At 45.3% G+C, this 144,179-nt stretch overlaps 1 protein-coding gene across 1 annotated transcript; it reads right to left on the bottom strand.

Annotated features, from left to right (window-relative positions):
- Nucleotides 1-49,138: 49,138 nt before the first annotated feature.
- Nucleotides 49,139-138,403, bottom strand: LOC147712285 (uncharacterized). The gene is made up of 7 exons (XM_086923019.1): nucleotides 138,135-138,403; nucleotides 137,504-137,630; nucleotides 99,972-100,082; nucleotides 98,505-98,603; nucleotides 61,589-61,699; nucleotides 52,877-53,029; nucleotides 49,139-50,378 (listed from the first exon to the last, which is right to left on the bottom strand). The coding sequence occupies exons 1-7, from the start codon at nucleotides 138,174-138,176 to the stop codon at nucleotides 49,681-49,683; spliced, it is 1,341 nt and encodes a 446-aa protein (XP_086779145.1). The 5' UTR covers nucleotides 138,177-138,403; the 3' UTR covers nucleotides 49,139-49,680.
- Nucleotides 138,404-144,179: the final 5,776 nt, after the last annotated feature.

Genomic DNA, 144,179 nt, shown 5'->3' with positions numbered 1-144,179 from the left:
TGAGAGTGAATTGGGATAAATTATCAGCTTGTAAACAAAAGAAAGATGAGAGTGTCTCCGACTTCTTTACGAGGTTTGAGGAGGCTTTCATCGATCATAGTGGTCAGGATATGAGCACTGAGGGTGGTCAAAGGTTATTTGTGGACAAATTTGTCTCTAACTTATTGCCCGATTTGAGCAATAAATTAAAGAATTCAGAGAGTGCGTGGGCCGTTTCTACTTCAGCTCAGATATTGGCCACAGCACAATATTATGAGAACAGAGAGAAAGAAGAGAGCGACCGCGCTGATAAAAAGACGAAAGAGCTTAAGACTAAAGTGTTGCTTCAACAAGCGTATCCTCCGCGTTCAAATCAGAATGCATCCCAACAGAATAGATCGCAGTCGCAATCGAATCGATCGCAGCCGCGTAATGATTCCTCCTCCCAAAGATCATCGTTAGGGTACAATCAATGTGCTTATTGTAGACAGGAGGGACACATTAAATTCAATTGCCCTGTTCTGAATGATCGCAATAGTGGTAATTCATCTAAAGGAGGTCGTGGTGGTTCGCATCAGGTATCACGCGGTAGGGGTCGTGGTGCCCAAAATGATCGTTCTGAAAACTCGTCTACTTCTAATAACTGTTTCGATCAACGTGGATCATCGCAAGGACGATCTGCGCAGTACAATGTAGATGATTATTACGTCGATCAGGGAACTGACGACAGTAATTACTAGGACAGCCAAAGACAAGGAGAGGGAGTGGTATCAGTTCCGGTTGATCAGAGAGGGCCTTACGTCGCAGTTGCTACATCGGGCGTCGTTGAGCCTTTTCTGTTGGACACTGGTGCAGCGAAAAGTTCTATCATGCATTCGAAACTCCCTGGCGCACCTTTGTCTGGCTTAACAAATGTTTCCGTTGGATTCTCTGGCGCCCCCGTTAGCAATCCAGTTTCGCGCCCTTTGCCCCTTACAATTGGGCCACGTGAGCTTCAAGCTCCGTTAATTTTGACTACTGGTTGTGGTGAAAATCTTTTGGGTCTGGATTTGCTTAAACGTCTGTATGCGACTTTGTATTGTTCTCCTGCGGGTGTACAGCTTACGTTAGGAGAGAGGGTTGTCTCTCCTATGTATTTGTCTCTCGATAAGCTTCCACCGGAATTGAATTCTCTTCCTGCGTCTTTGTGGGCAACAGGTCCCAATGATGTGGGCCTGCTTGATATCTCCCCTTATGTTGTTCAGTTGAAATCTAATGTGCGATTGCCACGTATTCCCCAGTATCGTATCTCTCTTGATGGTGAACGAGCATTGTTAGCGATCATTTATGATTTGATCGAAAAAGATGTTATTGAAGAGACTCTGGGAAACGTGTGCAACAGCCCTGTACTGCCTATTCTTAAACGTACTGATCCTTCAAAACCGCCCGTTTATCGTTTTGTCATTGATTTACGGGAGGTGAATAAAATTGTGGTTCCTCAATTTCCTGTTGTGCCTGACATCACGGCGTTACTGACTCTGATTCCAGCTTCTGCATCGTGGTTTTCGGTGATTGACTTGAAAAATGCGTTTTTCAGCATCCCGATTGCCGAGGAGAGCAGAGACCTTTTCGGTTTCTCTCTCGGTGGACGCAGCTTCCGGTTTAAGCGCGCTCCTCAGGGCTACTGTGAAAGTCCGTCGATTTACAGTCAAGCCTTGAAGGGTCAACTGGATGCGTTTAGGTTGCCGGTCGGTGCGGCCTTAATCCAATACGTCGATGACTTATTGGTGGCTGCTGATACTCAGGACATTTGCAAAATTGCTACGGTGTCGTTGCTGCAACATCTCTGTGAGTTGAATCACAAGGTGTCCCCTTCTAAACTCCAATATTGTTGTCAAGAAGTAACCTATCTAGGTCACTTATTGTCAAAGGAGGGAAGGAGGTTGACCCCAGAGAGGATTGCAGCGATTGCGCGAATGGCTGTGCCAAAAACCCAAAGAGATGTGCGTGCCTTTCTAGGTATCACGTCGTACTGCAGGCAATGGATTCCCAATTTTTCATTGCTAGCGAAACCATTGGTGGCTCTTACGTGCAAGGATGTTTCAACTCCTTTACCATGGACGGAAGAATGTCAGAAAAGTTTTTCTGAATTGCGTGATTCATTGTGTTCGGCTCCTGTGTTGGGTACTCCCGACTATAGCAAGCCGTTTACATTATATGTTCACGAGAGGGAAGGTTGTGCTTTGAGTGTTTTAACGCAACCTTTTGGTGGCAAACAGCGTCCATGTGCATATTTTTCTTCGACCTTGGACCCAGTAGCTAGAGCATTGCCGAGTTGTTTGAGAGCAACTGCGGCAGCTGCGGTCTCCATCCGACAATCAGCAGGACTGGTCATGGATAATATGCTTACGGTGATGGTTCCGCATGCAGTCGATACTCTTTTGAATCGTACGAAAACCCAGCACTTGACGAGTGCGAGATTGTCTGGGTACGAGTTGACGTTGCTGGCAAGCCATATTCAGATAAAACGTTGCAATGTTTTGAACCCGGCAACTTTGTTACCAATTAGCGCAGAGTCAGATGAAGTAGTAGAACATGATTGTTACTTGAGGACAGAAGAAGAAACAAAAGGTCGAGTGGACCTTAAAAACACCCCATTGGAAGATCCAGATGGTACATTGTATGTGGATGGGTCATGTTTTAAGTTGCCGAATGGCGACGTGACTACTGCCTATGCTGTTGTAACGTTGAATATTGTTGTTGAGACTGCAAGGTTGAATCAGAATTCTGCCCAGGCTGCAGAGTTGATCGCTCTCACTAGAGCGTGTGTGTTAGCAAAAGGGAAACGTGTGAATGTGTTTACCGACAGCCAATATGCATTTGGCGTCGCACATAGCTTCGGACGATTGTGGAGAGAGAGAGGTTTCTTGACGTCGCACGGTACGAAGATTCAGCATGGCCAGCTTGTGAATGATCTTTTGGATGCACTTACGTTGCCTAAACAAGTAGCGATTGTTAAATGTAGTGCGCATCGTAAGGTGACGGATGATGTTGGTCGTGGTAATGCGTTTGCGGATGAGATTGCTAAGGAGACCGCCCGGAACCTTAGCACTCGAATGTATGTGACGAGTTCGGTTAGGTGGCCTACAGAATCGAGCATGTGTGAAGACACTATTGAAAGTGTGAAAGAAATTCAGAATGAGGCCACCGAGACTGAAAAGGCGAAGTGGAAAGAAAGCACGGGAAAGTTGGATGTGAATGGTTGTTGGATTGATTTGTCAGATCAGAAAAGATGGTTGTTACCCAATGCGTATGTGCTGGCCGTTGTGACAATGGCGCATGGGTTAGCACATATTAGCGCGAAAGGTATTTGTAAATTGTTGTCCCCTGTGTGGAAGAATGATGGTATTACGAAATGTGCTGAACGTCTGGTGAAGAATTGTATGGTGTGCATGATGTACAATCCTGGCAAAGGAACCCCAACTCCTCCTGGCAGTTTTGCTCCCCCTTCATGTCCCTTTGAGGTGATTCAATTGGACTTCATCCATATGGAGCGATGCAATAACCTGAAATACGTTTTAGTGGTGGTTTGCGCATTCTCCTGATGGATCGAGGCCTATCCTCTCAAAGACAATACTGCTTTGTCTACTGCGAAAATCCTACTGAAGGAATATTTTCCTCGGTATGGAATGCCTAGAGTCGTATGGTCAGATAACGGAAGTGAGTTTGTGGGAAGTGTGATGAAGAGTGTGTGTAAGGGCCTTGGAATTAATCAGAAATTCCATAGCGCCAATCATCCCCAGTCAGCTGGATTGGTCGAGGGGTATAACGGTACCCTTAAACTGAAACTAGCAAAGATTCAGGCTACGACTGGTCTTTCGTGGCCTGACGCTTTACCTTTAGCATTGCTGTCAACTAGGGCGACTGTACACTCCCGGGTAGGGCTTAGTCCCTATGAAATAGTGTTCGGCCGTCCTGCGAATGTCTGGGGGGTTCCTAGGCCAGGAATGTTCTGTGATCTTGGGTATCCAATGTTGATCGATTATCTTCATGACTTGACTGCTAAACTGAGGTTAATTCATCAACAGGTGCACGACGCGCTGCCGACGCAGACGGAGGGTCCAGGCCACCAGCTCCAGCCCGGAGATTGGGTGGTGACGCGGAACTTTTCGCGCAAGAACAACTTGGACCCGAGGTTTACTGGACCCTACCAGGTTCTCCTTGCCACGAGGACTGCTGTTCGTCTCGAGGGACGTAAGAATTGGGTGCACGCCACCCATACCAAGAAGGTCCCTATCCCTTTGCCGGGAGACCCGTGGGTGAGGAGAGGCATCGCATCAACTGAAACAGAAGGATTGCCGGCGTTCGTACCTTTTAGCGACGCACAACCTGTCGGAGAATCCTCAGCGCAGCAGAAAGACTCTGTTGAACAATTGTCATCAAAAGACTCAAGACCAGAACATTCAACTGATCAGCAGGACGCTGTCTCTTCAACGGATCCTTTGTTTGACGAGCAGACACGTCCTGGGAAAACCCGATACTTTTTGCGATCTAGCACTAAAGACTAATAAAAGATCCTGCTTTGCTGTATTGACAACTGCGGTATCCCGTTTTCCATGATCGGTTTTTGAACGTTTATATTATTGTAATTATCCCTGTATATATACATTGAGCTTCATTCCTTATACTTTTTGCTTCCACAGCCGAGAGACATTGTTTTGCATATATATATATATATATTGTCCATTAAAGGCCGTAGGGCCGCGCGCGTACTTCCTTCTGGTTAGTAGGTCTTGACGCTAGGTTAAAGACCGTCGGTTCCTGGGAACTCCTAGGGATTGACTATTGCTACACAGAACGAAGTGCGTCAAGAAACGTTGCGGACGGTCGTAGGGAATGGCATTTTCGAAGTTGATGGACTTGGAAGAAGCTCAAGCTCGAAGATTCAAGCTGAAACAACTTAGCCGTACGAAATGTTTTATATTCCAAGTATTTGTATTATTTTTGATTGTTTCTGCATTATTGGCGGGTGGGGTGTATTACATGATATCTTACTTCTTACCTCCTGTCGTACCTACTCCTACCCCTGACCCTAAATTCACCTCCACTGCTTCTCCCCATTCTTTTCATGTCTTACCCGAACACGAGCAGGCTAGACGTGCAGAATTCCGCAACAATTCCTTTATTCAGCTCCTTCACCAGCATCAGTTAGTGGTTAATACTACTAATTGTTGGGTGTGTGGGTTGATGCCACATACTACGGATAAGGGAATTCCATATCTGGTGTTACCGTATAGTTCCCAAGGGTCTGCTCGAGCATTTCAAACAATGTTCCGAAGCGCACTGGGTTTCCACCCCATTCGAGAACCACGCTCCCCCTACTCTGGTCCTACCTCGTATCAAAAACCTTTGTCGATAGCAATAGAGGACTTAGACAGCGATATCTATGATCCCTCGCTTATTCCCGAAGAAGAGGTACAAGCTTATAGGGTCCTGAGTAGAGGCGAGTATAGTGTGTTCACGAGTGAAAAGCAGCTTAAAAGCTCACCTCCGATATGGGTCGTACCCCACATTGGTAATTTTTGTCTGATGGGTCGTGGCCGAAGATCAAAAGCCCGACTTGGAGAGAGTGCTTGCACTGAAAATTATATGCTGCCGATGGTCTCGTCCCCTGTGTTTCTGGCTGCCAAGGGTACATACTTTATCTGCCATGATCGTGCATATGCATGGTTGCCCGTTGACTTTATGGGCTCCTGCTTCATTGCAAATTTGTTGCCTCCGACGTTTACCGTAGATGCAGATTATCACAAGACTAGAGTTGTACGAGGCGTAATTAGCAAAGAGGATACTGCCGGTCAAGAGGCAGGAGACTTTTTCAAGGGTTTCCTCCCGTTTTGGGGACCTATGGTTAATAGTAGGAACCTGAGACAGTTGACTCGAGTGGTAGAATCAACAGCTAATATTACTGCCAGTGCCCTTGGTAATATTACCACAGAACTTCAGGCGGATAGACTTATGACGTTACAAAACCGTATGGTTTTAGATGTCATCTTAGCAGATCGAGGTGGGGTATGTAAGGTGATCCATTCGAGCTGCTGCATTTTCATTCCTGATAATGCTCCGACTGTCTATCAAGCCATCTCTAGGTTGCACAAAATCTCTGAATCCATACACGTGGATGTAGGGGATTGGACGCTACTTGGGTGGTTTTGGGGCCTGATGTCGACTTGGGGTTGGAAGATTCTGATGATTATCGGAGTTGTTGTGGCGTTCCTGTTTACGTGTTGCCTTTGTGTGCAGTGCGGTCCTGCCTTATGTGGCCTCTGTGCTACAACGTGTATGAGACAGCCGCCTGTCACCAATGGGACTCGGTTGGACAGAGCTATGCTACAACAACATCTAGATGGTCTGATGAATATTGAGTATGATTCCGACTAGTGCTTGCCTACATGAGGGCAAAAGGAGCGTCTGAGGTTCCGTGACAATTGTAAGTGGTGTTTTCGACTCGCACGAGTATGGTCGAGTCTGGTATCTATGAACCGCAAATGACGAGTTTAGTGGGTGTACGCAGTTTCGCTGTGCTAACCTAAACCGTTCGTCTGTTACGTGGGTATTTCTATCTGTACCCACGGGTTCCATCTTAGATACGGCATCCATTTTGTCTCTTGCCCTCAAGTAGCCAGCGAACGGACGTTGTCCGCTTCGCGACCCTGGGACTCCCAAGATATTTGCGGAAGACACATGTCCTTTGTAAGTGCCTTTATGATGAGGGGGATGCTACTGTAAAGCAGATGGCGCCGCTCGAGGCTCATCTTGCCGCACGGACTTATTGTCTCAGCCGTGCATCCCATTAGGCACGTCCCTTTGATGCCTGTATCTCATGTTTCTCGATACCCCTCCCTTTTTACACCCTTTCCGATTCCCCCACTGTCTCCGTCTTCCTCTACACCTGTTCTTGTTCCTACTTCGATCTGTTTATTACCGATTGGAATGCACTAATGTTGGGAAGATGGGTTTTTACAGTTGGGAACCGCCAAATGTTTCCGCACTTATGTTCCGGACCTTGTGTGTTTCAAAGTGACCAAAACGACCCCTTTGGGGGATGATTGTGGGAACCGGATCATAAACTTTTGTGTTCAATGTAACTCTATGGGGAAATTGTGTATAAAAGGAGCGACTCACAGAACCAATTTGAAGCAGTCTCCCCAAGTTGCACGTGTGTTACTTGTCGTGACTTCTGTGTTCCCTGCAGTAAATAAACCTTGAATCTTTGACGCCGAAGGAAGTGTCCCGTGTCTCTGTGATTCGTACGCCGGAGCAGGTTACCCACGAAGGTTTCAGGTGTTGTGCCCTGGCACCGCTGGGTTCTAAATAACCCAGTCCTTCAGTAGCTTGTTCCATTGTGTACCCTGTAAACCCCAAATTTGGCCTAGTCACCCACATAACAGAAAACATCCAGCCTTAATGGGTCAGGACTATAGCATTAGTATGATACCAGGGACACTCCATAATTCAAGATTCATGCCTGTGGTGACCTAAACCCACATAGTCTTGGGGAGAGGGGTTGCTTTTGATGTATTTCAATTCAGACCTCTGTAGTGAGCGTGGCCTGAGTCAGGAAGATTCAAGAGGAATGAGAAATATAAGATGGCAGCAGGTTTCTCAGCTTTCTAAGATGTCCATGTTATACCAGTTACTGATGAATTTGCTGCCACCATTCATGCTTGCTACTCAAGTGTTCTTAAATATATTGACAAAAAACAGGGCTGGCAAACTGATACCCACATCTTTTGACTTTAGGATTGATTCGGTTTCACAGCTCTCATACCCTGGTGTAGGATGTATGCTTTAATAGAGGTTGACAATGCACTCTCCAAAAAGTACATGCAAAACAACTCGGCAAATAGTCATTTGGCCAGCCAGCCCGAAGCTCTCTACTTCCTTTTGTTCCCTTGTCAAGCGGTGATCCAAGAACAAACATTATTTACTGGGCCCAGACCTGTGTGACTGTCAACTGTGACCCGCTAGTAATTATAGTTTCTTTTGGACGAGGTGAAAGACCACCAAGATTTACCTAACCTAGACCAACAGATTAACTATAACCTGGCCAATAAAGTTGCAGTGATGGATGGGAACCTGCTTTTCAAACTTGCTACGATCTCCATGATGTGACTTCTTACCTTCTGTATTGTGTAATGTGTCTCCTGCTTTATAATTACTGGTCCATGTGGGTTTCCAAGACTACCTACACAACATTATCATCACCTACATACTACGACATCCTTCTTTTATCAGACTCGGAGGTGAAAAACCCGGTCATATTATCAAGGTCCTGCATATGCTTTAAGTACATGGCCCGTAGATCAATTTAAACAAATGACAGTGCCACACCACTAGTGTGGACTGTTTGGGATGTATCTGTATCTACCAAGGGTGAAGAGAACTCCCAAGATGGACCCAAAAAACGAATACACACAGTTTTAGATTGGCTCAGTCCAATATTAGTGAAGATCAGTCGCGGCTTCCTATGCACGGAGTCGAGCCATGCCTTTACGGCCTGTAGTGACTGTGCATCATTAACTCAATGGCCACACAAGACAGCAAGGTGAAACTCTTATATTGGCAAGTACCAGAAGACTCTGCAATGAGATTGGCCCAAGTCAAAAGGTTATTACCGGTCCTGTTCTTGGTCCAGAAGTCACTCTAGAGGTCGGTCGTTGTGCTCCAAGTCTGCAGGTAAGTCGAAGAACAAACGTTACAAATCTAAGCGTAAGCCAGCTGCTGGAACATCGCCATACTTCTGGGTTTCGCCCCTGAAGTCGGTTGACCTTGGAGCCCAACCTGCACTTCTCTTGGTACAACCCAAGTATCCTGGGTCATCTGTGACTACGAGGCAGATCAAAGAATTCCGCGAGAACTCTTCAGATCCTTACAGACTCCTTCTGGCACATCTACAGGCTCTAAGGTGCCAAGAGGTTCCTCAAGTCAGGGATCCCGCTGGCAAGTTTGCCCTTGGCACCAAATAGACCCTCTGAATTCACCACTGGGCCTCCTCAGACTCAGGCACCAACTCCACCACCAGGGCCACACTCCATGCCAGTTCTTGTAGCCTCAAGACCAATACTGACTCCATTGATGCTAGGGGACAAGGCTGCTCATTATGGTCTCTGACTCTGATTCGGTGCCACTATGATCTTAACGGAGGCCCTGCTTGACTTTCATCAAAGCACCACTTCCCCCCGTGACTTGCCACCGCCACAAGGAAGTATGCAAAATATTGATGGATGGAATACTTTAATTAAACTCACCCTCTGGTAATAACTGGGGCCGCATCCCAATCCATTTTTTTTGCACACCATGCCACCTCGATTTGGACCCAGCTTTATGCAAATTAGTCTTGACCCTGCTCCAATAAGAACAGTCCAGCGCATACTGCCAAGAGAGGTCCACCCTGACCCAGAACACAAGCATTGAGCAGCCAAAGCTTAAGATCTCCAGCTCCCCATCTTAGAGGCCAAAACCAATGTTTTGATGGAACTGCTCCATCCAGGGCAAACTACTGAGCCCCTCTTGCCCTTCAATGAGACACTTACAGATTCCCTTTTAGGGCACTGTGCCAATCCTTGCTATGTTAATCACCAAGTTGCAAGATGACACAGCCCTGCCCCTGATGACCCTGCATCTTTGTCTCAACACCCCTTCCCTGAAAGATTGGTATAGGTATCTACAAGTCAGATGAACCAGAATATCTTTCCCACTACTTCCCCTGACAGGGAGTTCAAACGAGACGAGAGCTTTGGGAAGAATGCATTTTCTCCCACCAGCATGGCCCTCAGGTCTGTGAATGCCAGCTGCCTCCTAAGCCACTATTCTCATGCTCTTTGGGATTCAGTGGCTCAGTTCCTTCTAGGTGTCCCAGAAGACCTCCAACTGTTCTAACGCAAGTGTGCTGGACGGTCATGATACGGTCAAGTCCATAATTTGTTGTGGCTTAGATGCCATTGAATCAATTGGGTGTGCTAATGGCACCTACATATACATATAACCATTATGGACATGCCCTTTGAAGGGACTCGCCTGTTTAGGGATAAGGCAGATTCCGCTTTGGAACAGTTCAAGCGGAGCAGCGCCACAGCACACTCCCTAGGCTTATCTGTCCTGTCGGCTTCAGCAGAAGTGCCACGTACCATCAGCCAATTCAGCCCCAGCCAGGTGCCAAGCAGTTTTGCGACTGTGGCACCTACTGCCCCTGTGGTCAGCGTCCGCAAGCTACGCAGTCTATGCTCGACCTGCCAAACCCTTTTAGTGTGCCATTAGTGGAGAACAGCCACACGGTTGGAGGCAGTACCCAATGATTTTTGCCAGTTGGCAGGCCATTACATTGGGCAGGTAAATCCTGCAGATAGTCCAGAAGGGGTACACTTTGCCCTTCATTGCCACTCGCTGCACCTTCCACTGTCCCCAGAGCGGCTGACGGACGACTATCTGTCAGTCTTACGACATGAAGTGCAAACCCTTTTGACCAAGGGGGCTATTGAGAGGGTGCCAACACCAGACGTGGGTCATGGTTGTTATCCCCACTACTTTCTGGTGCCTAAGAATGTCAGAGTACTTCATCCTATTTTAGACCTGCGCACTCTTAATACCTTCTTCCGGAAAGAAAAATTCAGGATGTTCACACTGACCCAGCTCTTGGCTGTCCTCCACCCTGGAGACTAGATGGTGGCATTAGACGTGAATGATGCCTATTTCTATATACAAGACCTGCAGACTGATCTTCAGCGGTTAGTGGTGGGAAAGAAGCATTTTATGTTTGCTGTGCTGCCCTTTGGTGTCATATCAGCAGATCAGAAAAGTGATGGCGGTGGTAGAAGCTTGGTGGTGGTAGCAGCACATCTTCAGAGGTCAGAGGTTCCTGTCTTCCCATACTTGACAACCGGCTGCTGAAGTAGTCAACCACCTGCCATCTTTAGAGTTCACTATCAACATGCCGAGCCATACCTGACTCCTTCTCAGATGTTTCCTTTCATCAGAACTATTCTGGATACGGTTCGGGTTGGCACCTTTCCCCCTTGAAATGAGAATCTAGAATCCTCTGTCATGAAATTCAGCGAGGTCAACTCTGAGGCTACTGGGACTGATGACTTCCTGCATCCTGTGTGTCTAGCTCGCCAGTTGGCATATGCAGTCTCTGCAGTGGGATCTGATGTCTCACTGGGCCTAACATCAAGGGGACCTCTCAGACCACGTCCAGATCTCTGAGGAGAATGCGATAGATCTACAGTAGTGGTTTCTGGACCATGAATGGGTCAGCTGCAGATCACTCTACCCTACCCCACACAGAGATGATAGTGGTGACCGATCTATCCCTTCTGGGTTAGGGCGCCCACCTCGGAGAGGCCCGGCTCCTTATCAACCTCCTGGAGCTGAGGTCCATTTGCTTGATGTTGGAAGTCTTCCTTCTTTCCATCGGAGAGATGCTAATGCTTACAAACAACACCCCCACCATGAGGAATTGCAACAAGCAGGGAGGTGTGGAGTCTCGTACCCTGTGCCAAGAGGCACTATTCCCCTGGAAATGGCTGGAACATCAAGGGATGTTTCCAGCAGTGAACCTTTAAATGTAAGGGCAGACAAGCTCAGCCTTTGACGCCTAGTAGATCACAAGTAGCAGCTACACATGGAGGGCGCACAAGCTTTTCTCCTCAAATGAATAGAACCTTGGCTCTATTCATCATCGCTGAATGTAAATGTAAATGTAGAGGTACTTGTATATCTCACGACTACCCGGAGGCCTCTCGGCGCTTGTACGAATACCGCTGACGAACCCTTCCCGGCCTTTCCCTGTGAAGTGCCCACTCCTGGGCACCCCCAAGGTGAAGCCAGGCATGCTAGCGTTGGTGGGGCCGTTGTGGAGATTAAGCAAGCTATTGCCCAGAGTTGCAGAGTGGGACCCATGATTAGAATAGGCACAGAGGCGAGAATTAACAGGTCCGAGGAAATTGAGCCCAAGACCCGCCGAGGGGGGAATTGAACCCTGGTCCCGGGCCAGACTTCTGCATCAGGGTCTGCCGCTCTAACGATTGAGCCACACTTCTCCACTGAGAACATGCAATGTCAGCAGTTCTGCGCATCAGAGTTTCCAAGGTGTCTCTCTCTATGGGATGCATTCTGCCTAGAGTGAAACTCACAACTTCTGTATGCCTTCCCGCAGATACCTCAGGCCTTGAGTTCTGAAGAAGATCAGGAATGACCAGGCCCACGTGATCCTAGTAGCTCCAAACTGGGCACAGAGATTATGGTATCCATAACTCCAGGACTTTAGCATCTGTCCTCCGATCAAGATGCCCCTCCAGGATTACCTGCTGTCCTGGGATTTAGCAATCTCCACTCTCATGCATGTAGATTGAGGAGCAACAGCTGAACACCTTCAGCCCTCCTATGAAGGTGGTTAATGTTATCTTGGCAGCCAGGCACCCTTGACAAAAACAGTATATGTCTGTTGGTGGGACAAATGTGGGGTTTGGTGTGGCACACCCCAGATTGACCCCCTCCAAGCCAAGTTATCTGACTTTCTGTTGTTTGTTTTGTCTCTTGCCAAGCAAGGCATTGCTTTGGGCGCAGTTAACGGATACCTCTTCGACACTTTCTGCCTCTTTGTAGTTGCCATACCAGCTTTCATTGTTTAAATCACTAGTGGTGATGTGTATTTGTAAGGTCTCCAATGCTTGTTTTGTTCCTCTTCTTTCCCCATGCCAGAGTTGGGTCATTAACTTGGTCCTTACATATTTGATGTGGGCCCCCTTTGAGCTGGATCCCAGTTGTCCTTTGTGGCTTTTTACTCTCAAGATGGAATTCGTGGTCGCCATAACATCAGTGCAGCGTGTGAGAAAGCTGCAGGCTTTCTGTGCCAATCCGCTGTATACTACCTTCTTCCCACTCAAACTGGTTGTGCAGATGCGAGCATCCTTCCTACTTAAGGTTGTGACCATGGCCAAACCATCACCTTGCCAGCATTCTATGCACCACCTGACCCCTCTATGAAGATGAGGCTCCATCGCTTATACTCCAAAAGAGCGTTGGACTTATACCAACTGTACCAATGGACACCCCGAGAATGATCAATATTTTTCTGTGGTTCGCTGGAGTGATAAAAGACAAGACCATGCAGGAAAGGACAGCCCCCCCCCCCCACCCATCCCGGATCATAATCTGCATCAAGATCTGTTACACACTAGTCAAAAAGCATCCTGAGGAAGGACTACAAGCTTATTTCACTAGGGCCAAAGCTGCTACCATTGCATTGGCAAGCGGAGTTCCTGTCCTGGACATCTGCCAGGGGAATAACGTGGGCATTGTGCAATACGTTCATGAAGCACTACTGTCTGGGCACCAAGGTTTACTGAAAATCTGCACACTTAGTCCTAGAGGACTTCTTGATTTGAGCCAATTCACATACCCACTTCCTACGAGGTACTGTTCTTGTATCTATTCCAAAGCTATGAAATCTGCGGTAATGAAGTTTCCATCAGAAGAACAAGTTACTTACCTTCAGTAATACTCTTTCTGGTTGAGTCTCCAACCACAGATTCCTCATCAACCCTTCAGTGTTCCCCGTTCTGTGAATTGGACTATACCCTTTAATAAGATCCAAGTCTATGAATCTGTACACTGGTCAAAACCAATTTGCTGTCAAGGCTGTGCGTCTAGGGGGGGACAGACAGCTTAAATGCAACTGACGTCAGTGCATGGGAGTGGCAACTACATCGACCTAGGATATTATTTCCAGAGCAGAACAGCATCAGTGCAAAGCCACAGGGCACCACTGACTAGCACGCAGAGGTACTGCTGAATATGTTTTGAGATCCCAAACTGACGCCTGGGGAAATTTAAAAAGGTGAGGAATCTGCAGTTAGATAGTCTATACCAGAAATAATATTCCCGTAAGTAAGTAAAATGTTCTCCACAACAGTGTACACCCACCACAGCCACTTGCTGTTCCTTTTGCTAGATAAGAAACTTCCAGTATAACTGTTTTCCAGCTCAATATTTGTTGGATGCCCATTAACGTCTCACACTAGCAGCGTTACAGCTTTCTGTATGCTGGTCTAAAGGATTTGTTGCTATTAACTAATGTAAAGTAGAGCTGTAGGTACAAGGAGATCAAGGGTGGGGCAAAAGCACCGGCCTCACCCATGTTGATGTTTATTCACACCTCAAAACCACCTTACCAGCAAGCAGCATGAATTGGTGAAAAGTGTAGCCTGAAGGGCATATCTCAGGCTGCAAAGGAGAGGTGTGAAATTCCCCAAATCAAGAGGAACTTAGTTCTTATAGCTAGGCCATCCATTTATTTACTGCCAAATCTGTTGCTTGGAATTTATCTTAGGAAGAAGTCAGATTGGGAAAGCACATAATCAAAATTTTGCTAGCAATCGCGCCAAGAATTTGCAATTCTATTAAGGACACGGAGGCGAGGATTATGCTATCTCTTTCTTTACTGTAAAACACAGCAGCCAATTAAAACATTCAATTAGTTATTACAAAGCTACATTGTCCATGATGCTTTGCATCAGTCACGCATCCTTAGCCCTCCATAAGAGCCCTGAGCACAGTCCCATCATCCTCTTTCTTTGCTGCTCACAGCAAAAGCTAAGTACCTCCTCTATTGCTTTTGACATGCAATGTGATTATTCTGTTTTGGCGACAATTACGCTATGATGAAGTTATACATTGCTTGATTTGACTAACATAAGCGTGTTACCTTTGATTTGAGCTTTAATTCATGTTATTGGTTGCCAAAAGACCTGCATAGGGATCGCGCGCATCGTGCGCAAAGACTGGACTTTGTCCCGAGTGCCAGCGCTGCTGGATTGTTGCAATTGCTTTGGTGGGCAGAGCGCTTAGAAGCGCGAGTGTACCGGACCGTTTAACAGTTGTTGGGCCTCTTACCGGCCACACGTTAAGCGCCAGTGTGTCCACTAAGTCAACAAAATAACTCCATAACGTCCTCCAACATGGAAGTTAACACGGGACCAAAATCCATAGAAAGACTACAATTTGAAGAAACTTCTTATTCAGACTTCTCTTCTGCTCCTAGGAAAAAGATATGATCAACCCGTAATTTCTGCGTATTGTGAAGATACCAACATTCCATTATCAACGGGTGGGTAGCATGAACAATGACATTGTACCATAGCCGGGTGAGATAATCCTCACCTCTGTGTCCTTAATAGAATTGAAAATTCTTTGCACGAATGCTAGCAAATTTTTGATTCTATTACAGGACCGGAGGCTTCGAATTATGCTAATTTAACGCTTTGATAAAGACAACAGATGTTATATCTCCCACCGGCTTATACTAAAATAGTTTGAAAGTTGATTCAGATGACCAATCAGCACAATGCATAATATCCTGAGTTAGAACCTAACATATAAGATTTTGATGCCTTGGCACCACGTACTGAATGTGCACCAAACATTTGAACGCCAATACCAGTTTCTTTCATAACATACCAAAGCCATCTTTTTTAAAAAAAAATTTAAATTTGTTTTTATTGTTGCATCATAACTCCTGGGTACAAAGTGGATCAACTGCCGGCGTGGCATCAACATTCAGCCACGGTCAGCCGTGCGCGCAACATTTCTGTATACAAACTTGTGGAAATTGATATTTCTTCCATTAAACAGTACAAATCAATCAGATATGTCTTCAGGCTGGGATCCTGTAATCGTGCTCCGTAAGGGAGGAAGGAGAATACTAGTGGTTACGTGAATTCCCGCTTTGGTGGCATAGGATCGGGGTCTGTACAGTTCGTATAACAGTGTTACCAGTAACTGGGGGGACATAACTGTGGAGGGGAGCATATAGGCGTTGGCAAGAGCACGGTTAAAGGAAAACAGGTGTCGGGTGTCGGGGGACAAGGGGTTCCCTCAGAATGCACTCACATTAAGGTAGAACAATCAGAGAGTGGGGGCATTGCGTGTTTGTGAGTAGTGGGATGGTTGGTGTGGGGACGGGGCCTTGACCGGGGACTATGTGCTCATTCGAGTGAGGGGGGGGGTGGGGCGTAGGTGGGTCTTCTGTGTGAAAGGACTGCCGGAAGCTATGCAGGAGCATGGCCCATGCCATAGAGATGGGATGCTTATGCGCACCTCTGGCTTCCTCCTCCCTAAGGGCATCTTCCTCCGCCGCCGCCCACTTACAAACCGCCCCTGTCCAAGCTGCTATGGGGGGACCTTCCGGGGATCGCCAATGCATGGCTATGCATCTGTTTGCCAGCAGTAGCGCCAAGGACACAAAGCGCCTGTGTACTGCTTCTTGTTTAGGGACATGAAAAATGCCTAGTACACTGGATTCCCAGGAGGCTAGTGATGTGAGGCCTATGAGATCTGCCAGTGTGTCGTGCACCGTTTTCCATAGGGAGTGGAGGTCGGGGCAGCTCCAAAACATGTGGCGAAAATCTGCATCGGGGGATCGACATCTGGGGCATAGGAATTGTGTAGATGGGTAAAACCGTTGTAGGCGTGCCGGGGTGAGGTATGCCCTGTGTAGTATATAGTATTGAATGTTTTTGAATCGAGCATTCCTAGAGACGCGTTTCGGGGCCTCGAGCGCCTTGGTCCACTCTGAGTCGTGTAATGCGCGACCGATGTCTTCCTCCCATGTGGCGCGTAGGGCCGTCAGGGGAGCGTGCGAGAGTTCCCGGATCGATTTATACAACCAGGTGACCAAGTGGCGTCCCACTCCCATGAGTAGGATAGTGTGTATGACTGGATGCGTGTCTGGTTCACCTGCCCTGAGATTATAGTAGGGACGGAATCCCTCGAGTAGCGGTCGATGTCTGAGGAATTGACCTGGGGGAAGTTCATATTCTGCGACCAGCCGATTGATTGGTTTCAGCTGTCCTTCCTCGAAGAGCGATTCCATATCCGTGATGGCACAATGTGTCCATTCAGCAAGCATTGGCGCCGAGAAATAGGAGTCCCGTCTGGGGCAGCCTACCAACGGTAGTAACGGGGAGTATGGGGTTCTACCGGGGGCCATCCGGTGGATCTGCATCATACATTGACGCGCTATCGTGACTTGAAGGGGGTTGTGCCTCGGGGTTTGCTGCCCGGGAGGAGAAAACGGGTGATGCCCGGGGTCGGAACTCTACCGGTCGGGGTAAAAGTCTCCTGAGTGTAACGGTCCGCTGTCCAATACGACAGCCATTGAAGCTGCGCCTCCAGGAAGTAGGACTCGAAGGAAGGAGCTCCGAGCCCACCTTGTGTTGCGGGAAGTTGGAGGGTTTTCAAGGTGACTCTGTGTCGGTTCGCGCCCCAAATAAGGGTACCTAGAAGAGAGTTGAGGTCCCGGAGAAGGATCTGGGTGGCACCACCGGCAGGTTCGTGAAGTGGTAGAGAAGTCGGGGGAGCATCACCATTTTGGCCAGGGCTATCCGCCCTACCGGGGCCAGTGGGAGCTTGTTCCAGAAGGCAACCGTCGGGCGCAGGTTAGCGAGCACTTTACGGTGATTGCCGTCGAAGATGTCTGCCGGAGAGTAGTACAGGCGGACACCGAGATACCGGGGAGCTTCCGCGGACCATGAGAGTCTATGGGTTCCCAACCCAACATCACGGGGGGTAAGCGCGGGTGGAAGGGATAGATCGTGGACTTGTCCCAGTTCACCTGGAGTCCCGAGGCGTCTGCGAACTCAGTCAGCGCCACTCGTATGGGAGTTAGATCCGCCTCGATGTCCCGGACATATATAAGGAGGTCATCTGCGTACATAGAGACGCAATGTGTGTCGTCCGCAAGCGGGATGCCCCAATGTATTCCCTCCTGGCGCAGTCTGACTGCCAGCGGTTCCACGGCCAGGGCAAATAGAAGAGGTGACAGGAGGCACCCCTGTCTCGTGCCTCTGCGAACCTCAAATGCAGAGGAGATGTGTTTCCCAATCCGCACTCGCGTTGTTAGGTCGGTGTACAGGAGGCGAGTGTATGCCATGAGTGTCGGGCCAACGTTGAGACGACGTAGGATCGAAAAGAGGTACGGCCAGGTGAGGGTGTCAAATGCCTTTTCCAAATCCATAATCAGGCAAGCGGCGCGGGGGAATCTGTCCCGAACCTGATCCTGAACATGGAAGACGTGGCGGATGTTCTGTGAGGTGTTCCTACCCGGCACAAACCCACATTGGTCAGGGTGGACCAGTGGGCGTATGACCTGGGTGTACCTGTCTGCCAGGATCTTCCCGAGGATCTTACAGTCTGCCGACAGGAGCGTGATAGGACGATACGATCCCAGTTGGAGTGGGTCCCTGTGAGGTTTGGGGAAGGTCACAATCACGGATTCCCGCAGTGACTGGGGAAGCACTCCTAGACGGAGGGCTGCCGCAAATATCCGAGCCAATCTGGGAGCCAGCAGAGTAGAAAACGTCGAGTAGTACTCTAGTGGGAAGCCGTCAAGCCCCGGGGCTTTATTCCGGGACAGGGCACGTAGTGCTTGGGCGATATCCAAGGGTGTTATTTTAGTGTCAAGCGTGCGCTTGTCAGCGTCCAATATCATGGGCAGTGTCAGTGAATCAGGGAAGCGGTCCACGAATGATGGAGTGTACCGGGTTGGGGCCTCGTATACCTTTGCGTAGTAGTGTTGGAACACCAGGAGGATCTCAGCCTGATATCGCACTAGCACGCCTTCCGGATTGATAATATCCGTAATTAGTTTGATCTCGGTGTCCTGCCTCGCCATCCAGGCAAGCATCGCTCCCGTTTTGTCCCGATCTTTGTGGACTCTGGAGGCATAGGCCCGAAAATTATATTTCCGAAGATCAGCGCAGGCAGCTTGGTATACCGACTTCGCCTCAGCCGTGAGCACGACGTGTTCCTCTGAGTCATCGGTTTGTTTAGTGAGCGTAGCTAGGCGCTGTTCCGATGTTAGGAGTGTCTGTTCTAATGTGCGGCGAACCCCTGCAATTTGTTTAATGCATTCCCCCCGTGCCACCACTTTGAATGCGTCCCATTCCACTAACGTCGATGATGCCGAGTCCGCATTGTGTAAGAAGTAGTCCTGTATGCTGGTTTTGTGTGTGTCCCTGAAGACCTTATCTGATAAGCAGTCCTTAGGGAGGCGCCAAGTGGGGACTGGTGGGTGTGGGGGGCGCCAGATCAAGCGCAGAATGTTGGCGTCATGATCCGAGAGGATCCGACCTAGGTAGTCCGAAGATGCTACCTTTGGGAGGATAGGTGCAGAGCATAAGAACCTGTCCAGACGGACCCGAAGGTTGTGAGGAATCGAGTGGAATGAGTAAACACGGGCCATTGGGTGTAAGTGCCGCCACGCATCAGTGAGCGCCCAGTGTGTGGTCCAAGCTCTAAAGAGTTCCGCTTGCCGGGGGGTTGGGGAGCATGCGGCGGGTGGGTGGGATCGGTCTGGAGCGGGGTCCAGCGTGCAATTGTAATCCCCTCCCAAGATCCATGGAATTGCAGTAAACTGGTCCAAGACTCCTGTGAGGTGATCCCAGAATTTATCTTGCTCAGTGTTAGGGGCGTAAATGCTGCCCAGGAGGACCCCTTGCCCGTCTAAGATTCCCTCTAATAGTGCGTATCTGCCCTCCCTGTCAACCACCCGTCTGAGTGTTCGAAAAGGGATGCCTGGCCTAACCCAAATTAAGGCGCCACGTGCAAATGCTGAGTATGTCGTGGCGCAAAAGGTCCCTCACCATTTGGCCTGTAGTCGGCCCAGTTCGGTAGCGTTGGTATGTGTCTCTTGTAAAAGTGCAACGCAAGCTGACATACGTTTAATGTAAGAGTAAACGGAGTAGCGTTTGCTAGGTGTGTGGAGGCCCCGTACATTCAGTGTAAGGACGTTAACATCCGACCTTGGAATCGCCATTGCTAAGATATCGTGCTCGTGAGTGGGGCTCCCTTGCAGATCCCGAGGACAGTGAGGTCATGAGTTTCGCGTGTGCCCCTGCGCGCCATGCTTCCATATGTGCGGAAAAGGGTCTAACGGGGACAACAACAGGTAGAACCAGGGGTGGGTAACAGTCCCAATACCAGGGATATATCACCGGGGGTGGCATATCCAAACTAGTGTCCCACTAGGGGAGAAATATAACAAAATTCTGCGGGGGTGGCAGCATGTGTTACTGCCGGGCTTGTTCGCGGATCGGGCTTTTGTAGGAGAGATGTCTATCGCGCGCGTGCACATACAGTCGACTGGTTATGCATCTTTGGCACACAAACATCGCACAGCGCATTAAACAACCAAGAAAAGAGGATACAGCAATTGTCTTTCGGTTCATCATGAAGAGGTGCCAGGTTGGCCAGCCGGGGTAGCGTCTGTTGTATGCACTGCAAGGAGGGGGGACGAGATCGGACCAAATCCTGACATTGTGCCGTCACTGTCCCGGTCCTTCTCAGGGGTGAACAGGTGCGGTTGGCTTTCCAGGTCCGATGCTTGGGGAGATGTGTGCAGTTCAGTCACCGCTCTTAAGGCGTCACGCCTCTCCTGCATGATTTGCGTGAGGTCGGGCGAGCCCAAAGGAGAAGATGCTTGACTTTTGGAGGGGCCTGTCTGGGTGCGATTCGTGCCTCATCTCCTAGATCGTCACGAGTCATTGTTGTGCCTCCGCTGGGGTCCGGGCTTAGGGATCAGCGGACAGTGGAACTCCGCCCAATCCTGTGCCTCCTCCGCCGTGGTGAAGAATATGGCCTTCCCGTTGTGGAGCACCTTGAGGCGGTCTGGGAACAATAGGGAATACTGGAGATCATTTGCGCGGAGGCGTCTTTTTACCTCCAGATAGGTCGAGCGCTGCTGCTGTACTTCTCGGACATAATCTAGGAACACCATGACCTGTTGGTCCTCCACTTGTAGGGGGCCCGCCATCCGGGTCGCGCGGAGCACCGCATCGCGGTCTCGGAAGTGCAGGAACTTAGCCAGCATGGGGCGTGGAGGGAGACCCGGTTTGGGTTTCCGGGCGGGGACCCTGTGGGCTCTTTCGATAGAGAAGAATGCTGAATGCTCCGACTCGGGGGTAAACGATCTGGTCCATGATTCCATATAGGTTAGCGGGTCCGAGTTTTCAATCCCCTCCGGCAGCCCCAGGACGCGGATGTTGCATCGCCTCGAGCGTCCCTCCAAATCAACCGTGCGCTCCTCAAGGGCCACCACTCGTCGCAGGACCTCCTTCATGTCTGCTTCCTGCGTTTTCACCGTGGGTTGAAGCGCGGCCACGATCCGCTCTCCCTCCTTCACTCTGTCCACCAGCTTACGATGGTCGTAACGAATCAGGCTAATGTCCGTCGTCAAGACGCCAAATCGTTCCTCCATTGAGAGCCGGGACAGTTCAACAGCTGCTAACACTTGGTCCAGTTTCGCCGATAATGTGGGGTCCACATGTGGCGTGTTTGCTTGTGTCCAGGTCCTTGTGTGCAGCATTTTCTCGATGGCCGTTTCAGGGACAGCAGTCACCTGCGAGCCCTTTGGTTTCCCCATGGTCCGAGGGAGAGGGTGACGCGTTGTCGTGGAGTCCTGGAGCAGCGGGTCGTTGGGGCAGATGCCAACCCAGTGGGGGTCGGGTATTTAGTCCTTGTTTGAGCCGAGGTGCTTCTGGGATCGCCACGGGGCACCCCAGGTCCGGTGCGTGCCGGGGGTCTGGTGGCTTCGGTGGTGAGGCGGGGGGGGGGCTGCGCAAGTATCCGCAGGTGCGCATCAGCAGGAGGCTCCCCCCCCCGCTGTCTAGGCACTCCGGGAGAGAGGGCTTCTCGCCGCCCGTAACGGAGCAGATTGTGGATGGCCGGTTTTCACCCCTCCCCCCTCGAGGCAGAGAACAGTCTATATGTCAGGTGTTGGGGCAGGGGGGGCCGGGGCGGTGATGGGTTGTCCCTGTTGTGGCGTGCACCGCCGTAGCCCTGGAGGGACGCTGCCGTTCCTAGGAGGAGGCTCGTGCCGAGCTCGGCATCTGGGACTTCTTGGGCGCCATGTTAGGGTCAGGCAGCGGATCCGCGAGGCCGTTTGCGGTGCCAAGTACGTCCAGGCCTCTCCGCCCCTCCGCCCAGGAAGTGGGGTGGCGGGTGTCCTCTGGGAGGCCTCAGAGGAGGCCGAAGGTCGCTGGGGTGTTGGCGTTGGGGACCCCAGGGGGGAGGGAAGCGGACACTCACCACCTGCAGGAGATGTCGCGGTCACCGGAAGGTCCAGGCGCCGCGCAGGTGGTGTGTCCGCCGGTGCCCCTCAGTCCCTGGCGGTCAGAGCCGCAGTCCGGCAGACACCCGGCCGGGCAGGAGCGCTGGTGGGGTGAAGCTCCGGTTCGGCGGCCGCCATCTTGCGCGCCGATGCGCGCCTGCAGGGGTGAGCCCGGTGCCGAGTACGTCTCTGCGGGCCAGCCGCGCCGCCCGGCCAGGAACTCCGCTGCCTTGGTCTGTTTGTACTTTCCCTGGGGTCTCCGGTCCAGATACGAGGGCTCAGTGGTGTCGGCCTCTGAGGGTCGGAGTCGCGGTCGCCATTTTGCGGCTCGGCTCACCGCTCCGGCTGGAAATGATTTCCCCTTCTGGTACCGCACTTCAATGACGGCCGCGGCTCACCTGGGAGATGCCTCAGGCGTGAATGCACTACTGGTGACATTTCCGTTGGCTGAGGCTCCCGGCAATCCCTGGAAACAGGCAGGATGCGAGCCCGATCGCGGAGCCTCAGCAAAACACAGCCGCCACGCTCCCATACCAAAGCCATCTTGCAATAGTCGCAGCCGACACAGGCTTAAAAGGTTTTCGCAAAGCAATTAGCAGTTGATTAGAACCCTCTGGTCTCAGCAAACGAGTATACACATAACTTGTCATTGCTAGAAAAAGCATTATACTCAATATGTCTGGATAGAGTCTTTGTACGACCTGTGATAGTAAAAGAAACTCCTTCCGGAGTAAATACTCTACCTGTAATGTCTAAGGCCCGCACGTCCGATGAAAGCCTGCACACAGACAGGCATAAAAAAATTGCCAATTTGCCAAACAACTGTTTCCTAGATAGAAGATTACTCACTGGCCAGCTGTTAAAGAGAGAAATGACTAGTGAGACATCCCATAGGCCTGAATATTTAGGTTTAGGAAGGTTTGTCACCCTTATGCCCTTGAGAATTTTCCATATCAACAGGTTTCCCATCTACATGTCTATGGCCGGCCGAGATGGCTGATCTAAAGTTATTCACTGACCGATAGGCCAAACCCTTGGCTGCCTTTTCCGTGGTGTAGGATGTGTGCTTTAATAGAGGTTGACAATGCACTCTCCAAAAATTACATGCAAAACAACTCGGCAAATAGTCATTTGGCTGGCCAGTTCGAAGCTCTCTACTTCCTGTTGTTCCCTTGTCAAGCAGTGATCGAAGAACAAACATTAGATAAAACAAGATAGTGGTATTTGATTTAGGTCAACTGCGCCACATAGAATTATCACACAAGTTATTTTCAAGAACCCAATATTGGATGGTGCTATAAGGTGAGGAGAACCACACCACTCCTCAAGCTAGGCATACGCCTTCCAAAACACACAACACTCCTTAGCACACCTATCACTATTAAAATGACATAGGTATGTAACGTGTTTCCACAAGTTTCAACGTAAATTCTTCGCAAATACACTAGTCTTCCTTCTTCCTTGTTGGTCACTTTACTATGTGCAATTCTTCCCAGATAGTTTCTCTACAGCCAACACGTGTTTCGTCACTAACGGGTGGTCGTCCCGTGACTTTCTCAAGGCTATCTCCTGTGTGTGAACTGTTTTTTTATGCGGTGATACTTCCAAACTGCAATGGATTTCTGGTGCAGTGGTGTCTAAAATTTCCAACAGATTACACTGGTTACAAATTCTTCCAGCGCCTATTCCTCTATAGAGAGAAACGCTGTCATGCCACCAAGTATCCAAAGCCGAGTACGCTCCTTGCCACCAGCAGAATACCCATACTCTCCCGTTGAGGCAGGGAGTAAAGCATTCAACGCGCTAGCATGCAGCCATTGACTCTCTGACCCTACGCCCGAAGTTGGAGGAGTAATCTTAGATTTGTCTTTAGTAAAACTATGACGTTTGGCAAAGCTTTCAAACTGCTTAGTAATAGGTTTAAGTGCAGCAGCCAATGATTGTTGCACAGTGTTTGGTACTGTACTTTCAATACCCTTGTTCACTGAGGATTAGACGGAGGCGTCCAGGGCCTCCACATTATTATAGCAAGGACAGTCTCCTGCTGTCCCTCATAATAAACCTCCTCCTGATCGTCTTCATATCTCACCCAGTCATCCATCTTATTTGTAATGCTGTGGTGGTAATATCTATATATATCCAATCTGTATAATCAGTAATGGAAGAGTAAGGGGGGCGGGCCAGCCCACGTTGCACACTGTTATAGATTTTGTCAAAGTACCGGGCCCCCTCAGCAAAGCTGTACTCAACTGCTACTACAGCCCAAAAAAGGCGCAGGAGCCAAAAACAATATATAATGGAGCGTGTGCTCACTCCTTCTAGGAGAAGCTTGTTGCAGCCGATCAGGCGTCACCTCCAACCCACTTTAATGCAGAAACGCAGTGAAAATAATTGTTAGATTTGGGGGTCTCTAGTTGGTACAGGTAGGAACTTGTGACGAATAGGGACCCTTGTCTCTAGTCAGGATAAGTGGATTACACTCCTAAAATAACCCCTGCTCACCCCCATGGTAGCTTGGCACGAGCAGACAGGCTTATCTCAGAGGCAGTGTGCAAAGCATTTGTGATCACATACAGTAACCCAGTGACAACACTTCAAATGGACACCACACAAGCTTTTTATATCAAAAATAAGTATACTTTATATAGAGTTACCACAAGACCATAAACAACAAAAATACACAATACTGTTACTTTAAGATGGTAGATTTAGGTTAGTTAAGTTCAGTTCTTAAGATGCAACACTTTGCGTCAGTGTACCTTAGGTTGCGTTGCGCTTCCACAACAAGCAATGTTGCAGCGAGGGAAATGCGGCAAAGTTCAAAGAAATAAAGACGTGAAGATCTTCCAGATGCGGAACGCTTCTCCGAGGATGCGAGAAGTTCTCGGTTTGATGCGTGGACTGCAGCGGCGACACCCTTGTTCAGAAGTGCAACAGCTCCAACTGCGACACTCTTCTCCCATGATGCATGAAGCTTTCGTGCAATGCGACAACTACAGCGGCGACATCCTTGTTCAGAAATGCGATGCCAGCAGCTCCGACGGCGGCACGCTTCTCGGGGATGCAAGGCACTTTCCTCGATGCGGTGCAATGCGACAGTTCCAGCGGGGACACCCTTGTTCAGAAGTGCTACGGCAGACCCAGCGACACGCTTCTACCTCGTTGCGAGACTCTTCTCTCGATGCGATGCAGTACGACAACTCCAGCGGCGACACCCTTATTCAGAAGTGCGACGGCAGGCAGCAGCAAAACGCTTCGCTCTCGTTGCATCGCGCTTCCAGCTTTTTGCGACACACAGTTCTTCAGAAGGCCCAAAACAGCAGCAGGCACTTTCACAAGAACTCTGGGGAGCTGGGGGGTGAAGTCTGTTGTCCCTGAGACTTCAGCAGGAGGCAAGCTCTTTTCCAAGCCCTTGGAGTTCCTTCACAAGTTGAAAGCAAAGTGCACAAAGTTCCTTTCTCCTTCCTTTGGCAGTAAGGCAACCACTGCAGGCCAATCCCCCAAGCAGCACTTCAGCTTGGGAATAGTCTCTCCTCGGTTTCTTCAGGTTCCTCTCCTCAGTAAAGGTTTCTTCTTGTAGTCCAAAGTTATTTAATTTAATGGGATCAGGGTCCCAATGTTTATACCCCAAAATCCTTTGTTCCCTGAGTGGAAAGGGGCCTTTGCCCAGTCCAAATCAGTTCTGAAGCACAGGCACATCAGACGCCCCACAGGAGGTGGAGCCAGCATTGTGGAAGGCAAGTACAGTCCTGGAGCACTTTGTTTACAGGACTCCTTCTCTTCTTTCAGTGTGCAGGACAGAGACATCAGCCGCTCCCCCGGAGGTGGAGCCAGAATGGTGGAAGGCAGGCACAGCCCTGTTCAGGGTTCAGGTGCAACTCCTCCCTCCCATCTATATGCAGATCTCTCTATTCACCACTGAGCTGACTCGTCCTGTCTCTTGGAATCCCCCAGCCCTGTCACTCACAAAACCAGACAAAGGAATACACAACCTAGCAGAGGCAGGCTTTGGATAGTTAGACAAGCAAATACCTACTTTCTAAAAGTGGTATTTGCAAACACAGAATGTTAAAACCAACTTCACTAAAAGATGTATTGTATCATTCTGAGTTCAGGCATACTAAACTCGGATTTCTACCATGTTCTCTGAGACAGTTAGGATTATAAACATGTAATATTCTAACCGCATTCTGGCCTATGGAGAACAAGTAGCCTTGCAATAGTGAAAAACTAAAATGGCTGTAATTCACTATTAGGACATGCCACACACACCAGGGCTTGTCCTACCTTATACTTACAATGCACCCTGCCCTTGGGCCTACCATAGGGGTAACTGATATGAAGAAAAGGGAAGGTTTAGGGACTGGCAAGTGGGTGCACTTGCCCAGTCAGCAGGACAGTACCAGACTGCACGCAGGCTCTGCAATGGCAGACCTTCGACACATTTTACAAGGCTGCTTCTGTGGGTGGCACAACCAGTGCTGCAGGCCACCAGCAGCATTTGGATTTACACGCCCTGGGCCCACTCAGTGCACTAGACTAGGGTCTGACAAGTAAACCAAATAGCCAAACATGGAACCCCTGATTAATACATCAATTTACAATAGGGAGCACTTGCACTGTGGCACAGATTAGCAGTGGCACAGTGCCCAAATCATCTAATACCACCAAAAACACATGAGGCAAAATGGAAGGGAGACCCATGCCAATGGTGCCAGATCTAACAATACTTCTCAAGGGACGAGCATGGTGTGTGCAGCTCAACGTGAGCCCAAAAGGATCCCAATGGGCTCGCTTGTGCACCGGCTGTGAACCACACGGCTCCAGCGTATTGAACGGGCGATGAGGGGAGCCCAGGACACACTGGCGCTTAACGCGTGGCCGGTAAGAGGCCCAACAACTGTTGAAAACGGTCCGGTACACTCGCACTCCTAAGCGCTCTGCCCACCAAAGCAATTGTGACAATCCAGCAGCGCTGGCACTCGGGACAAAGTCCAGTCTTTGCGCACGATGCGCGCGATCCCTATGCAGGTCTTTTGGCAACCAATAACATGAATTAAAGCTCAAATCAAAGGTAACACGCTTATGTTAGTCAAATCAAGCAATGTATAACTTCATCATAGCGTAATTGTCGCCAAAACAGAATAATCACATTGCATGTCAAAAGCGATAGAGGAGGTACTTAGCTTTTGCTGTGAGCAGCAAAGAAAGAGGATGATGGGACTGTGCTCAGGGCTCTTATGGAGGGCTAGGGAGGCGTGACTGATGCAAAGCATCATGGACAATGTAGTTTTGTAATAACTAATTGAATGTTTTAATTGGCTGCTGTGTTTTACAGTAAAGAAAGAGGTAGCATAATCCAAAGCCTCCAGTCCTGTAATAGAATCCAAAGTCATCATAAGACACCCATCCCCCATCCCCCACCCCAAGTGGTTCTCGGAGACAATGAGGTTCCTTCTACTGACAATCAGAGGTTCACACTGAAATCAACCAGTCAATAAATAAAGTAACATTTTCCAGCTAATACTAAGCTCAAACCCAATTAATTGAGGAACACAGAGACCAGTTATAGGAAGCAGAGACCAGTTATAGGAAGCTGGCTCTGTATATACTATACCAAAGTGAGGTATAGTGTAACCCAAAAGGTAGGCAGAGGTAAATGTAGCTAGAACCTTCCTCTCTATTTGGAGTAGTGTGGTCGAGCTGTAAGGCAGGATCAAAGGACAGTGTTAAGCATTTGTTTCACACTCTCATTCAGCAAATGATTTCACACACTCAAAGACTGGACTTTAGACCAATTGTTTTTGTATAAAAATATTCTTTTAATTATTTCCTAGAACCAAGCAAGCCTGGCACAGGTAAGTGATAAATACTTTGCAGTAAATATACAGATGTAATACAGTTTGGATTGTAATTGTATATGCACTTTGTTTTGACTTACATTATTGTTTCAGAGAAATGCAACCCTGTACATACAGTACATAGACTTGAATGGGCCTTTCAGTAAAATACCAGGTAAGTTACTTTTTAGATTACTTTTCTTACACAGTGTAGTATGCCTCGATACTACAGTGGGACATTGCCTGGAAACAGGTAAGTAAAAGCGTTTTTGTTAAATAGTACAATTTTAAAGAATTTCTTAAGGTTTTCAAACTCCACACTTAAAAACTTTTCCAAGAAAAACAGTCAATGTTATCCTATGGAGGAAAATAGTGTTATCGGTTTTAAGGTAAGTGTTCGGGAATGGGAGTTGAAGTTCTGGGGGTAGACTCTGGGGTCCCCCAGGGTCAGGGATGCACTCTCGTTACACCCTCGGCGACACTAAGGTGGGCGGGTGCGTAGTGATGAGGCCCAATGTTATCCAGTGGGGGGCAGGGGGCCTCCGGTTGGTGGCTGCTGACGAGCAGGCCACTTAGTTGTGGGAACAAAGCTCCTGGACTTTAGCTCAGGGCAAATGAGGAAACAAAGTAGCACTGGGGCGGTTGGGTGCAGGGTGCTGTTTCGACGTCAGGCGCCCTGTTGTTTGCAATGGGGAACCTCCGGTTTGCAAAGACACTGCAGGCTCGGGGGACAAAGGTATTCTGGGTGTGACAACCACTTCGAGAGGTAAGTTGGGATGTTGGGGGTTAGTTAGGCACCGTCGGTTTGGCCACCCAAGGCCGTAGGGCGTGGAGTGCAAGAGTTCCTTTTAGGGTTAGATCTTCTAACTAGCTCCTGGTCGCAGTTGGGGGCACCTTGTGGATTTAGGCTGAAGGCGTCGGCTGGAGGCTTGAGGCAAGTCAGGGGTCACCGGATCTCGGGTCAGGATCGCGGGGAGCCTTCCTTGTGGTGTTTGCCCACTTGAGCTCGGGCCGTGGACGGCAGGTGCAGAGTGGTGTGGAACAAATCCGGAGTTCACTGCAGACACAGTCTTTGTGGTTGAAGGCAGGCAGGTCCTCCGGGGTTTTTGAGGTTGCTGGCTGCAGGGATTTCACAGGAGCAGATTTGAGGTGGAGACAGGCCAGTAGGGCTGGGTCTAGGTCAGTGAGCGTCTTCCTCTTGTTAGCTTCAGCACAGCTGTTTGGTCCTACTTCTTCTTTTCTTGTAGTTTCTTCTGGTTTGAGGAAGCAAGGTTCAGAGGTGCACCTAAATACTCGAATTAGAGGCGTTACAGGTAGGTAAAAAGTTGGGGCCAATGGGTCCCTTCCCTGGTGTGGGTACACCCCCTTTTATGCCACCCTCCAGTGGTAGGGGGGCATAAGACTTTCCCTGGTTGACTGAGTCCCCGGATCTGCAAAATGGCGGGGACTGAGAGTTGTGCTTCACCTCTCCTCTCCCACCTGAGGGGTGGAGTTGGCAGAGGTGGGCACACCTCTCTTCCTCACATGTTCCCCCCCCCGGTTCTCCCATTAAAAGTGGGTGTCAGAACCAGTGGGGACCAGTTGCTGAAAGCAGCAAGTGGCCTGGGGAAGCTCATAAAGGAAGCAAGACTTTGAAGCTTCCCCTTTGTGGATCCTGCCCATCCTGGGGGAGGAGGCTTGGCACCTCGTCCCAGGATGTGCATTGTTTCAAGCCCCGGAGAGCAGCAGGCTCTCGACCCAGGGGTCCAGAAACATGTCTGGTTGCGGCAGCTGCAAGCAGCCACTCAGCCTGAACACTAGTGGTGGTTCGTTTTCAGGGGGCATCTCTAAGATGTCCTCTATGTGCATTTTTCCTTAAATCTCACACTTAAGCAAAAGGGGGTGGTGATGGACAGAGTTTCTGAATTAAGCAGAATACTCTCACCCAGTCAAGAGATCAGGGCTTGATCCAACACTGTTTTTTAGCTCACTGCACCATTCCAGCTCAGAACCTGGCTATATGCAAATTAGTCTGTCCCTGGCCCAGTGCATCATGGGAACAGGGCAGACCAAACTACCAAGCCAATTCTTTCACTGGACGGAAACAAGCTTCCGGGGACCGGTTTCTGGCATTACAGCCGTCTTCGGCCCGGCTTGCTTGAATCCTGATGGTGCAATGAGCAAGGGACTCACGTCTGAGTATACCCTTCCACGCTTATGGTGGACAAAACAATTAAGCAAAAGGGGGTGGTGATGGACAGAGTTTCTGAATTAAGCAGAATACTCTCACCCAGTCAAGAGATCAGGGCTTGATCCAACACCGTTTTTTAGCTCACTGCGCCATTCCAGCTGAGAACCTGGCTATATGCAAATTAGTCTGTCCCTGGCCCAGTGCATCATGGGAACAGGGCAGACCAAGCTACCAAGCCAATTCTTTCACTGGACGGAAACAAGCTTCCGGGGACCGGTTTCTGGCATTACAGCCGTCTTCGGCCCGGCTTGCTTGAATCCTGATGGTGCAATGAGCAAGGGACTCACGTCTGAGTATACCCTTCCACGCTTATGGTGGACAAAACAATTAAGCAAAAGGGGGTGGTGATGGACAGAGTTTCTGAATTAAGCAGAATACTCTCACCCAGTCGAAGCTTGTTTCCTTCCCAGTGAAAGAATTGGCTTGGTAGTTTGGTTTGCCCTGTTCCCATGATACACTGGGCCAGGACAGACTAATTTGCATATAGCCAGGTTCTGAGCTGGGATGGTGCAGTGAGCTAAAAAACGGTGTTGGATTAAGCCCTGATCTCTTGACTGGGTGAGAGTATTCTGCTTAATTCAGAAACTCTGTACATCACCACCCCCTGTTGTTTAATTATTTTGTCCACCATAAGCGTGGAAGGGTATACTCAGACGTGAGTCCCTTGCTCATTGCACCATCAGGATTCAAGCAAGCCGGGCCGAAGACGGCTGAAATGCCAGAAACCGGTCCCCGGAAGCTTGTTTCCTTCCCAGTGAAAGAATTGGCTTGGTAGTTTGGTTTGCCCTGTTCCCATGATACACTGGGCCAGGGACAGACTAATTTGCATATAGCCAGGTTCTGAGCTGGGATGGTGCAGTGAGCTAAAAAACGGTGTTATATTAAGCCCTGATCTCTTGACTGGGTGAGAGTATTCTGCTTAATTCAGAAACTCTGTACATCACCACCCCCTGTTGTTTAATTATTTTGTCCACCATAAGCGTGGAAGGGTATACTCAGACGTGAGTCCCTTGCTCATTGCACCATCAGGATTCAAGCAAGCCGGGCCGAAGACGGCTGAAATGCCAGAAACCGGTCCCCGGAAGCTTGTTTCCTTCCCAGTGAAAGAATTGGCTTGGTAGTTTGGTTTGCCCTGTTCCCATGATACACTGGGCCAGGGACAGACTAATTTGCATATAGCCAGGTTCTGAGCTGGGATGGTGCAGTGAGCTAAAAAACGGTGTTGGATTAAGCCCTGATCTCTTGACTGGGTGAGAGTATTCTGCTTAATTCAGAAACTCTGTACATCACCACCCCCTGTTGTTTAATTATTTTGTCCACCATAAGCGTGGAAGGGTATACTCAGACGTGAGTCCCTTGCTCATTGCACCATCAGGATTCAAGCAAGCCGGGCCGAAGACGGCTGAAATGCCAGAAACCGGTCCCCGGAAGCTTGTTTCCTTCCCAGTGAAAGAATTGGCTTGGTAGTTTGGTTTGCCCTGTTCCCATGATACACTGGGCCAGGGACAGACTAATTTGCATATAGCCAGGTTCTGAGCTGGGATGGTGCAGTGAGCTAAAAAACGGTGTTGGATTAAGCCCTGATCTCTTGACTGGGTGAGAGTATTCTGCTTAATTCAGAAACTCTGTACATCACCACCCCCTGTTGTTTAATTAAATCTCACACTGGCATACGTTTATTGCACTGAGAAGTTTGATACCAAACTTCTCAATTTTCAGTGTAGCCATGATGGTGTTGTGGAGTTTGTAATGACAAACTCCCAGCACCATATACTCTTAATAGCAGCACTGAACTTACAATGTCTAGGAATGGACTTAGACACTTTAGGGGTACAGGCACATGCACCTGTACCCTCACCACTGGTATAGTGTACCCAGCTAGAGAGGTGACTAATCTATGACAGGGCAGTGGGTTGTAGGGATGGCACACAGGGAGGTGTGCCATGTCGACTCTTCACTTTGTTTTCCACCAAAACACGCAGCCTGCAAAGGTAGTGTGTGAGCGTGAAGGTACAGGACCTCTAAGGGTGGCACACTAAGAGCTGCAGCCCTTAGATGCCTTCTCTGATCACAGTGCCTTGGGTACCTGTGATACCATTTACCAGAAGCTGACCTGGGGCCCGAGATACCAATTGGGTTTAGGCTTCAATGCAGTTTTAGGGAAATAACATAGGTCCTGGGTACTTGATTAGCAGGAGCCCAGGTCACACTCAGTCAAAGCACATCAGCAATTCAGCAAAAAGTGGGGGCAGCCATGCAGAAAGAGGGCACTTTCTCACACAAGGATTAGGATTAACTTTTTTTACTACCCACAGCAGCCAAGGATACTAAAAACTACAGCACCAATAAAACCATGGGTCCAAACTACAGGTTACATGATGAAAGACCACCATTCATCCACAACGGTCCAATTAAATGGCTTCAGCAGGTCCCACTCTTTATCAACTGAAGAATAGGCCCAAGTGGCTAAAGTGTTCTGATTCCACTCTGACAGGCTACAGAAGGTGAGCATCTGCCTAGAGGAGACAAGCAGAAAGGCCACTGTACATCAAGGTGCGCGCTCCGTACTACTGCGTGAAGCCCCAAGCGTGTGCCACATCCCCTCGTTCAAAGGGAGAAAGTCAATGCTTATCATTTTTGAAAACTGAGCAGCAAAAGTGTGCATATACAGTACACACCCTTTATATGGCCCAATAATAGTGATAATTAAAAAAAAAATTACATGTGCTATAAACATAGACTGAATGAAAAGAGATGGAGAACACACCTCAGGTGCCACAAGAAGCAAAGAAAGAAGAACGTGGTTTCTGGTGGATGGAGCCAGGTTATTGGCCTGATGTGATCGTGACTGGTGATATTTAACCATGTGATCTGTAGTTTGGATCCTTGGTTTTATAGGTAGTGTAATTTTTGGTATTATTGGTTGCTATAAGCAGTAAAGGGAAGTTGTTGAGCATAAGCTGAGCCTCCGGTTCTGTCACAGAACTGAATCCTTTGTGGTCGTATTTGTGTGGATCCATAGTTAATCATATTTGAAACTTAACGAAAAATACAAATGAGAAAATCTAGAAAGTAAACCAAATATTCTAGCACACCAGAAATCGGCATAGTTCTAATTGTAAATTAAACTAAATGTAAGATATAAAGAGCAACAAAGTAACAAGTAGACCACATATGAGTTTCTTTAACTGTTATGAGTGCCATCTTAGTGTTACAAATTAAAATATGTTCACTCACAATGCCCTCATTCAATTGGCGGCCCACTGACTAGCACCTATCCAGGGCAGGGGTCACTTCATGAGCTCCACCTAATTCACATGAATATGTAGGCAGAGGATGGATTCAACAAAGGGGTGCCAGCACACTGTTATATCCTTTATCTATGTCTCTTCAGACACGTCCAGCTGCGTAAGGCCAGGCTCTGTGCTGTCTCAGTCTCGGTACCACACTTGTTCAAAATGTTGAAGGCCACCACTGCCTCCAGAGACCCTCAGACTCATTTAAAGCTGCTACTCTCATTCGATTAACATATTCCCGTTGGCCCTCAGAACCCTTCGGGTTCAAGCTCAATTCACCAACGGCATTTCTGGCCATTGGGCCCCATGCCCCTCCTCCAGTCATGCATATCGCTCAGCTCCTGATTCCTGTGCCGAGGAGCCCATTCCCTCGCCTGTATGCCTGCAGGTTGCATGCATGCTACTGCCAGCCACGAGGACACATTTACTTTACATTGCAAGTGGGTCGAGGGCAACTGTCTGTCACTGACGGGATCTAGTCTTTACTGTTTTCCACTGTCCAGCTTTTTGGCCTCTCCTTTCCTGTCTCTAAAGATTATAGCTAAAGAGCTGACCTCTAAAGCTGGGAACCATTACTACAAACCACGGTCGGATTGGAATCACAATTAGGCCCGGGCACGCCCAAAAAGGGGACCCACATTCCCCATCTGGTTAGTCTCACTGGAATCTGGCTGGTTATATTTTGGTATAGGTTTGTATAGCTTGAACTCGGTCCAAAGTCATTGAAAACATGAGCAGCAGTTACATTACACAAGATCAAATTCATTCTCATTTTCACCTTAGTGCTTAGGAGAAGATTGTTTATGTGCAGGAAGGTGTCCCTTGCTGCACATAAACAATCTTTAAATGCCGTTTTGTCACTTCTATGTGTACTGCTTAATGCAGCATACATGGAAGTTACAAAATGTCTTTTATGTTAAAGATTGTTTATGTGCAGGAAGCTTGACCTTCCGGAACATGAACAATCCAAGGCGTTTTGCTTTTTCCACGTGTGCTGCACAAGGTAGAGCACTTGGAAAAAGCAAAAATGAGGACAAATAAAGCATTTATCCTCGTTACGCCAAGTTAAGACCAGGGTTTCCCAGGTATTAATTTTGGCGCTGCCACCTATTTATGCCACCCTTGTAAATAGGGGGCAGTGTCAAAATCAATGGGTGTTGAGGTGGATCGCCCACCATAACACTCAATGCCACCCCTTTCACACTAAGCATAGTGTAAAAGGGGGGCCTTATTTACAAGGCAGCGTTAGGCCACGTTAGGTGGCTTAACATTGCCTTGTGTCACGATTCACTCCCTTTGCTCTCGTTCCCACCACCAGGGGGCCGAATTGTGGGACTTTCCAGTATTCTAATATATTTCCTGACACTCCCCTGTATGCATATTCTGACTTCCAGGCCTTTCAATATCATTTAGGAATTGACATCCATTCCCAATTCATGCCGGGTTTTGTGGAAGCCAATCTGCTCATGCTGGAAACTCCATTACCTATAATCCGATACTCATTGCTTTGTCTCAACTCCTGCAGGCCAAATAGGGGTGGAGGAATTCAGCTCACCTGTGGCTTGCTGCTGCTAGCCTGCTCACATCTGATGCACATGAGTACTGTGAGATCCTTTAAGCCCAGTGTTGGTCATTGTAGCTGTTTTCTGGTGAGACCGATCCTTGTTTCCTGAGCTTTTGATATTCCTTGATTCCTGAGCTATAGTTAATCCTTGTTCCTTGTTTCCTGAGCTATAGCTATTCATTGTGCCTGAATTAGCACTGCCTGCAGTGCTACCTTGTTTCCTGTGTTCCTGAGCTATAGTTATTCTTTGTTCCTGAGCTTCACCTATTTCTTGTTAATGATTTGCACTGCTTGCAGTGCTCTGTTTACTCCTTGTTTCCTGAGCTGTAGCTATTTCCTATTTCCTGTTTCCTTGAACCAGTACTGCCTGCAGTGCTACCTTGACTCCGGAAGCTTTAGTAATTCCCTGTTCTTGAACCAGCACTGCCTGCAGTACTACCTTGCTTCCTGAGCTCAATTCTTGTTCCTGCCCCAGCACTGCCTTCTATGCTACTTTGTTTTCTTGATTCCTGAACTTGCACTATTCTAGTATACCCTTGTAGCCTCCCATTCTGTATATCCTTTTCCAGTCCCTGGCTTTTTAGGTCTCGCCTAGCGAACGGAGCGCATGCGCTGATTCGCCTTGGCAAGACGATTGTTGTCAGTTTGGTGCTCGAAGGGGACAAAACATGTGCGCGCCCGGACAGCTGATGTGCACGCTCACGGTGTCTGCATCAGCTTGGGCCAAGCTGAGACAGCACATGGGCACACGCACGGCATGTCTTTCAGCCTGCATCATGTGCGCACCCGGACAACCGACGTGCACGCTCACAGCGTCTGCATCAGCTTGGGCCCGGACAGCACATGGGCACGCGCATGGCGTGTCTTTCAGCTTGCCAGGAAACTAACTTAAATTCTAACTGTTAAGCAAAGCACACGCACAGAGCCTTCTGGACCTCTCTTGTAGCACTTGCTGGCTTCCAGCTTCTGTCAATGAAGCCATATCTATAGGAGGGATGTTTAAAGGGCTGCAGTAAATTGTCACCTCCCTGGGCATGTTTGGGTCCTGAGCGCCTTGCGTTTTCTACACTCTCAGTGGGTAGAGTTCGGTTTCACCTACCGCACGGTTTTCCCCCTTCTCTCCTGTAAATTAAGTGGTTCCCGAGGAGTTATATAAAAATTATCATGTTGCTACATACGGTCCTTTTTGCAGTTATTATAAATTGTATATGAATGTTCCCTAGATAGTTCCATCTTGGACATGTAAGTATATTATTGTTTACATACTCCAAAATCCTTTTGTGAATGTCTCCATGGTTTCCCCAAAACCAGATCCTGAAACGGATTCAAATCAAAGCATTTTGTGAAAAGTGCCCTAACTATCCACAATAACTCCTTGCACCTGAAAACCACCCTGGCAGAGTTATCAAGGTACGCTGCCAACAGAATGTAAGGGGAAAGCACAAATAAAGACATGGTGCACATTTTTTAAAACAGGAAGGACATACTCTTAGGGACCAAGTAAAATTTCAAAGATTTGGGGAAGAGCTGAAAATTGTGCTTTTTAGTCAATTGTTTAAACAAGGAATTCTAAACAGAGTGAGTAACCTGGCCATCACGACACACGTCCTTGTGGGAAAGCACATTATTGGTTGACTTCTGAACATCCCTGACATCACACCTCTGAGTAGGGCTTCTTCACTGAATCATGGACCTATTGTTTTTTTTTTTTGCCAAGTCCGATGACGTTCATGATAGTCAATAAACCCCCATAGACTAAAAGTGTTCTTCAAAACCCTAAATGAATACTTAAATAGCATGTTGAACATATTCAAAATAAATATTAACGAATAAATATAATGTCTGTTTTGTAAGCCATGCTGGAAATGGAAAAGATATACTTTAGTAACTCACCGTCATCTGTTTGGGCATGGCGAGGCAACGAGGCCAATAATCGGTCACAATGGGTTTATACGTTATATGTACGCCAGGAACCTCTCAAAGTGACTCTCCATTATTAGTGGCACATTCAACAAGCATTTGCAATGCAATAGGTCTCGCATTTGAGCTATTGGCTCTGCAAATGACTGCATTTTATTCGTGTGTTTTGAAAACCTGCAAAGGCGCTCTTTGTACATATAGCCCTTGCTTACGAGATGCAAAGGTGGCAATAACTGCGCCTCTTTTACTGCCAGCTTTGCTTCTAGTAAGCAAAAACTAGAAGTACAAAGTGCGTATTTAAGCACCGCTTCCAGCTTTTCAAACTGCATAAATAAAAGGCATTGTCATTTACAATGCCAATAGCTCAAACTCTTGCAAATGAGACCTATTGCATTGCAAATGCTTTTTTTACCATTTCCTTGGTTCCAGTTCTAGTTTGCTGTCTTTCTATTCTACTGTCTGTTACCTTGTATATTTGTTACCTGATTTCTGCCTTTGCATACATATCCTATATGTGGGTATTTTCAGTCAGTATCTGTAACAGCAATTGTGGGTGAGGAACTTGCTGAGTTTCGCTAAAGATTAGGAAGGGCTATGGCTAGTACCAAAATGTATATAATGTTCTCTGGCCAAAAATATGCATTTATATTTTTATAATGGTCCTTTATTGTGTCTTTTATAAATGTGGGTAACTTGTGTACTTAAAGTTTTCTTTTCTTTTATGAGGTACGATGGTTTGTATGTTCAGTACTTTTATGATCCATTTAATGAATCGAATAAAGTTTTGAAATGAAATGAAATGAATGAACTTGCTGATCTTCAGTCTTACTGTGTGGAGCTCCTGAGTGCTTTACCCCACATTCCCTTTATTATTATCATCCAAGCAAGCCTTCTGAAGTCTTGTGGCAGAAGTGAACATCTTGGGTGTAGCTTTGTACTTAAGTCATTTGCAGTATCTCCTGCCTTGTTTGCTACCAAGGCTTTCATAGAGAAAGAGTCAGAAGCATTCTGAAGCTTCTGGAACGTGCCTAATCTATTTCGATGTCTGTGCTCCTACCTGCAGAACCCTCTTAGACTTCATCATACAGCATCAATTTTGAAACCCCAAAATAAAAAGAAGAAAGAAAAAACATTCAGACCAGAACCTGGTGTGTAGGGTAAGGGCCAGTGCCTTGTTAACACACATCTTGATTGTTTTAATTTCTTTTAATTGTGAATCACACCTATTCAGCATTTGAGCTATTGGCTTTCTGAATTTGAGGTTTTTGAGAAATGCAGCACTTTACCTGAAAACAAGCATATGATGAAATGCAAATAGGAGGATATTCAAGAGAAAACTGCAGAAGAAGTTTCCTAGACCTCATTGAAGAGCTTCAATTTAGAAAACCTGCGAGAAAAGAAAGAAAGAGAAAAACATTCAAACCTGACCCTGGAGTGTAAAGTAAGGGACAGGTGCCTCGTGTACACACTTGGCTAACCCAGATTTAAATAAGGCGCTTTTCTTGTTGTTCTTTTGTTCAATGTTGGGGACAAGACTGGTGTTGGTGTTTGGAGGATAGTCACTTGAGTTATACATACTTATCTTCAATGTTGTCATTCTGTTTTGTTGTGTATCTTGCCAAATCTGGAGTGCAACAAGGACAAGCACAGCAGAAAAGATACTGATACAGTGTGAAGGACCAGAAGAAAGTAACAGGGCCAACGGTCACTCTCCCACGTGGAAACCTCCAAGAGGACCGGAGCCAGACGTTTCCTGGGAAAATGGTCAGCTTGCCAGCAGCCAACTGTAGCCAAATGGTAGGAACCTAACGTGCTACAGCAACACGGAAGATGACATACTGTCCAAAACTAGAACCTGTAGGGAACTTAAAACAACTAAGACAACAACATTTATCCAGAAGGACAAATGCTACCTCCATGGACTGAAACAAACAAGGCAGGCAAGGGAAACAATCCTGCCTAATGGAGGCAGCAAATGACAAACCAAAATGCATTTCTTCTCACCAACAAAGCACATTGGCAGCTTGAGTTCAAAGGAAAAGAGGGTGGCATTAATAAGGTGGCAGACGAACATATGAACGACAACAACTGTGCCCTCCATACCGGTGCTCCCTGTAGGGCCTGGCATATATACAGGTACAGTTGGAGTTTGGTCAGAAGATGGTTTGATCTCAACCAAGGATTCCTATGATTTCTGTGGGAATCCTGGTGATTCTGAACCTATGGATTAGTCGACGTTTCATCCCTAGTGTGCCCCTGTAGGTGGTCACGGCGGGTCTTTCTCAAGACAGGAGGGGAAGGACAGTTTTAAGATCAAGGCAGGGTTCCTCAAGTTGATCTTGTATGGCTCAATGGCCTGTCGCATCTATCGTTTTGGAACAACGGTCGGAGGCTTTCACTCGCTCTCAGTACCTGTATATACACCTGTATAGATTAATTTCCCCACACTGTATATATTATTATGTTCACTGAGCACCCCTTCACAAAAAGTCACGAATTTGTATGACGGTCTTGTTATGTACTCATAATTAATCCACAAATGAAGTAATTCGGATTTGTATAGAAGCAACCATGTATTAATGTGTATAATACAATACTTTGACCGTATGATTTTGTTTTTCCGTGTTTTGAGCATTGATTTCTCACTAAACACTAGTCCCTGTATCAGAGAGCTGATTTGTTTTCATTTGCATCTAGGAGCATAGTTCAAATAACCTGTCTTACCCAACAGAACCAATTTTTTGTTTAACTGAAACCCCAGCATGTCACTTCTTAAAAAATAGAAAATACAGACATTTCATTATGAAATCGAAACTTTTTACTTTGAATAAATAAGCTCCTGTCTCTGACACAGAATGAAAGAACAATTTATGGTCCCGAAATACTCAATTTTAATTTGTAACAAATGTATATTTGGTCCCCAAACATCAGCATGTTATTTTCAGTAAGCACTCTTGTTGTCAACATGGACAGATTGTGCCTTTTGTACCCATTATCATCATCAAGTTCTAAAGATGGCCATCACATGGCAGTATTTGTCATTTCATTATAAGTTCTAGTAAGAATTATTCAAGAAAAGCCACAATAAGTCATGTACTGACATCATTTTTCCAGTAGCACAATTATACACTGGATAGCTACTATATTGTCAAGATTACCCACAGTATGTTAATGATGAGCACCAATAGGCAGGGCAGGGGAATTATGCTGCAGGTAGAGAGCCAAATTATGCGGCAGGGGTGTGCGTAAATTATGAAGCAAGAGAAGGCAAATTATGTGGCATGATGCGACACATTTTATATTAGTATTACTTCATTATTTTGTCATTTTTACTTTTGTTAACACTGTCTGGGCATTGGTTGCATCTTATTATTGCCAGTTTAACATCCATATATAGCAATAAGTAGCAGAACGGTGACCAGTCAAGCTTTGCAAAGAGCCTTCCACTGCACAGCACCATGTGTTGCTGCATGTTTTGTCACTGATGAACAATTTGAGCTAGAATTTTTTTTTCCTAATATATGCAGATTTTGCAGAAGATTATGGATTATGTGGCAAATGCGGCAAATCTATAATCAAGTGAGAAATGCGGCAGCCTCACAAACGCATAATTCCAGTGGCCCTGCCAATCGATCAGGAATAGCCAAAATGTTGTCTAGAATGACCTCGATTCGTAAAACATAGGCCACTATTGAGCACGGGGTGTCCTCAATGTACTTAAGATGAGTTCCTTGAGTAATTGGAAAGCTCCTTTTATCCATCCCCTCCCGACCTCTCCATAAACACAAACTAATATACAAACTCAATCAGACTCTCACACACCAGCAAATTCTGACTCTTCACCCCCTCTCAATTTACCTAGTTCCAACAGTACAACAGGAAATCCTATTTGGGCTCTGGTTAGCTGCTGGAAAGCAGAAGTAACAGTACAGCAAAAGAGACCTGTGCCAGCTACCATGAATAGGAGTTTTCACCTGCCCGTCCCAGGACCACAAGCTAGTGCCCCTATTAGACTGTGAACATGTCCAACAAGGTTAACCTACATTCAACGTTTTTGCAGGTGTACCTCCTTCTGATAAGGATACTGTTACATACCCAGTAAGAATCTGTTCTTGGCATGCAGAGCTGTACATTCATATGATTCGCATACTCCTGCCATTTAGTGTTGGGTCCGGATGTTTGCAAGTTTTTTTCTTCGAATAAGTCTTTCCAGTCACGCAGTAGGTGACTCCTCCTTTTGGTAATAGTGCGCATGGGCATCGACTCTATTGTTAGATTGTTTTTCCGCATGGGGTAAGAATGGAGTTAGTAAGTGTAGAATAGAGATGTGCATTCGTATGTATATAGGATAAGAAAGAACTGCAACAGGTACAGGCACCCGGGGAGGCGGTGGGTGCATGTGAATCTACAGCTCTACATGCTAAGAACAGATGCTTACTGGGTAAGGAACATTATCCGTTCGAGGCATGTGAGCTGTAGATCGCATGGTTTGAATAAACTATACAGCAGTATTCTCCCAAAGCATTGGCTAAACTGTAGCTGTTGCAGTTGTTTGAAGAAGTGTTCTAAGTACTGCCTGGCCTACATTAGCTTGTTGTCTCGCTAACACATGTACCCAATAGTGCTTTGTGAATGTGTGTGGTGTAGACCATGTTGCAGCCTTACAAATGTCAACTATGGGGATGTTACCTAAGAAAGCGAAAGTAGCCCCTATTTTGCGAGTACAATGGCCTCTAGGGGGTATTGTTAAAGTAATTTTTGTTTTTACATAACATGTTTGAATACATTAAACATTCCATCCAGCAATACCTGATTTGGATATAGGATTGCCTTTGTGAGGTGGAGCAAAAGCAACAAAAAGTTATTTTGTCTTACAAAATGACTTTGTTCTTTCTATGTAATTTAAAAAGGCTCTTCTAACATCCAAAGTGTGCAGGCCTCGTTCTGTCACTGAATCTGGTTGAGGAAAGAACACAGGTAACTTGACCGATTGATTGATGTGAAAGGCAGATACTACTTTTGGTAGAAATTAAGGGTTGGTACGAAGGACCACTTTGTCTCTGTGAAGCTGGTAAAAGGGTTCTTCCATTTTTAATGCCTGTAGCTCACCCACTCTCATCAGTGAAGTGAGCACAATGAGGAAAGCGATTTTCCATGAGAGAAATTGGAGTTCACATTTATGCATGGTTTCAAAAGGTGGACCCATTAATCGTGTAAGGACTATGTTAAGATTCCACACTGGGGCAGATGGGAGTATTGGCGGTATAGCTCTTTTAAGTCCTTCCATAATAGAACTGGTACTCTAAAGAGAGACAAGTGCTACCTGTTTTGTAGGTACGCAGCTATTGCAGAGAGATGTAAGCTGATAGATGTGATAGCTAATTCTGACCGCTGCAAATGAAATAAATAGCAGATTATATTTTGTATGGAAGCATCCAGAGGATTGATATTGTTATTATTACAATAGATAACAAATCATTTCCATTTAGCTGCACAGCAAGCTCTTGTAGTAGGCCTTCTGGCCTCTATGATAATGTTCATACAGTCTGGTGGAAAATTCAGATAACCAAACTCTATGACTTCAGGAGCTAGTGCGCTAGGTTTAGTTCTTTGGGATCTCAGTGCCTGATTTCTCCATGGCTCTGTGTAAGGAGACTGGATGTGAGGTGTAGCTTTTGATGTGGAACTATTGCCAGTTCCAGCAGGGTGGTGAACCAAGGTTGACAATTAATTGGGAGCAATCAATATCGTTGTGAGGGACGTTTGCGTGAGTTTCCGAACCACTAATGGAATGAGTGGGAGAGGCGGAAAAGCGTAGGCAAATATCCCTGACCTGTTCATCCATAGTGCATTGCCTTTGGAGAGCGGGTGTGGCTACCTGTAGGCGAAGCTTGGGCATTCTGCATTTTCATGTGTGGCGAAAAGATCTATTTGGGGAAACCCCAATTTTGCAAATATGTGAGGAGAACTTGGGGGTGAAGCTCCCACTCGTGGATTTGCTGCCTCTGTCTGATGAGAAGGTGGGCAATTTGATTGTTTACTCCTGGAAGGTGTTCTGCTAGGAGATATATTTTGTGGTGTTTGGCCCATTTCCAAATGGCTTGAGCTAGGTGTGACAGTTGGAGATAGGGTGCCCCCCACGTTTATGTATATAGTACATAGCTGTCATGTTGTCAGTGCGGACTAGGACAGCTTCGTCTAAAAGGTGAATTTGAAAAGCTTTAAGCGCTAGAAACACTGCTAGCAGCTCTAGAAGTTTCATGTGGAGAGCCTTTAGCTTTTGACTCTACAAGCCTTGAATTGTGTGATTGTGAAGATGAGATCCCCAACCAGTGAGCAAGGTGTCTGCTGTTAGCACTATTTGTGGAACAGGGTCTATGAAGGGCTGTCCTTTTGATACATTTTGTGGGTTCCACCACTGCAGAGAGCGATAAGTATGGCTGTCTACCAACACCAGATCGGTTAAGAGACCCTGCAACTGGTTCCACTGACTTGTCAAGCATTCCTGAAGGGGACGCATGTGAAGGCTTGCATGGGGAAAACTCATGATGCAAGAGGCCATCATTCCCAGCAGCTGCATATACACCGGAGCCGGTAGTGAGCGAGTGGGATGAAACAAAACAATAGGGAAAAGCCAGAGCTCTTTGACTATCTAAAGCGGCTCCTAGATAGGCCTGAGTGTTGGAAGGTTGGAGATGAGACTTCAGCACATTGACTAAATCCCAGTTGGTGCAGTAACCCCAGTGTTGTGTGTGTGTGCTGGAGACACGTTAGGTACGTACTGGCTTTGATGAGCCAGTCGTCCAAGTACGGGAAGCCATGAGTGTGTTTTCTTAGCTGGTGAGCAGCTATTACTGCCAAACATTTTGTAAATACTCTGGGAGCAGTGGTGACTCCGAATGGAAGCACTTTGAACTGGTAATGCTGCCCGGCTACCACAAATCTGAGATATTTGTGATATGCGGGATGTATTGGAATGTGGAAATATGTGTCCTTTAAGTCTATAGTAGACATAAAGTCACCTTGTTGAAAAAGTGGGAGCAGTTGTTGTAGTGTCACCATGTGAAAATGTTCTGATTGTATGAAATGATTTAATTCTCTGAGGTCTAAAATGGGTCTGAAAGAGCTATCCTTTTTGGGTTTTAGAAAGTACAGGGAGTATACACCTCACCCTTGATATTGTAGTGGTACTGGTTCTATGGCTCCTTTCAAAAGGAGAGACTGAACCTCTTGTTTGAGGAGGTGTAGATGGTCTGGTGACATTTTGTGTGAGCGTGGAGGGATATTTGGAGGATTGTTGGTAAGCTCTAGGCAATAACCAGATCAGATCATTGCTAGCACCCATTTGTCTGTAGTTATTGATTGCCAGACAGGTAGGAATTGTGAAAGACAGGTGTTGAATGATCGGGGGAAGTGTAGGCAAGTCACTGTTTGTTATTTGAGGGGGAGGTGCGTGTGTTGGAACCTCTACCTCTGCCATTGTTGCCTCTGTAGTTTCCTCTAAAGAAACCTTTTGAAGAAGAGGGCTGATTGTTGCCATTTTATGGTGTAGGAGATGTGTCTGAAGAGGTATTCTTGGACCCTTCACACTAGAAGGTGTGCCGAAAAGAATCACGAGTAGAAGGAGACTGTAGGTCACCCATAGACTTTGCCTTGTCTGTGTCCTTTTTCATTTTTTCTAGGGACGTGCCTACTACAGGACCAAAGAAATGTTGTTTGTCGAAGGGTGTGTTTAGAATGGAGGCCTGAACTTCGGGTTTAAATCCCGAAATTCTTAACGATACATGTCTTCTTAGTAACACACTGGTATTGACGGCTCTAGCCGCAGTGTTAGATGCAGCTAATGCACACTTAATGGAAGAATTAGAGATGAGCTTTCCCTTTGGCACTAAGTCTTGAGCTTTGGATTTATGCTCATCGGGTAAGTATTGGGAATGTCTGACATAATATCGACAGACAGAATATCGAAATACAAAAATATCGGCACAAAAATATCGACATCAAAAATATCGGAGTCATATCTTCATAAAGGTAAGTACAAAAATATCGAAAAAATAATATCGTAGTACAAAAATATCGAAATTAAATATATCGTTTTTTAAAAAGTATTAATAATAATGTAAAAATAATTTTAAAATACATATAATTTTACAAATATTAAATAAAAATATTAAAACAAAATTAAAACTAATACATATACATTTAAAATAAATAAAACACTTAATAATTTAATGTAATTTTTTTTTTTAATTTCATTTAATTGATTTAATGTAATTTTTTTTTATTTTTACCCTGTACGCCTGTACCCCAAAAACCCAAAACTGACCCTGAACCCTAAAAATATCCCTGTACCCCAAAAACCCAAAACTGACCCTGAACCCTAAAAATATCCCTGTACCCTAAAAACCCAAAACTGACCCTGAACCCTAAAAATACCCCTTTACCCAAAAACTGAAAACTGACCCTGAACCCTAAAAATACCCCTTTACCCAAAAACTGAAAACTGACCCTGAACCCTAAAAAAAACCCTTTACCCAAGAACTGGAACCTGAACCCTAAAAATACCCCTTTACCCAAAAACTGAAAACTGACCCTGAACCCTAAAAATACCCCTTTACCCAAAAACTGAAAACTGACCCTGAACCCTAAAAATACCCCTTTACCCAAGAACTGAAAACTGACCCTGAACCCTAAAAATACCCCTTTACCCAAAAACTGAAAACTGACCCTGAACCCTAAAAATACCCCTTTACCCAAAAACTGAAAACTGACCCTTAGCCCTAAAAATACCCCTTTACCCAAGAACTGAAAACTGACCCTGAACCCTAAAAATACCCCTTTACCCAAAAACTGAAAACTGACCCTAAAAATACCCCTTTACCCAAAAACTGAAAACTGACCCCTGAACCCTAAAAATACCCCTTTACCCAAGAACTGAAAACTGACCCTGAACCCTAAAAATACCCCTTTACCCAAAAACTGAAAACTGACCCTGAACCCTAAAAATACCCCTTTACCCAAAAACTGAAAACTGACCCTGAACCCTAAAAATACCCCTTTACCCAAGAACTGAAAACTGACCCTGAACCCTAACAATACCCCTTTACCCAAAAACTGAAAACTGACCCTGAACCCTAAAAATACCCCTTTACCCAAGAACTGAAAACTGACCCTGAACCCTAAAAATACCCCTTTACCCAAAAACTGAAAACTGACCCTGAACCCTAAAAATACCCCTTTACCCAAGAACTGAAAACTGACCCTGAACCCTAAAAATACCCCTTTACCCAAAAACTGAAAACTGACCCTGAACCCTAAAAATACTCCTTTACCCAAAATTAATTAATATTATTTAATTACCAATTAATTATTAATTAACAATAACAATAAAGTAAATATATTAGCATATTAGCTGTAATTAATTTAATTTAATAATTAATATTATTTTTCCCCAATTAATTAATTAAGAATAACAAAAAATTATATATAAAAAAATACTCTAATGTAATTAACTAATTAATATTAATTAATTACCAACTAATTAATAATTAAAAATATGTACAAAATTATATCAATTAATTAACTAATTAATATAAATTAATTACCAATTAATTATTAATTAAAATATTTACAAACATATATTAATTAATTAATTATTATTAAATTACTTCCCACCCTATTCCCCTATAAACCCATAACCCGCTACAGAACATATTTATCAATTAATCAATTAATTAAAATTAATTAAAAATTAATTCTCAATTAATTAATTAATAATTCCTACTAATTAATAATTAATTTAACATAATTAAATTACTTCCCACCCTATTCCCCTATAAACCCACAACCCGCTACAGTAGTAAAAGACAATATTTAATTAAATTACATTAAAATTAAATAATAAAAAATAATAAATACAATATAATATACACTAAATTTATTTAAAAATTGATATTAGTAACATCAAAGTTATTTATTTCGATATTATTGGCATCGATATTTAAAACTTCGATATTACTGATATCATACTAATATCGATATTAAGACTGTCGATATTACTTACCTTCGATATTTTGTCCCATCGATATTTAAACTTCGATATAATTGTATATCGAAATTTAAAACTCGATATTTTGTCTGTGTACCAAGTATTGGAGCATTTGTTCCATTTCATCCCAATGCGCCCTATCGTACCTGGCTAAAAGGGCCTGGGTATTAGCAATACGCCAGTAATTTGCAGCTTGGGAGGCTACTCTTTTCCCAGGGGCGTCTATGAGCTTAGAATCTTTGTCTGGGGGTGGAGCTTCCTCCAACATCTTTGATTTGGCCCGTTTACGGGCATTAGAAACTACTAAAGAGTCTAAAGGTAACTAGCCCATGATGAACATGGATCTGATGGTGCAGGTTTATATTTTTGTCTATCCAGGGGGTGAGAATGTGTGCATGAACAGGATCCTTAAATATGTCGTCCACATGTCTTAACATACCATTGAGCATAGGCAGTGTGTGGGTGGATCTTTGGGAACTACTAAGCGTTTCAAAGAGGGAATCCTCCACTAGGGATTCCTTATGTAATTGTACCCCATGGTATTCAGCAGCTCTGCGTAGAAGAGCTAATTAGCCTACATTATCATCTGGTGGAGAAGGTTTGGTAGGATAATGGTCAGGATCATTACATGTGGGAGAGTCTGTAGTATAATCCTTCCATGGGACTGCAGGTGAAGGTTCATTGCCCCCATCCCCATCATCCTGATCATCAGGTGTTTGTGATTGTGGCGAATTAGTAGGAGTAATTAGTAAATGCTGTGTTTGTTGGGAAGAACGTGAGGGGAGAGGAGCAGGGGAAGGGTTAGTACCCATATGTTTCCTTTTTAAAGGCATGTGATAAGTGTCTTCTGTTGCAGATCTGCGTTTATGTGGCAATTTGGTTGCAATATGTCCAGTTTTTGGATTAATGTAGAGTTCCTTTTGTCTTGGGTTCGGTTTCGAAGGCGGGACGTCGAAACGGGCTCCTTTGGTGGTATCGGAGCATCTTTATTTTTCAGTGCTGAAGTTTAAAGTGTCAAGGATGTCTGTTCCGAAGGCGGTTTCAGTGTCAAAGGAGTTGGGCCTGAGGCTCGTTTCGGTTTTGACCCCAAAGGTTTCGGCTCGGTGCCCAAGTGCAGATGACTCGATCCTAAGCTGGAAGGCTTTAACGTGTATTTCGGTGTCGACCATGGCCTGAAGGCAGAGATGTGACTGGAGCCTTTTGCTTGGGCTGAGTAGGACTTTGGGACAAGGGAGGTTCGGTACTCACGATACGCTGACCTTTTTTTTGTCCATATCGGAGCCAAATTTGGAGATGGTCCTCCTGTTCATCCTCTGCCCCTAGGGCATCGCTGGTCTCTTGTTCGGAATCTTTTCCGAAGAGGTCCAGAATGGATGCAGTGTTTTAGCAGTGCATGTTTCGCCGTCGAGCCCGACGTTCGCGGAGCGTTTTCTTCAAGCAGAAAGATTTACGCATGTCCCAGTCCTGTTCGTTGTGCTCCAGAAATAAGCACAAGTTTGACCCTTCATGTGAGTCGGTGCGAGGAAACTTTGCCTTTCACAGAGGGCAAAATTGAAATGGAGTCCGCTCCATCAAATGCGAGGTGGACCGATGCGGTTAGGACCGACAGCCTTCCACGCGCTTCCTGTTCGAAAAAAGTTTTTGTATTTGATACGATACATGGAGAAATGTGAATACGCCATCGAAAACAATACCATTGAGGGTAAGTGGATTGCGCACTGAGGAGGACAAGAAAAATGGATTCGAACGGGAGTCCAGAAATTTACGACCAAACCCGATGGCAGAAAAAACAATATAACAATGGAGTCGATGCCCATGCGCACTATCACCGAAGGGAGGAGTTACCTACCTCGTGACTGGAAAGACTTCGTCAAAGAAAAACAACTTGCAAACATCCGGAACCAACACTAGATGGCAGAAGTATGCAAAGCATGCGATCTACAGCTCACCTGCCTCGAACATATTATTTTGCCCTTGTTTTTGTATGTAGCTTGTCTAGTTGATCCCTGACAATTCAAAACAAACAACAACTAACAGACAGTAATAGCTTGGATATCAACAACAAGTTGCACTGGAAACGTCCATACAATCAATTTATTTTTTCTATAAAAAGTATGTTTTTTATTTTTTTTATATATTTTGTATTTGTCCGTTACATTTAGTCATGTTTATCAACAAAAAAACAGACACATGATATATCACGGATAAGCTTAGTTTTTCCACAAACCAAAACTCCTTAACCCAACCCCATCCCCAGTCTTTCATTTTAAAAAGCATTTGAGTAAATGGGTCATGGTCTGTTGAATGCGCATTTAAAACCATTGACTCCATATTTGAATAATACATATACTGGGTATTTGATACTCGATTCTGAATGCACTGTTGCACATTAAATTATGTGCATTCGTTTATAGCGACATGTGGAATGCTCACTTGTTTCATAATCTTAAATCTGTAGAAACAGAGAACTTCTAAAGTCCTGGGATTACTGGGAATGACTTCAATAATACTAGCCATTAGTATTACCTTTGCTTTTACTATTATGTCATGTCTTGCAGCAACTACCATTTTAGAAGCTGGTAATACAACATCTCATTTGGCCATAACTTTGTTGTGCTTATAACTCTGTTAGTGTCAGTGTCCACAACACTGACATTTTTTAGTATTTAGGAAGTCCATATAGATCAGACGGGAAATGTTCTGTCTTTGAATGTGTTTTTTGGTGTCTTAGAAGATGATGCTTTTGATTGAACCTTTTTCCGCATACATTGCACTGATAAGGTCTCTCCCCTGTATGCATTTTTTGGTGCCTAAGAAGAACTCCTTTTTGGGTGAAGTTTTTCCCACATAAAGTACAATGATGTGGCCTCTCCCCAGTATGTATTCTTTCATGTATTAGAAGATTTGACATCACAGTAAAACTTTTGCCACATTCCTTACATGGATATCTTCTATTTACTTTTTGTGGTTGCTGATGTCCAATTTCACTGTCATTCTGGCAGGCTTGCTCACTTGCAGAATAGGTGTACGCCCTGGAGATTGGCAATGGGTTTGATTCATATGCAATATTATTGTCATTCATCATTGTACTGTCATTTTTACAATATGCTCTTGAACTCTGTACATGGGGAATCATCTGATTGAAGGTGGAATGCATTAGTTGGCCGCATTCTCTTTTTGAGTGAGCAGTTCTCTCGTCTCGGATTTCTCCATCATGTTCAGACCACATCTCAGGATTTCTCTCATGAATGCTATGAACCATATTTGCTTTGAGCTTTTTTGCCATTGAATAGCTCAGTGGTGATTTATCGTTACATTTTAATAAACCGCAGGCTCTTCTCTTCATGCCACCATTACCTGTTGGATTACAATAACATTTGCTTTATTAATTTTCTACTGGTGACATCATGATTGACCCACAGGTGACATGATATTGGGTCATGGATGACAAATGCATTCTCAAGCGACCTTGGGAACACAAGATGCAAGAAGTGGAAACAAGTGAATAAAGAAATGACATACAGTAATCACAATTTTACATCAGATAGATGATAGCACACCCAAAGCAGCTGAAGAAAAGTCAATGTTAATCTTCCTGGAAAGTAGCCCTTGGTACAGTGTTGGGGATCATGTACCAGGGGAAACTGATAACAATGTGTGCTCTAAGGTTATTTATTTAAGCGGCTGACAAACCCAATTACTCAATGGCAGGCAGGATAACAAAGATCCAAAGGGGCTGTCGGATTAATATATGATATGATGGAAGGCTTGCTATCCATCCATATTATGTAGAAGCAGCCATGTAGGAAGAGTAATGAGATATGAGTTGGATAAAGGAACAACTATTGCACACAACACAAGATCCCTCTAATCCTCACAATATGGGTTACAAAACAGTAAAGCAATTCCGACACTCAATGAGAGCTATTTAAATTAATAAACATTAGTGGATTTAGTTAAATAAATGACAACATTTTGTTTCGTTTCACTATATTCAGTTACATCTGTCAATGTCATCATTTGAGTGTTACACATAGTTCATTGTCAAAGTCTAAAGGCATTAGTATTCCTACCAGAAAATTATGCCTTACATATTAGATAGTATGAGGTCTGGGACAATGACGTTGTCATATGGGTCAAATGTATGCTGGAGCTTACTGGTTGGGCAATATTACAGATAAGCATCTATGAATTGTTTAAACCGCCTGCAGATTAGTGTGCCAAACTGAAGGCATAAATAACAAAAAGCAATGCAGAGGGAAGACTACAAAGAATCAAACTTCAATACTCGGATAGAGCTCTGTGCAGAAGGGACACGTTTATTTGTCCTAGGAGCCACATTGTTAAATTTGAAGACTGTGCCTGCGAACTGGGAATGGGTAGATGAGATTCCAGACATAACAGAGCATTTGCCTTCATGACTTTTGGCTCTGCTGAAAGACGTTATTGTTTTTTGTTGACGTACATGATTGAGGTACTTCATTGTATAACCTGCTTCTGTACTTGAGATTGGTCAGCTATTGAACGAACCATGAAGAACAAGCCCTAAAAATGGGTCAATGTATCGTCAATGCTCATCCTTTGCACCTTTGGAGCTTTGAAAAGGATAAACAAAACGTTTAAATCCTGCAACTAAAGTAAGCCCTTACTGCAGTACACTGACTGTAGACGAACAGGGAGTAACAATAGTTCTACAGCTCTCAAAATTTTCTTTCTGTTTCCAACCATTAAGACGACACAGCCGTAAGTAAAAAAGATGAAGGCTTTAATCAAGAGAGTAGGTAAGGTACTCAGGCTGCAATTGATACTACTAGAGTGCTCTGTGGTTTGCCAGGACACATTACATATTCCAGGTTCTGAAGCCAGAACCACAAACCAACATTTTCCTCTCACTTCATCAACAACAATAACTTAACATTGATTTGAGAACCAAAACAAAATGCTAGAGTAACAATAGACTCCTAAACAAAATGGGCTATTGTTAGATCAATGTTTCCCAAACTGGAGGTCGTGACCCACTGGTGGATTGTGCGCCGATTTTTCGTGGGTCGCGAACGTTTATTTAAATAATATTTAACATGATTAGCCTTGATTGTGCAACAGTCCGAAGGTGCTCAGCAATGTCTCCAAGTACAGTTTTAAAGCACACATTGCAAGTATTTTTTAAGCAAGACTGAAGTGAAGTATTTGTTGCGTCTTTTTTTTTTTTTACTTCACAATGCTGTTTCAATAGGGAATGTGCTCACTATACATGATCATGCATTCTAGCAGTAGCAGTTACCCCAAAGCTCTATGGCTAGTGTGCCTGTGCACCTATCTATGTTCTTGATTAAAGCCTTCAGCCTTTTCTCACAAATTTGTGGCACTTTTTCAGTCCACAACCAAACAATGAAGCGGAAGGGCGGAAGAGAAAGCTCTAACTCTATTGCTGCATATATTAAGTCTAGGTAAACTTGATAGTTAAAAAACACGTCCAAGTAGGGAAGTTGTACAGCATTCTCCTGCAGTTGCAATGCACTCAGCAAGCAGTATGTCGTCCCAATCTGTTAGCACAATTGTCAAGGTTTCTTATGCAGAAGGATTACTTTTTTAGTGTGTGCTAAAATGGGCAAGAGATGTGTAGTCAGTTTCCTTCATTGCCTCGTTTGGTACCACCAGCATGTTTATAGCATCAAAAGTAGGAGACTCAGAGAAAGATTTGTGATGCTTTAGAAAGTAAACAACACAGGTAAGGAAGAAACTTCTGAAAAGAACGACTAAACTATTCCTATACAAGGTAACAACTGATTTCAATCATGGCACAATTCGATATTTTATTAGAGATTGTAAGCATAAGCATTTGGTGATTTTCTCACCTGTTGGATTGTAAAAGCTTTCTCTTCTCTGATAATCCTGGATGCTAATGAGATCAGGCTCCTCCTCTTCCTTAATAACAATTGATACTACTGGCGTAGTAACATCCGGTTCTGGTGTGGTAACCTCTGGTCCTGGTGATGCAACTTCTAGACCTGTTGTGAAAATACAACACTAAAATACAGGTACATTTTCAAGGGACAGATCCCCCCACCTCAGTGATAACAAGAACGGAAAATGTTACTTTCCTTGCAAGTATCTACTCAGAGTGTAGTGTTGTATATTAGCATACTCTGCATATTCCTGCCATCTAGTGTTGAGCAGCAGTTTGCACATAGTTTTTATTTGAAGAAGTCTATCAAGTCATGGGATGCACTGTGACTCCTCCATTTATGGGCAATGTATATGGGTATTGACTCCATGTTAGATTGTTTTTCGCACAGAGGGTGAGAGTACACGTGGAATGCCAAGTGAATGTAGCATGGTGACCATGCGTATTGTGAGTTTAAGAAGTAGGCGAGATCTACAGCTGACAAAGGCTCCGGGAAGGGGGTGGGTACATGGTAATTTGCAGTACTACACACTACAAACAGATGCTTACCGTGTAAGGAACATTTTCTGTCAGTAGCATATGTAGCTATAAACTCACATGTTCTGCTTGGACTTTAAAGCTGTATCTTGTTAGTTAGGCAGTGGATGGTACAGATGTCTGAAACAAAGTTCTTAGTTATGTCTGGCCAACCATAGTCTATTGAAGGGCTAGGATATTCACACAATAGCGTATCTTGGGCAGAAACTAACAGTTTTGCAATTATGCGTCTTTCACTGTATGTCCTTTGATGAATTCTTGATATTAAGGGCCTCAATAGGAGATCTCTAGAGACAGGGGTTAAGTTTGCAATCACAGAGTTGAAAAAAAACAGGGGGGCTCCCTCTAACTCTAGGGGTGTGCGTATAAGAGGGATTCTAGTATGAACTTTCGGGCATCTCTAATTCCAGGTCCAATTCCTTATAGTAATTCCTAGGACGTCAATATTAACAATGTAGCCAGTAACATCTGTGTACTTATAAGTTGTTTATTCATTCATACTTTCTCTTCTTTCCTTGCTATTATCATCTTGCTCATCTTTCTGGAAGATCCTGTTCTCATTTTTTGGTGCCCTATCCGACATTTCTCTTTTGTTCATCCAGAAATTCTGGAGAACAATTGTGTGGTGTCCGGAGATGAGATACAGGCTCCAGGATTTGTGAGGATCATTAAGGTTGCTGCACCATCAGGCACATATAGTTTCTAATAAATCCAGATTGTGAAGCCTAAGTGGTTCTACAAATATTGAGCAATACCACAATAACAATCTGCGTGCAAGGTTACCATACCTCTGGTTGACCTCGCATTGGTCTTGCAAGGGCAAATCGTGTTTGATCCATGGTCTATTATCTATCACGCCTCAGGCCATGAATCGTCCCATGACTGTCCCCCTCTGCCTCTTGGGCATGCAGTATCTTGCAGTCTCCCTTGCAGTGTCCCACATTGTTTCACAGATCGCTCTTAGCACTCCCCAGATGCCTGGGGGCGTCATGGTGGCAGTCATAGAGTCCCATTCTTGGTTTTACTGGGCGGTCAGTCTGGAGAAAAGTTCTCCCTGGGAGCCATAATCTGATTAGTGTTTGTCCCAGAATGCGTCAGGAAAGGGTTTTGTTGCACCTAACCATCATGGCAGTACTGCCATGCTTTCGCTATTACCTTTCCCAATTAAAGATGGTGGCCTATCATTTCATCTTCATCACTTCCTGTTTATGGGTATTTAAGGGGCTGAACTTTATTTCTCCTTGGGTTGCAACACTCCTTGCCTCTGTTGGTGTGTCCTCGCTCCTTTTCGAATTTCTTCTCTGGGCCTTTGTTCCTGTTGGGAATCTTGCCTCTTGGTGTTCCTGATTCCAATGTTCTGTTCTGGTCCTTCCTTCGTTCCTTTCTTCTGGTCCGCTGCCTACAGTTCTGAGTCCTCTGTTCTGGTCCTTCCTTCCTTCCTTTCTTCTGGTCCGCTGCCTACAGTTCTGAGTCCTCTGTTCTGGTCCTTCCTTCCTTCCTTTCTTCTGGTCCGCTGCCTACAGTTCTGAGTCCTGAGTCCTGTTCTCTCATTGGAAGCCTCCTTTTTCAATCCGCCTCCTGGAGTCTCCGCTACCACCAGAGATTTTTTTTTCCCTTCGGGGTTTTTCCTCTTGGGGACTCCTTCTGGAAGGCACTGTATGCTCTGCCGTTCCAATGTCAGCAGCACAGTGGCTACGGGAAAAAGTTGCCCCTTCTTTGAGCTGAAAAGAACCATCAAGACCCGGAACTATGAACCGTCTCTTTGCACTAAAACCCTCAAAAGAAGTCCATACAAAAAACTAACCTGACAATTACCTAATACTTTTAGTTGAGCAGCAAAGGATAGTTGGCCACGGTTCCACAACTTTTTAGTTGTTCCAGAGTTAGAAAAAAACTATTGCTTTTGTGATGAGATCTGAACAGAGTGAGATAAATGTCCACCACTCTTTTAAAATTCTAATGTAGGCTAACATCCCTTCTCCTGCAAGGAAAGGTCCAAATGAAGGCAGATACCGCTACTTTATCAAATGAAAGTAGTCAAACTTGTCAGGATAATAGAAGTGCCTTGCTTTAATACTAAGAATCTGCGAGGACCTTTAGACAGAGAGGCTCGTAATCTAGAGGACCCAAATCGCCCAGAAAATGAACAGAAATACAATCGGTGGATATGCTCTCTGATCTTCACATCTATGAGTCAGTACATGTTATGTTTGAAAATTCAATTTGTGACATGTCAAAATACAAGGGTGCTCTCGTTGCGCCGTATTACCCACCCACCTTAGGTAACAATCTGCTAGATCTGCATCCGCAGTCTAGACTACAATATAAAACAAATGCACCGAAGCACACCAAATCACTGTTACTTTTAGCCTCTAAAATTCATGAAATCCAAAAGAACAAATCAAGTTGATGAACTTCTAATTGCAACATTCCAAGAAGTGAATCATAGTTGTGGACGTTTTCAGATCAATATGGTTTATTCCATTCTAGACAAAACAAAGGCAGCCGACTCGCATTTCGTCCTCGTGGACTTCCTCAAGGCTTCTCTCAATAATTCAAAGAAGAACAGTCCTTCTTGAAACAGTCAAGTAGTGTCAGTACGTGCTACTGGGCAGGAGGAGCACTGTGAGGAGAGCGGGCAAGGTCTTGCCCCATCCAAAACAAAGAGCCAGCAGGGAGGGGTTAAGTACAGAGGTAATATGTCCCAATAAATATTTCTAATCTTAAGGACAATGCTATGGAGACAGTGTCGTGGGGACAATGGGACAAAAAAAAGAGGCAGGAACTCTCCTTTATAGTAGGCATAACTTTAAAATGACTCATGGAGCTTCAGTCAGTAACACATTCAACTGTGACATAAGGAGTTGGGTTGGTGATCGTGCAGTATTATTTCTCAATTGAGTTGTCTGTGGCACAGGATAGTTTAGTTCCTGCAGCTGGATAGTCGTGAGTATTCCTCATATTTACTGCATCCAGTGTGGAGTGACTAGCGCTGTGTTTAAGGTGTCTGACAAAGGTCCATGCACAGAATCAGGTAATGGGAAGGGTTCTCCTCACCAGCGGGAGTCAGTCGGAACTGGAAGAAGAGGGTGTGGCGTTTGGGGCATAGCACAGCAACTTGCTCATGAGAGAATCTCAGCAGTGACTTGGATTCCAGGCTTGGGAGCTGCAGTGGAGTTGCTAGCTGTGTAGATATCCTGAAGGAGGGTAATACACTCATATTTGATCAGGACAGGTCTATAAACATTAAAGAAACACTACTGAAGGCCTTTGGCTACACTGGTAAGAGAAGTAGGACTATGTCCAAAGATATTTGAGATAGAAATGAGACTATGTTCTTCAAGTATATAATGTGTCCTGAGGTCATGGGAAGTTGAAACATCGCCTGCCTGGTATTTGTCCAATTCAGAAGTTAAAATATGACCTTCAGTTTATTAATCAGCTGGATTTTTTGGCATTCATGGAGTTCGTACTATTACATGTGCTTCTGTTAAGAAATGTGCTTTGTTCCCCACAAACCGTGAAGTTGACTTGACTAGTGCCAAGTTCCGTTGGTGATTCTCATGTTTTGACATATACCATATACGGCTTATTGATAATGCAATTGTCTGGTTAGTAAGTTTCCATGTACGTTGACTTTGGTTGTTTGGGAACTGCAGTTTATGTTAATGGTGGCATGCTGAATGTTTTTTACTGCGAGACAGGGTGGGAAGCTCAAATTATGCAACTTTAACTATTTTTTGGGGAGCAATGACTCCATATGAAGATACTTCGCAGTTTGGGGAAGAGGATGTAGTACCCATCTGCGTGTCTAAATGTAGACACACGCTGCTTGTGCGTGTTCAAGTGACACTGTTGTGGTTTTAGAGTTCTATCCCATTGCATGAGATTAAAGGGCAAGACAAGTTTATGCGGGTATGTAGGAGTGAACTGGGGAAAGAGCAGTACTCTGTCGGTGGAGGTTGTATGGCTGAATACCCCACGGTAAGCGAAGCTGGGGAAGAGTAACACCCTAATGCTAGAGGTTTATGCTGTGAGCACCCAGCGGTAAGCAAAGTTGGGGATGTGTAACACCCTGTTGTAAGAAGTTGCATGGGAGGAGTACACTACAGTGAGCTAAGCTGGGAAAGAGTAGTACCTAGTCATGAGTAACTGAATGGGGGTGTACCCCATGGATTCAATGTGGGAGATAAGTACTATGTTGGAAGAGGCAGGAAGGGGAAGTACCCCTTAAATAAAAATAAAGGGTAGTGTGGTACCCCAGGGTGTTATGGGGGTCATAGCTACAGGTTTTACCTGACAGTTGTTGGTGATGGTCCCAAGTTTCTCCCGATTTGACATTCTGTAGACGTGGGAAGATGTGACAGGTTTGCAGCAAAAGAAGTACAGTACATCTGTGATTGTTTTGTGCTGCATTTTGTTCAGTTTAGGTATAATGAAGACACTTGGCATTGCATTTGAATGGTAGATTTTAATGTAGCCCTAGCATGGGCAGGTCAGTACTTCTTTACCTGCTGACTGGTTCCGTGTCCATTATATATTTGTGCCAGATTAAGTTTCTATATGGGTGATATTTGGGCAGATTTCCCCATCCTCGAAGCTGTACATTAGGAGGTGGGGTGGTGTTGTGAATGAGGAAGAAAGAAAGAAGCTAATCGTGCTCTCTGTTTCTTAACACTTCGTTTTGTGGGAAATGTATGGGTTTCTGTAGTAAAAGCACACACTGCACTCCAAGGTAAGGTGACCCGTTAATGCGAGTCACTTAGAGAAGGAGCCATACAGAAGAGACCCAGTAAAGAACTCCTTGAATACAAAAGCAGACATTACTAAGACATTCTAAACATGCAGGTCACGAGGACACAACACTGAGCACAAGATACAGGAGAGGTACAGACACACAACACATTACATGCATAACATGACCTCACTTTCCTCTCCAAACCTCCTTTCAAAGCCCTTGTAGGCAAGCAGTGTCACGCAGTTATTCCAATCAAAACAAGGATATTTACATACTGTCTAAAAAAATTAAAAGAAATACCCTGCTTTGGCAGTGGTGGGGAGATTGTGCCACATACAAACCACAGTATCCACGGGTCTATTCATACAAACGCACTTAATGTCTGTGTGTGTGAGCCACATAGGATCCAAAGAGACCGCGAACTATACACCTTTTAACAGGCTTCAAGGAAATATCTTTAAAAAGGACGGATTCCCATCACTCACCATTGGTGACATGCTTCATCATCTGGGTCTCCTCCTAGTAACACACTAGTGTCACTAAGGGCTGCAACCATTTCAAAAGGAAAGTGGTGGTCACAGATGTTTTTATGATGTTTGGGTTGTAGCGATATAACCCGCTATGGTAGATCCTACAGATGTGAGCAATTGGTTTGTGTCGGGCGATGAGTGCAATGCAACGTAGTGAAACGAGTGAGTTAAAATTGAACAGTGAGAGAAAAAAACTTTAATTGGTATCTTTCGAAGCTCAAGCTTAAAAACAGTGCAATGACAGTTTTCAACAAATAACTGTCTGTGAATAGAAATCAAGGGTCAACATGTTTCAGCCACATAGGAATTATTCATCCTTGGCCTTCTTCAGGACCACAATGATATTGCAACCTGGCCTGCCCAAACTCATACGCTGCCCCCACCTGCGGGCAAGTGGTCAAGGGAGATTCATTTACTTGTGTAATTCAGACCCAGATGCAATAGTATCACTGTTCTCAAGTATTTAATAACCTACCACTGTGTTCAAAAGATACAGGCAACTGGTCTGAAACATAAATTGGAGGTAGCAGCATGAGATCACTAATTAGTTAACTAGCGATTATTTTCTTTCACTGCTAGGACTTTTTTGTATGGTGGAGGCCTGGTAAAAATGTCAACGGTTTCTAAATATCATCCCCTTTGGTTTTGCTTTGTTCGCCCTAAGTTGGCAGGGTATGCCCAGACGTGGGTTTCTTGCTCACTTTGCCACTGGATTCAAGCTAGCCTGGCCGATGACGGCTGATTAGCCTGAAACCGGTTCCAGGATGCTTGTTTCCAGTCCAGGGGAGACATGGCTAGGAAGTTCAGGCTGCACTGTTCCCATGAGGCACAGGATCAGACTGATTTGCATATGGCCATGTCTGAACTGGGGTGTCGGAGCGAGCTAAAGAATGATGATGGATTAAACCCAGGTCAGTTGACTGGGGGTGAGTGCTTGCAATGTGCAACACTCCGTCCATCCTCCCCTTTGGTTTTGCTTTGTTCGCCCTAAGTTGGCAGGGTATGCCCAGACATGGCTCCCTTGCTCACTTTGCCACTGGATTCAAGCTAGCCTGGCTGATGACGGCTGATTAGCCAGAACCCGGTCCCAGAATGCTTGTTTCTGGTCCAGGGAAGACATGGCTTGGCAGTTTGGGCTGGACTGTTCCCATAAGGCACAGGGTCAGACTTATTTTGCATATGACCATGTCTGAACTGGGGTGGTGGAGTGAGCTAAATAATGATGATAGATTAAACCCAGATCAGTTGAATGGGGGTGAGTGCTTGCAATGTTCAATACTCCGTCCATCATCCCCTTTGGTTTTGCTTTGTTCGCCCTAAGTTGGCAGGGTATGCCCAGATGTAGCTCCCTTGCTCACTTTGCCACTGGATTCAAGTTAGCCAGGCTGATGGCGGCTGATTAGCCAGAAACCGGTCGCAGGATGCTTGTTTCCGGTCCAGGGAAGACATGGCGTGGCAGTTCGGGCTGGACTGTTCCCATGAGGCACAGGGTTATACTGATTTGCATATGGCCATGTCTGAACTGGGGTGGCGGAGTGAGCTAAAGAATGATGATGGATTAAACCCAGATCAGTTGACTGGGGTTGAGTGCTTGCAATGTTCAACACTCCGTCCATTATCCTCTTTGGTTTTGCTTTGTTCGTCCTAAGTTGGCAGGGTATGTCCAGACGTGGGATAACCCCGTGGCTATGTTGACGTTTCGACCCAAGAGGGACCTATCCACAGGGCACTTTAGGGCGGCGCTGACTGACTGAAGACCTTAAATCGAGACAGATCTCACACAGCCGCACTAATAAGACCATGAATTCAATCACAGTGATGGTTACTGTGATACCTCATGTTATTTGTATGTATATTGTATATATGTATGTATGAAACGAGGTTTGCATAAGTTTGGCCCATGGGACCACTGTGTATCTCTTCTATATGTTGGCTCATGTTCCGGTCTGGGTGGGTCCTTGTCTTTGCCAAACGAGTACTGTAACACAGCAAGAAGCACAGACTTTTTACATGAAAAGCGAGACAAAGATTACCAAAACAGGGCTCAAGGATCAGGATTTGAGGGTGGAGGTGGCATACGAACGTATACATCCAGGAAGCCTAGACACAAGCCATTTGTCTGCAAGCTACCAAGTGGCTTTACAACATGGAGGAAAACATCAAACCTTCATACATCTCACTGCCTGGCTGTCCTTCGGTTATACACTGGCTAGTGTGATGATGGGTACCACGTTCTAAAGCCCACTCATGAGAAACAAGGGCGTTAATACCGGGACCACTGGGCCAAGACCTGCATATGTCCCTTCATTAATGATCGAAACACAGCATCACTGACACAGAAAGAGGGTGACGCAGGAATGTCTGAAGTATGCAACACAATAAAGTCAAAACTTGTATCAGCAACACTGCAAACACACTCAGAATGTGAAAACCACAGACTGCACACTAAGCATGGCAATAGTGGGGGAATGCAGGTCGAAGGGCTTCTCATGGAGTTTATGCTATGGAAATCACACCATGAAATGATAGGCTAGGCAGAGCAGGAGGGTCTCTGGCACCTCACTCCCCATGGAACATGGTATACTTTTTTAATACAATAGAGCTAGGCCAGCTGGCGAGTGCTCCAAATACTTTCTGTTTGAACAAGAAAAGCATGATGAATGACTGATGGTGGCACACTGCCACCAACTTTCAAGCAGTCATTCTGTTGCCCATGAGCCTCGCCTTTCATAAATAGTCTACCGGAGGTGATTGCGCCTAACTTCCTCCATTCAGTCATGAACCAGAGATGGATGGTTATTCAGGTATATTGTAGAATTATTATTCAACTGTAATCTAGCAAAACTCCTTTACTCACATGTAGTACTGGCAATGCTTTCTCTTCTCTCAGAGTCCATGCGATTTATAGGAAACACCTCTGCTTCTTGTTTAATGGTGAAAGAAACAACTGTTGAACTATGTGACTGCCCTGTGATAAAACATACAATTAAAGATCAAACACATTTAGAAGAAACATCTGGAGATTTCATTATTATAGTAATGCACTTACTCTAAAACAAGCTGCACAAACCATCTGTCAGGGGGAATAATATCATGCTACAGCAATTATTCATTTGAAAATAAGTGAGATAAAATTATGTATATATATATATATATATATATATATATATATATATATATTATATATATATATATATATATATATATATACTGAAAAAACCATAGGTTATAGCCCTTATATAGTTAGGAATTAGCATTTACAAAACCTTGAAAATTCACAGAAAAAACCATAGGTTATAGACCATATATAGTTAAGGATTAAAATTTTCAAAACCTTATTTTACTCGCACAAAACCATTGAAATTCGCATATATAGTTAGATGCACTAACTATATATCGCGCACCCGCAATCCACTGCTGATGATGTCACATATTACATCATTCATGACATGGTCAGTGACATCACTGATGACATCACTGATGACAACTCAAATGACATCACTGACAACATCACTGATGACGTCATTCATGTGATAATACGATGAATCTGTTCAGACTCTAATATAACCTTAGATACACTCAGTGTAAACAAACACTCACAGATTGTCACTTATCCATAGAGTTACTCATACACCTAGTCAGTCATGCAAAGAATCAATCACACCTCCATTTCCTCAACTATACAGTTATACACATCTTATTTATTGAAACTTATTCTAACACATATTTACTCTCTTATACAATCACTGATACAAGTTTTCAATGATCCATGCAGCCACTCACACATTCACTAGCTATTATACACAGTAATTTATATATCTCAACTCTCACATGCACTGTGTTTTACATATGTACTTACTTTGACATATAGCACTGAGATATCCATTTACTCACCAATACACTCATGCACACAGTCAACCACCCATACAGCTGTTTCCACATGCAGTATTGAACCCATACATTTAGTGAATCAACTGTTCACACATCTATGCACAGAGTCACACACCTCCCAGCCACCCCCACACACACACTCACTCTCCCATACAAATACTTGGGCAACCAATCAATTACCCATATAGTTACTCATATAGCTACTGATCAACACATGCAGCAGTTTACAGAACAACAGACATAATGATGCACAAATTAAGACAGTTTAGTCACTAACCCATGCACTCAGTGAGACACATTTAAACACTCTCTCATACAGTCTGTCATGCATCTACTAAATCCTTCATCCAGACACTTATACATCCACTCATTCTTCAATATGTCATGACATATTTTAACTTTACAGAAATATACAGTCACTGGAAGATGTCATCAGTGATGTCATTTTATTTGTCATTAGTGATGTTGTCAGTGATGTCATTTGAGTTGTCATCAGTGATGTCATCAGTGATGTCACTGACCATGTCATGAATGATGTAATATGTGACATCATCAGCAGTGGATTGCGGGTGCGCGATATATAGTTAGTGCATCTAACTATATATGCGAATTTCAATGGTTTTGTGCGAGTAAAATAAGGTTTTGAAAATGCTAATCCTTAACTATATATGGTCTATAACCTATGGTTTTTTCAGTGAATTTTCAAGGTTTTGTAAATGCTAATTCCTAACTATATATGGTCTATAACCTATGGTTTTTTCAGTGAATTTCAATGTTTTTTTAATAGCAAATATCAAAAGCTGTAAAATGTATTCTTTTTTTTTTCTCCAAAGTACGCTCCCCGGTTCGCTTACTGGTGCGTGTACCGGGCGCTCCCCCCTGCGAAATTAAAAAAAAAAATGTTTCTTTATTTTTACATGTATCAGCATCCTAATCCCCCCTCCGAAAACCTAGAGGGTCACAAAGTGTCTACCGTGCCCCCTTCTACCCATTCCGAACATTGTTTGTCCTCCATTTTGTGTCTCAATTCTACCAATACTCAAAATGGAGGACTCCCGTTTCGCTTCCGGTTCGCGTACCGGGGAGCGCACCGGTAAGCGCTCGATTAAAAAAGGTGGGAAAGTAATTTACAGAAAAAACACTACAGACACTTTCATCAAATATAGAATAGCCCCTACTACATAGCAGTCCCTACCATTTCCCCAAATTTGATGGAATTTCATTGTGAAAATTATGCTGTAAGCCTGATTAAATATCCTGAGGTAAATTACCTAACCAAAACACTTATGAAGTGTTAGAATTGACAACCAATCAAAATGCTACTTTCAATATCTTCTATTATTTCATGACATTTGATTGGTTATGTACCTGAATATATATAAAGAAAGAGAGAGAAACACAGCCATTTTGACTACTACTTCTTGAAGTACATATCAAGTACATTTCAACTGATAACTTAAACTTCTATTTGAAAGGTAAGATGTTATTTTAAAAACTGACGTATGTTCTGTACTGTAAGTTAATTAGGAAAACGTTTTCTGATAGTTATATACTATCCCTCTGTAATACTTATAGAATAAAATAGACTTCTCTGTTTTAGTTATGGATGGAGTTAGACTTGTCTTGTATAATTAAGAATTGACTTAGACTTTATCACATACATTTTTTGATATTTCTACTTCCAGTTTGATAGCATACACTGCCCAACGAAAAAATCACTGTTTAAAACTAAACTACCAAACTACCTGTCTGTACTTAAACCCAACAGTGCCCTATCTGTACTGATATATTTTTTTAAAATTCATTTTACAGCATAGAAATGGAAGGAGAGCAGAAAAATAACGTGGAAATTGTTACAGAATGCAACCAAGACACAGAAAATGATTCAGAATTCTTTGATGAATCAATGGACATAGAACTTCTGCAATGTGTTGAAGCTGTGGATTTCTTAATTGAAAATGAGACAAAATCTGACCAAGAATTATTAGAAGTTTTTTTTAATTTTGAAAATAAATCAGAAAAATAAATTTATATATAATAATTCAAAAATTGTTTGAGACAATATTCATTTTTATATGTATTTTTTAAACTAGTAGCAAATTGATTTTAATGTAAAATAAGACTTTAAATATACTGTACAACTTTAAGTTTGCTCATAGTTACTTCCTTTCTTCCACTATATCATCTCCAATGTGTATTTAACATCTCTTTATCATGTCCTGCCTCCATTGTGTTTCTGCTTTCCTGACAGACTACGCTATGAATTCCATATACCTCAATAACTTCTGAAACAACCTGCAAGATATCTACAAAGGAAACAATGTATTTTTATTTTTAGAATCTGCATTGGTACCTACATGCTGGTACTTAAATAAAATAAATAAATAAAAACAAAAATAACAATCAATAAACATACAATATTTGAACATTCTTTCATCCTATTTTCCCAATATTACGCTTCCCGGACTGCTTCCCGGTGCGCGTACCGAGAGCTCCCCCCGCAAAAAAAACGATATAAAAATTATTATTTTTTAACCCCAAGAGGCCCTTTTAAAGCCCCCTCATCAAACCTAGGGAGTCAGGGAGGATGTATTCTGCCCCCTTATGCTCATTTCCCCCTTTGTTTTTGCAACCTCTTGTGTCTCGATCCTACCGAGACACAAGATGGCGGCCGCTCCGGACTGTTTAGAATGTTTACAGACACCGGAGAGCCAATCAGCTTCGCTTCGCGAAGATCTGTTACGTGTCAGGTACGCGAACCGGAGCGCTAACCGGAGCGCTGTCACAGATATATCTGTTTTTTAAAACGTTAATTTCCCAAAATCCACTGGAGCACATATATTGAGACATAGCAAAGGCACGTCAGGCAAACCATGTCTACAATTTTGGCAAGTTTCGTGTAAATCCATTCAGCCGTTCAAGCTAAAAGTGAGTCCAACCGCCCTATGGAAAACTCAATGCTAACAACGCGTTTTGGGACCCCCCTTTTTTCTCGGCCCCCCCTTGACGAAACCCCCCAAATTTTCAAGGGCTGCTCAGAAACAAAATGTGCCATTTTCCTGAAAATTTCAGCCAATTCCGTCTACAAACGCCAAAGTTATTCGACATAGAATTTTCAAAAATCCCATAGGAAAAAAATCCTAACTATATATACCTACTGGCGACCGCCAGTAGGTAATATGAAGCAGCAGAATTCCAGTAAGCAAAAAATAATTCAGACAAGCCTGTAGTCCCTTCAGGTTCTTTATTCAGGCACAGCAATATATATTATATATATATTATATTCACTGAAAAAACCATAGGTTATAGACCATATATAGTTAGGAATTAGCATTTACAAAACCTTAATTTACTCGCACAAAACCATAGAAATTCGCATATATAGTTAGTTGCAATAACTATATATCGCGCACCCGCAATCCACTGCTGATGATGTCACATATTACATCATTCATGACATGGTCAGTGACATCACTGATGACATCACTGATGACATCTCAAATGACATCACTGATGACATCTCAAATGATATCACTGATGACATCACTGATGACATCTCATTTGACATTACTGATAACATCACTGATGATATCATTCATGTGACAATACAATGAACGTCTTCAGACTCTAATATAACCTTAGATACAATCAGTGTAAACAGACACTCACAGATTGTCACTCATCCATGGAGTTACTCACACATCTAGTCAGTCATGTAAAGAATCAATCACTCCTCCATTTCCTCAACTATACAGTTATACACACCTTACTAATTCAAACATATTCTAACACATATTTACTCTCTTATACAATCTCTGATACAAGTTCACAATGATTCATAAAGCCACTCTCACATTCACTGGCTCTTATGCTCAGTTATTTATATATGTCAACTCTCACATGTACTGTGTTTTACATATGTACTTACTTTGACATGTAGCACTGAGATATCCATTCACTCACCAATACACTCATGCACACAGTCAACTGCCCATACAGCTGTTTCCACATGCACGTTTGAACCCATACATCTAGTGAATCAACTGCTCACACATCTATGCACAGAGTCATACACCTCCCAGCCACCCACACACATACTCAGTCTCCCATACAAATACTTGGGCAACCAATCAATTACCCATATAGTTACTCATATAGCTACTGATTAACACATGCAGCAGTTTACAGAACAACAGACATAATGATGCACAAATTAAGACAGTTCAGTCACTAACCCATGCACTCAGTGAAACACATTTAATCACTCTCTCATACAGTCAGTCATGCACCTACTAAATCCTTCATCCAGACACTTATACATCCATTCATTCTTCAATATGTAAGACATATTTTAACTTTACAGAAACATACAAACACTGGATGATGTCATCAGTGATGTCATCAGTGATGTCACTGACCATGTCATGAATGATGTAATATGTGACATCATCAGCAGTGGATTGCGGGTGCGCGATATATAGTTATTGCAACTAACTATATATGCGAATTTCTATGGTTTTGTGCGAGTAAATTAAGGTTTTGTAAATGCTAATTCCTAACTATATATGGTCTATAACCTATGGTTTTTTCAGTGAATTTCAATGTTTTTTTAATAGCAAATATCAAAAGCTGTAAAATGTCAAGTACGTGGTAGGTAAAAACATTTTCGTATTTATGCACGCTGATGTCCTTTGAACGCTGCCCCCCCCTCCTCTTTTCTTTTAGGAGTATTCTCTCTTTGCAGATAGTGAAGGGTAGGTAACGTAAGCCTTTGCCCCCATTGTAACCCGTTTTGCCTGCTTCCCTCTACATTTGATTGATTGTTATCCAAGCATTTACTGTTTTAGAATTGGGTGCTCTCATGCTGACGCCAGCTTCAATCTGAAACATCCAGAAACACTGTAGACTACCAATTCAATCAGTTCCGGTGGAGCCCCAACGTGACCCGGTAGAGAAGAACTTGCCCTCCCCTCTTTGACTGATTGTTCTTGTTGCCTGTCCCTTCTCTTGTCATTTAACAGAACTTTTTGGACTGCTGAAAGGGGTTGTATTCCGACCGCTGGTTGGTGGAGACATTTTGACTATATTCTGGACCTGCGTTGTCGCGTAATGCGTCATATGACGCGCCGCGTTAGCGCACCCGGAAGTGCTCCGGTGCGCAAGGCGCAGCTTCCCGGAAACGATCCAGAGCGCGGCGCACAGCGCGTAACGTAAGCATAACAGGTCATGTGACTTGTTAATAAAACTTTTCATTGGTTCATTTTACTTTTGTTATTCTAATGATGAAAGGCTTGGTTATATGACCTAAAAATAACGCTTTTCATTGCTTTCGAACATTTTTTTTTTCCCAAATGATGAAAGCCCCACCTTTTTTTTCTCACTCTGACTTGTAAAGCAAAGGACCCAGATGCATTTACAGTTTATCACTTACAATGTTCCAGGCTAATGTATTTTCCCGGGAAATTTACAACTGTCCTGCAAGTAAAATATTCCTTTTTCGAGAAAAAGGGCGTTTCTTCGTCCCATGAGGGAGCCGTTGAGCAAAAGAGGCTCGGCCTGCTGTCTTAGTCGCTGATAGGCATGAATATCAGATTCTTATCGATCACTTTATGTTGCAGGAGTAGAAAACACAACAGCCCTTGACCATTTTTCTTTACTGCGTTCCTGCGTATTATACCTTTTAACAGTCATGTAATTGGACTGCTTTATTTCACTTGCCTTTTACTGATTCGAAAACAGTGGCTATTATTCAAAACTTTACCAATGTAGGTACTACTACCATGTTTTTTTCAAAAAAACTTTATTGTGAAAATGTCAGTATACAAATACGGGCCTATAACCACGTGGGCCGGCCACGGAGCAAACTGGAATCGTATATGATGAGGGCACATTTACACTGTAGAAGAACGTAACGGGCGACCCATTAGATTGCAAGAACTAAGGTGTCTACCATTTACGGAATCGGTGGACGTACATTTTATAATTAAAGTACGACAGGGCCAGTTACAATAAAATTATCTCGATATACATTTGCGGGCAAGTACCATGGGTGACGTTAATTCGAACTTTTAATAGTACAGTAATCAATAACACATCAGAACTTAATATCAATAGGGATGTCAAAATGTTCAATCAATTCTCGTCCCTGCTCGCCATGTGCTTCAAAACTGCATACGTATCTCGTGATATCAAGGTTGGGCATCCAGTACACAACAAGGAGTTACGAGTCCCATTTATACCGGCGCCATTTTGGGCGTGGCCGGGCAGGTCCAGGATATAGTCAAACATAACAAATGAGGCTGACGTCTCTGAAGCAGTTGACGCACAGCAGGACATAGCAAATAAACATGAAGTCTCTGAAGCTGTTAACTCACTGCAGGACAAAACAAGTGAACCTGAAACCTCTGGAATAATTGTCGCTCAGAAGAACAACACACAAAACTCTGTAGTGTCTGAGGAAAATAAAACAGAGAAGGGCACTGTAGTTTCAGACACACTTAACACTAATGACTTAACAAAGATATCGTCTGTCTATGAAGCAGCTGTCATGTTCACAGAATTGACAAAGAAGTGTGCAGACACCAATGCTATTAAGAAACACAAGGAAATCCCTAACGCATCAGCATTCTCGGAAGAGGTTGACACAGATGACATCTTAAGGAACAAAGAAAGACAAATTAAGGATGAGGAAGTTGTCACTTTAGTTTTTTCATCAGCTAGCGACAGCAACAAACACATTGTAATGGAGATTAGAGAGGCTACGGATGGGTGAATAAATTATCAAAAGAAATGGCGACTCCCCCCTTTAGCAGATTAGCTAAATCTTTGCGTAATTTGGGCATAAAAGTTATATTATTGGAAGTAGATGGTTATAGTTCTGGTTAACTATAGTTGGTCACCATGGGGTTTAAAGAAGGGATGGTTCTTCACCAGATTAGATATTTACCCAGACCCTCATTCTCCAATGTGATGAACTAGGCTAAAATTCTTCTGGTGCCTGCACCCTGTCACAGAATATCACCCCAAAACATGGAAGCGCCCAAACACCAGATTGAGTTGAACCCCACAGTAAGCCTTATTTCTTCAGGGCCTCAGAATTTCTTTTGCTTTGCTCATGGAAATTGTGGGATATAGGAGAGATAAGGTGTCACCATTAAGAAAGGGTAGTATTTAAATTTGCATATCAATTATGTTTAACCTTTTAGACATATGATATGCTAGCTTGAACTTATGCTTTACATTTGAAGCCAAATTCAACAGCTTAAGTAGGTTTTCGTAGTTGTAACTTTAAAGGGTGATCTAGCAAGCTGTAAAGATTTTCTAAAACAGTGGAGCGTATTTAGTTTTTTAATGTACATGTTTATGAAATGATTACACCCCCCCCCCCGGCCACCCCACGCAGTCTTTCGGCGCAGCATTGTAGGATGGCCACACCAGTGAAACTTGCTACACACCACCTCAGTGCCATCCGGATCTCAGCGCCTTCGAGTCACTGTACCGCAAGAGTAGGAGAAACTCAGCTGGACACGCCGTCTTTCGGCGCAGCATTGTAGGATGGCCACACCAGCGCGGCAACTTGCTGGACACCAACTCGGTGCCATCCGGATCTCGGCGCGTTGTGCTGCCTTCGACCTACTGTAGCAGCAAGTGCGGGCGCAACTCGGCTGGAAGGCGAGTGAAACGCTAAGGGGCGCCGCACTGCACATGAGGTGCCTCCACCTGGGGAGGCGGAAGAGGGCCGTTTGCGCCGCCTCCCCCCGGGCACCCCACGCCGTCTTTCGGCGCAGCATTGTAGGATGGCCACACCAGTGCAACTTGCTAGACACCACCTCGGTGCCATCCGGATCTCGGCGCGTTGTGCTGCCTTCGGCCTATTCGCACATCAGTCCGCTACTGACGCCGCCTCATGGGCCAACGGGTTTTGTATGCTTTTTATAACCCAAAGCCGCATAACAGGTCATGTGACTTGTTTATAAAACTTTTCATTGGTTCATTTTACTTTTGGTTTCCTAATGATGGAAGGCTTGATCATATGACCTAAAAATAACACTTTTCATTGGATTAAAACATTTTTTTTCCCAAACGATGAAAGACCCACCTTTTTTTTTCTCACTTGGCAATCAAAAAAGGTTCCGTTAGATGACAACAGAGGCGACAGGCAACAAGAACCATCACTCAAAAAAGGGGAGGGCAAGTTCTTCCCTACCGGGTCACGTTGGGGCTCCACCGGAACTCATCAAATTGATAGTCTACAGTGTTTCTGGATGTTTCAGACTAAAGCTGGCGTCAGCATGAGAGCACCACCATCTCGTAGCTCCGTCGTGGCCATTCCGCAAGCAATCATGGCAGCCGCTCCCCACCGGAAGCCTGCGGGAGTCGGGGACCCCCAAGACTTTTGTAGAATCTTCAAGGCTGCTTTCGAGAATGGAGCCCAAGCCCTAGCAGACAAGCGTCCGAGTTCCAAGGTGTCCCAGGGCCATTTTAGTGGACCAGGCCCAAATCCGAAGAGCCGGCCGCCATTTTAAGAGTCCTGTGGCAGCGGCCAATCGCTGCACCGCAAGAGTGGGAGCAACTCAACTACATGGTGAGCGAGACGCTGTAGCCGCAAGAGCGGGCGGTATTTATTTATTTTATTTATTTATTTTTTTAATTTCTAAAGTGCGCAAATACCTTTCGGTGTCTCGGCGCTGGAGTTTGCAGATTACAGGGGTTCCACTGACATCTTACTGGTTAAAGAGCCAAGTCTTGAGATGTTTACGAAATGAAAGTAGTGAGGAGTGATCTTTGACAGAGGAAGGGATCTGATTCCATAATTTTGATGCTGCCACTACAAAACGTCTATCTCCCCATGATACTTTTTTTGTGCATGGGATTTGGAGCTGTTGGGCCGAGGAAGAACGTAGTGTTCGGCTGGGTTTGTACAGTTTGAATGCTCTTTTGAAGAAATCAGGTCCATTGTTGTTCAAGGCCTTGTGAATGATACACATGGCCTTAAACTTTATCCGGCTTCTTATTGGTAACCAGTGGAGCTCACGAATTGCGGGAGAGATAGAAGCGTGCTTGGGTATACCCATAAGAATCCTTGCAGCAGCGTTTTGGACAAGCTGTAATTTGCACAGAACTTGCTCTTGTGCGTTAAGCAATAGACCATTGCAGTAATCCACCTTGGATAACACCAGGGAGGACATTAAGGTTTTACCTGCAGTTGGGGGAAGAAATGGGAGCAGTTTCTTCACCATTCTCAGGGTAAAGAAGGAGGCTGACACCACAGCGTTGGCATGGCTAAGAAACGTAAGCTTATTATCGCAAAGCACGCCCAAGTTTTTCACCTTGGCTACAGGTGGTGGAGGAGCTCCCAGTTCCGAAGGCCACCAGACCCGGAGACCAAGACGGAGTTAGTTTGCCAAAAACCATCACCTCCGTCTTGTCGGAATTTAGCTTTAAGCAATTCCGATTCATCCATGAACTGATGGCCTTCATGCCCTCCTGAAAGTTCGCTGCCACTGCTTCTCCGTTTTTGTGTATCTCCAGGACCAGCTGTGTGTCGTCGGCATATGATGTTAAACCTATACCGAACGACTTAATTACCCTCGCCAAGTCCGACACGTAGATGTTAAAAAGTGTCGGACTTAGCGAGGAGCCCTGGGGAACGCCACACGGGAGAGTGAAATCAGGAGAGCAGAAGCATCCCATCTTGACGGACTGTACTCGGTTGGCCAGGAAAGATGCCAACGTTGCTCTTGCCCTGCCCTGAATGCCGAGGGCGGCGACACGGTCGATCAAGATGGTGTGATCGACCGTGTCGAAGGCCGCAAATAAATCAAGGAGTATCAGGATAGCTGCACCACCCTTATCCATGATTATCCTGACCTCCTCGGCAGCTTTTATCAGGGCAGTCTCCGTCCCATGGCCCTTCCTAAAACCAAACTGCATGTTGTCAAGTAGATCATTCTGATCAATAAAAGTCGACAACTGTTGGTTCATTACCTTTTCAATTATTTTGGAAGGGTAAGGGAGAGAGGCCATAGGACGGTAGTTTTTTGGCTCTAAAGGGTTTAGAGCGAGTTTTTTTAAAAGAGGTGTTACAATTGCTTTTTTCCAGACAGGGGGAAAAACACCTGTCTGAAATATGGAGAAACAGATGTTGCTGAGTACTGGGGCTATTAGGTTGGGTACTCATTTAAGGATACGTGGAGGACATGGGTCCAGTGGTGATCCTGATTTAACACTATTTATAAGCTCCACCATGGACAAGGGTGGAGAGAAGACCTCAAAATTAGGATTTGAAGACAAAAGGGGAGATTCCGGGATGGCAGGGTCAGTGATCGTTTTTGGTAAAGTTATCGAAAATATCCAAAACCTTGGCCTGAAAAAAGTCTGCTACCTTGTTGCAAAATATTTGGGATGGTTCGATTGGGAGGGGGGCTGGAGGATTGGCTAAATCTTTTACCACCTGATACAATTGTTTGTTCGAATTGAGAGCACGTTCTATTTGTGTGCTGTAGAAGGTGCGTTTTTCAGCAGTGAGCAGCTTTCTGTAGCTGAGCAAGGCACTCTTATAAGTGTCTCTGTCGTAGTTATCATAGTACCTGCGCCACCGCCGCTCCAGATTTCTGCAGCGTTGTCTCTCGAGCCTGAGTGACTCCGAAAACAAAGCCGCAGAAGGTTTGGTGCGGTTTGGCTGCATTTTTTTATTTGGGGCTACGTGGTCAAGTGCCATATGTAACCAGCGTTGGTAATTCTGGGCTGCCTCATGAGGATCAGGTAGTTCTTCAGGTATCGTGGATTCCAAGGTATTGTGTAGAGCGGTGACATCAATATTTTTCCAATCTCGACATAGGATCGGAGGGCAAGTGCCGGTAGAGGAGTTCTTAGAATACTTAGCTGAGATTGTAAATTTGACAGCTAAGTGATCCGTCCACGTGAGTGGGAGCACTGTAGACAGCTGAATGGCGGAAGAGGCACAGTGTAGCAAAAGCGGGCGGAATGGCAACTGAAACGGTAAAGGGGTGCCCCACTACAGCAGACGAGCCTCCACCTGGGGAGGCCCATTGACCCATTCACGCCACAACCCCCCCCCCCGGGGCGCCCCACGCCGTTTTTCGGAGCAGCATTGTAGGATACCAAAAACCAGTGCGGCAACTTACTGGACATCACCTGGGTGCCGTCCAGTTCTCAGCGCGTTCTGCTGCCTTGGGACTATTCGCACAACAGACCGCTACTGACGAGGCACAGTGCAGCAAAAGCGGGCGGAAAACCGCTGAATGGCAAGTGAAACGCTAAAGGGGCGCCCCACTACAACAGACAAGCCTCCACCTGGGGAGGCCCGTTCACGCCGCCTCTCCCCCACCCCCTCCCCCCCCGGGGCGCCCCACGCCGTTTTTCGGAGCAGCATTGTAGGATACCAAAACCAGTGCGGCACCCAGGGGCGCATACGGTGCATACGTATCTCGTGATATCAAGGTTGGGCAACCAGTACACAACAAGGAGTTACGAGTCCCATTTATACCGGCGCCATTTTGGGCGCGGCCGGGCAGGTCCAGGATATAGTCAAACATAACAAATGAGGCTGACGTCTCTGAAGCAGTTGGCGAACAGCAGGACATAGCAAATAAACATGAAGTCTCTCAAGCTGTTAACTCACTGCAGGACAAAAAACAAGTGAACCTGAAACCTCTGGAATAATTGTCGCTCAGAAGAACAACACACAAAACTCTGTAGTGTCTGAGGAAAGTAAAACAGAAGGGCACTGTAGTTTCAGACACACTTAACACTAATGACTTAACAAAGATATCGTCTGTCTATGAAGCAGCTGTCATGTTCACAGAATTGACAAAGAAGTGTGCAGACACCAATGCTATTAAGAAACACAAGGACATCTATAAACTATAGTTGGTCACCATGGGGTTTAAAGAAGGGATGGTTCTTCACCTGGGTGCCGTCCAGAACTCAGCACGTTGTGCTGCCTTGGAACTATTCGCACAACAGACCGCTACTGACCATTGTTGCTTCTGTTTTAATGAAAAATGTTTAAGGTGTTTACTGTTTTTGTTGCGATGTATATATTTATAAGTTATTAAAGTGTTATAATCCTACTACTTTGTTGGAGTGCTATATATTTTTAATGTGACACATAATTGTGAAGACTTTGATGTACAAAATGGCATCCCTGGAATCTTCCGCTTCAGGCTCGGTCCCACACAACCTTACAGTGAGAATCCCCTCCCCAATCACAATACAGGATCGTTATCAGATAGTAGGAACGCGTGTGGTGTGACGGATCTCATGGGGCGGGGGCCTTGATCTACTGTAACTCCTTTGAAGAGGGGTGATTCTTTACAGTTGGGGCCATAAACTACATCCGCAGGGCTAGGTGATAGCCTGGGACCGGCCTGGACAATCGGACACAAAGGAAGAGGAGTGTCAGAGGGTGCGGTAGTGAATAGGGTGAAAGGGTGGTGTCGGGCGGGCACAGGGTGTGATTCTCAGGGAAGAGCAGTGCAGATGAGGGGAGGTTTATGGCCCATGCATAAGACAGAGAGCGGGGGTGACCAGTGCGTGGGGGAGATGCTTGCGAGGGTGGGGAGCCATGCTGAGGATCGGCGGCGTTCAGAGAGTGGGTCTGGTCAAGGCATCTAAAATGGCTGCCGTGCACGACAAAAGTGTGGCATTGGAAAAAAAGCAAGATGGCGCAGACAATGTTTATCAATACGGATTAATTTATAACAATTATTTTTAACAATATATTTACTCGCAGTGTCAAAATGGCGGTCAACACTTCCTGATTTCCTTCGAATCGAACGTTAACAGACGTCACGCAGCAAAAAAAAAAAAACGCTCACGCGCAGCCGCTGGAAGACAAGTATCAACATATATGAGCATCCTCAGCCACCGTCAGAAAACATAGGGGGTCAGGATTCGTCTCCCGTACCCCCTTATACCCATTTCTCACATTGTTTTTCCTCCATCTGGTAATGTAATTAAAACGAAACACAAAATGGCGAATTCCCGTTTCGCGACCCGGTTCGCGAACCGGGAAGCGCTTCTTCCGCAAAAAATCTAATTTTTTTTATTTGCCCCACGGGACCCTTTAATAACCCCAACATCATTCCTAGGGGGTCAAGAAGGGTCTACCTTGCCCCCTTTCATTAAATTCGCCCTTCGTTTTTCTCCTCTTCTTGTCTCTCGATCCTACCGAGAGACAAGATGGCGGCCGCACCGGACTGTTTAGAATGTTGACAGACGCCGGAGAGCCAATCAGCTTCGCTTCGCAAAGCTCCGTTACGCGAAAAGTTCGCGAACCGGAGGGCTACCTGGGACGCTGTCACAGATATATCTGTTTTTTAAAACGTTAATTTCTCAAAATCCACTGGAGCACATATATTGAGACCCAGCAAAGGCACATCGGGCTAACAGTCCCTACAATTTTGCCAAGTTTCGTGCAAATCCATTCAGCCGTTCGAGCTAAAAGTGAGGCCAAACGCCCTATGGGAAAAACGCGTTTTGGGACCCCCCTTTTTTCTCGGCCCCCCCTTGACGAAACCCCCCCAAATTTTCAGGGGCTGCTCAGAAACAAAATGTGCCATTTTCCTGAAAATTCCGTCCACAAACGCCAAAGTTATTAGACATAGAATTTTCAAAAGTCCCATAGAGAAAAAATCCTAACTATATATACCTACTGGCTATCGCCAGTAGGTAATATATATATATATATATATATATATATATATATATATATATATATATATATATATATATCGAAGACAAAACTCCAACCACTTCCACCAAAGCCTCGGCGGCGAAGAAGGAGAAGCGAACCACTTCTTTGTAGGCAAGATGTTAATTTATTTCAACCTTATCAGCAGCGAACAACAGATGACGCGTTTCGGGCTCAGACGCCCTTGATCACATGTATATATATATATATATATACACATATATATATATATATATATATCTATATATATATATATATATATATCCAACAATCCACTCACGCGCTGCCGCCAGCAAAAAGGACACAGACCCAATATCGGTGCTTCAATTATTTAGTCCCCAAAAGGTCAGAGACGTGTTTCGCGGCTTGACGCCGCTCGTTCACATATATATGAAAGAACTTTGAGACCACAAATCTAAATGAGAATAAAAGGCACAAGACACATTGGATGCCCTAATTCTGGTGATGTTATCAATGGATATAGAGACAAAAAAGGTGTTTTCATTGAGACTACACTGAGGAAAAGTATTTGAAAGCCCCAAAATGAATTTTTTCTATGAATTAATAGTAAAAAAATCCAACGTGGTCATATACATGAAGAATTCGCAATGTAAATTTTGGTATAGCACATGGGACAATTATGTTTTTTAATCTATAGTGATATTTTTAACTATTGGATTACTTGAAGGTGTCTTGTTAATGTGGTGATTTCACGTATGCAATGACTAAGTCTTTCTTCCTTATTCATTTTGAAACTGAGCATGTGATTTACGAGCCTCTGTTTAAAAATATCTGATTTTAAGTGGCTGCCCATTGTGAACAAGGCAGGTGTGCCGAAACGCGTCAAGCGAAAGAAGAATAAACAACAGCTAAAATGGCAAAGCTTGTTCCTTGTGTCGGAGTCCGATTTTTAAAGTAAAGTCGGGAGTGGTTGGAGTATTGAGCCGCTAAATGCTAGGATAGCGGCGGACCCGACGCGAACTTGGTTATGTGCTTCCTCCATATCCTGGCAAGTTTGAAGTGCGTGTTTGAAACACTACGAGGAAGCCCCCCCCCCGCGCCATTTGGATAAAACTGACCTGTATTCCGAGTGACGTTACCGTAGGCTGCCAGCTTCAGTGTAAGCAGAACGGCGAAAGGATTTGCCACAGAAGGTAACAGTCTGGAATCCAAAGGCAACGGTGAAAGGACTCCAGGAAATCACAGCCTGGCGGAATAAACTTAGCAAACTCAAGTTGTTATTAAGCGTGAATTGATGTGAAAAGCGGTCGCTCTTGAAAACAATATAGCTTTGAAAATGGAATCTGTAATGAAATTACGTGAAGAAGCCGCCAACTCGGTATTTAGTGAAAAATGCAACACAGCAGAAATTCCAAAACATGGAGTGGATTCCGAAGTGAAGGAAACTGAGAATAACATACATTTGCTGAAAAGGAAACTCGAAAAGCTGCGACGCAGTGAAATTTCCAAATGGTGGGTGGTTTGAGCAGATACCTAGATGTAGGACGAATTCTTCGAGGTCTGCGCGTGCTGACAGCCCCTACATAGGAAAACCCCAACCCGGAAATGTTAGGGCAATGGGCGCAGAATAATGCGTGTGCCTCAGAGAACATGATGAAAATATATATATATATTTTTTGGGGGGGAAAACCTTTATTATATCGTTCAACACAAGATACAAAAGTAGCCCTGCAACAGCAGGGGCCGGTACCACAGGTATGCAACACGGATCAATAATGCAAATAACACAGCTATTCAGCCGACAACCCGTGGGTCCGGCAGCGGTAAAGGATAGATGGTGTATCGGAAACAGTTCGAATCAAGGATATGAATAAGGTTTAATTTTATATGTACCCCCCCAAGAATGAAATAAAGAAGGAAATACAGGATATCCGGAGCTACACACTCTGAGGTACAAAAATGCGGGTAGGTGTTAAAAGTAGTCGTGAATCAAAATAGATCAACAATATAAATGCAAGCGACAGTTAGTTCACTAAGAGTAAAGGACATAGCTACCTATCTATCATCGCAGCCACCCACCCCAGACCCCGCCCTCTCATGTACTTCAGGATGAAACCGAAAGTTATCGCTACCGGACCCTGCAAGAAAGAAAAAGAAAAGGGGCCATAGAACACAACAAAGGCAAAATAACAAACCCCCCTCACACCCCCCACCCTACTGCCCCGCAATGGCTACGGCCTACCCCACTAGCAGCGCGCCTGTCGCCCAGAGGAAAACCCGAAAGAGAGAAGAGAGAGAAGAAAAAGGGGCCATAGAACAAAACAAAGGCAAAATAACAAACCCCCCACCACCCTGCAATGGCTACGGCCTCACCCACTAGTAGCGTGCCTGTCGCCCCAAAGCATCCCTAAAAGAAGAGAGTAGCGGAGGAGGAGAAACAGAAATACACACTCCCGGACTCCCCTACCCCCCACCAGATGCGACCCCCCGGAAACAAGTTCAAAATAAATGCAGCGAAATACAATATCAATCCGGGGAAGCACCAAACATACCACCCGACTCCCGCAGTTAACAGGTCACAATCCCAACAGCAGAGTAATTTGTTGTCCCGTATCCTGAAAAGCCCCACAAGTTAACCCTGGCCAGCACGAATGTTCACTGGAGCACTTATAACCCAGGCCACAGCAACAGTGAGAGCGATAATGCTTGCATGAAAATTCAAGTCAGTACGAACAAGCCAAGTAAAGGATAGGAGTTCACGATCCACACAAAGCAAGCGCGAAAAAGCGTGGCAGAATGATGAAACTCTCCAATAGTCACAGGTGTTCTTGTGAAGGCAGTCAAGGTTGTCCATGGTGAAATTCGGCGAGATAGGGTTCAAGCAGGGAACGCAGACAATGTTCATGGGTGCGCGATCCGTAGTATAGGAATCCGCAGCGCCAAAGGGATCCGGCGTCTGCACGGGGACCTCGAAATCGGACAGACAATGTTCCGTTGGCGCCAACGCTGGCTGCAATGATGGCCAAAAAACGCTGTCCGGTCTCCGGCAAAGATCTTGCATTGTTACCGACAGTGCCTGGTAGTTGACGGTGATCTGTGAGTGGAGCGCTCTGACGGCCGCCATTAGAGTCTTCTGTCTCCTCTATCTCCCCTCGCAAGCCACAGATCAGGATGCAAACCCCGGAGGCCGGCTTCCCCGGGGCAGCAAGCAAATCTGGAGCGGACACCAGCAACGGGCACTCTCACCTCACGACGTTACTCCTTTGCCGCTGATCAGGGCTCCCGTCCTCACTCCCACGACAAGCTTACTATGTCTCCGAACGTAGGATACGGGGCCGCAGCAAACGATGTGGCACGCCGTAGCGTGTGTGTTGCAGGCAGGATATGAAATCACAGTCAAAAACAGGAAGATTATATCTCCGCTCGGGAGACCGGACAAAGCCCAGGGTTCACAGCCGATGTTGTTCAATTCCAGCCCGGATGGGTTGGAAATCGAGGCCCCGGCTTCCGCTCCGGGGTAGGCCGAGAAATAAAACACGGCGTATCACTGGCACCCAATATGATAGAAAGTTCAAGATTGCGCCTTCAGAGTCAGTTACTCCTCATACCTACGGGAGTTCGGTGTGAAGTCAGGATATTTTGCAGGATATACGAGCTGCTGGCGGAGGTCGGCGGAGCCAGGAGTTTATGCGGCCATCTTGGTTGCTAGCGTAGCTCCTCCCCACACCCATGATGAAAATATTAATAAAATATGCTTCGAAGGATCGAGACAAGGTATTGGCTGAAATTATGACAATCGACGCTGATTTAAGTAAATACATAGGAGATGAGGCAATGAAGAAATTCCAATTGGAGTTAAATGCTCGTTTGATGAAATATGAGCATACAATAACTGAAAGGAAGGCAACTAAATTTCAGAGGGACCGTCAAGATTATGCGTGAGGCCAAATATATACATTTGCACGTCGTTTTGATAACATCAGGAAACAAAGGTTGTCAAAAGCAAAAGGAGCTAATGGGAAGCAATTAGCGATCAGCATTACACAAGTAGAGGGAGGAGACACTTTTGAAGCGAACTCACTAGTAAGCTCGGACGTTGAAACTGCATCAGTAGATGGTAGTGCTCACGCAGAGACCGTGATGAAACCACCATCCATCATTGAGGAGTTTGGTTTTTTATACCAGGACCGGACTCAAGGAGCAAGGACGAACCCTCAAATTCCAAGAAAAGAAAATTAGGGAAACGGAAAAACAAACGGGGTGGGAATGGAACTGCGATCAGGAAAAAAGAAGAAGGAATTTTATCAGCGCAAGAATTGGAAGAAACAATAGAACCAGTAACAGTCATTAATTTAACAGACTTGATTCTATCTGAAGAAGAAATAAAAATCTTGTCTTTGGGACTTTCATTTTGTAAGCGCACCAACTTCAATTACACGCAGACGCGTATTGATTTTTTCAAATATATAAGAAAGTTGAAACTTTAAAACAAAATTCAACGCGAGGAGCAGCAATCGTAAAGAAAACTTGACAATGATGAGTGAAGAACCTGGAAATCTAGAAGTTGGAGCTATGGAGGTACAATTTGAATGTCAACAACTGATCAGGGAAGCAGAGGGGTTAGATTTGGTGAGGACTATTAGTCAGATAGATGATTGATTCTGTTTAGATGTGTTGGACAGACCAGCCACTGTTCTCAGACCCAAATCAACTTTTACACCTAATACCCCAAAAGACGCAATTGATTTGTTCTCAGAACTTCTGATAAAAGATCTAAAACAGTTATCGGTAATGTCTAGCAAGGAATTTCTTAAAAATGAAACAATGTTTGAGAAAAAGATTCAGGCTGTAATAAAAATACAGAATAGACAGGCTATAGTGGTAAGGCAAGCGGACAAAGGCGGGAACCTTGTTCTCTGGTCCTTGGAAGCGTAGAACTGTGAAGCCACAATACAGCTCCGAGATAGAGACTGTTACCAGAAGGTCCCTCAGAGCAATCTGTCAGAAATCAAACATAAATAAGTGAAAGATCTTGCAAGATGGAAAGAACTAGGTTTAATTAGCCAATTAGAATACTCCTATTTAAAAGTAGACAATCCGGTACTGCCCACTTTATATTTAACACCAATGGTTCCCAAGCACAGAGACAAACCTCCAGGGCGGCCTATTATTTCTGCTATAGGAAGTCTATTTGAACCAACTTCCAGGTACCTAGATTCCTTTTCACAAACATATGTAAGAGCGCCACCAGCCTATATACAGGACTCAAGAGATTTTTTGAACCAAATAGCCAATGTAGTGTGGGAAGAGTCATACCTTTTAATTACATTAGATGTTGTAAGCCTATACACTAGTATTGCCCATGATGATGGTATTCTTGAGTAAGAGACCCTTCAATTTATATCAACATACTAATATGTTGTTTGAAATGTGTCGATTGTGTCTCAATAACAATCATTTTCTGTTCAGAGGAGACACTTATAGGCAACTACAGGGCACAGCGATGGGCACCTGCTTCGCCCCCAGCTATGCTAATTTGCATATGGGCTGGTGGGAGGCGCAGTTGCTAAGAGCAGACTATGGCAGGGAATGGAGAGACCACATAATTAAAAGGATCAGATTTATTGATGATCTGTTCATTGTGTGGGATGGATCCAGAGAATCAGCCCAGGAGTTCATTGACAACATCATTGTAAATAATTTAAACTTAAGATTCACTGAACATATTAGTGAGATAAGTGTGACTTATCTAGATCTTGAGGTATACATCCTAATGCAGAAAATTTAAGGATGAAGAGGAATTGCATTGAAAGGGACGCTCTGGGTGTAGCACAAAATGCTTTACCTGAGAGACTCCTACAAAGAGGAAATAGACAAGAAACACTAAATCAAGCAAAGAAAAAGGTAGACAGCTTAAAAAGAGAGACCTAGTTGAAGCCTGATGCACACAAGATTAGAGAAAAGAAAAAAGATATGCAGGATCAAATACGAATGATCACTGGGTATAATGCCTACCAGGTGAAAGTGAGAGATAGCCTGAGTAGACATTGGTACCTAGTGAAACAAGATCCAGTGCTGCAAGGTAAAGTGTCAAGAAGACCAATGATAACATTCAACAAGGCAAAATCAACGAGGGATGACCTATTCAAGACGAATCCGGAAGTCAAGAAGGGAGGAAGCTGGCTGAAAGCTAGCCCAGGCTTCAATAAGTGCTACAAATGTAAGGCTTTCAGGTATGGCACAAATGAACACCAGGTCTTATCACCTCTACTAAACAGCCCTTGGATAATCAGAACCCCATTTGGCTGCAAAAATGAATATGTTGTATACATTCTAAGATGTTCATGTCCAAAGATGTACATTGGCAGTACTATTCATATGGTTCATGTCCGTATTTTACAACATCTAAGGGCAGTAAAAATTAACAATAAGGACTATGTGGTAGCCCGACATATAAATGAGGAACACAAAGGAAATTTGAATGACTTGGCCTATTTTGTGATAGACCAAGTTCCTAAAAACCTGAGAGGCGGTGACAGGGAGAGTAAACTCCGAAAACTAGAATCCAAGTACATACTCCTGTTTAATACCAAGACTCCTTATGGATTAAATGTGGAGGAAAACCTACATGTACATTTAGTGTAATTTAAAGTTCCATTTCAAAGATTTTAAACATATTTTTTTTTTAAAAATTCTAAATCTATGTTGAGTAAATCAAATATGTCTATGACATCAAGAGTGTAGTTAAATGAAGACAATTGTTTAGAAGAGTTATCGCAGAGAGAAAAACAATAATACTGGTTTTAAATTTAAAAACATGTTGCATATTGCATTAATTATATTGTTAGCACTTGCACTTTACCTATTGGGATTTGCACACACATTTGAGATTCAATGTTTCAGACACATTGGATGCTCTAATTCTGGAGATGTTATCAATGGATATAGAAATAAAAAAGGTGTTTTCATTGAGACTACACTGAGGAAAAGTAATTGAAAGCCTCAAAATGAATTTTTTCTAGAATTAATAGTAAAAAAATCCAACGTGGTAATATACATGAAGAATTCGCAATGTAGATTTTGGTATGGCGCATGAGACAATTATGTTTTTTTAATCTATAGTGATATTTTTAACTATTGGATTATTGAAGGTGTCTTGTAAATGTGGTGATTTCACGTATGCAATGACTAAGTCTTTCTTCCTGATTCATTTTTAAACTGATCATGTGATTTACGAGCCTCTGTTTAAAAATATCTGATTTTAACCCTATCCATGCTGATGACGGAACCGCTCCGTCATCAGCCGCGGTGGCGCTGTGCTGATGACGGAGCGGTTCCGTCATGGCCCGGCCGCCGCGCCTGCGTGGTGCTGATTTCGCGCCTGTGCGGCGCGTTCTATTGAGCGGGCGGGGCCATGACGGTACCGCTCCGTCATAAGCACAGCTCAACCACGGCTGGTGACGGAGCGGTTCCGTCACCAGCATGCGCCTGACGCGCGGCCGCCTCGCCCCTTTAGCACTGCGGCGGAATAGCCGCCGCAGTGAAGGGGTAAAGTGGCTGCCCATTGTGAACAAGGCAGGTGTGCTGAAACGCGTCAAGCGAAAGAAGAATAAACAACAGCTAAAATGGCAAAGCGTATTCCTTGTGTCGGAGTCCGATATTTAAAGTAAAGTCGGGAGTGGTTGGAATATATATATATATATATATATATATATATATATATATATATATATATATATATATATATATATATATATATATATATATATATATATATATATATATATATATATATATATATATATATATATATATATATATATATGTATATATATATGTATATATATATACACACCGCTCCAACTCTCCTCCCCAGCCGGGAAAGAAAAGGTAGAACTCGCGGGGTGTTTGTCAAATTATTCCAAATTTTTATTTCGCTTCTCACAAACGCGTTTCGGGTCAAGCCCTTTATCAATGTGTCAACACAAATGTTGCACGGAAGCTCATTTTAAAGTGCAACGTGCATTTTCATAGTGGAAATCAAGGAACTTTTGGCAATCACCTGTGGCTTGGCAGCAGCAATGGTGTAAGGGGCAACCTTTGAAAAAGTCCAATGGTGGACGAAACGCGTCAGGAAATTCCCCTGTCAAGTGAATAAATTACCTGTTTGGCAATCCGCTGGTGTGCGACTCCGTTTCCTGCGTTGGTGGGAGTGTTGTTAATGTTCAGCGGCGTGGTTCTGCCGCAGGAGGACGCACAGTCAGCAAGCGCGCCAGAGGCTTTCCCAAACTGAACCACCTCTCCTTTTTGGTCGTGACACACGAGAGGGAAAGCGGTTGCCACCGATGACCGGCATCGGTATGACTCTGTTTGGTCGGACTTGAAAATGGTTCACCCACAGCAACGCGGAACAAACAGACACTTTGAAATCACACCGCCTAATGGAGGGCAGAGAAACTACTGCGGCCAAAAACTACAGGATCCAGCATGCCCTATAAAACACGTGATGACCATTGAAGGTCTTGACCACTGGGGGTCATTTAAAGGAACTTTTGGCAATCACCTGTGGCTTGGCAGCAGCAATGGTGTAAGGGGCAACCTTTGAAAAAGTCCAATGGTGGACGAAACGCGTCAGGAAATTCCCCTGTCAAGTGAATAAATTACCTGTTTGGCAATCCGCTGGTGTGCGACTCCGTTTCCTGCGTTGGTGGGAGTGTTGTTAATGTTCAGCGGCGTGGTTCTGCCGCAGGAGGACGCACAGTCAGCAAGCGCGCCAGAGGCTTTCCCAAACTGAACCACCTCTCCTTTTTGGTCGTGACACACGAGAGGGAAAGCGGTTGCCACCGATGACCGGCATCGGTATGACTCTGTTTGGTCGGACTTGAAAATGGTTCACCCACAGCAACGCGGAACAAACAGACACTTTGAAATCACACCGCCTAATGGAGGGCAGAGAAACTACTGCGGCCAAAAACTACAGGATCCAGCATGCCCTATAAAACACGTGATGACCATTGAAGGTCTTGACCACTGGGGGTCATTTAAAGGAACTTTTGGCAATCACCTGTGGCTTGGCAGCAGCAATGGTGTAAGGGGCAACCTTTGAAAAAGTCCAATGGTGGACGAAACGCGTCAGGAAATTCCCCTGTCAAGTGAATAAATTACCTGTTTGGCAATCCGCTGGTGTGCGACTCCGTTTCCTGCGTTGGTGGGAGTGTTGTTAATATATATATATATATATATATATATATATATATATATATATATATATATATATATATATATATATATATATGTATATATATATGTATATATATATACACACCGCTCCAACTCTCCTCCCCAGCCGGGAAAGAAAAGGTAGAACTCGCGGGGTGTTTGTCAAATTATTCCAAATTTTTATTTCGCTTCTCACAAACGCGTTTCGGGTCAAGCCCTTTATCAATGTGTCAACACAAATGTTGCACGGAAGCTCATTTTAAAGTGCAACGTGCATTTTCATAGTGGAAATCAAGGTAGGAGAGCTCGCAAAAAAGTACGAGCGCCATCTTGGAATGTGCAAATTAGGCAAAATGCTATACATACATTTCATGATTAAAATCGGTGTACACAAACAACGATACCAAAATGTCAACCGTGCATACATATCGCCGTGGATCGGCTCTCCTGGTACCAATATTTGGAACCGTGAAGTGCATTATTTAATAATGCCGTTGATCGGCAACACTCATTAAACTCAATAATAATATTCAGAGTAGATTTTCAAATGACATTTCTAAAACCAATGAATCATACTCTATCATTGAATGTTTTTCACACCTGTGAATGCCTCTAAAGCAGAGCTTTCAGTGACAATATGATTACATGGCCTAATATATAACACATCTCCAAATTAAAATCTTGCCGTGGATCGGCTATGACGATTCCTATCGGTAGGAATCGCAGAGAATACCTTTATGTATTGTCAAAGTTTACAATAGGATTTCCCATGAGAATGATAAGGTGGCCTCAGTAATGTCTTCATAGCTTATTTTCCTAGGTGGACAATCAATTCTTCCCCACTGTTAAGACCTGTGGGGATTTTTGTTTGCAGGTCAATAATATAGCGGGATTCTAGGCGTCTGAGTTTGGCAAGTCATTCTGACTTTTTACCATCTGCCTAAGATACATAAAGACCTCAACGTACCACCGGGCCGGCCCGTAGTATCTTCAATGGGCAGCCTAACTGAGAATCTGTCGACCTTTATTGACCACTTCTTATTCCAATCAGTCTTGACTTTGTCTTCTTACATCAGAGACACTAAGGATTTCATCATACATCTGAAAGAAGTGATTTGGGATCCAACATATGTCTTGATTGTTATGGACATTACCAGTTTATATACATGCATCGAACATTCTCAGGGTCTTAAAGCAGTTGAATATTTCATGAGCAAAAGACCTTTGAAATTTGCTGGACACAGTACTATACAGTTTTGCTATACATATCTTTATCTTAATGCCTTTGAATCTCCGCATGACATGGTGCCTTGTTTCTTGGATTTGATTTCAACATTTTGACACGGATTGTTCTACACAGATATTTCATTGTGGTGCCAAATTGCCATTCAGATGTATTTTATATACAACTCCTGGTGTATTTGTCTGCTACAGTTCCTGTTTTGAGTTAAAACAACCTTGGTTCCTGACAATCCGTGCTTGCAGCAATTGGAAGTCATTGTGCTTCTTTACTTTTCCATATTGCAATCCGCTTGTCCCAGTTGCTTTTCTTTGCTTTAAACTTATCAATTTTTATGTGTATTTTTGTTTGTTGAAACTTTATTGTTCGGAGATGGATGTATAATTCCTCTGATTGATTCAAGCCGAAAGGGGTCATGCTTCTTGCATTGATATGTCGCGATTCCTTTTGGCGGAGAATTTTGTCCCTGTCTCCCCCTCTCACATTCTGGTGGACCATTTCCACTCCATAAAATTTAAGGGTTGTCCAGTCACTTTGATGTGCCACTTCCATGTGCTTAGCGATAGCATTGCTTTTGTCCTTGTTCTTAGTTGCACGCACATGTTCAAGGATTCTTTTCTTGAGTTCACATGTGGTGCTCCCAACATATCTTAATGCGCATGGGCACTCAATAAAATAGACCACATATTTGCTTTTGCAGGTAATAAGCTCACGGATTTTCCAGGATTTTTTATTTGCCATTTGAACTTCTTGGGTAGGTTTGGCTATTTGACACACCATGCAATTAAAACACTTCGCAAAGCCTTTCTTTTAAAGCCACCCCTCCTTGGATTTGTTGTACCAAAGTGGCTATGAATTAGTTGATCTTTTAAGTTGCGAGCTCTGCGGTAGGTTACTGTTGGATTGATTACCACAATTTTTTACAATGTGTTGTCCAATTTGGAATTTTCAAATTTTTTCGCAGTATAGACATTATGGCCTTTGACTCTTGTGTATAGTCCATAATTAGTCTGATTTCTCCATCAGGTTTTGGGTCTTCAGTTATTTTTGGTGTTTCCTTTCCATTCAAACACTCTTCTTGTGTTTTTTCACTGGCCCGAGTCCAACCTTTCATGATGACATTTTTGTTGTAATTTCTCTTTTGAAATCTCTTTTTGGCATTCTTGCTATGTTTTTCCCATTCCGTTTGTTCGCTGCAGATTCTCCTAATCCGAAGAAACTCTCCATATGGTATGCTGGTCTTGAGGGATGTTTGGTGGCAGCTTGAGGCCTGTAATGTTGCATTTGTTGACGTGCTTTTTCTGTGGAGGGTAGTTTGTAGCTTATTGTCACTTATATAAATCTCAATGTCCAGGAATGTTATCCTTTGGTTGCTCATTTCAAAAGTGAATTTCAGATTTCTCAAGCTCACATTGAGGATGTCAAAATATTCCTGGAATTCTTCCCTGGTTCCATTCCATATGATTAACAAATCATCAATGAATCTTGTCCAGCTTATTAAATTCTTCACAAATTTTAGATGTTTTTTTGTCCCAGGCCACTTCATGTTCCCACCCTCCTGTTAGTAGGCACGCGAAATTTGGACTAAAAGAAAAGCCCATTGCAGTGCCGCTTTTTTGCCTGAAGATTTCTTCTCCAAAGAGGAATATGTTCTCTGTCAAACAGATTCTCTTTGTGTCATCAAGCATTTGGTTGTGTTCTTTTAAATGAATACTGTGTTCACGCAGAAAATAGTTATTGGCTTTCAAACCTACATCATTTTCAATTGTCGTATAGAGTGAGATCACATCCATCGTGATCATTTGGTATGACTCTTTCCACTCAATTAGTTTCAGTTTTTTCAAAACATGGCTTGTGTCCTTTATATAGGAGCTGAGTTGTTCCACGAATGATCTTAAAAAATAGTCTATATAATTTTACACTGGTTCCAATAAGGAACCTTTGGCTGACAGAATTGGACGCCCTGGTGGATTGTCCATCCCCTTATGGATTTTGGGGCGGAAGTAGACAGTGGGCATGACTGGGTGATCTACTGTCAGGTGTCTGACTTCTTCTTCATCCAATAAATTGAGTCTTTTCCATTGTAGAAGTTTGTAATCCACCTCGCTTTTAATGCGAGATAATGGATTTGTTTGCAGATGCTCATAATAGATAGCGTTATTTGACTGCCTATGGGCTTCCGTGACATATGCTTCCTTCCTCCAGATCACAACATTGCTGCCTTTGTCTGCGGTTTTGATTTAAATTGTTTTAGCCTCCATTAAGGTCTTTAAGACTTCTCTTTCATTCTTTGTTAAATTATCCTTGTGATTTGTTTCTTTCAGATTTTACAAGTCCTGAATAATTGCTTCCTGAAATAGATCCACCTTATTGCCAGGTAGTAATTGAGGGTAAAATTTTGACTTGGGGTGTTTGTCACTTAATCCAGCCCTAATTTGTAGGCATGCAGTGTTTAATGTTATTTGTTCATTTTCTAAGGTGTCCAAATTTAATAACATTAGATATGCATCTGCTTCTTTTGCTTTCAATGTTGACTCTGTCATTCTAATGACTGTTTCCTTTTTTCCTTTGGATTTGTTTTCAGCAAAGAATTTGGCCAGCTTCAGTCTTCTCACATATAGGTATACGTCTATTCTAATTTGCGCTAAATCTATTTTTTGGGTTGGGCAGAAATGAATTTCTTTTTTCAATAGAGATATCTCTGCTGCAGTAATTGTTCTTGATGACAAATTAACCACCTGTAATTCATTTAGAGCTTCTCCTTCTTCTGCCTCATGCTCCTGGTCGTTGCCCGAATTCGATCCCCCAAGGTGCTTGGTCCTCCGTCCTCTACGTTGTAGTTTCTTCTTTGCCATTGGCGTACTCTTGCTCTTCCTCGTTGGTATTGTTGCGTCTCCCGGTTTTGTTCCCACTGTTTTTGCTGCAAAACCAGGCGCAGATCGCCTAAAAAAGACTGTTTGTTTGCGTCTATGGTTCCTTCCGTTTCATTTTGCTCTGAGGAAGCCAATGATGAGAAACTGCTTGACCTGTAACAGGGTTCACTAGAAAACAATTTTTAATAGTTCAGACTTTATGAGTTTTCTATCTGACAACACACGTTAGTGATAGATTCCTTACCTTAGAATAATCCACAGGCGTCAGACTGGATCCGGAAAGTTTTGCTTAGCAGTACCCTTCCGCGGCTGTAGGTGGCGTTGTGCAGCTCCGCGTCCGTCACTAGCGTTGTGAGCACCGAGATGACGTCAGGGTGACTACTTAGGCGCCCCCGATGCGCGCTGACGTTAGGTTTTTTTTCCGTGCAGATTCGGATAAGCATGTACCTCAGTCAGATTCACAGCGCAGATTCGGATTGAGCACGTACCTCAGTCATTTTTGGACTACTTTTTTCGAGGCTTTTGTCTCCTCCTCTCGTCTCCTGGTGCATGTTGGTATGCCCGGATATAAGTCTTGTAGGTCGTGCCGCCGTAACATGTCGGTGGCGGACTCGCAACGATGTGTGCCTCTACTGCCTGGAGACCGATCATGATTACCAGGGCTGTCGAGCCATGGCCCTGAAGACCTTGCGGGAGCAGTGCAGGAAGTTGCTGGAGGTCCGCCACTCCTCTCACCGCCGCTCCAGGTGTAGGGCCATTCCCAGGATCTGAGCCGATGCTCCTCAGACTCCAAGTCTTCGCCTTCAGATTCCAGTAAGCGACGCCATAAAAAGAAGTCGAAGAAGTGTGTTCGCTCCGACGTCCCCCCATCGCTCCCCAGAGGCGGACGAGGGGGACAGGAGCTCCTCCCCTGCGACTCCTCTGGAGCCGGGGAGTCCCGCGGCCTACCCGCTATACCCGGGTCCATCGGCAATTCCGGAACAGATGCAAGAGTTTCTTGCTGCCATGGACCGCCGGTGTGCCTTAGGGCCCCATGGTCCTGTGTCCAGATCCTGTTAGCCCGACGGCTCCGCCACCGGTGCCAGACCCGGCGCCACAGGATCCTGCACTGCCGGCTCCAACCCTGGTGCAACGAGGTGCAGCGCCGCTGGCTTCGGCCAACGTGCTGCCCTTGCCTTCGGCCCTGGCGCTCCGTCACAGGAACTGCATTGGGTGACGTTCATCCCACCCCTGCCCCGGTTCTCAGACCATTTTGTTCCGGCCTGGGATCCGCATTGGGAAATGGCTCTGGCTCAGCCCAGGCCGCACTGTTTCTGGGCCGTTCCCGACGCCGCTTGCCCACTCACCGGCTCCGGCCCTGCCGCCGCAGCCAGCTCCCTCTACCCTGGAGTCGGACGAGGACTGGGACGGGTCCGAGGACCCTCTTTCCCGGCAATGTGACTCGAGCAGGACGACCTTCAAGATGCGGGTGAGCTTGATGTGTCTTCCGACCCGGGGTTTGCCTCTCCTCCGCCTACTATGGAGGAGGGTACTTCCTAAACCATTGTGCAGCGTCGGGCTGCGGAAGCTCTCCATCTCGACCTCCCAACGGTCACCCTTAAGACCAACCTCCTCACGGAGGTACTCCAGACGGCATCTACGTTGTCGGAGCCGCTGCTCCCGTTCAATGAGGCTCGCACCGAAGTCCTCTTGGGCACTTGGTTGTGACCGGCCTCGGGGGGCACCGGTGGATAAAAATTTTGCCAGGCGTCATTGCCTGGCGCCTGGTTACTCCGCCTTTTTGACCACTCGGCCCACGCCTGAGAGCCTGGTCATTCTGGCCTCGACGTCACAGAATGCCTTCCCCACGACTACGCCGGATAAGGACTCTAAAAGGCTAGATCAATTCGGCAACAGGTTGTTCTCCTCGGCCAGCTTGGGGTTGCAGTCGGTTAACACCGCCTGCTTATTGGGCCGTTACTCCCACGCAGTGTGGGATTCGGTAGCTGAGGTCTTGCCTCAGTGTTCTGAGGAGGTCCAGGCTGTCCTTTCCCAACCGATTGCGGAAGGCAAGGAAGCGGCGAAGTTTGCCATCAGGTGTGGTTTGGACACCGCTGACTCATTGGGCAGGGCAATTTCCACGACTGTGGCGTTGTGGCGCCACACCTGGTTACATTCCACTGGGTTCTCACCCGATGTCCAGAGCTCGCTCATGGGCATGCCCTTTGATGGCTCCCGCCTCTTTGGCGATAAGGCAGACAATGCCCTGGAGCGTTTTAGAGACTTTCGGGCCACAGCCAAGTCTTTGGGTCTTTCAACGAAGACCACTGCCACACCGGGGTTTCTTTCCTTTCATGGCCAGGGCAGGGGCACCCAGGCACGCTCTTCCAGAAAACCTGCGCAGAACCTGCCTCAGCACGGCCGCGGCCGTGGTTTCCGCAGGGGTGGGTCCGGTAACCAGCATGTGGGTCAGTCCACTTCCACCCCTGCTGCTTCCGCCTCTAAGCCTTCCTAATCCAAGCTTCAGGGAGCACCCCACGCTGGTGGGTGGCAGGATCCGCCACCACCTCCACCACTGGTGCAAAATTACATCGGACAAGTGGGTGCTGCAGACAATCAGCCACGGTTACGCACTCCCCTTTCTGTCCTCCCCTCCGCCATGCCCCCTCCGCACCACCGCATGTTGGGGGATCATTTGACTCTTCTCCTTCAGGAGCTCTCGGCCCTCCTGGCCAAGGGGGCCATCGAGCGCATTCCTGGGCCGCAAGTAGGATGTGGTTGCTATTCCCACTACTTTCTGGTCCCCAAGAAGGACAAGGGGGGCCTGAGCCCCATCTTTGATCTCGGGGACATTAATCACTTCCTCCGGAAGGAGAGGTTCAATATGCTGATTCTGGCTCAGGTCCTGGCTGCCCTGGACCCTGGAGACTGGATGGTGGCGTTGGACTTGCAGGATGCATATTTTCACATCCCCGTCCTGCCGGCCCACCGGCATTACCTGCGGTTCACGGTAGGCCAGGAGCATTTTTAGTTTACCGTGCTCCTCTTCGGCCTTACTTGTTCAAGTAAGTGATGGCGGTTGTCGCGGCTCATCTGCGCAGGTCAGGGTTGTCAGTCTTCCCCTATCTCGATGACTGGTTGCTGAAGGCAGACTCGCCCAAGGCAGTCGTCATCCACCTTCAAACTACGGCCAACCTCTTGCAATTGCTGTGGTTCTCCATCAATGTGCCAAAGTCGCACCTGAGTCCCTCTCAGAAGCTCCCCTTCCTCGGAGCGGTTCTGGATTCGACACAGTTTCGGGTTTATCCTCCTGAGCAGTGAGTCCGGGATATTCAGGCTATGATTCCGATCTTTCAGCCTCTATCCCGGGTTTCAGTCAGGATGACCCTCTGGCTCCTGGGCCTCATGCATCCTGCTAGTGCAACATGCCAGATGGCATATGCGGGCTCTTCATTGGGACCTGAAGTTCCAGTGGGCGCAGAATCAAGGCAACCAGTCCAATCATGTCCAGATCTCGGAGGGCACTGAACGACACTTGCAGTGGTGGCTCACGAATCGCGAATGGGTCAATGGCAGATCCCTCTCCCTTCCCCAACCGGAGCACACAGTAGTGACAGATGCGTCCCTCCTGGGATGGGCAGGCCACTTGAGAGAGGCGGAGATCAGAGGCCTCTGGTCTCCGGCGGAGTCCCGGCTCCATATCAACCTTCTGGAGCTAAGGGCGATCTGACTTGCACTGAAGGCATTCCTTCCCTCTGTGCGGGGAAGTGTGATGCAGGAGTTCACGGACAACACCACCGCCATGTGGTATTGCAACAAACTGGGCCGGGTGGGGTCGTGGACCCTATGTCAGGAGGCTCTGCGCCTCTGGACATGGCTGGAACATCAAGGCATTACCTTGGTGGTTCAACACCTGGCAGGTTCTCTGAACGCCAGGGAGGATGAACTCAGCCACCGGTGCATGATGGATCACGAATGGCGTCTGAACTCGGACGTGGTGCAACGTCTCTTTCTGCAGTGGGGAGAGCCTTGATTAGATCTATTTGCCACTGAAGAGATTGCGCAATGTCATCAGTTCTGCGCGTTGAAATTTCCAAGGCGGCACTTGCTCGGAGACGCTTTTCGTCTCGAGTGGAGCTGCGGTCTGTTGTACGCTTTTCCGCATATACCACTTCTGCCCAGAGTGCTGAAGTACATCAGTCGCAAACAGGCTCAAGTTATTCTTGTGGCTCCGGACTGGGCTCGAAGAGTATGGTATCCCGAGCTACTCAGAATGAGCATCGATCCCCCGATCCATTTGCGTCTTCGGGAGGATCTTCTGTTGCAGCAGCAGGGGACGGTCCTCCACCCGAACCTGTCCAGCCTCCACCTCCATGCGTGGAGATTGAGCGGCGACAGTTGACGGCTTTCGACCTTCCTCCTGAAGTCTGTAATGTCATTCTGGCAAACAGGCGTCCCTCTTAAAACAGTATACGCCTGCTGATGGAACAAATTTGTAGCGTGGTGCACAGCAAAGGCTGTGGATCCCCTTTCGGCCCCTCTTTCTGGGGTTCTTCTGTTTCTCCTATCTTTTGCCCAGCAGGGCTCTGCTCTGGGCACTATCAAAGGCTATCTTTCTGCCATTTCCGCCTTCCTGAGGCTCCCTGATCAGCCTTCTCTTTTTAAATCCCCGGTTGTAAACCGCTTTCTCAAAGGCATTACACACACGTTTCCTCCCGTGCCTTTCATAATGCCTCAATGGGACTTAAATCGTGTCTTGACTTTTCTGATGTGCGCTCCCTTTGAGCCTTTTCATAACTGTCCTTTACGTCTTCTTACTCTAAAGACGGCTTTCCTGGTAGCTATCACCTCTGCCAGAGGAGTGAGTGAGCTCCAGGCTCTTTCTTCTAAACCTCCTTTCCTTTCTGTTCATCCGGACAAAGTGGTTTAAGGACCTGTCCTTCTTTCTTGCCAAAGGTTGTCACGCCCTTCCACATCGGGCAGACCATCACTTTGCCCACCTTCTTTCCGCCTCCGCATCCTTCCAGGGAAGAGGAGAGGCTCCACCGTCTGGACCCAAAACGTGCGCTTGCTTTCTATCTGCAGCGCACACAACAGGTACGGGTGGATGATCAGCTCTTTGTTGGCTACGTGGGCGCCAAAAAAGGTCGGGCTGTGCGCAAACGGACCATTTCCCGGTGAGTCATTCTGTGCATCAAAGCATGTTACTCCTTGGCCAAGAAGAAGCCTCCTGTGGGGTTGCTTGCCCATTCGACAAGGGCAACATCAGCCACTACTGCCTTGGGACGCGGCGTTCCGCTGCAGGACATTTGTCAGGCAGCTACGTGGGTCTCGCTGCACACGTTTACCAAAAACACTACTGCCTTGACAGTCAGGTCCAGAGAGACGGCTTCTTTGGCCGTTCTGTGCTCCGTGACTTTCTGGTGTAATCCTCTTCGCAGACCCACCACCGGGGTTGGTATTGCTAGGGTATCTATTCTAAGGTAAGGAATCTATCACTAACGTGTCTCTTTCAGATGCACAAGTTACTACTGTAAAATACATTAGTTAGTGATAGATTCCTTACAGCCCCACCCATCCTACCCGTTCTGCGAACTGATTACTAGGGTTAAGGTCTTCCCCTTTTAGGGCCCTAGTTTTATGTACCACTGGTCAGTATCTTGCATGGCTCTCCGTTTCGGCTCGGAAAGTCGTGTACAGAACTGACATCATCGCGCATGGGTGGTGCCTCAGTAGTCTCCGTGATGTCATCTGAGCGCGCACGACGCTAGTGGCGGACAGGGACCTGCACGACGCCACCAACCGGCGGGCAGGGGTACTGCTAAGCAAAACTTTCCGGATCCAGTCTGACGCCTGGGGATTATTCTAAGGTAAGGAATCTGTCACTAACTAATGTCTCTTACAGATATATTGGTTACACAAGTAGTAACTTGTGCGTTAAGTGGCTGTGTTTGGATTTCAAGGCAGGGTTTGGAGCCCGGCTCCACTCACAAGGATCTACCTTCGTGTTTCAAACTCTTTAAGCTTACTAATGTATCAGGTAGGTTGATGATGATCTGAGCTTTTAGCTTGCATTTTAGTGAGGGTCAATTTCTGTAGGTATTCTGGGCCTGTGACCCAGCATGCCTTCTGGACAATGCTCAAGACTTGGAATTTCATCCTGGATTCTAATAGAAGCCATTTGTGACATTTAAGGCAAGCCTTGATGTGGTCACATTTGTATATATTCTTCCTTGCTCATCAATGCAAAGGGCTGGTTTTTGAAAAAAGGCCACTTTTGGCTCAAACAGCGAGGGGTAAGAGGGGCTGGCGGTCTCAGTCACCAAGAATGCTTTCCAGGGAGGTGGTATCTAAGAGGAACACAACACCAGGCACGTGCAGACACACATAAATGTGCACACATGCGTACATGAACACAGGTGCATGTATACTTAAAAATACACATATGTATTTCACTTGCATATCCATCACCCACCCCTTGAACCAGTGAGGCTATTACCGGCCTCCACTATCGGCCAAACCCCTGCTATCCCTGGCTTTGCTTCTGTTCACATATCTACTTTAGCTACTACAGTTCTTCAAATGAAGTGACTCTGCTCTGTTTACTGCTATCACACTTCTTTGCTGGCCCAGATCGTTCTGTTTTTGATCTATCTCTACTATTTCTGTACAATAAACTATCTACATTCGACTTCGGTGAATTTGGAACAGTGAAAGCTGGTCATATTACAGACCCCCCAATCAGACAGACGGCGCAAGTGTGGTGCGTTGCCATTTGGTCCACTGGCTGTCAATCCATGAATTTGGATACGAGAGGAGCTGTCTCCGTTAATGTGCCCAAACCTTCTTATAGGATCTGCATCATGCCATTGTGATGAAATGAAATGAGGAACTTATATAGCGCTACATATACCCGGAGGTGTCTAGACGCTTGACCAACCTTCTAGCGGTAGGAAGAGCATCAGGTGATACTCTGCTATGATTATTGCTATTCTTTCGCAAAGGATGACAATCGGTAATGAAGCGGAACTTTCATTCATAGATAAAAATGTTGACAAATGGGCTTCAAAAGGAATTCCCCCTTATCCCCTTTTCTTTAATGTCAATATGGCTCTTTCCTTGACATAGTTGGAACCTGTTAACTTCAATTTCATTTGTATGTGGATGGTACAAAATATTCTTAACAAAATATTCTTAACAGCTGATGAAGTACAAATCAATTTCACAGACTAACGGTGTGTTATCTGCATTGAGCACCGATTCCAAGATTTCAAGGTCAGGTAAGATGTGTCAAAAAAGAGGAGATACTTCTCGGAACTTAAAAGAACCTACATAACCATCTTTCGGTCCCCCGCCGAGTCCAGCTAGCAAAGTGAGAAATCTAGGCGTCATCTTCGATGCTGGCCTCAATTTTATGGCACATGCGAATAAAACTGCGGCTTCAGCTCATATGAAATTGAGAATGATTAGGAAAATACTACCTTTCCTACCGAACACGGCCGGGAAAACACTGGTCAGCTCACTAGTCCTGTCCTCCTTGGACTATTGTAACGCTCTATTCTTAAATGCCCAAGTCCAAGTGACAAATAAGATGCAGTCAATCCAAAATGCAGCCGCACGAATGCTGGCTGGGATCCCCAAGTTCGCACCAGTTACAAACATCATTAGGGATCTCCATTGGCTCCCGATACGCAGCCGTATCAAATTCAAATCGCTGTGTATTGTTTACAAGTCACTCAATAGTCAAGGTCCCCACTTTCTCAAACAGAATCTTCTCCATCATGTCCCAACCCGATCTCTTCGTTCCTCTATTCAGAACTTCTTGGCTGTGCCTCGCACTAGAACAGTCACCTCCCTGTTCACATTCCGCAAACAGCTAAAGACGTGGTTATTTGACCAATAGCCATGTATATCTTCTTTACCCCAGTTGCTGATCCATCCCTTAATTAGCGCCGAGACGCCCACGGATATTCGCCACGCTCTACAAATGTCAATAAATAAATAAATAAATAAATAACAGTAATGTAAGTGTTCCTGTTTCCTGTACCCTTTTCTTAGGTAATTCATTTAGAGCTAGGAAAAATTTAGGAGATTAGGATAAAGACCTCACCCCTCAAAAACAGTCCTTCATTGACCTTGTCAGCTCACTAAGATTGTATATTTATTTATCAGATAATGGAGTGGATGAGGAAAGAACTGCATTTTTCAAATAGGCTCTAGCAGAATTTCTAGCCCCTGACCTGGACCTTCTGGCTGGCTGCTCACTATAAATCTGTCAAACCAGAAGGTGGGCAGTAAAAATGAACCATACTTCCTCTGTAAGAAAAACGCACCTGCTGCTTAATGGGAGCAACAATTAAGATTTGGACCCACCCCATGTTCCTAACTCTGGACCGTGTCTTAATTAACTTAGGCGGGAAAGCCAAAATACTCTATTTTTTCCCACTTTTCTGTAACAAACTCACAATGTTTTCTAAGCACAAACATGCTTTGAAAAATTACATCCGAGTGCCAGAGCAGTCCCTGGGACATGTTTTTAATTCCTTAACTCCTTTTCAGAACAATACATGTGGTGATCAGTTCTGTAAAATGCATTATTTTGTCCCATGTTTACAAAACATTTTCCACCCCCTACTACAGAGGTTTGAGGGGTTGGTAATTTCGGCTTAACTTGCAAGCATTTTATCGCATTTTTAAGATTTAAAATCTACAATTGTAGACACCGCACAATTGTTGCTTGTACAAATGTTATGTGAACGTGCACCAGAGTGCTTCGACTTAAGTTGTTAAGATACAGATTCCACGTTTTAGGCCCACTTCATGTTGTAGGCCATTCCGTGTGCACTGTCTTCTAAATTAGGAATAACATACAGTCCCCAAAAATTGTTCTGACCTGTGCTTGGACCATCAGCAATTTCTATGTCTTTATTGCAAATATCCTCAAGATTCTGTTCTTCCATCAATAAAACATCTTTCTCAGTGTTCGCATCACCTGTTGAATAAAAACACAACCCATCATTTTACCCCCACCATGCAAGGACCTAATAAACATTGATCACATGTTTATGATGTCTACCTGATGATGTGATCCATCTCTGTACCCACTGTAGACAAGCAAATACAGAACTTAGTAGAGAAGCATTTAACACACTGCTAAAAGTAATGGCAAACTATGTTGCATACTTGTAGTACCAAGTTTACTAGCTGTCAAATAAATAAAGAATTGAAAAGTAGATTGGAGGAAGGCGAAAAGCACGACCTATCATGAAAGAAGGTAGACTAACATTTGTAGATCACTGTTTCAAGAGAACCTGAGATAAATACCTTAAGGGGAATATAGGGGACTGCAGTACCTTCCACCTGATTAATCGTCAGAAAACTATATATCGGGATTATATGTACGGGATGTGAATTTCAAGTACTGACGCCCAGTTATATCCATTATTAACACAATAATATTTGCACTGGGATCTGAACTTTGACCAGCCCCCACGCACCTGCTGGGTCCATCAAATGACCGTAGACAGCAATTCCACCACCTGTTAATAATGAACTCCTAGGTAATTGACAGGAAATACTATTGAACAATTAAACAAAGTAATTCAGGCTATAAACCCCACATACCATCCTAATATCCTAGGGTGTGATCTGAAATTGTCTTAGCTTGAACTTTGGAGCTGGTGGGAGTTGGTGGTGATGGAAATAAACCAAAATCCAGCATCCAAATTGGTGAGATGAAAGTGGAATGGTGTGTCTGTGGATGAGTGTTAATAAACATGATTGCATCAACATGAAGGTGTCTGGTAACAAATAAGGATAACAATTGCTACTCAATTTTCCATGTGTAACTGCAGCATCACTCTTTGTATCACACTCAGCAGAGAGCATTGTTTATCTGCTGGATGCAGAGGAGTCACATGCAACAGAAGTCATTGGTGTACCGATGAATTGGACAGAGTAAAAGGTGGAAGCAGGATACATTTGTGGGATTGATCGACAGAGATTGCAATGTAGGAAGATGAGTGACCCAGTGGCAAATGGAGGACAAGGATTTGAAATGAAAAGTAGTGGAGGTGAGCGAGTGTGATGGAATGCATGCATAGGCCCTGAGACTCTTTGAAGCTGTGAGACAAACAATTCGAACCTATGAAATAGGAGCAAAAATAAGAGTACCACAAACATCATGTGCATAGCAGTGTAAAAAATAAGTGCGTTTAACGTTTTCCAAAGTTGCCACCTTTTTATGAAAATTAACAGGTGTATCACAATTCATACATGTAAGATAATGTGAACCTCGCGGAAATAACCTCAGCTATTTCTCTTGCCTCAAAAATAGAATATCTCAGCCTTTCCAACTCACTTTGCAAAATGTTCATGGTGTTTTCTTGCTCCAAGACCTGACAGTCCTTGAGACACAGATCATCCTTTTCTTTGGGTCTTAATGAAAAAACAGAGATAGCAATCAGAGGACCTATAAGGGAAACATGATTAATATGTTATTGTAAATGACAAATCGCAGACTAATAGTGCTATTATGGAAACAAAAAAAGCATTGCTCTGGTATTGGTAAGATGGTGCTGTTTTTTTTTTGCAATCATGTGCCATTCAAATGGAAAGAAGAATGCAGCCACTTAAATCTATCGGCCATAAGTTTGAGAGAAACACTTCAAAGAAGATAAATTAACCACTGAATAATATGTTCACAGAACACAACAGGTGCTTATTAGAATAGAGACACAGGTATAGAACCCCTCTTTAGTTTTAATACACGTCAATGGAAAATCTGATTCTTATTGGCACAAAGGAAAGGTATTATTAGCTTGGAATTACTAATTCCTGAAAACATAGTTTAAACACAGAAACATAACTAAAAAAAATAAATAAATAAGATGAAATGAAAGGAAAAAGGATTGGCATAGTAAGCTTTAGCCTACCAGCCCGGGCGCCGCAGTGCACTTCTTTTGCAGCAGATGTGCACTTATAATCAGGAAAAATAGCCTCAACAGTGTCAATGGCTAAAATGGGCAGACCCAATGATGTACAATTGGGGGTGGAAGCAAAATGTGAATGACAGATAAACAGAACACACGGTGAAGAGGACTCTCTATTTATTTATTTATTTATTTATGGGCTTGTTACGCGCCGGCATCACACCCGAAGGTGTATCTCCGCGCGGTGCTGTGAGGTGAGCAGGTCGAAAGGTCGAAAGGTCTAGAAATATATACAAATGTTTGTATTTTCTATAATCAATGAATGTTTATTGAATGAGGCTACAAGAAAACTAAAGCTGTCTCTATGCCAGGCCTAACAATGATCTCTTCTGTACTGACTGCAGAAACATGAGGAAGATTTAAAGATGGGTTGTGGCTGCAGATGCTGAACCCAATGGTGTTTTCCCTACCAGATGGCGATGACTATAAGAAACGGTCACTTGTCCAATTCTCTTCTTCTAATGTAGTGCTTTCATAAGCAATGCTTGTGGAGCTTTGTCTCTGGAATTCCAATAAATGAGATCCGTATTGGCACTCACTCCAGTCCCACCAGTCTTCACTCAATAAACCCTTTCAAACCAGCCTCCTATAATGTTCCCCTCATACATCAATTATCTCCAAACCTTGGCCTTCACACAACACCAATATAACCCTGGCTCTCATGTTCCGCCACAGGATAATGAAATCTACAGGCAACAAAATAAGAAAAATCACTGACAATTTTAACTCCTACTCTCCCTCCAGTGGACTTAATTTCCAAGATGGAATCCTTCATCCAGCCCAATATTGCTATGGCACCTACATCCAAGGTGACCAAACCATGATGCTGCCTATATCTTGAGTAAACTCACATTGCAATAGGTGGAGTGAGATGAGAGTAAGAAAGAGTATATTTGAAGAGGTTCATGGTTGCCTTTTTTGTGCTAAATATGTCTTGCAGAAAAAGAATTAACTCCTATCAGTTGGAACATGAAATCCTACCAATCCAACCGGATCATGAAATCTCTGTTTTAAGACTTAAACCCAACTTTACTGTTCCTAGTGTATTAATTAAAGGGCACAGAAGCCCTCAATCTGCACTCCGTGGTATATGTGATCATCTGCTGCTCCTTATCAAAGATGCAAGACAGAAATGGACCTATATATTGTTCTTTGCCCTGCCTCCAGAGGCTAATGGCTGCAGTGGTCCTGTCCATTTTTAATATGAAATTATGCTGCAGGGCGTGACCAAGACTGCGAACATGGTGGATGCCATCCTATAGACTTCTGGAGAGCTGAGGTGAGTGAAATAACCACAGAAGTAATTTACAATACAATAAATAACTACAGAAGTAACTTACAAAACAATAAATAGCCAGGGCCAGGCACCCTAACCAACACAAATTACAAAAGGTTTTGCCCTCCACGCCTCTAACATTACAAAGATCTACAACTCTTTTTTTGGTAGAAGGTGAAATACTCCTCTGAGTGAGAGCAGCAGACAAAACTCTCATCAAAAGGATGGGTACACTGAGTGAACTGTGCTCCTCATACAGGCCCATATCCTTGTTGAACACTTATCTACAGAATTACGCTAAATTTCTGGCAAAATGCATGTAAAACTATATGCCTGCCTGGATTATTCCAGATCAATCTGGCCTCATGAAACAAAAAAGGAACTTTTGATAATATCGGTTAGGCTCTGCACTTGGTGGGAAACCATTGAATCGAAGACAACTGCCCATGATAGTATTATCCCCTAATTCAGAAGAAACCTTTAATAGTAGGAGCTGGTCATTCCTGTGCTATATTTTTAGCAAATTGGGATTGGGCATGAATATGCAGAAAGACATTTGGGCAATCTTTTCAATGTACTTCACTAGGTTGTTGATAAATGGAAAACGGTGTAATTCCTTCTTATTGGATAAGGAGATAAGGCAGGGATGTCCCTGTATCTTCTGTTTACACTGACAGTGGCAACTCTTCCCTTAAAAATAAGAATTAGTAGTGGAGTTTAGAGTATGCCGTTTGGAAAGATGATGCACACGATTAATTTATTTGCAGACAATGTATTGTTCACCCTGACAATCAGAATCTCTCACAGGAGCCCTTGACATCTGGTAGGACAATATTGATATACTAAGTTGTAAACAGAACTTTGACAAATCTGAATTACTGGGCACTGAAACAGACATTCAGACAAAAGACAAATTGACCTCAATCTCTCCATTCCAAAGGAACAAAAATAAAATCAAATATTTGAGAGTTTATATACCCATCACACATTACAATTACTATGCAAGGTTAATTACAATCCTTTATTAAGAGACACCACATGATGCCTCCTCCACTGGAGAGTAACATTTATATATTGGCTGCATAGAGTGTCAGCTATGAAAATGAATGAAATACCTTGCTTGTTGTACCTCTGTCAGGCTCCACAAGTGGCCTTTAAAAAAAGAAATGCTATTGCTGCTATCAGTATGCAGCTCTTTTAGTAGTAGTAAAAAGTCTAGATTTTGTCTAGGAAATTGTTGTAATCTGCTAGGGAACGTGGGGGCCCGGGAATGTCCAATATTGAAAATGATCATCTAGCTGAGAGCAGCCCTGGAATGGTCCACATGTGAAACCGAATAACAGTGGCTGTATATCCAATTATTATTAATGTGGAGTCTACTTCGTGATCTCTTGCGATTACCTAGAAAAACGCCCTGTATCTCACATGTGATTAAACCACTCATGGAAGAATGGGATACTGTAGTAAGATAGGATCCTTCTGCATGGTTAGTCCCAGTTTTGTGCTGGTGTCATAACTGTTTTCTGACTAGTCTGACTGAGATCCTGTTAATCAGGACCCCAGTCACTGTGCTTCCTCCCTAAATTGACTATGGTGTGTAATTGGTACAATCCTAATTTGCTACTGCGGCACCCTTCTAAGTACCTAGTATATGGTACTGAGGTACCTTGGGAAAGGGTACCCCAGCGGCTGCACCATGTATTATGCCACCCACGTGGGACCCTCCAAACTACAACTACAGGACTGCCATTGCAGCCTGTGTGAGTTTGTGAGTGCACTTCTCACAAAATATATGTTTTCTTATATCTAATGTCACTGCACTTGGAACCTATAAGTCACCCCTCTAGCTTGCCTTTCAGTCCCAAAGGCAGGGTGCCCGGTTATGAGTGTGAGAGTGGCCCTGCGTGAGAAGACAACCCCTGGAGTCCATTCTCTGAGCATTGTATATGAATCAGCCGTTATGATAGAGAGAGGCCATGCGCCATTACGCGATGAGCATCTCTAAGCTGGTTGGAACAAACCTGGGCATGTTTGGTGTCAAACATGTTGGAATCATACCCCGTATCCAGTGTTGGAGGTATGAATCTATCCTCTGTAGGGCCCCTCCATGCTCCTGGGACAGATCTTACACAGCCTGACAGCAACCTAGGGCTGCTGCCGACTCCAGACACAATTCTGCCCTCCTGTTGCTGGGCCAAGCCAGAGCAGGGGAAGGTAGGGCAATAGGTTTCCTGCCACAGGGATGTGTCAGCACCGCCCAGACAGGATTTAGTGTATTAGGCCGGGTTGGGAGCACTGGCCAGCGCCACATAGTCTGCTGGAAGGACACATTTGGTCCCTTCTGTGCATACTTCAGTTCAAATCAGATCAGGGAGCTTTGGCTTCCCGCTCTGGCGCGAAACTGGACAATGGACATGGGAGTATCCTCCCCACTGTCTGACCTCTCCTCTGGGAGGTTCCCCTGAATAGTCCCAAATCTCATCTTAGGGTACTTAAGGGCTTACCTGTGTGTGGGTCCCTAAATTCGTTGTGGAATAAGATTCAGATCCAACTCCACTTCTACTTCGACCGTCTGGGTACGCTGGACTCTGCTGAACTTCGGCCTGGGCACCGAGACCACACCTGGGAAGATCCCTGCTGCTCTGGCCTTCTCTTCCTGCAAGATCACTCCAACGTCCCGGTAGCTTAGGCAGAGTTACTGACTCGGTGCAGCCGTTTTTGAAACTCCTCATCTATTCTTTTTACCTGCATCCTTGAACTGGAGGGGCCTTCGTCTTCTGTGCCTCCTGATCACCCCTGAGCGGCATTTACTCTGTCCCCTCTGCTTTCATGTACTCTTCGACTCAACTTCTGAGTTCCAACCAACTCTTTCATCCACCTGTGGTAAGACTGCAACGCAACATACCCTCTGATCAGTATTTGAGTATGCGGTCGTATATCCTCTTTGCACACGACCATCGTAGGGTTCCTATACTCTCTCCTGGGTCCCATACTCTCCTACATCTCTTGGGTCCAGTCTCTACTTAGGTCGTGGTTCGCATCCCCCTATCTTGACATATGGTCTGGTCTCCCCTGGGGGACCATTGTGTTTTGGTGTTATTTACTGTTCTATGTCCAAAGTATTTTGTGTATTGTGTATATCACCAGGTAGAAGATACCGTAAAGTGTTAGTGAGTGATTGTAATAAAGATCTATTTGTATAGGTACACTGTGTGGTTCCTTTTCATTTAGCCTATACTAATGGATTAGAAACTGGTAAACCGAGTTGCTGTGCACTCCCCCTAGATTAAGCCTGAATGGTTCTCTCCACAGCTACCACTTAGAGAGCTTTCTACGTTTATCTAAACCACTAAAATGCCCATAATGGTCACCTGGATAAGTGGAGGGTGCTACACTTACATAAGTGGGCACCATATACTAACCCAGCTTCTCACAATGATATATGAAAAACCCCTAGGATCATCTATTCCCTTTCCCTTTACACCAAAATTCAGACGGACCCTCTCAGATGATGATGTCATGAGCTAGTGGGTGAGGTAATGTCATACATTGGAAGATTTAATTAAGGAAAATGTAAATCTTGACACATGCAAAAAAGATTTTGCCATTGAAAAGAGAAATGTTGCAGTATTTTTACAAGTGAGGCGTTGGCTGAACAAGAGAACTGTGTGCATTTGAACAGCTCTTTAAAGTTTGACACAACAAAAGGTATGTTTTTTAATATTTGTGCAGTTGTGGAGAAGGGGGAATAGCGGACCTAAATGCCATTAAATGGGAAAGACTACTGTGAATGAATATAGCTACAGATCTGAGGCAGCAACTGTGGAGTGATTTCATAAGGCCGGCAAGAAGTGTTCAGAATCATGAAATGTTATTTATAAAATAACTTCTGTAGGAAATCCAGCTTTTTTGCATTGTCATCTTGGATCTTTCACCATTTGCTGGAGCGTATGTTTTTACTTCCTTTACAACCCGGCACTTTCCTATTCTAACCAAAAGTAAAGTGCCTGTGTTCCCCCATTAACCACGGTTAAATTGGCTATTTCTAATTGATATATTTAACTTGCCCATAGGTCTCTAGTACATAGGGTGCAAAGTGTACCCATTTAGTGAACTGAAGTACCTACTGTGCCACCCTTTACAGTGGCAAAGCAAACATAGCTTGATGCCTACCCTGTTTAGTACAACTACGGCAGTGTAAACTCTGCAGTATGACCTGTCAAAATAACACTTTTTGACAAGGGGAACCATTCCTTTCAAATATTATTAGGTCACTCTTATGTAAACCTTGTAGGCCACAAGGTAGGGTGCATGTAGTGGGGCATATAGAAAATTAATCTTACCATGTTCTTGTGCATGGTCTTTGTGTCATCTCTCCCAGCGTCAGTTCTCCTGTCTGCTGCCTGTCAACCTGCTGCCCTCCGTTTGTGCCTCCTCTCCTTGTTTCTTGCTCCATTTTGCCTTTTTCTGCTCATTTATTGCTTTCTGTTTTTTCTTTTTTCTGCTTTCTTTTCTGCCCTGTTTGTCTTTTCTGCTCGCTTGTTTTTCTGCCCTCTGTTTTGCCTTTTTTCTGCTAATTTTTTCCCTCTTCCCGCCATTTTCCAAAGACCTGGCTGTTCGGCAGAGACAATTAAACAACAAGTGGTTCTGTCGGGTAGAAAGTACGTTACTTAATGCTGCTCATAGTGCACTTATAAAACCGGTAGCAACTTATGGATCACGCCTGTGGGGTAAAAAGATTCTCTTTGAAGAAATTGAAACAGAGATTTAAATGCTTCATACTGTTTCTTTCAGAAAGTATTAACTCATAGATAATCACAGTAAACAGAAGCTGTCAACATGAAATAATTACATTGATATGGGGTGATTTTGTAACATAAGTGCTCAGTGCTCTACAAGTGTACAGTATATACAGGGTGGTTACGGTTTCTATGTACAGTTGGGGGATAGGCCAGATAATCCTTTCACACCAGCGACTCCTTTCTTTCGTTGTATGGAGTCGTGGTAGGTCTGGGCCTTGAGTAAGCATTAACGTTTCAACCCTAAATGTGCCCCGGTTGGTGGTCACGACGGGTCTTCATCAGGACAATGTGTCTGGGAGGGATGGTGACACCCTAAAATTGTAAGAGGAGGCGCGTGTGAAAGGAGAGGTTGCTGGTGTGCTCAAACTGATGTACAATACAGTTAGGGCGTCATTACTCACTCTAGGAAGGCCAGATGCGTCTCAGCCAAGGGTGGGGGACACTCGAGGAAATTTCATTTTTGTGTCCCAGCGGATATTGCTCTAAAGGGGGAAAACCAGTGTTTCAAGAATCACATCATGGGGAGTACGAATGTAAAAAAATGGGGCCATGCAAGTGCTGTTACGTTAAAGTATGCAGGTGTGTGTGTGAACATACTGGTTATCATCAAGCGGTCCAATGCTCTTCTGGTCATGGGGGCACCCTTGCAAGGGATAAGTGGTACAACTCTAGACAGTGATGGGGTGACTAACGGCCTCTGTATCAGTGGTACAGCTCTAGACAGTGATGTGGTGACTAAATGCAACCCCGTGAGGGTTTTATCATCCAAACAGCGCGTCTGCTGCATGACAAAAGCTGAGGACCAGAGCGCGCGCCACTAGAAAACAATTATGGACGTTGTGCCTAAAATGACAGGTGTCTGAATGGTAGTGTGTGCGGTCCGGGGCCGACGAATACAAGGCGGCTTCGGTGCTGTTAGGTATTAATTAATACTTGTGAAAACACACGCGCTTGTGTGTGGATTAGCATTTAAATACCTTGATGGGAGCTGCTCGATCGGGCTAAAGTGCCGGTTAAAACGACCAGTCTCCGCACCGTGTGAGTGAGAGCTGACTGGCGTGATGCTGTGAAACGAGATGCAGTGCAAGTTAGAGCGGCGCAATGAATTAATAAGGAGAGAAGCCCTATCAATGAGGCAGAGGGGCGATATTTAATATATTAGAACAAACAAGCTTAAGTGCTAAATAGGAGCCGCTAGATAGGGCTAGAGTGCAAGTTAAAAAGACCAGTCACAGCACTGTGTGCGTGCATGCATGCTGACTGTTGTGAATTAATAAAGAAGCTTTATCGATGAGGCAGGAGGGTTCTAACTAAGTTCTCACTTGTGTGGAGAAGTAAATCCGTATAGTGTGTTGGGGCAAATGGGCCATAGTACTGTATGTCCGCTGCCGCAAGTCATGGCGAGTGAGCCAAAAGGAACATCTATTAGTAGGGAAGCGCTGACGTGCCGTCTAGCGTGCACCTTACTGTGGAACAGTACGTTGCTAGGCAACAAAGCGTTTGAGGTCAATCACATATCACGCAGGGAGCGAGAGACACTCTGAGCATGGGAGATTGCGTATAATGATAGCTCCTTTGGGCCTGGAGAGCACATAAATTACTGGTAGGGTTTACAGTATGCAGTGTATGCAATGAAACCGGCACCCCAAGCTGATAAGCTTACGTTATACATTGTATGAAATCGGCACCACAAGCTGATTAGCTTACTTTATACATTGTGTTAACTTGAGGATTGATCAGTCTCTGTTGACATTGTAATCGAAGTCATGCATATCCAATTGATGCCGATTATGTACAGTCCTTACATTAAACAGGTTAAACACGATGATCATGTACATTACGCATTGTGTGTAAAACAGCATCAGAGTGGTGTAAAGGCAGTGTAATATTACGCATTGTGTGTAAAACAACATCAGAGTGGTGCAAAGGCAGTGTAACACATATCTAACAGCAATGCAAAACTACAGAGGGTGCTTGATGTATGAGGCACTGATTACATGGCACAGGCTACTTGATGTGTTTATTCATCAGAGGTGGTGTACCTGTTGCACAAATGTATAGGCGGTGAGGCCTGGTCTAAGGGCAGGTGCTTTAGGGTTGTTAAGAGGGACATGAGTGGCCTAGAGCAGGCCCATCTGTTTAGCAATCTCCTCTTCTTCGTTCAGTCCATTGGTTACTGCATTCAATGTGTGTATCCATTTGCACTCCTTCAGGTTTAAGGACATTGAAATAGAACCGTCCCTGGGATTGGGACAGATCGTTTCCACTACCCTCCAACTAATACTTTCAGGTGGATGGTTCAAGGACAGGAAATGTTCCACTAGGGGGCTCCCTGTTCCTTGCATCTGACTCTACTCATGTGTTGCAGGATTCTGGACTTCACCTTTTGTGTCGTCTGCCCTATGTAAGAAGCATTACAAGGGCAGAGAATGATGTAGATAACGTTGGTACTGTTACAGTTTGTAAAAGAAGGTAGTTTATATGTTTTGTAGTTGTGCGTCAATGTGGAACCCTCCATGCTTAAGGGGCAGGCTTTGCATGAGCCACATTTGAAATGCCCCACTATGGGCAGGAGTCCCAGTTGGCTCGGCAAGTCAGGTTGTTTTGGTGGTTCAAGGGTGGTTCAAGTATGCCTTCACTACATTGTCCTTGACATTTCTCCCTCTTTTGAAGGCAAATAGGGGAGTTTCAGTTGTGTTGAGTTCAGTAGACACCAGATTCCAATATTTCTTGACGATCTTTTTTATCCCATTACTTTTGGAGTTGAAAGTTGTCACATACACAATGTTGTCAGCACCTGTTTTCTTGTCTTTAGGTTGTAGTAATTGGTCACTGGGGCAATACCAAGCCCGTTTCTGAAGCGTTTCAGTAATCTTGTGGGGTAGCCACGCTCCCGCAGCCGCTTCGTCAAGACGTCCGTCTCTCTGAAGAAGTCTTCTCTTCATGTGCAGATTCTCCTCAACCTTAGATATTGCCCATAGGGCAAGTTGTCCCTCAAGTTGCATGGGTGGTGGGACTCATACTTCAACAACGTGTTTCTTTCCGTAGGTTTCCTGTACAGATCACAATATAGGAGGCCATCATGGACTCTGAATGTGATGTCAAGAAAGTTGATGGTATTCCTGTTGTAGTTCATGGTAAATTGAATGTCATTATTTCTTCTGTTGAGCCATAGACCAAACTCCTTCATTTGATCCTCTGTGCCTGACCAGATCATGACCACGTTGTCTATATATCTCTTCCAGACTGCGTTGGAGTCAATGAATGGGTTGTTATGGCTGTATAGGTGTTCCTCTTCGTAATAATCAATGTAAATGTTTGCCAAGCTGGATGCGTATGTTACGCCCATGGCTACTCCTTTGCACTGGAAGTAAAACTGCTTTCTGAAGATAAAGTAGTTCTTCTTCATGGCGATTTCCAACAGGGCAATTAGAAAATCCGTCAGTATCCAGTGTGGTTTAGGTCGTTTGACTAGTGTGGTCCGAACCATATCTAACGCCTTGCCTTGTCGTATGGATGTATATAGCGATGAGACATCCAGTGTCACTAGGAATTGCGTACGAGTGTCAAAGGGCTGGCCTTCCAATAATTATATGATGTGCATGGTGTCACAGACAAACAACTTAGTCTCTGTGACCCATGGTTGTAGGAAGTGGTCGATGAATTGGTTGATGGGTTCAAGAATTGAACCGCAGCCCGAGACAATGGTTCTGCCGGGTGGTTTTTCCATGCGTTTATGTACCTTGGGCAGTGTTTATATTGGTGGGATTCTTGGTTCCTTTTTGTTCAGGAATTCCTTCTCCGGTGGACTCAGGAAGCCTTTTCTCAGTCCATCCTCTATGAGGGCATCGATGAGTGACTTGATCTCCATTGTGGGATGTCTTGGTGTTGGTAGGTAACTTTCCCGTACATCCAGTTGGTGCTCAATATCTTCTATGTAGTCGGCGGTGTTTTGTACTACTACTGCCCCACCCTTGTCTGCAGCCTTGATGACAATTGAGCTGTTCTCACACAGACTGTTGAGTGCCAGTTTTTCTTCCTTGCTGATGTTATGTTTAATGTACTGTTGTTCTTTCAAATGAGCCCATCACCTCTTGTAGGACAATCTGTTCGAAGGCCAGTATTCGTTGGCTCATTAGACATGCTCCCGGTGTGAAGGTAGAGGTAGTTGCTTGAATGGTGTTGCTGGGGTGATTGGGATTTAGGGAAGAGGTGAGGCGCCACGGCCAGGGCGACTGACGCTGGACGCTGGGGATCACGGTTCAATCCCTGGCTCTGGCGGCAGGGGTATGCCCAGCACCATGTGACTCTGGGCAATAGCTCGCTTAATCTTTTCAACGGCCCCCAGTGCCGAGATACCCCTTCGGGGGTGATTTGTGTGCTATACAAGTATGTGCTATACAAGTATACCGGATTGGTTCATAAGTATTTCTGCCAAAGTAGTACTTCAGTCTGATTTTGCGACAGAATTTCTGCAATTCGAGTTTAGGGGTGAAGGGATCCGGTCTTCTCGTAGGGACGAAAGAGAGACCTTTACTCAGTACCTCTCTTTCTGCCATGGTTATGGTGTGATCCGAGAGATTGAAAATAGGATCCATCGTCTGATTATTAGGTTCAGGAATGGGCGTGGCTCCCTCCGAGGTGATACCCGTGTTCATATTGGAGGTTCCTGGTGCAATGACAGAGCTGAGTGTGTCCAGTGTTTGATTCTCATCGGCTGGTGGGTCAACTGGTGGCAGGCCAATGTGATGGGAACAGTGTGGAATTGCTACTACCACCTGTAGGCTTACCTTCGTGTGGAAATCTCCCCATGCGATTCTGCTGGAAAGAACCTCACTCGTGGGTTCCTCTCTGCGAGCTCCTGCCCCTGTTCTATCCTCTCGGGGGGTCCCAGCCTTGTTCCGTGCCACCTCCCCTGGTTGGATTGGTGGTAGCCTTGCTCTAAAAAATGCTGTTGACCCTGGTTACCCTGTCGACTCGTTGAGGGCCAGTCGGAGTCGGACCCACTACCAAAGGAAGAATCTGAGAAGGTGTTGAATCTCCTTGGTCCCTGCCTGCTTCTGTTGGTGAAGAAACCTTGGCTGTCCTGCTGGTAGTACGCGCCAGCCAAGTAGGGATATGTATATTTCATATCGTAGTTCCTAATGTCTTTTGCAAGTTTGTCAAGTTTCCTATTCAGGGTTATGGTGTTGAACTCCTTTTTCGGCACGGTCCAAGGCCTCCTTAGAGTTCGATAGAGCACTGTCCTCTAGTATGTCCCTTTTTAAGTCTGCTATTTCCTGTGTGAGCTTTTTGATGTATTCAATAGCTGTCTCAACTCCTAGCACCATCCAGTACCTGGAGCAATTGTTAGCCACAAAACTGAAGCCTTTCCTGAATTCCGGGACGTCAATGAAGATGGCAGGATCGTTCTTGACCTGCAAGCCTTTTGGAATGATGTTAGCTTTTGGGATGATGTTCGACAGAGACTTCGCACCCCAGTGCCCAGATATCTCCAGGGGTGACAGTGCTGTGCACTACAAATGCTGATTGATTGATGATCAAACAGGGACAAGGCCTCAAAAGCTTTTTTCGCTGGAGCGGACTTAGCTGGCCTATGTACAAAACCAGATTGAACATTCTTAAACTAATACTGCTAGCTTAGGAAAGGGACCACACAGAAACATAATGAAACAACTATTTTCATTAGCTATTAAAAATCAATTCCAATGGTGTAGTCAGATTTTTTTAATAAATAATAAGGAAAATTCACCTTTAGAAAGTTACCCTCTACCTGCCGTAATTCTCTGAAGGCTAATTAGCATACGCCTCTGCCAGCTCTCAGTCTGTGAGAAATGCCTCTCAGGATCAAGCAATATCCTGACCTAAATGTGTAGAGATGACCCCTATGAGCTCAAAAAAACATGCAGAGTGGGGGGCAGATGGCATCCTTTTTGACACAGCATTGTCAATTCCTGGTTGACAGGTCGTTGAGCCATGTGTCACACTTTGGCACACTTGAAAGGGAGTGAACATAATGCCAAGACAATTCTTGTGGCTCCACTGTCTGGTTGTTCATAGACCCTAATTTTTTTTAACAGACTTCTGTATCTGCATTTGTTTTAGGTACAATGCCTGTTTCAAACTGGACTCTAGTGTTAGGATTCCCATAATGCACTCCCCACACACCCCAGCTCACTGTCACAGTTTAGTGTGACCAAAGACTTTTGCCTTCTTGAAAATGTCTTGACACATGGCAATTTGGACATATGTATACTAAGGCAAAACGGAACCACTACAAAAGTAGGTAGCTCAAGACCTAGGAACGTTTACCCCATTGGTTAGAGAGGGGTTACAAGTCACCCCACCCACTAGCTAGTGCCATAAATAAATATGGCATTCCCATGCACCCTCTTCAGAATACTTTCTGGACCTGCAGTCTGTGGCTTGAGATGAGTCTGAAGGACTGAACTTTGTCTCTCTTGTACCCAGGTAAAGATGAGGATTCCAAGGATCAGTTGGCTGGCCTTTTTTATAGCTACGGGGAGCTGCGAGAGACCCTTTCCTGGAAACACTCAGCTGACCAGCGGCAACTGGGCCTGGACCGAGCTCTGTTGTTAACCACTGCCTGACACACTGTGAGTCTCTGGATGCCTTCCCTGAGGGCATATGGCCTTAGAAGTGTACTCTTGTGGGCGGTTGGGACTTGAAAGTCTAAGACAGAGGGTAAAATCTCTGACTAGGATTAACCTGATTGGTGTATCTGACCCATGCTGCATTGTGTTCGGCATCAAATTGTACCTAGGTCTCTTTCTACCATGACCACTGACTATCATTGCCACTTTGTTCTTCTACAATGCTGTTTTCCCTTAAATCTTTAAAAACTCATGTTTTCAGTTTCACTTTTGTATTTTTATCATTTCAGTGTCATTTTATTTATTACATTTTACTCCATTTACTAATGTGGTTTGTAATTTTTATTCTTATTCATTTTGATTTTATTACTGTTTTGGTACAGCATAAATACTTTACACACTGTCCTATGTTAAGTCTGTCTGCTCTGAGCCATACCTAACAGGGGGTTGAGCTCAGAATGATTTAATCACTTGGACGATTTACCCTGAAAACGGTTGTGATTATTCCTTGAGGAGGGTATTCACCCACCCCAAATAATATTCCACTATCTTAAAATGTTTAACTGGTAGCTCACTGCTAAAAAACTGAAACACATGGAGGCAAATGAAACTGGTCGAAGTTCGAGGCAGTGTGGGAAGAGTGACTGGAGATTTACATGTGCAGTTACCATGTCTGTGATTTCATATGTTCTGGAAAGAGATATTGCACCATATTAAGAAGACTTTGGGCTATCTCTCCAAAGCCAGCCCAGCTATTGTATTCTTAGGAATCGGACCTATCAATATGGGAAATGTAAGAAACAATGACTGTCATTTAAAACTACTTATAATAATAGCTAGTAAACAAATCACAGCTGTCAAATGGAAGAAGGCAATCCCTCCCTTCCATAACTGAATGATCCAAATGCCTGTGGTCATTCGTAGCGATGGAAATGTTGACACAACTTATGAGACGAAATGGACAATTTTGCAATGTTTGGGAAACCATCAATAGATCACTTATATCATGATTCACAGTTAATGTCACGTCCTAAATTGCTGATGGCACAATGCCATGTTGAGACACATGATGAGAAGAGCTAGATTCTAATGATTGGAGAAGTGTGGCTCACTGGTTAGAGCAGGCAGACCCTGAAGTAGAGGTCAGACCCGGGACCAGGGTTCAATTCCCGATGCGGCAGGGTCTTGAGCTCAAATGTCCATGGACTCGATAATTCTCGCTTCGGTGCCTGACCTAATCATGGGTCCACACTCTGCAACTCTGGGCATTAAGTTTGCTTAATCTCCACAACGGCCCCCCGCGGCGGGATGCCTGGCTTTCACCTTGGGGATGCCCTGTAGGGGCTATCTCACAGGGAAAAGCCAGGACGGGTTCCCAATGCAAGCGCGGAGATACCATTTCGGGGGTCGATTCTGGCGCTATATAAGAAACATAATAATAATAATAATAATAACTTGGGCTTGTACCATTCCATGAAATTTAGCTATATCTTAAGTTCAAGTTCAAAATTTGTATAGAGCACTACTCACCCAGAGGGTCTCAAGGCGCTTGAGGGAGGGGGGGTACTTTACTTATCGAATATCCAAGTTTTTAGTTGCTTTCTGAAGGAGAGGTGGTTCTGAGTAAGGCGGAGGTGGGTGGGGAGAGAATTCCAGGTTTTGGCCGCTAAGTAGGAGAAGGATCTTCCCCCCATGGTGGATCTATGGATGCGAAGAATTGCGGCGAGGGCTTGATTGGACGATCGTAGTTGGCGGGTGGGGGTGTAAAAGGACAGGCGCGTGTTGAGGCATTCGGATCCTAGGTCGTAGAGGGCTTTGTGTGCGTGGGTGAGGAGACGGAACGTTATTCTCTTGTTGACGGGGAGCTAGTGGAGGTCTTTCAGGTGACCGGAAATGTGAGCTTGGCGGGGGATGTCTAGTATGAGTCTGGCTGAGGCATTTTGGATGCGTTGGAGTTTTTTCTGTAGTTTGTCTGTGGTTCCGGCGTAAAGGGTGTTTCCGTAATCCAGTCGGCTTGTGACCAGTGCGTGGGTGACCGTATTTCTTGTTTCGGTGGGGATCCAGCTGAAGATTTTTTTGAGCATGCGTAGGATGTTGAAGCATTTATTTTATTTATTTTGAAAGTTTTATATAGCGCGAACAAGATCTTTGCAGATATCAGAGCGCTTTACATAGAGAGAGTACATGATCCTAATCAAACAGCTAAGTCAGTAAAGATAACAGCACAAATCGATATAGATCAAAAATACAGATAATACAGATAAACAAAGAGGTCGAACAGGGAGTGAGGTCTGTGAATATTCTTTAAGAGTCCAAGTAGTGGTTCAAGTGTAATTAGTGCACTTGAACTACTTGGTGGGTTGGGTTGAGTTGGGTGAGAGTTGTATGGGGTTTGTGGAGAGAAGTTCTTTGATGATGTGCAGTTCTTCTTTGACCTGGATGAGGGTGGCCATGATCTTGTCCAGCGTGGGGCATGCGACGGAGGTGGGAGCGGGGATCAGAGGTGCATGACTGACCTGTAAATTAGCGAGCAGGAGGGGGGGTAGGCTGGTGTACGTGCAGGGCTTCATTATGTCATTGTCCATGTGCGGGCCGGAGTTAGGGAGGAGAGAGAGTTTGGGCGGGGGCGGTGTGGATGAGGTAGAGAGGGGGTTCGTGTAGGGCGGAGAGAGCAAGGTGGAGGCTGGGTGTAGGTTAGTGGCGGTGGGGGTGCAGTAATGGAAGTGAGGACTGAGAGTGGGGGGGGGAGTGGGATTGATGGTGGACCTGTTGAGAGGTGGGGGAGTTAAGTAGAGATAAGAAGTGTGTTCTGCGTATTTAGTCAGAGGGTAGTGGGGGCTGAGGATGGGAGGGGATAAAGGGTGGGAATTGTCGTTGTGTGTGTCGTTTCGGGGCTGAGCTCGGTTGTGGGTGGGAGCTGTGATGTCAAGGGAGAGAGGAGTGTGGGTGGGAGCTGTGATGTCAGGTGAGCGAGGAGTGTTTATGGAGTGTGTAGAGGTCCGAGGGTTGGTAGAGGCAGAGTTGAGAGTGCTGTCAAGGGAGAGGGGAGTGTGGGTGGGAGCTTGATGTCAGGGGGGAGAGGAGTGTTAATGGTATGTGTGGAGGTCCAAGGGTTGGACGAAGGGGAAGGGGTGGTGTTGAGGGTGATGTCAGGGGAGAGAGGAGAGTGGGTGGGAGCTGTGGTGTCAGGGGAAATAGGGGTGTTGATGGTATGTGTGGAGGTCTGAGAGTTGGTAGGGGGGGAAGGGGTGGGGTTGTGGGTGAGAGCAGTGTGGGTGGGAGCTGAGATGTCAGGGGAGAGATGAGTGTTAATGGTATGTGTGTAGTTCTGAGGATTGGTGCATGGGGAGGGGGTGGGGTTCCGGGTGAGGGTAGTGGAGTCCGGGGTGAAGGGAATGGCGGTGAGTTGATTCATCGGTGCATTCCAGGAGGCTAAGAATTAAAAGTTAAAACGGGTGCAGTTTGCCTAAATGTACCGAGTACCGGTAGATGTATGGTGCTGTCAGTGTACTGGAGCAAAATACAGAAGCAACAGTAAGTTACATGAATAGCAAGTGACATTAGCGAGCAACCAAAAGATATAAGCGGTAGCAAATGTTGCAGTACCGGAGTTACATGTATCAGGTGATACTAGTGAGCACCCATAAGTAAATATGAGGTAGCAGTCGGTGCATTACAGGTTATAATACCAATACATTAAAACAGATAGTTGTAGTCTACGAGCACCTACAAATATATGAGGTAGCAATCGGTGTATTACAGGTAAACAATTACATAACAACATAACATACATAAGTAAATATGAGGTAGCAGTCGGTGCATTACAGGTTACAATACCAATACATAAAAACAGATAGTTGTAGTCTATGAGCACCTACAAATATATGAGGTAGCAATCGATGTATTACAAGTAAAACAATTACATAACAACAGGTTATAGGACCAATACGTAAAACCAAAAATAAATGTATACTGTGAGCACCCAAGAATATATGTTGTAGCAGTTGGTGCATTACAGGTCAAAAAGCAAATGCATAAAAACAAAATAGATGTAAAAATGCTGCAATAGAAGGCAGACACTATCACAAGAGCGTGTCGATACAGGCTAAGAAGGGTGTGCGGTAGTAGAACTTAGTCTATGTGTCCGGTTCTCAGGACATGCTCCAATAATGAGATTGACTAGTCCAAGATGGCTGCCACTGTGAGAGATCAGTCTAAAGTGGTCGCCAAGAAGGGGAGTCGGAGGCAGTAGTCCTCTGTTTGTTGTTCTTGCTTTGAGAGCAGGGCAGGGCCTTCTGGGAGGGAGTCTTATCTCTATGTTGGTGAACCTGCGTGGAGGAGTTATGCAGAGGAGCCTCGTGGGCGTCTGGAGGTACAGGCAGTGATTTAAGGTTTCAGTTAGTGACCCCTGCCCTTATAAACAATGGCGGTTTAAAAATGTGGAACAAGTGGAGTAAATAAAATACCTTATGATGATGATGAGACGGCGTTGACTTGTCTGGTCATCGAGAGGGAGGAGTCTAGGATGAAGCCCAGGTTACGTGCGTGGTCCGTAGGTATGGGTGCGTTTCCTAGGGCCGGTGGCCACCATGAATTGTCCCAAGCAGAGGGGGATGCACCTAAGATGAGGACTTCCGTTTTGTCCGAGTTCAGTTTTAAACGGCTGTTCTTCATCCACTCGGCTACTTCTTTCATTCCTTCGTGTAAGTTGGTTTTGGCGGTGTTTGGGTCTTTGGTGAGGGAGAGGATCAGCTGGGTGTCGTCTGCGTAGGAGATGATGTTGAGGTTGTGTTGGCGCGCGATAGATGCGAGGGGACTCATGTATACGTTTAAGAGGGTGGGACTGAGTGATGATCCTTGTGGTACGCCGCAGATGACTTCGGTAGCCTCTGATCTAAAAGGGGGAGGCGGACTCTCTGGGTTCTTCCGGCGAGAAACGAGATGATCCAGTCCAATGCTTTTCCTTGTATTCCGACGTTGCTGAGGCGTTGTATGAGGGTGCTATGACAGACTGTGTCGAAGGCTGCGGAGAGGTCAAGTAGGATGAGGGCAACTGTTTCTCCGTTGTCCAGTAGTGCTCGAATGTCGTCAGTTGCTGCGATGAGGGCGGTTTCGGTGCTGTGTTTGGCTCGGAAGCCGGACTGTGAAGGGTCAAGGGATTTGTTGGATTCGAGGAAGGCGGCGAGCTGACTGTTGACGGCTTTCTCAATAACTTTGGCAGGGAATGGGAGGAGCGAAATGGGGCGGTAGTTCTTAAGTTCAGTGGGGTCCGACGTGGGTTTCTTCAGAAGGGCGCTGAGTTCGGCATGTTTCCAGCTTTCCGGGAAGGTAGCGGAGTTGAGGGAGCAGTTGATGACGTCTCGGAGATGGGGTGCGTTAATGGAGTCTGCTTTGTTGAAGATGTGGTGGGGACATGGGTCGGTTGGCGATCCTGAGAGGATGGAGTTCATCGGTCAGATGGTGTCTTCAGTGGTGATTGGGTTCCAGGTGCAAAGGTTGTTAGAGGGGGGTTTAGGTTCGGAGGTGGGTGGAATGGACTGGTCTCCGGACTGGTTTTCAAAGCTGTTATGTATGTCGGCGATTATGTTGTGGAAGAATGAGGCTAAGGAGTCGCAGAGGTCTTGGGAAGGAGTGATGTCGTTGGTGCCGGTGGTGGGGTTGGTAAATTCTTTGACGATGTTGAGTAGTTCCTTGCTATTGTGGGCGTTGTTGTCAAGTTGATCCTTGAATGCTGATTTCTTGGTGGATCGGATCAGTTGGTGGTGTTTGCGGGTGGCGTTCTTGAAGGTGGCCAGGTTGTCAGTGGTTGGGTTTTTTCTCCAGGCTTTCTCGAGGGTGCAGCAGAAATTTATAGAAAGCTGCACCTTTTCCCAAAGATGAAGTTTTCTGCAGCTGAGGCGAGGCAGCCGATCTTTCAGCGCTCAATTGGCGGACCACTTTTCGACACCAGTGCTAAATACAGTAAGCATGTCTCTGCGCAAGCTCCAACTTTTGATTTATAAGCGCAGGGGGAGGAAGTGAGGAGGCTGAAGTTAGCTTCTTATTCGGCCAGCATCTTATTCGAAGACTGAAGTTAGCTTCTTATTCAGCCGGCATCGTATTCGCTGGTTGAAGTTAGCATCTTATTCTGCCGCCAGCATCTTATCCGGACAGGATTTTATTTGCAGGCAACATTTTATATAAAATACAATCTTAAATAATGCAGCTAGCTCCATTTTATTGAACTCTGCATTGCCATACAGTGAATATGTTGTTTTTCAAATACAACACATACCACTATGGAGGAAGTGCTTATTTGTGTCCCCAACCTGTGCCTGGGACATTATGTGTAAGCAGTGTAGGTAATTGAAATGGCACTAAGCCGTAACCGTTTATCACTTTTATAAGCAAACCTCCTACTAGAGCAATAGCTCAGCTACAAAGTGCACTGAAATTAGAGGGTATAACACAGCACAGTGCAAGTTTGATTTCCGGAGGTTTTCAATATCCTGAAGTTTAGAATTTTTTGAAACAGCTGTCAGGATTCATCGTGTAGCCACTGTAGCTTCCTCAAGACAGTTATCCAAATCCTTGTCATGGCCCCGTTTTGCAAGATCTAATGTGTGGTTCCCTTGCTCCTCTGGCAGACTGAGAAATTCCAGAGGTAATCAGGGTCCTTGAGCTAGAGAACTGATAAGATTGTATATAGTTCCCCTCCCTAAGATGGCCGCTCAATGTTCCATTTAGAGAATCCAATAGCTGCGCCCTCTAGTGGGCTTCTGGAAGGCGCGCGCTCCTAACTGCGCACTTCAACAAAGATTCCGTTCGAGAAGCTTGTTTTTGCCGCTGCTCCGCGTCAACTATTCATGACGGGAGAACAACAGCAGTTATAGTAGTCATTCAGAGTATCATAGAAAAAGGGTATTCAGAGACGTTTATTGAGAAAAGAGCTTTCTGCTTAATTCAGAGACTCTGTCCCTCACCACCCCTTGTTGTAAATACTCACACCTCAGAGAGGCACCTCAGTCCAGACGAAGTTCCCGGTCGCTGTCCAAACAGCAACAACTGTCAACCAGCGAATCTCGACAACTGTTAACCAGCGAACCAAGCTGCTCTTCTTGAGAGAACATGTGTCGTGGAAGATTAGTCCTGACTCGACGAAGCGGAGTATCCAAGTGAGGAGATTCCTGAACTCTACAAGTAAGGTGTTACATCTTCTCGTCAGGTCAGCGAGTACCAGAACTGAATTGTCAACCTTGGCATTATTTCCCCCCAGACATTCCCCCTTGCGTTCTTCCTTTCCTTTCCTCCCCCTTGTACCTCCCTGATTCCTTTTTGCGTGCTACGGAAATTCTGTTGAACTCTTTCTGGTATAATCGTCAAGAAGTTCAGCTCTTCATAGAACCCCCAAGACCAAGACTGACCAAGAGCTCCACAGGTACTAGTTCAGTCAGAGAGAGGGTGAGAGAGTGTGGAGAAGTATTCTAGGAATAGACCTTAATGTCCATATATGTCTTTACTGCAGGAAGCTCAGTCAGATAACAATCCACAAAAATAGAAGAGAGGCAAATACCTGGGCAGAAACTGGTAGGACAAGTTTCATTTTTACCATTTAAGAACAGTCTGCTGAGTGAAGGAAGGTTTGTGGTATATTCTCTGCTTCTTTCCCTTCTGTGTATTAGGCACCTTCAGAATTGACGGCGAGATATAGAGCAGTCACTAGAAGTCAGGGGTGCCAGTCGAAGTACAGGTATTCTCTTCTCTGTCCACTTCCCCTTTCCCTGCTGCTGGTGGTCTTGCTCTTGAAGCGAGGGTACCGGTGGAAGGGTGATCGGGACATTCATCAGTACTGCCCCTGCGAAGCGTTGGAGCACCAGGACATCGTGACAGATTGAAGTGCCCACGTATTTTATCTTCGCCCGGGCAGTATGGCGGAGGGAATGGACTTGAAGGAATTAGGCGCAATCTTAGTGGGTATTCAAAGAGATTTGGGTGCAGTCCGAGATGAGAACCAAAGTTTAAAAATAGAGTTAGTGGCTTCCCGTCAAGAGACACGACTGTTGGCACAAAAGGTAGATGGGTTAGCTATGGGAAATCCAGTACAGAGTCCAGCTGTTCCAGGCACTAGTGGGGTCACTGCGGATCCAAAATCTGTAGCTCAAGTAATTCATTCGGTATCCCCGTTGATTCCGTTGGCGACTCCTGAAAGGTTTTCAGGAGATCCTCAAAAGGCCCAATATTTTTTGACCCAATGTTCCCTTCACTTCATGTGCCGCCCCACTCTGTTTCCAGATGCCCAATCTCGTGTAGCATTTATCCTGTCTTATTTGAGTGGAGATGCTGCCAATTGGGCCATGCCTTTAGTTAGTGAAGATGATCCTTTGCTTAGTGACTTCCCTAAGTTTAAGGCTGAGTTTCTTAGAATTTTTGATCGAAGAAGGATATCTCAGGCCACCGATAACGAGTTATTGGAGCTGCGTCAGGGATCTAAAGATTTGATTACTTACCTCACGCAGTTTAATAAACTAATCCTAGAAACCAGTTGGCCAGAGGAAAAAAGAGCTGCCTTATTCTATCGTGGATTAAGGGATGAAATCAAAGACACTCTGGCTCAGATCCCTAATAGACCCACGGAATTGTCAGCTTTGGTGGATTTAGTCTTGGAATTGGATTTTAGGAATTCAGAACGCAAGGGCGAAAAGAAGAGAGATTGGAAGATAAATTTCCCGCGCTTTGACAGAGCGAAGAGTGAAAGAGGACCCGGAGGGAATTCGGAGTCAGAACCCATGCAAATTGGGACAGTTCGTGGTCCCTTGAGCAACGAAGAAAAGGAACAACGGAGGCAAAAGAAATTGTGCTTGTACTGTGGTGCTGCCGGCCATTTTGTAAAGGATTGTTTGAAGCGCCCCAAGGCTCCGTTTAAGGGAAACGAGATGAACCGCCAGTAGACGGGGTCGCTCTGGCGGTGACAGAAAACAAGACGGCTCCAAAATCGCACTTAATTTTGAATACGCTACAGACCATGACTCCTCATGTGATTCTTCATGTAACCATACAATTCCGTGAACGTCAGATTTTCGGAGTGGCTATCATGCTCGACTCCGGTGCCACTGGAAATTTCTGTGATATCCGTTATGCTAGGCAGATGGGAATCAAAGCAATCGCAAAAGACCATCCTGAGCCAGTACGTGCGGTAGATGGAACTAACTTGACTTCTGGACCAATTACTAGTCACACTGAAGAATTGGAAATTATTCAGGGGGATGGGTATCGGGAGGTGTTGCAATTCAACTTAATCGACGCCCCACAATTTCAATTGATCCTGGGACTGCCATGGTTAACCCTTCATAACCCGGCCATAGATTGGGAAAACCGGACAGTCAGTCTGCACTCTGAGTTTTGTCAGTCCCATTGTTACGGTACGAAAACGCGTGAGAAGGAACCTACGCCATCCCTGCTGTTGTCGTTTGGTGGTCAATCCATTGGAGCGATTGTTACCGAAGAAATCCCTCCAGAGTATCGAGACCTAGAGAGTGTGTTCAGTGAACAGGAAGCCGAGTTGTTGCCACCTCATCGTGCTTACGATTGCACCATAGACTTAGAACCGGGAGCAGTTCTCCCATGTAGTCGAATTTATGCTCTGACAGAAGCGGAAAATGTGCATTTAAAGGAATATCTTGATCGATATCTTGCTAATGGATTTATTCGGCCCTCTCAGTCCCCAGTCTCCTCTCCACTGTTCTTCATACCAAAGAAGCAAGAAGGTAGCCTAAGAACTTGCATAGACTATCGAGCATTAAATCAGGTCACCATTAAAAACAGGTACCCGTTGCCGTTGATTTCTGTTCTCTTGGATCAGATAAAGGAAGCTCAAATTTTCACCAAATTGGATTTGCGAGGGGCTTATCACTTGGTTCGCATGAAAGAAGGGCATGAATGGAAGACCGTCTTTCGAACCAAGTTTGGTCTCTTTGAATATTGCGTCATGCCATTTGGCCTGTGTAATGCTCCTGCAGTGTTCCAACATTTTATCAACGACATCATGAGCGATTTAATTGACAAAATTGCTGTCAGGACCATGCCGACCCCCATAAGGAGACCTCTGTCAGTCCCTGCAGCTAGGGGAAGAATTCCTGGTTGGTGGCTGTTTCCACTTTGGGGTTCCCTGCAGAAATTAGCCCATGACCACTGGCAGACGGAGGCGTAGCTTGCCTCCGTGTTGTGCCACCATTTTGATGAGGTTAGCGTTCTAGCCTTTTTCAGCAGTCCGCCATTTCCTAATTCCGCACGTTCTATGTGGCGCACTTCAACTGTCCCTTTCCAGCAGTTAGACGCCCTGAGTTCGGCTCCTGTCAATTCACTGCGTTCTTTCCTAGTTTTCCCAGCTTCAGTCAGCATTCTCAGAGACTTTGTTCCAGAGCCCCTCGGAGCGGGTTACGTTCCGTTCCCGCTGGTTTCCTGCATTCCGGTTTGTGAGCCTTCTTGCCGCGGCCAGTGTTCGGCTGTGCGGACTCATTTCAGTCAGCGCTCCTCGTCAGAGTTTTGTCCCTCTGGGCAAGTACCTTCCCGCAAATCCTCAGAATCTCGGTAAGAACATTTCATTCGTCTGCATTGGTGCTTTCCAGTCAGTTGAATTCCAAATCTCCTGTGCTGAACTATCTCGACCTGTTACTCATTCCGAGTATTGTGAGAAAGACTTTGAAGAGAGTTTCAATCGCTTCTGTGGTTCAACAAGTAAACGAGAGTATATTATATGCATATGGTAATACTGTTGTCTACCACCTTTATTCTTCGCATCACCATTATTACTACTCAACACAAGCAACAAGAGTTTCCAACCCTCATATGAACAATTTGGGACTCCGCAAGAGAGAAGCTAACTCCACACATGAACCAGGTATGAGTGAGGAGAGTTGAGGGTGTGAGAGTGTTGTTGCCCCCCCTGTTATATTAGGACGTTAGTAATGTTCTGCTCCCTGTTGCAGGTGTTCCCCAGCCGCTCCTTCCAGAGGTAGTTGCGAAGACACCAGTGTGGAAGACTCTCATTGTTGTTTGTTATCCACTTCCCCTTTCCCTTCCATTCCTGGGCTTGGAGCAATCCGGGTGCAGGGGTGTTTGGGAATTTGGAAATTAGCATCGTAGAAGATTGCTGCTCGCCCCCACGGAGGTCCGGATATTTCAGGTACTGCTTCTGACAATTGCCATCATCTACCTGGATGACATTTTGATTTACTCCCAGAACACCCAAGAACACACTCAGCATGTACGTTTAGTCTTAGAGCGATTGCAAGCTAATCAGCTATTTGTTAAATTGGAAAAGTGTGTTTTTCATGTATCTCAAGTGGAATTTTTGGGATTCGTTATCTCACCTCAGGGAGTTACAATGGATCCAGGAAAAGTAAAAGCAGTGGAAGACTGGCCTGCTCCCAAGAATGTGAAAGAAATCCAAAGATTTCTGGGCTTTGCCAATTTCTACCGGCGATTTATTCAGGGATTTTCGCAACTGATAACTCCCATCACTGTTCTCTTGAAGAAAGGAGTTAAGTTTGAATGGACGGATGATTCAAATGCCGCTTTTCTGAGTCTGAAGAAACAATTCACTTCTGCCCCCATCCTTCTGCATGCGGATCCTGCTGAACCATTTTATGTGGAAGCCGATGCTTCAGATCAGGCCATAGGGGGAGTACTTTCCCAACGCCATCCCAAAACTGGGCAGTTGCATCCGGTGGCGTACCGCTCTAGAAAATTGAACTCTGCTGAAGTGAACTATACCATCACGGAGAAAGAATTATTGGCAGTAAAGGACGCTTTTGAGGATTGGAGACACTATCTGTTGGGGGCACGACACACAGTCACTGTTTATTCCGATCACAAAAACTTACAGTTTTTAAAGACGGCTAAGACCTTGACTCCTCGCCAATTGCGTTGGTCCCTGTATTTTGCAGACTTCGTGATTACATATCGCCCTGGCCCCAAGAACGGAAAAGCAGACGCACTGTCCCGCTTACAGACTGAAGAATCTGAGCATACTGTTGAAGCGAAGCCCATCAATCCAGAAACAAAGATAGTGTGTGCACTCTCGTTGGAGAATTTCAAAGAGGAGGTCCGTAAGAGTCTAACCACAGAAGAGGTTCAGCAGTGGGTTCTACAAGGAGAAGGACGCCAGTGTCTACAGCAGTAACCCTATGTCAAGGAAGCCTTATATCTTCCTACCACTGATCTCCAAGAAAAGGCCTTGCGGAACTGCCATGATCATCCCTTAGCAGGTCACAAGGGAATTGCTAAGACTCAAGAACTAGTGCAGCGTTATTTTTGGTGGCCTGGGATGTCCGATCAGATCAAGAAATATGTTCAGTCTTGCGAGTCTTGTGCTCGAAGTAAACCCAATAGACAGGCCCCCCAGGGGTTTTTGCAGCCTTTGCCCACTCCAACATCTCCTTGGAATACCATTTCCTTGGATCTTATTGTACACCTACCATTGAGTAAGGGTTTTGATACCATCCTGGTGGTGGTGGATACTTTCACCAAGATGAGTCATTTCGTCCCTCTGTCAGGAACTCCAACCGCAGTCCAATTAGCCAGAGTATTCAGTGAAAATATAGTAAAGATTCATGGTGTCCCTAAGATAGTGGTCTCTGATCGAGGTCCCCAATTCATTTCTCACTTCTGGAAGGCTTTCCTAAAGGGGATGGGGATCGAGGGTAGACTGTCTACTAGTTATCACCCAGAATCCGATGGGCAGACGGAGAGGATCAATCAAGAATTAGAACAGTACTTGAGGTTATTTCTGTTGGATCAAGGTGAGGAATGGTCAGAAAAGTTGTGGATGGCAGAGTTTGCTTGCAATAATGCGGAGAGTGCGTCTACAGGCTACTCTCCGTTTTATTTAAACTTTGGTAGACATCCCAACTTTATGATTATGCAAGAGGAGTTAGATGTCCCAGCAGCCAAGAGAGCCCTTTTAGATTTGAGCTCGTTGCACAAATCTGCTGAGAGGAATCTAGAAAAAGCTAAAGCGTCCTATAAGAAGTTTGCAGATTCACACAGGCAAAAGCCCCCACAGTACCGAGAAGGAGATCAGGTGTGGTTGTCCACTAAAAACTTACATTTGAAGGGAAACAGAAAATTTCAACCCAGATTTGTGGGTCCATATACCATAGAGAAGGTGTTAGGACCAGTTACGGTAAAATTGAAACTTCCGACCAAGATTGGAATACATCCAGTTTTCCATGTTTCCTTGCTGAAAAAGATTCAATCACCTATACGCCTTACCAAACCTCCTGACCCCCTTAACATTCAAGGACACACAGAATATGAGGTTAAGGACATTTTAGATTCCAAGTACGTAAAGGGGAAATTGAAATATTTAGTGGACTGGAAAGGGTTTGGCCCAGAGGAGAGGTCCTGGGAACCGGTCAATCACATCCATGCTCCACAACTATTGAAACGTTTTCACTCCAGATTTCCACACAAACCAGGACCGATGAATCGGTCCTTGAGAGGGGGTACTGTCAGGATTCATCGTGTAGCCACTGTAGCTTCCTCAAGACAGTTATCCAAATCCTTGTCATGGCCCCATTTTGCAAGATCTAATGTGTGGTTCCCTTGCTCCTCTGGCAGACTGAGAAATTCCAGAGGTAATCAGGGTCCTTGAGCTAGAGAACTGATAAGATTGTATATAGTTCCCCTCCCTAAGATGGCCGCTCAATGTTCCATTTAGAGAATCCAATAGCTGCGCCCTCTAGTGGGCTTCTGGAAGGCGCGCGCTCCTAACTGCGCACTTCAACAAAGATTCCGTTCGAGAAGCTTGTTTTTGCCGCTGCTCCGCGTCAACTATTCATGACGGGAGAACAACAGCAGTTATAGTAGTCATTCAGAGTATCATAGAAAAAGGGTATTCAGAGACGTTTATTGAGAAAACCCTGTCGTGCGCTCTCACACCTCAGAGAGGCACCTCAGTCCAGACGAAGTTCCCGGTCGCTGTCCAAACAGCGACAACTGTCAACCAGCGAATCTCGACAACTGTTAACCAGCGAACCAAGCTGCTCTTCTTGAGAGAACATGTGTCGTGGAAGATTAGTCCTGACTCGACGAAGCGGAGTATCCAAGTGAGGAGATTCCTGAACTCTACAAGTAAGGTGTTACATCTTCTCGTCAGGTCAGCGAGTACCAGAACTGAATTGTCAACCTTGGCATTATTTCCCCCCGGACATTCCCCCTTGCGTTCTTCCTTTCCTTTCCTCCCCCTTGTACCTCCCTGATTCCTTTTTGCGTGCTACGGAAATTCTGTTGAACTCTTTCTGGTATAATCGTCAAGAAGTTCAGCTCTTCATAGAACCCCCAAGACCAAGACTGACCAAGAGCTCCACAGGTACTAGTTCAGTCAGAGAGAGGGTGAGAGAGTGTGGAGAAGTATTCTAGGAATAGACCTTAATGTCCGTATATGTCTTTACTGCAGGAAGCTCAGTCAGATAACAATCCACAAAAATAGAAGAGAGGCAAATACCTGGGCAGAAACTGGTAGGACAAGTTTCATTTACCATTTAAGAACAGTCTGCTGAGTGAAGGAAGGTTTGTGGTATATTCTCTGCTTCTTTCCCTTCTGTGTATTAGGCACCTTCAGAATTGACAGCGAGATATAGAGCAGTCACTAGAAGTCAGGGGTGCCAGTCGAAGTACAGGTATTCTCTTCTCTGTCCACTTCCCCTTTCCCTGCTGCTGGTGGTCTTGCTCTTGAAGCGAGGGTACCGGTGGAAGGGTGATCGGGACATTCATCAGTACTGCCCCTGCGAAGCGTTGGAGCACCAGGACATCGTGACAACAAACAGCGTTGTGCAAACTGTGATTTCAATGCTTTTGTTTTGAACTGCACTTATGTTTTTTACACTCTTATGTCAATCCCCACATTTCAATGGGCCATTTTGCCACTTTTCTACTGGCAGTGTGGTATGGTAAGAATATGAGGAAAATATACGATGTTCCAACACATTTATTTCTCATATTTTCAGCATGTGTGCTGCACCTCAAGTCAGTACAAAGGATGTAGAGAGTAGGTTTCGGGAACAGTTTTCACACCTCTTACAGGGCTAATCACTCAGAGGGCTTCAGCTGCAGGCTAATTCCATTTATACACGAGTGGCTTTAGGCAGAGAAAAGGTAACTTTCTACAATGTATCTTTTCCTTGATATTGATAAAAATTCCGACTTTACCAGTGAAGTAGGTTTTTAATAAACATTACAAAGAGTCAAAGTGTAGACTTTCTCGCGGTTTTCTACCTATAGAAACCATTATTAAACATAATATTACATCCCACTGTTTTGCTATGGAGAAGCCAGCCATGCTACAGTGAAAATAACCTTAGGGGGCTTTTTTACTGTAAGGTCACATGTAACATTACATTTCTACTTGTCCTACTTTTAAATGCTGTGCTTTGCTTTTAAATTATGATATCCTATAAGGCCTACTTAGAGGTGACTTATCAATATTTGAAAGGAAGGTTTAGACCTCTCAAAAGCTGTTATTTTGACTGGTCGAAGTACAGTTTTTAAACTGCCAGAATCAGGCTAAAATGGTAACCTGAAGCTATGTTTACCAGGTCACTGTAGTGGATGGCATAATAGGTGATGCAGTCCACTAGTGATATTTAACTTACAGGCCTTGGGTAGATGTTATAACATATACTAAGTCTTTATAGGTAAGTTAAATATGGAAATTCGGAGTATAACAAATTTTGATATGTTTTAGGTGTCAGGGCACATGCACTAGGATCTGTTTAGCAGGGCTCCTGTGCTAAGAATAACAATAGCTCCAGCCCACAAAAAACAAATTACAAGCATACAGAAATGTTCTGTCCAATGTCTCAAAAATCCATTGTTTAATAACTCTTGTTCTTGGAACCTGGATGCTATGGTTGAGCATATTGAAATTTGAGGTGTGGGGAAGGAGGCTGTTTATTGGAACCTTTGCTCTAAGATGATGTGCAACACAATGGCACTGATAAACCATGTGTGGCTTTATTTGTAGAATCTGTGCAGACCATCTGGTTGCGAGTTCTGGGCTCCTGGAAGATGGGTTGATATTATTTCAAATCTCCTTGACAGTAGCCATTGCCAAGATGCCTGTGCCTCCATGGCACTTGTCCAGGGTCTGTGCCATCCCTCTTCTTTAGGTAATACAGTGTGGTGTGTCTGGACCAGCACTGTAACTGTGATCACACATGACAGTTAAGTCTTGAGAGTCAAATGAGCTTCTATGAGCTTCAGGAAAATTATGTGATGCAGCTTCTCCTTCAACAACAACAGACCATGCATAGTCACTATATATACATGGGAACTTAATCCCATTGATGAATCATCTTTAACAGTCTTCTGTGATGGAAAGTCCCAATGACATGAAAGTCCTCTCAGCAGAGTGTACCTTTGGCACCAATAGATCTTTTGCTTCCCTGCCAATAAAGGAGATGGTTATAATGGCAGCAGCCCTCCCACCACATCAATTGGTCTTCCAAGCATAGTTGTAGGAGCTTCCTATGGACTCTGGCAGTCAGACAATCGAAATGCATGATACACAAGATCCAGCCACGGATGATATTTGGCATGCTAACGATAAATAGCTGGCGTATTAATGACACTTTGTCCTTTTGGTTTGTAACTACTGTTGCAGCCATGTCTGACAAGAAGACATGAACTGTTCAAATTATGCATTTCACAAAGTTGACTCGAATGCCCAGCCAATGCAAAATTGTTAAGGTCATGTGGAAACCCTTGTATTGAAATACAAAGATGCTGTGCTTCCACATACGAGCAGATATTTTTGCCATCCATCGTTTTAGGAGGTCACGTCATTAATTATTGTCGATCAAGATATTCATGTGAGCGGATAAGTCTAGATTCAATATTTTGAGAGCAAAGTTGAACTGAATTACTGTGAAGGGATGGTTTTTAACTGGTCATAAGCAGTGCACTGTGGCTGGGATGATTTTCTGCATAACTAATGGTAGGGGAATGCCAAAAGGAACAAGGAAATCAATCATTCACTCAACTGTAATATGGGATTTGATGGTAGTAGCAAAAACGAGGTCTAGTATTATGCCTTTACCATATGTAGGCAGTAGTGAGTGTTGGGGGAGATTGTGGAGGGGGACTGAGTTCTCAAGAGCAGGGAAAGGTTTGAACCTATAGTTACCCCTGTCAATACTGAAATCGCTAGGAAGATGATTTTGGTGAATAACTCAAAGCTGGATGTCGCACACTTGATTAAGTGATTTCCATTTAGCTTTGAGCTTGAGTCGTGATTGATTGTGTGATGAAAAAGGGGGGACCCAGCGAGAGCCAGGCGCGAGCTGGTCTTTCCCTGGGTGCGTTCGCGCGAGCAATCTGGGAAGAGCAGGTGGGGTTGATTAGGGGAGTTTATAAGGGGCGGTTAGGCAGGCGGTTGGGAAGTGCGTAGCGGGAGGCAAGGGAAGGGAGGTTCTTTTTGCTAGCCTTGCTCTTTGTTTACCTACTCGGTGGGCCATGGAAGAGGCGTCGGAGGTGCGGAGGGCTGTCCAGTTGCTTTGCACTGCCGGGCGCGAGGACCTTCTGCGGCCCGGCGTGCCGGCGGAGGCGTGGGTGGGGTTGGCCCGCCCCCCTCGCAAGGCTGCCGAGTGCGTGTCGCGGGCGGTGACTGCCTGTTTGTCACCCGACCCGGAAGAAGACGAGGACGGAGAGGCTGCCATGCCGGCGGTTTTGCCGCTGCCGGCCCAGATTCCCGCAGCCTCGGAGCCCCCGCCGGTTGACCCGGGCGCCCACCAGCAGGTATGTTTATTACCATTGGGGAGTGCTGGCTTGCGTGGGGCGCCCGGGGGGAGGCGGGGCGCTCTGAGGGCCGGCAAGCCCAGCGCTTGGGTGGGCCCCCTCCTGGCAAGGCCAAGAAGCCTTCTGTGTGTCCTGGGGCTAAGCGGGGGAGGAGCCTCGATCCTCAGTGCCTCCCCCGGGCCCATTTTACTGCCCCTGTGCCCGGGGGTCACCCCCCTCCTGTGCCTGTGTTGCCTGATGGGGCTTCGCCCTATTTGTGGGTCAATGGGCAGTGCTACCTGCTGTCTACTGCCACCCCTGTGCTGTGATGTGGATCAGGGCTGCCCAGATTTTGGGGCCCCCCCTGCTGCGTTGCCTGGTTTTTCCCTCTCGGGGGCCCTCTCGGCCACTGGCTTTGTCCGCTTAGGTGATGTGTCCTCCTCTTCACCCCCCCTGGCCCCCAGGTCCACGGCTCCTGGGTATGTTGGCCTTCCTTCTGCTTCACAGCAGTCCCAGGCTTCTGGTGGGTTGGGTTTGGACCTCAGGGGGGCGCCCTCTGCTCCCAGCCAGGTGCTGTTCCCGGTTCCTCAGGAGATGCCCGGTGTTTCCCAGGGTGGTTTGGCGGACGGGTCAGGTGGTGGCTCTGGGTTTGCGCCTGTTGCTGGGTCTTCGGTGGGTGTTTCCCTTGGCTCTGTGGGGGGGGGGGGGGGGGCATTCTTGCTGATTCTTCACAGCCTGGCTTGAGCAGCCGCAGTTTTCATGTTGTTCCTCCAGCTGGGCGGCTGTTGACTGGTTCTACGGGATTGGGAACTGTCCCTACGGCTGTTTCCGGTGGTGGGATCACGGGAGAGTTATCTGGAGCGGATCTCTCTTCTGCAGCTTTGCGCGCGCGGCGCTTTAATGACATTGACTGGCAGTTTTATGAAGGGGGAATTGGCGATGGGGCTCTGCCAAGTGGCAGTGCACAAGTTTCATTTTCTGGAGATGCTTTACATTTGGATATACAAGATGACGATTTGGAAGAGGGGGAATTGAGGGATACGGATGTTGGGCTTTTGGCAGCACGGGCCCAGAGGGGTGGGCTGGGGCAACCCCCTGTTTCTCGTATCTTGCAGGAGTCATGTGCGGACCACGCAGCGGTACGTGAGGCAGCGAGGAGTAGACCACCTCAAGGGGATCATGTTGATTTTCAGCAGAAGTCGGCACAGTTGCCAAGAGGTAAGGATGGATGGTGGGCTGTGTGGAAACCAGGGGAGAGTCTCCCGGCAAAGCGTACCAGATCAATCGGTACGGGTGATGGGGTTATTGGTGAGCGAGTCGCTCTGGCACCGAGGCTTGAGCGGCCGGTGAGTTTGAATGTTTCTAATGTGCAAACTACAGGGGAAGTTTCTACAATTTGGGCTGGGGTGGCTGCTACAAAACCTGTTACGGAGGATAGTATCCTGCCTAAAAGATTGCCTTATTCTGGGGTGGGGATGCCTTTGGGGTCTCATTTGTCTGAGAAAACCAAAACTCGCATCTGGAGTGGTGAATTTGTGGATGTGTTTCGGCTTCTCCATATAGATGTCCAAGCTAAGGAAGGGTCGAAGGAGGAGGAATTGGAGTTGGCTCGGAGGCCTCGAGTCCCGAAGTCTATTGGGAACTGGACTTCGGCCTTTTTAATTTATGCCAGCGTTTATTGCCAGCGTCATCCGAGTAAGGCGGTAGACATGTTTAAATATGCTGATGTCATACGTAAAGCTCATAGTTATTTTGGAGGTTTTGCCTGGTTGTCGTACGACGAGGAGTTCCGGGCCCGTATGAGTGTTTATCCAGAGCTTTCCTGGGGTGAGGTTGATGCGGAATTGTGGCTCCAGTGGATGGCGTCTGCTCACCCGCCTGCTACGACCCACACGGCTAGCCGACAGCCGGTGCATTATCGGCCCTTTCCATTTCGCCCCGCTCTTTCTGGGGCGGGGGTTTGGGGCAGAGGGCAGTCCTCCTCCTCTGGCGCGTGCTGGCATTTTAACAGGGGTTCGTGTAACCGGCCAGCATGCAGATATAAGCATGAGTGTGCGCAGTGCGGGGGGCGACATGCTCTCACCCAGTGTTTTCCCGGACAGCGTTTTGGAGACCAAGGGAGGGGTTCCGGGGGCAGGGGACAACCTTCGCACTTTGTACCTAAGGGCTCCTACTCCTATTAAACTGGACGTCCTTGATTTGTGGTTGGTGGACTATCCTGATTTTGAGGCTGCTAAGACTTTGTCCTGGGGTTTCAGAGTTGGTTTCAGGATTGGGTATCAGGGCCCCCGGTTGGGTAGGTGGTCTGACAATCTAAAGTCTGCGAAGGAGTGCCCCCAGGTTGTGCAGAAGAAGTTGGATGCTGAGCTTGCAGCGGGCAGGATTGCTGGTCCTTTTCTTAGCTGTCCTCTCCCTGATTTGATAGTCTCTCCGCTGGGTGTGGTACCAAAAAAGGCGGCTGGGGAGTTTCGCCTCATTCATCATCTGTCTTGGCCTGAGGGTGCCTCCATCAACGATTTCATTGACCCGGCTGATTCTACAGTGACATATGCTTCCGTGGACGACGCCTTGCGGCTCGTTCGCGCAGCAGGTATTGGTGCCTTGCTGGCGAAGAGTGACATTCAGTAGGCTTTCCGGCTTCTGCCCATTCATCCTTGGGATTTTGGTCTCTTGGGTATCCATTTTGGTGGCTGTTTCTATGTAGATAAGGTGTTGCCAATGCGCTGCTCGGTGTCATGTTCCCTCTTCGAAACCTTCAGTACATTTCTGCAGTGGCGCTTCACTTTCGTCAGCGGCCACGCCCTGGTCTGTCATTAACTTGATGACTTTCTTTTCATTGGTGAGGGTCAGTCTGGGCAGTGTCAGTTAGTTTTGGAAATCTTTCAGGCTATGTCCAAGGAGCTGTGGGCGTTCCTTTGGCGCCGGATAAGACCGAGGGTCCGTGTACATCTCTGACTTTTCTAGGGATTGAAATCGATACCCTGGCTATGATGGCACGCTTGCCTGCTGATAAAGTGCGGGAGATGTCTGATTTCATCAGGTTGGTGTTGGGTGAACGCAAATTAAACTGCGGAAGGTTCAGAAGCTTTTGGGGTATCTGAATTTTGCGTGTCGGGTTGTTCGGGCGGGTAGGACGTTTTGTAGACGTCCCCATCATCGGGTGCGCATTACAACAGCTGTCCGTGCCGATTTGAGTATCTGGTTGCGTTTCCGGCAAGATTTCAACGGCGTGTCCTTGTTTTTTGCGAATGAGGACATTGTTTGGCAGGTGCAGCTTTTCACGGATGCATCAGGAGCTAATGGCTTCGGCATCTTTTGGGAAGGACGTTGGTGCGCGGCTGGCTGGCCAGTGCATTGGCGGGAACAGGGTCGCAGCATTGCGTTTTTGGAGCTCTTCCCGTTGTTGGTCGCTCTGTACATCTGGGGGGAGGAGTTTCAGAATCATTCTGTATTGTTCCACGTGGACAATATGGCAGTAGTTGACCTCGTTAATAAACAGAGGGCCCGTGATTTGCGTGTATTGAAGCTCTTGCGCGCTTTCATGTTGCGGTGTCTACAACTGAATATTGTCTTTAAAGCTAGGCATGTTCCAGGAGCCACTAATTGCATCGCTGATTCTTTATCTCGATTTCAGTGGTCAGAATTCCGCAAATTGGCTCCCGGGGCGGACCTAGAACCGACGGCGATCCCACAGTAAGTATGGGCATTGGGGGATTGAGGGTCCACCAGTTGGTCGAGAATTCAGTGGCTGCCTCCACCCGTCAGAGTTATTTGAAGGCCTGGCATGAGTTTTTGCAGTTTGGTGAGGAGATGGCGGGTCCGGCACGGGCTGTGTTATCTGATGAACAATTCTTATTGCAGTTTGTTTTGCATTTGGCGGACAAAGGGCTCTCTCACACGACCATTTCGGGCAAGTTGGCTGGGGTGTCTTTTTACGGTCAGCTTTGGTGGGGGAGGGATCCTGTTGGGGGGGTGTTGCTTCGGAAAGTTTTAAAAGGTTTGGGTAGGCTTCAGGCTGGTGCTCAGAAGCTACGGCAGTCGGTGACCTTTGATTTGCTGCAGCTGCTTTTATCGCAATTGGAGGTGTGCTGTTATGATGCATTTGAGTGCCAGAAATTTCGTTTGCGTTTTGTGTGGTTATTCTTTGGGGCGTTTCAGGCCTCTGAACTGCTGGGTTTGAGGGATAGAGTGGGTATGACCAGCAGTGAGGTAGTGGTGGAGCATGACAGGGTGCGTATGTGGTTGCGTATGTCCAAGACTGATCAGATGGGGAGGGGTAAGTGGGTGTTTTTGGGGAGGAGCAGTGTGTCTTCTTGCTGCCCTGTTGGGGAAGGGGAGGTTTTTGTGTCATCCCCTCACTTTGCTCCGGGGGCAATTTTTTGTCATGCTGATGGCAGCCCCATTATTGTTTCTCAGTTGTTGGCTGTCCTTCGCAAGGTTTTCCTTCTCAATTCGGTACCCATTCCTTCAGGATTGGGGCAGCGACAGAGGCCGCCAGGTTGGGGTGGGATTGGTCCCAAATTCATTTTATTGGGCGTTGGCGCTCGAGATGTTGTGAGAAATATGTGAGAAAGAAGATTGCCTTTGCTTTGCCAAACATTTCTTTTTCTCCTAGGTCCTTGGCCCTCGGTCGCTGGAGCAAAAAGGAGGGTGTGGATTCTTGGTCACTCTTTTGTTAAAAGGGCTGCTGTAGCCGCTGCACGTCAGCTTTGTGGTAGATCTCTTGGTTTAAGCAGTCTGACACATGAAGTCTCCTGGCATGGCACAGGGGGCATGCGTTGGGGCGGACTCTTTCCCGCTTTGGCTTCTCTGGTTTCAGGGGGTTGGGGGGGCCCACCAGATCTACTGGTGTTGCACCTTGGGGAAAACGACTTAGTTTCTCTATCAGGTTTGACTTTGCTAAAGTTAATGAAACAGGATCTCGAAGTCATCAAGACCACATGGGTGAGCACCATGGTGATATGGACTGAGTTTGTGCCTCGACTGACATGGAATGGGGCGAGGAGTTATTCAGCCATGGAGAAAGCCAGACGCAAAGTGAATCGAACCATGAGACTTTTTTGTAACCATTTATGTATATACAGTTTGGCTCATCATCATTTGCAAGTTTCAGAGACGCATTTATTCTGTGAGGACGGTGTCCACCTGTCCAAATTGGGCATTTCATTTGACCTTTTAGAGCTCCGGGACTTGATAGCTAAAGTTCTTCAGGTGCAGTTGTGGTGTGCTCCTTCCCTTCCTCCTTGTCTTTGAGTGGGGCAGGAAAACGCTAAAGGTTTTCCTGGGTGGCGGTTTTTGCTAGTGGGGTGGGCAGCCTGGAGCGGGTTGGCCATCCTGAAGGGTAGCTCATTGGGTAAACCAGGGGGTATTCGTCAAGAGTTAGTTTTGGGTTCAGTTAGGTAGGGATATTTAGGCATATTGTGTAGATTTGAATTTTATGAAATAAATAAATAATTAATGTGTTCAAGAAATGTATTATGCACCTGTCTTAAAATAAAGTGGCCTTTCTTGCTCCTAGAAGAAGTGTGGACAGTGATTTCTTGCGCGATAATGTTTGAGGGCATGAAGTGTAGGAAACTTTGATGCATTAAAAAGAGTTGTAGTTCTTGAATGGTATAGCTTTGGAACCCCACTACATGTGTGTTGCCTGTGGTTGATTGCAGTTATGGGCCTAGTACCACAGTGGAAGGACGACATCTCTATCTGAAGGAAAGGCTGCCTAATTAAATCTTAGGTAAATGACATTCTTGACCGTTTTTGGATTTATAATAAATCCCCAATAGTAGCTCTGCCATACACCCAAGTTATAAGGAGGCCTGTAAGGGCCAAAGTAGAGAGAATGTCAGGAAGGTGCACAGAGGCTTAGCCTCTTCATTGTTGAGGTCTCGTCGTGAAACTGGTGCATGAGTATAATTTGTAACTCTTTAATCTGAAGCTCTTCAACAGGCATCAAGACGGTGAGGGATCTTTTTGGGAGCCTCACATACTTTACACTCTTTGCACCGCTAGCTGCTCTACACTTCTAGCTCTCATCTACTTTTGAGACCAGCATCACTTATGTTTTCTACAATTGATGTACCATACTATACATTCGAATAAATACATTTATAGCAGGCTTGGCAGTCTTTCCACTGCATTACTGGGCTGTACTGGCTTCTTACCAACCAGACCATTACAATGTATTGTATATACAGCTAACTGGCCATGCATAGAACTGCAGTGCCCACAATGAGTGATCCGATTTCAGTTCTAATCTAAGGCTGAAGATTAGACTCTAAATAAACCGAGCAAACAAATTTATATCACAGCAGAGACGAGCAACACCTTGATCGTGTACCTTTTTCAAGCCATATGAATTACAATGAATAGAATTAATCAAAAGAACATGAATAAGGAACAGTTTCGAAATGTATATATTCTACGCCATGAAAAAAATGCACATAATGTAACCTCACCCAGGGAACGCAAGGCTTGGTTGATTTCTTTCATCACATTGTTGTAAAGTTCCTTCTGCCAGTGGTGTAAAAGCGTCCACTCCTCTTCAGAGAAACGTGCAGCAACATCCCAAAATGTAAGTGGTACCTAAAACAGAAAAATATATAATTTTAGATACAGGAACCTCAGTCAAATGTACGTAGACTAAATATTCATACAAAGTAGGATGTTGTTTTAATTCAGCTTTAGAATCACCTAGGTCCCACTACCTTTTTCTGAAATGAATGTTCAAAAGCAGGGTTGGAAAAACGTTACACATCTGTCGTGACTCTAACACACATCTAACTTATCCTTATATCCCAGAAGTGAAAGGGTCATTCATTGATTATTATTTCAAAGTATTTGTCGCTGACTCTATCTTACTGGAGTTTGAGTCGACTATAATATATGCTGGAATTACATTACATTACATCTGTCCAACAACAGTATATTCTGCAGTTTAGATATATTTTTTTTTAATTCCTCATTCAAATCTTCAGTGTTTTACTGTTGAAATGTAAAGCCACCTCTTGAAAGAATAAACTACAAATGACAGTCAACCGAACACCCATAATTCAAAGGGGGTGACATTAAAACACGGCCATCACTCGCCTCGGCTGCATACTTCTGCGACATTTCTTCCCTAGTCTTCATTGCTATTCGGCAAATGTCAGTTGAGTGTTTGGAGAAGAGAGCAGTGGAAACACAGCAAAACCGAGGCCCCAAAACTTCCGTTTGCGTGAACAGTCCTCTGCAATACTAGGATAAGCACACGGTTGCACTTCCACGACAATGGGACTTGTGAAAGGTGTGCTCAGTGTGCAACTTCGTCCGGGATTTGACTCGGAAAACACAAGGGATGCAATAAAATAAGAGACACTATTTTTTAAAGCATGCTCACTGTGAAGATATGGAGTCTGCGCATGTGCACTGCTGAAATACACCTCTATGTACATGCTCAGTGTGGTCCCTGTGTAGTAGGAATTTGCTTGAGGCGAAGTTTGATTGTCGCCGTCTGCAAATTGAGAATCAGCTTCAAGAACTAGTACGATGGTAAAGTGTATTGTCCTTGTCCTCCTCGTGCAACCCTTAATGTCATTCTACAAAGTTTTAGCTCTCTAAGCAAGCATAAATGAGGCGCCTCAGGTTTTCCAGGTCTGTGCGAGAAGAGCTCATCCACTCCAGGAAGGTAATTGGAATTCTAGAACATGTGTTTTCTTTTTAATAAAGCGGTTAAACAAGACTACAAAACTCAGAAGTCACCAAAAAGCTGGACTGGATGAACTATACGCACAGAGACGGGTAACTTCAGAGCTCTGTTGTTTTCAGAAAGACATCTTTCAAATGCTCAAGCTATTAATTAATTAAATAATTTCCTAAACTGCTAACCTACCAGCGCCAAGACACTGACCCACAGGTATTTGTGCGCTTTTTGAAATTTACGAACATACATAACATAAGCTTGCTGCTAGAACTCAGGGAAAGCGTGTCATGAATGTATTGATACTAATGGTAGTAGCACATCATCTTTTCACATTTTGAAGCATTTCATTCAAATCTCTCCTCATAATGTGTTTTCCAGAGAAAAATGCGTGCCATTTGTTTACATTTTGAGATTGGGTAAAGGCCCGGACATGGTATTTAAATAGAATTATTTACCGCTCAAAGTATGTACTTATAAGGGGGAAAGATAACAACTTTAGATGATTTTTCTAATGTCTGAACCGGTTGGTTAAAAAACCATCATGCCAGGAAAAAGTGGTCAGATGAAAACCCTACCTACCAGTCCACTGTGGTTTGGGTACAATCTACGCCCGAAGCTCAGGATCTAAATGTCACTATTATGGTTCTCACCTTTCCTAGAGATAAGTTCCAGCCATTTGTCCTCGTTTTAAGATCCTGCAACGACCCGGACATGATACTTAAAACAGAGTTGATGTAAAACCTGTTTTCATTTTTAGCGTGCTCTGTCTGACCTTCTTTACTTTAATAATCAGTCAGGGATCATTAAGTCAGCTATGAAACACATATTAAAGTGCTTTCTTCTTATATTTCATGTATGTACTGATGATGGTAAAAGAAAAACTGCTTTAGGTAAGTAGGTTTTGTACTGACTGGGACAATGAAATACTGGTCATGCCAGTAAAATACAGCCAGGTGGCAACACTAAGCACTGGGTAGGATCAGCTTTCAAGTTTCTTAGATCTGCACAGGGAGTAGCTCATCCTGTCCCGTGTTTAACATTGCGTTCTGGAACTTAAAGTCCTGTTTACCCCACTATAGGAACAAGACTAAAAATTTTAGAATTGCTCGCTCTTTGGCCCTTATCTTCCCCTTTCAGGTCCTTTAGAGAATCCTGGGTTTTGTCTTTCTGGTCCTGGTACTCTTGGTCCTCCTTGTTCTATTGGTCATAGTTTCTGTTCTTGGTTCTCCCACCCCACCCCCTGCTCCAGAAATATCATGTCAGACGAGTACCACCTCCAGACCTGTCACTCGATTCTTTTTTTGTAGTGGCTTATGGATTTTTATGCAGGGGCAGTAGTAGAGGTAAAGGTGCAGTGATGTTGCAGGTTACTGTTTGTATCCCCGGCCTCACTGTAAAAAACGGTTCAGCCTAAGGTCATGCAACCAGAAGTTTTAAATAAACGGGTGGGAACATTTATCGGCAGTTCCACACAAGTGAATGATAAAAGTGTGTGCATGGTCCTTCTTCCGGCAGCCCTCTGCCCCTGCGCACACCGTTCCAGCGTGGCCTACCCTGGGACATAACCCCTGGCGACGAGGAACGGTACTCCCTTGTGTCCTCCTCACCTGCCTGCATATGCGGCTCATTGGCTCTGCGCATACCCTGGCACTCCGCCCTTCTAGCACCCGCGGTGTGCATTGATGCCGACCACACAGTCATTCCTACAGTACTGTTGACCGCCAGCTCCATTGAGCAGCTTTTGCCTCTACAGTGCACCCACCCCAGAAGGGGTAGGAGGCCACTCTTCTACACTGAAAAGAGGAAAGAACGGCTCTAAATCAGAGACCTGCAGCAGAGAAATGCCCTGCCCCCCCAATTTTGTACTCCACCAGCCTCACCAAAGCACCTGCTACATCAGCCCCATGGACAAAAGCTTTAGGCGCAAGGCTACCCTGCACCCCCTGATCCCAACAAGCGGTCAGGTCAGCCACGCCACCACTACATCACATGAGCGATATGGCCCATCGAGTTGTCTGGTAGCCACGCAAGATGGCTTTTGCAGCTCTACCCGCCCACTCCCAAGTGAATAGTTGTGCAAGGGACATTACTGTGACCTGTACCAGTTTTGAGCATGCATTTGCCTGCTCCCTGCAAGACATCATCCACGTGCACCCACTGGCTGCAACATGGTGGCGTTGATTTCGACTATAGAACCCTTCATCGTCTCCAGTATCCCCTTATCTCAAACTTCGAAATAGGTAACTTGGGTTGACCGACTCAAAACTTACTTCGCAGTAGTAGTGCTAGAGCCAGACAGACTCAGGCCAATACTCCTACACCTGGACTGCTCACCCACTCACAAATGTTCCAAGAATGTGGGTGAAGCTGGCTCGCACTATACCTAAGCCCTATACCTATACAAAGTTCAAAGCTGCTATGACAGCACATTTCAAGGCCCTGGCTAAAGTGGAAAATGAGCGATTCCTACTTCGTCAGGCCCGACAGTCACCAGAGAAGTCTGTTGATGAGTTCTACACCAGGCTCAGGAAACACACAAGCACCTGCAGTCTCCTGAGTGAACAGGATGGGATCCTTGCACAATTCATATGTGGGTGTTCCTCTGCCAATTACAGGAGAAAATATTTCAGCTCCCCTGGATGACTATGGCAGACATCCTCACACTGGGCAGATCGAAAGAACTTTCAAAGTCACAGGCAGAGCACATGAAGCGGCCCTCCAAAGCGCCATAAAGACAGCCTGTCAACCAATTTGCAAGTGCCACATCCCCTAACGGCAAACAAGACAGCCGGAGAACATCATAATTCAATAGACTGTGCCAATAGTGCGGCCGCGCCACCCTACACACCAGAGACTGCCCAACAAAAGGGAAGAAATGCTCAGCGTGTGGGAAAATTAACCATTACACCAATGTCTACCAATCTGCACCCTTGCTGAAAGGTCCTAAGAAGAAAGCAGCCAACCATGTGGAAACAGAATCAGTGCTAACGTATGATAATGACATGGACGAAGATGCCTTTGGTGGACAGTACCTGTCATTCATGCAGTGGAAACGACCCAGAAATAAGCCCACCATGCCCCTGCTGCCAAGTCACATTTAAAGGGCGACCTCTAATGGCCCTCGTGGACACAGGGGAATCAATCAACATTCTACCTCTAGCGATGCATCAGACTAGGTCTGTTCCACTAGCCCTCCACCCCACTACTACTAGTGTGGACGCTTTTGGCAATACCATGTGCTTCCCTCTCTCTAGCTTTTTCACAGCGACAATTACACACTAAGGCCTTTTCATAAGAACAAAAGTGTACATCTCTCAAGGTGGTTCAGACATGCTCCTCAGCTGACACATGGCCGAACGCCATTGACTAGTCCAGTTTGCAATCGGAATCCATGTCAGTGCAGTGGATCTCCTACTCGACAAATACGAACACATATTCAAAGGGATTGGCTATCTGGAAGACCAAGTAGTTCACCTACACATCGATCAGTCCATGCAACCTGTCACCCTGCGGCACTGGAAGTTATCTTTTTACCTACGACCAAAGGTGGAAGCTGAGCTACAGAAACTCGAGGAATCAGACATCCTTGAAAAAGTAGGTTGGCCGACACCCTGGGTCTCACTCATTGTGGTGGCTGGAAAGCTGAAACAGCTTGGTGAAGAGAGAGTATGTGTTGATATGCAGCTCCCGAACACTGCTATTAGATGAGAACGGCACATAACCCCAACAGTCAATGACGGTTCACTCACAGAATATCGATCTTAAAAATATAGACGGAAACAACATCAAGGTAAAAATTTAGATTGCAAAAATATTGTCTCCCTACACTTAAACCGGTAAGGACAAACATATCGAAAAAATATATAGATGTAAAAAATATAGTTGCACAAAATATTGACTTTTATATATATATAAAAAAAAAAAATTCAATATATTTAATAATACAATTAATTTAACTTAATTAAAAAAGTTAGACACACATATATAATAATTAATATATATTTACTTCAAAACAATTATTAAACTATTAATTTATTTTATCATTTTAAAATTATATACAAATTATATACAAATGTAAAAAAAAATATATATATATATATATATGATGTCATCAGTGATGTCACTGACCATGTCATGAATGATGTAATATGTGACATCATCAGCAGTGGATTGCGGGCGCGCGAGTTATAGTTCGTACACCTAACTATAACGGAGGAATTTCAATGGTTTTGTATGAGTGAAATGTCCAGCTAACTAGAACACCCCTAAAACCTATGGGGCATATTATCAAGGGGGTTTATCTCCGCTTTTTTGGCTTTAAAAGCCAAGAAAGCGGAGATAAAATTATCTCCCTATTACCTAGCTGTCGCTAACACCAGTTAGCGACAGCTAGTAGGAGATAGAGACCATCTTGGGCCCCACTTTGCATGTCAATGATATTTATCACTAATGACATGCAAAGTGGGCGTGCCAAGATGTTAGAGACTGAAAACAGTCGCTAACATCGCTATCTCCTATTACCAACTTTTGGAGATATTCGCGCTAAGCGCCTATATCTCCAAAAGTTAACACCTGCCCTGAGCAGTTCTTAGCCATGTTATCCAATGGGAGGTGGATAACATGGCTAAGAGCATTAGCTCGGTAATGCATGAATATCGCTGACTTTTTAGCGAAATTCATGCATTGCGGCGATTTTTATCGCATTTGCGATAAACCTTGGTAATACCAAGGTTTATTTGCGGTAAAAATCGCCGCAGCTCAGCGGTAAATGTTTGTCTCTAACCAAGCAATAGCGATAATTATTGCTATTGCTTGGTAATATGCCCCTATGTTTTTTCAGGGAATTTCTAAGGTTTTTAAATGCTAATTCCTATTTATATTTAACAACAAGGGGTGGTGATGGACAGAGTTTCTGAATTAAGCAGAATACTCTCACCCAGTCAAGAGATCAGGGCTAGATCCAACACCGTTTTTTAGCTCACTGCACCATCCCAGTTCAGAACCTGGCTATATGCAAATTAGTCTGTTCCTGTCCCAGTGCATGATGGGAACAGGGCAAACCAAACTACCAAGCCAATTCTTACACTGGGAAGGAAACAAGCTTCCGGGGTGGTTTCTGGCATTTCAGCCGTCGTCGGCCCGGCTTGCTTGAATCCTGATGGTGTAATGAGCAAGGGACTCACATCTGAGTATACCCTTCCACGCTTAGGGTGGACAAAATATTTAACAACAAGGGGTGGTGATGGACAGAGTTTCTGAATTAAGCAGAATACTCTCACCCAGTCAAGAGATCAGGGCTAGATCCAACTCAGTTTTTTAACTCACTGCACCATCCCAGTTCAGATCCTGGCTAGATGCAAATTAGTCTGTTCCTGTCCCAGTGCATGATGGGAACAGGGCAAACCAAACTACCAAGCCAATTCTTACACTGGGAAGGAAACAAGCTTCCGGGT

Source organism: Lissotriton vulgaris, chromosome 5 (genome assembly GCF_964263255.1).
Source record: "Lissotriton vulgaris chromosome 5, aLisVul1.2, whole genome shotgun sequence".
NCBI classification, from domain to species: domain Eukaryota; kingdom Metazoa; phylum Chordata; class Amphibia; order Caudata; family Salamandridae; genus Lissotriton; species Lissotriton vulgaris.
This window is presented reverse-complemented; position numbering and strand designations above follow the sequence as displayed.

What these genes read in the sequence shown, in the direction of transcription:
- LOC147712285 (XM_086923019.1), bottom strand. Translation starts at nt 138,176, where the DNA reads ATGAAGACTAGGGAAGAAATGTCGCAGAAGTATGCAGCCGAG. An exon ending in CCAAGCCTTGCGTTCCCTGG is followed by an intron (nt 100,083 to 137,503) that starts GTGAGGTTACAT and finishes TTTCCCTTATAG; the next exon opens with GTCCTCTGATTGCTATCTCT. An exon ending in AAGCTTTTACAATCCAACAG is followed by an intron (nt 50,379 to 52,876) that starts GTGAGAAAATCA and finishes GTAATCCAACAG; the next exon opens with GTAATGGTGGCATGAAGAGA.